A 116,095-nucleotide genomic window follows, 5' to 3' on the forward strand; every position below is an offset into this window, starting at 1 on the left:
AACGAATAAAAAAAGAGAGAATGGAATTGCATTTTAACACAAGTACATCTATATCAATAAATGGATGATTGCGCAATGAAATCGAGGTATACGTGGTATTTCCAATAGCATAGACATACATAGTTCACACAGCTCCAGGTGAGTGAGTGACCTTCGCCCTTGCCACGTCTAATGCTTTTAGATTGCTATACACTTCACTGTGAATATTCAAACAAATAATATATAAAGACACAAACCCTCTATTTGTCTTGTTTCTTGTTTTGTTGCTTCTTAATTTCTTTGTCCTTCTGCTTCTGCTCCGCGTTTTTAATGTGGGTAACTGTTTTCCTGACGTCAGCGTTCGGGTCAGGTCGTTTGTTTTCCACTACCTCTTGTTTCGACCTGCCCTTTCCACTGGAAGCGCTATGAAGTTGCTTAAAATTATATTCATCATATTCGTCGAGATATTCTTCGTCTGCCATGGCGTTGTTTTCCCAATTGTCGGGTGGAAATACGGCGAATTTCTATTAAATATGTTTATATGCGTGCACGAGACCAAAGCAACAGTGTTTACACATCCATCATCAGTCACATGTTCTGTGATGTCAGAGGGCGACGACGACGGTCTTGGGGACGTATACGCCTGATTGGTTGAATATTATGTTGTGTTACTGTTAGCATATAATTTGTAATGTTTTCTGTTGTCTGGGTTTGAACTCAAACAATACTTATTTAATATACTAGTAATTGTAATTAACACACACACACACACACACACACACACACACACACACACACACACACACACACACACACACACACCTGTGGATTGAGCCTGTAGGAATGCATTTCCCACTTCATCTGGGAAATTATGCCAAGATTTTTTTCCAGCAAAAAGCGAAATGACACTAAGAAACAATGCATAACAGTATCCCTTTCTAGTACAATAAAAATGTGCGATTAGCTTTGCACAGGGGCTCAAACGTGGTCAAATAATTGCTTCACTATTTACATTTATTTTATTATCATTTCTGCTTTTTTTTCATTAACTAGGTGTTCTATAAATATTTGAAAAGTTGGTTTTGTGTGCAACTTTTCTTTAAATTTTTACATGTTTGTTGGTTCTATGTTGAAGATTAATAGTATAAAGCCAGATGTTTTGTGATAACCTCATTTCTCATGTGCGCCCTCAGGCGGTGAAATTTGTAAATGTGCGAGTGTTTTGTTTAAAAGTGTGACTTTATATTGTGCTGCAGAAACAGGTACATTCTCAGAATTGACTCCGATCGACTTACTCCATCTGCAAGCAGAACTACCCATGGATGTTATCCAACCAGACTTCTGCCTGTCAAGCATTAATCTAGATGACTTTAATGTGTATATGAATTGATCAAAATAGTATCGATTATAGTAAAAGTTTTAGTACTTTACAAGTTGGGCTAAATACTCATGTTGACCTGATTAGAAATGAGGTGTTTTCCCTACAATTTATAGATACATATGGTTTACATGTACTAATATACTGCCAAGTTACAAGCATTGTCATTGTTTATACTCTTGTAACGACAAGGTAAAAAAGCGATTACTGGAGTGTAGAATCTAGAAGTCTAAATGTCATGATGACATTACAAACTTAAGCCGAGTTTTGAAACTTTAACCAAGTTAAAATACTTGCATCAAACCTCAATAAAACTATTTTAACATTATGTCGATGTTGATGCACACTTTCTATGATATCATAATTATCTTCTGGCATTGTTAGAATAGTTGTCGTATTTTAGGGATTTCCTCAATTTTTAATACGTATTGAAACTTACATGAGATCGTTTTTGAGTCGTATCTTAATACCAATTTCAGTTCAGGCAATTGCAAACAATTATGCTTCAGTATGTAGAATACTGCGAGTACCTTTTATAAATGCAGCAAGTGATGTGCCCCAACATGTACAAAACTCAGCTTGTGCCCTTTTAAAATCATGGGTACTATGTAACATGACATCAGATATCCTCTCACAACATACTAAGGCCAAATAAAAAAAAGTTGTTTGGTTCCGGTTACCTGAACCCACCTAGTTTTTCACGCCAACTCTTAACTTTTTTTTATGTATTTGAGAAAAATATTAATAAAATCATGAAAACTCGCAAGAAATAGTGGGTGCGGAAACTGACATCAACTTAAAAAGACAACATAAAACTATTCTTTCAATCTGTAATGGCTGTACATGATAGGAAGAAATAAACAATACAGAGACCATTCGGAAAACAATGGAAAACCTTAACTAGACACTCGCACATGAAAAAAAAAAAAAAAAAAAAAAAAAAAAAAAAAAAAAATCTACCTACCCCACCTATTTTAAAATTGAATGTAATCAGAACCACACAATTTTTTTTTAACGCCTAATGACAAACACAGATACAACTTGATAGAATGGCCCTGAAAGACACTTTTATTGACAAGTGTATAGAGTGACTGAAATGTCACACAGATTTATGGTCACACGAGTATAAAGATGAAGAATATCCAAGATGGCAGACAAGATGGAATATCAAAGATGGCAGAAATTTACAATTTGTTGAAAGCTGCAACATCTACAGATTGGACTAGATCTTCATGAGCTGTAATTTCCTCCTCAAGGAAATCTGTACCAATCTGCAATAAGAAGAAATCATCATGTTTAAGCCAACATGTCTGGTTGGGAAAATGTGCATGTTGACCAAGACAGGAGTGTATGGAATGTGTCATATTTCTTAAGAGTGTACAAGGTAAACGTCATTTAGTGAAATATAACCCTGTAAGTCACTATTGATCATAAAAGTAGTATGTACAACATTCTTCAGATGTTTTTGCTATTCCATTATATTGCATGATTTAGACAAAAGCTGGTTATACAAAGTTGTATTATAAAGCTGCAATATGTCTGTGATTGTTACTGTTTTTGTTAGAAAGAGTTTTCAATATTACGGTGGTTTTTATACTTGACTTACTTTATCGTCCTCTACAACACAGGAGATCTGTAATTTTTTAATGCCATAGCCAACTGGTACAAGTTTTGCTGTGACAACAAGAAAGAAAGTAAACATGAGAAACTAGCAGGCAAACTGATGGTTGAAATAACCCTAAGGAACTAAATATTACTAACAGACAACATTATTACCATGTTCAGAGCTCTTATTACCTTTCTGAGTACCCTTATTACCATGTTCAAGGCCTGTATTATTTTGTTAAGGGCCTATATTACCTTAAGTGCCCTTATCACCTTGTCGAGGGCACTATTTAATAAAGTTCAGGGCCCTCATCACTTTGTTGAGGGTCCACCCTCATTACCTAGTTGAGCACCCTTATTACCTTTCTGAGGTCCCTTATTACTGTTGTGGGAGAACACTTGCAACTGAAAAGTTAGAGAAAACTCTCATCATACTCTTGATGGTCTTCCCAACAATCATCAAGCATACAAAACAAGTACACAAATCATAGTAAATTTGGTCGTAACCCCCTTCAGTTCAAGTTCATGTAAAAGACAGTGGCCATAGCAAGGTAATGGAATAAGTACAGAACCAACCCAGCAGTTTTCTTCATTACAGTACCTATTTCATAAACAATTCACCTGATTATACAGCTATGCTACTGGAAAACTTATAACAGTTTCATAACTTACATGCTCCCCAAACCAAACCATCAGCTTTAACTTGTCTAACTTTTTCTTCAATTTCTTTCATATCGGTTTCGTCATCCCATGGTTTGACGTCCAAAATAATCATAGATTTTGCTATGACACCAGGTTCTAAAATTAAAGTAGAAGAAAGAGGTGAGTATACCGTGCATAAACGATTTAGAACAAAACATATGGAATATATACTTCATCGTTCTATGTCACAACAACGCATGTCTACATCACTGTTTTGCTGTGTTCAAAATATGAGTCAAAAAGTTCAAAATTGCCATTACTTTCCCTATTTTTTCTTTGATATTACTGGCGCTGGTATAATTATGTTTTCTCCAATATTTTTCTTCATTCAGCCAGAAAATCCTCGAGACCTAAGGGTTGCCATTACTCGTCGAGCGACTCATAGTGGCAAGGTCACTCATATTTTCCTTGGCTGAACAAAGAAAAATTTTTGGGCATAACATCTAAGTATTAGTTATGATATGAACGGTGTAATGCTACTGACAGCTTTATAAGGCTGCACACAGTTTAAGTTCATCATTTCATCCAGTTGACCATAAGTTTCCCATTGACCTACACCATTGATTATGAAGACCATCACATTTCATGCCTGTCTGTTACAACTTTTGTGTACATCTCTTTATCAATGAAAGAGGACAAATGTGCCCCAAGAGGACAAATGTGCCCCTCGTTCATTAATCATAAATCAATATTGTAAACACACTCACTTTTAGACTTCTTTGCTGCATATTGTGCCAAACGTTCTTCCTTAAGTTTTTCTGCTGCAGCATCAGCCTAGTGAAGATAAAAAGCGAAGTTTATATAACACAGAACAAATCATTATCTCTAGTTGCGGGTGGTTAATACGCTAAAAAAAAAAATTCATCAAAGATTTCCGATCAGGACCTGCTCAACACCCCTTAGGTTTTAAATTGAATGCTTATAGCTGATATAAGAACTTTGCCAATTATTTAGCTTACCTCCTCATCAGAGCCAAACAGATCAATATCATCATCATCATCATCATCTTCATCATCATCTCCACCTGCCGCTGCAGCTGGTGCACCTGCTGGTCCATACTCGCCTACAGGTTTCTTTACACCAGGTAGACTGAAATGGAAATTTCAAAATCTATTTTAACAGTGTTGTCAAAAGCAATGCTTATTAATGCAATACTATTAATTCAAACCATTTATGCTTATGCAATCATTTAATTATTGGCAGATCTGGTCGCACGTTAATTAAATAATCTAATAGTAATACTGCTGAATTTCAGTTCTGTTGCTACAAAATAATGTATTTGTTTCTTTCAAGTGAGTATGTCTGTAAGTGTGTGTAGGTGTGTATAAATGTATGTATGTATGTATGTATGTATGTATGTATGTATGTATGTATGTATGTATGTATGTATGTATGTATGTATGTATGTATGTATGTATGTGCATAATCTCATTACAAGTAAGTTGTAACAATAAACTTGGTATTTATAAAACCATGTTCTGACCCATGAGGGCAACAAGTGTTGCTGAAGTTTGGTTCTTACCTTGTAAACTGGCTGGAATAGGACTTGACTTGGTTATACCATCTCAGTAGATGAAATAGGTCAGCTGAGGGTAGACCAGATAGAGCTTCAAACACTGCTACATCAGCCTGTGAAACGGTGTAACTGTTGACATTAAAAAACACAAACCACTTTTGTAAATCACTTATGTAGTTATTATTGTAACACTAAACGGTCAGTTTTTTACTTCATTGAAGTTTTGGCCAGAAAGCTGGTGTAAATTTGTATTGGGTTGTTAAAGTTGCTTGCTATAACTTGACATCAATAGCCTCACCACATAGTTAGAACTGAGGAGGAAAGTGGGAGCAGTACCATGTATAAACATGATTACTGTAATATGAATGTCCATATGTCTAATTTTAGGTGAAAACATAACCACAATGGAAATGCTAGGCGTGAGGGGAGATGATAAGTCAAAATCCCCACATGACTTGACTCTTGCTTACTCTAATGTTAACTACCTGCTACTTTACCTGATGCTTAAAAAATCATAGCTCATGGGGGGGGGGGGGGTTCTACAGGTGAACAAGTCCTGGTTTTGCATCTGATGTTATCTTATAAGTGAGTTGTGCATATAATATTTTGTTTTCAATGTTTGATGCAAAAAATTAGTAATGTCATGAAGATCAATTTCTACCTACCACTGGCACTAGAACTGGAAGACACTTTAAAACCCAATGCATTCTTTTCAAGGCTGAGGATGACATTGGTAAAAATGTAGCTTTTGCTTCAAATAATATATACTAAGGACGGTACACACACAAAATTTGTCTTTGCGGTACAGAACAGTGCATGTGTGTATGAGTTACACAAGTCAATCTCGTCCAATCTGACAAGTGTGTGTCTGTGAGTGGGGGGGGGGGGAGAGGGGGGGTTAACTAATTCTTGGCCATGGCCTGAGGTCTTCACGTGTGATATTTTTTCATTGAAAATTTAAATAAACTTGTATAGAGTGTACTATTTAAGTACATTACTGTAGTCAATATGAGGTTGATAACTTTCGTCAATGGTACCACATAACGGTTAACCGTATTGTTTTATGTAACGGTACACGGTAGTGTTAACGAAGCTTTTGACACGACAGCTAGTTGCTGGCGTAAGTTCACACAGCTGTGTTGCCATGCCGGTCAACCACACCGCAAAGTAAGTCCCATTTTTCACCATTTCCCCCGTTATTTACTTACCCTTCTATGTAGCTACGATCAGCTAAGAAGTCATTCAATGCCTTCTGACCAGCCTGGCTCTTTAGATCACCGAAACCCATCGTAATATTTCAAAAGTTTCACAGAGCCTGGTTGAAAACTAAGCAGCGACGTGTGCGTATGGGAGATAAAAGGGTTGGACCACATGTGCAAACTCCCTAGCTTGGCACATTTGTGTCATCTCCAGGCTCATGCCTCTGCATGAGACGTAATAATTTCACAGTCATGGGCCCGGGAGTGAGTGGTGTGAAAATATATTGACTCTTTCAAAGTCTCGGTGACACACTTTTTAAGTAAGAAATTAAAATTTTTCATATTTATATTTTCATTTTCGAACTATAAACATGATTTTGTTGTATATTTCATTTGGGTTTTAATAGGACAAAAGTTAATCATGTTCATCTAAAACTATTATGTTGTATGGAGTGGAAGCTGATGGTAAAAAGTATCAAATGCATTTGGTGAAAACTACTACATTTACAAGATCAAATACATTCACATCACATCACATCACATCACATCACATGTAATGAACATGTATCCATTACATGCATTATCCTTTAGAACTGTATCTATTACGAGTTGCTTAGAGGGTCATGCAATAGCATGACAATCGGCGATGAGGGCGCTCTCGGGTACCCGCATCGCTCATCAAGTCAGTCATCCAGTACACGTACGTACGGGGATGGGATAGCAAACCATATTCACAAGGTTGACTCTTCCATTGCTCAATTTGATGGCATCTCTTTAAAAGAAATATATGCAATTAGGGTTTAAAAAAACCCAGATTCCATTATAAGTAAATTAGTTTTTTATCAGATGAGAACTAAAATGGTTCAACCTCCCCTGGCACCGCAAACTAAAAGAATTTAGTTTTTATCAAATATATCCTACACTGACCTATTTATCTCCTCCCTAAATGAGAACGAAAACAGTCGTTTTTGTAATCGTTTATTACAGATATATACAGATATAGTACAAATTGCATCATTGGATAGGGTATTTAAATTAGCTACAATAATTGCACCATTAGTTTTGATTTTGAGTTGTTTCTTAAAAACTTTTTTTTTTAACGTTTTTGTTTCGGCGTTTAAAACTTAAGTTTGAGTGCAAACCCCGAAGGATAAAAAACCCAAAAAGAACAAAAAATCAAAGCTCAAAATCAAAAACTAACGCTACTAGCATTAATCACCTTTCACAGGGTCATCATTGTTGGTATTTATCCAGGTATTTGCACCCTTCATTATTTCATTAATTCGCACTATTGCAATTTAGATACCTCCACTGAATATGCTTGAAATTAGCTCTGGAAATATACACGCTGAGGATTCCGACTGAAGAGACGCGTCGGAGTTCTCGGAGAGTATATTATCAGTATCATGTTGAACTACTTGAAGAAGTTTACATGTATTTCCATTTATTTTCCATTCGTTTGAAAGAGCGACCTCTTGAGGCCATGATTTCCCACAATGCAACACTGTAGAGTCGCCATATTGGGACGACGAAGCCAGATTAGGTAAGTGTGAATGTGGTGTAAACAAATTGTTTTAATAAATATTGTTCTTTCATCGCTAAAACTGACATGTTTATAATTTAGATTGTTTGGTGCTAATATCAACGCATGCAAGCATTCAACAAACGTTAGATGCGCTCGAACCGTAACAAACTGATGGTGTCCTCCACACTGTGTTCGACCTTTCAAGATAGATGGCAAGCTCACGTAACCTGCAGACGGTGACGCACGGTCATTTCCAGGTTTCATCCAGTTTATTGAGGTCAGGGCAGAGCAGGGTGGTGCAGGAAACTCTATCTTTGTGTTGTATCTCCCCGTACACAACATGTGCCTTTAGAATGAATACGAGGCATGAATGCAACCAGCCTAGTGACAAATGCATAATAATATTACACTGTAAGTGTAACGTGTAAATATTAAATGGTGACAATGACATATTGAAACGTACGTACCGGTAAATTTGTAAGTTCGGTGATATCCACATGTATGCTTGCGGTCAGATCAGTTTTCTTATGCTATTGCCAACCCTACGCCTTCCAAAGATACAGTATTTGTGTTAAATTTTGGTAAATTGTCAACATTCTTGGTGTGAAACAAGTTTTCAGATTTTGTACAGACAAACTTCAAAAGTCGCAAACAAAATATGATAAATACATTTCTTTCAGCTTTCAGAATGTTGAGGGCATGCACACCATTGGCTAGGGTGTGGAGTACCACCTCCCGACTAGCTATCTTGCCAACTAGTCAGAGGTTAAACTCGTCAGCTGCACCACCTCCAGAAAAGTTGGAAGTCTTCATTGATGACAAACGAGTACTGGTGGACCCAGGCACAACAATCCTACAAGTAAGTCAACAATATGTTCATCATGATCATTTTTTTTTGGCAGAAATCTTCAGTAAACTATAGATAGTAGCATCCTTATAAATTTAGATGATGATGGTGATGATGATGATGATGATGATGATGATGATGATGATGATGATGATGCAACGGCAACGGTGGCAGCGACGATGACGATGATGATCACATGCATAAAAAGAAGCTCTTTCACTTCAAACTGAAAGAGAGCGTGTGTTACTTGTGTGAGAAGCCAGTTATTGACACTTTGTAGCAATTTCCCTGAATACGAGAGAGATGAGCCATAGCACTATAAAATACAGCATTATACTATCATTAATGTTAGGCCTAGTTTCCATATTGAAGGAGTATTATAAGGCCACAGGTTAGGTAAAATTAGTGTTGATAAACACAATAATCAATAAACCCTGTTTCTGTCAAAAGAGGTATACTGTAGCTGCAGCTTATATGATATCAATATAAACCAGCTATAGAAAACAATTGCGAAAAGTTTTCATTGTTTTTTGGTGAAAATCTCCAGAAACTAGAGAAATGTCAACAAGAGTAGGTGCAGGTTACCATGTGCTGGGCTTGAAAAAAGTTTGGTTGGGTTTGAAAAAAGTTAGTAATTTATTTTTACATATGATTCCACTCACCTCAAGAAAGAGCTGCTGATCACTAGTATTCCAGCTAATAAATCATAATTACAATACTAAATTTCAATCCTTTACTGCATAATTTTAACAATTCAGTAGCTAAAGATGTTTCTCTAATATGTTTCACTAACAACTGAACTGGTGTATTTTAGGCATGTGCCATGGTAGGAGTGGAAATTCCCAGATTCTGTTATCATGATCGACTTTCCATTGCTGGAAACTGTAGAATGTGTCTGGTTGAAGTAGAGAAGTCACCCAAGGTAAGTTTAGTGTGAAATCCAGTTGTAGGAAATACTATCAGGAGTATTGAAGTAAATTAAAAAAAAATCTTTTGAAATATAATATGGTGTTATATGTAGTCTGAAAGGTCCAGTCATTGGTTTGCCTATGTAACCACTCACTACCTCAAAAAACAATGACTGGATCTTTCAGGCTAGGTATTAGTGATGTGGTACAGTATTTTTCCTAAGGTGGGGAACCCTGGTAAGAGCAAAGGGGAAATGGGGTAAATTTTGCATAATATCCCATACAATCTACTATAATTTTGTTTGGGAACCCTGGTAAAATTAACGGGGAACCCCAGTAGATTGTACCTACTTACTGTCTGTGGTATAACAGTAGGGGTATTCATTATCTCAGTTATCTGCCAGGTTCATGTGATTGAAATGTGTGTAGAAGTCATGTCTTAATGTAGGTATTTCCTCATAGCTGTACTGATGATGTACTGGTATTCTGAGTTGAATGTATTGACTCATAGATGATAACAAAGTAATATGTTGTGTTTAACAGCCACAAGCTGCATGTGCTATGCCTGTAATGAAAGGATGGAGAATCAAGACCAACTCAGATATGACCAAGAAGGCAAGGGAAGGTGTAATGGAATTCTTATTGATGAACCATCCACTGGATTGTCCAATCTGTGACCAAGGAGGAGAATGTGATCTACAGGTAAGTTTATAGGAATGTAGTAGTAGCAATGGAACAGTCAGAGGATTCAAGTTACCCATGCCGTGGTACTAGTACTTTGATGGCGGTATTGTAGAAATGTGGTAGCAATAGGAAAGTCAGAGGAATCAAGTTACCCATGCTGTGGTAATAGTACTTTGATGGTGGTATTGTAGAAATGTGGTAGCAATGGGAAAGTTAGAGGAATCAAGTTACCCATGCTGTATTACTTGTGCTTTGATAATCATGGTGTTGTAGAAATGTGGTAGCAATGGGACTGTCTGACTGAAGAATCAACTTACCCACACTTCAGTACTAATGATAATGGTGTTATGAAAGTGTGGGGCAATGGGACTGTCTGACTGAAAATCAAGTTACCTACACTTTGGTACTTTGACAGTAGTCTTGCAGTTCTGTACTAGCCTGATCATCTAGAAGTGAACACCTTCCTCCAGCTATCATTTGACTGCTTCATTGACTCACTTATCATAGTCTGTATTTATTTATTTATTTATTTATTTATTTATTTATTGATCATATTGTTGTTATTATTTCTCAGGACCAGTCGATGGCATTTGGAAGTGATCGTAGTCGGTTTGTTGATAATCAGTTCAGTGGAAAGAGAGCAGTGGAAGATAAAAACATAGGACCATTAGTAAAAACTATCATGACAAGATGTATTCATTGCACAAGATGTGTCAGGTAATTAACATTGTCACGTATGTACAAGTTGTAGTTGTAGATTTTTACTTTCATAGATTCATACTACAATGGCAAGATGGCCCATATTGTAGTATGCTTTATGATAATGATGACACATTCATTAAGATATGTAGTATCCCTCAAGATCACTGAAATGTACTAGTCACCAAGCTAAACCTACAAATAACTTTACTTGCTATAATATGTAAGTTTCATCAATTTTGTGTCATGTTGTGTTATAGATTTGGAAGTGAAGTAGCAGGAACTGATGATCTTGGTACAACAGGAAGAGGTGGAGATATGCAGGTAGGTAACATATTAGATTTCATCCTATACTACACTAGATTTGACTTTGATGAACTGTCACTAGGTGAGTACCTAATAAACAACATAGATACACATACAATTCTTGACATACCATGGCAGAGTCAAAGACTTGAGGCTTCAATCTGATTATTATTAGTCTTGTGAGTTTCTGTCAACTGGCATGAATATAGTTTGTTAGAGACAACATTTGTGCCATGCTAATAGCTATAAGATATTTCTCACTTTTGGTGTAGAGCTGAATAACATTACATATCTTACAGTCCAGCATGAATAGCCTTATCAATTCTCACATCAAAGAAAATCTAACCTGTATCCAGTACAATGTCTTAGATGGATCCTGTTGATGACAATCTGTGAATACAATAATATCTTTATTTTTTTTCCTCCTTTCACAGATTGGTACATACGTAGAAAAGATGTTTAAATCAGAACTATCTGGAAATGTGATAGGTAAGTTGACATATTTATTCTGACTTCCAAATTACCAAGATCCTTTTATTAGTATCTCCACATAACAATACAGAGTGGGGTTTGTTATCAATAAAGTATGTTAGGTGTTTGACATTATCTCTCATTGTCTAACTTCTTCTAACAATAACATTATTTATTTGTAGATTTGTGTCCTGTTGGAGCTCTTACATCCAAACCATATGCCTTTACATCAAGGCCATGGGAAACCAGGAAAACAGAGTCAGTTGATGTACTAGATGCTGTGGGCAGTAATATTGTTGTCAGTACCAGAACTGGTGAAGTTATGAGGATTTTGCCAAGACTCCATGAGGTATAATTAGTATGTTACATTATCCACAGCATAATCTTACTGTAATGTAACAATGGATAAATTCACAAGCTCGTTTTGAACAAATAAGTAATCTCTAGCTATTTCACTAAATAATTCCTTCATACACCCTTACCAACTAATGAAAGCAGAGATTAATTATGATTCTAGACAAGTATCAAGGCAGATTGTCATCCACATGTGTGACCTGACTGGCTTGCAAATGTGGCAAACAGAAGTTAAATGATTCTTTATGTTGAGGGTGCTTGCCCACGTGGTTGGGGAAACCCAATGCATCCAGAGTAGTCACCCTAAGTTGATGAGCTTGATGTACATGTGTTGTCTAGATGTAATGGTGCACGGTTTGGAAGCCAAACAAAGACAGTGAAAACCAAATTGATTTGTGTCAACTATGCAAATACTGAAATATATAAACAAATTTAGAAGTAGACTTTGTTCATTTTATGATAAGAGTGTGTCTTTGTGTAGGTCAGACAGTGTGTGTATTTATTCCTCTTTCATGGTACATAATGTTTTATTGTACATTGTGTGCGTGTACAACTTTGTATTGACTGTGAATGACAAGTCTTTTGGGTGGGAAACCCAATGCATCCTGAGTAGATTCAGATTGTCAGATTTCAAAGTATTGCTTTGATTTCTTTGTTACCAGGATATCAATGAAGAATGGATTTCCGACAAAACAAGATTTGCCTATGATGGTTTGAAGCGACAACGTTTAACAACACCAATGGTCAAAAATAACCAAGGATTACTAGAACCGTGTACCTGGGAGGATGCACTTGTCAGTGTAGCTGATGCCATGTCAAAGGTCAATGCAAATGAAGTTGGTGCTATTGCTGGCGGTTTGGTAGATGCTGAGGTAGGTGTAGATTTCCAGAATTAATATTTACGTAAACCTTCCTGGGCAAAGCCTGTTGAACTCGAGATGTGAAACTAGATTTGAATGGGTATTTGTACTCCTTCAGTGCTGGTACATATCCATCATTACCATTATTCCAGCATGCGAAGTCCCAAAGCCTTGAGTGGTACAGAGTTTGTCAGAAATTATTAGATATATCAACCAAAGATTTTAGCTTGACAATTAATTCCTTGAAAGAGCATAACTGCTGTAATGTGTTGGACTATGTTTTAAATAATTCAAGCAAGCATTTCTTCAAATCCAGTTTGAATGAACTCAAGAACTAAGAAATGCTATTATTAAGTATGGACCCGTTTGAATATATAACTGTATATATAATGCTTACTTCAAAAAATTTTTTAGTTAAAAAGTTTGGATAATTTAATGAAACAATATAATCACTTACCTTTCTGTTTTTAAATCTGACTTGTTAGGCACTGGTAGCATTGAAAGACTTACTAAACAAAATAGGCAGTGAAGCTCTTTGTACAGAGGAAGTATTCCCAATGGATGGATCTGGGTAAGTTTAACATACCTTCCAACGTCATCAAAAGTTTTATTCTTAGTTGCTAGTAAGTTGTGTAAACTTTCAAAGCATGATCAATAGTTCATAACTTTTCTGATATGTTTTCATGTAGTACTGATCTGAGGTACCGAGGAATAAATTTTAACTCGATATTACATAACTTTTCTGATTTGTTTTCCTGTAGTACTGACCTGAGATCCAATTATCTCCTGAACACACGTATTGCTGGCGTGGAAGAAGCAGACCTTGTCCTCCTTGTAGGCACTAACCCTAGATATGAAGCACCATTGTTCAATGCTCGTCTTAGAAAATGCTGGATGCAGAATGAACTTGAAGTGGCTGTTGTTGGTGCACCAGTTAATCTGACATACACATATGAGGTAAGGTGTGACAGATAAAGTGCAACATGTACTTAAAACAAAGAGGGTTAGTTGAATGAAGTAGCCACGTTATCAGCCAGGTTATTATCATGACATTTTTTCAAAGTTCAGAGATTTTTTTTTTCTGCCAACACATGTGAGTCACTTTGTGTTAGCCTGTCAAAGCATAATATCAAGTGTGTTGAAAGTTTGGATGTTTGTCATTTCTATGGTAAGATTGTCTTATTCCCATAACTCGGTATTAAGCCCTACTGCTTACTGAGAAGTGATTGAAAATCCCTATTTTATGATTATTTTCAGCATCTTGGGGATAGTGCTAGTGTACTTCAGCAACTAGCAAGTGGTCAGCATGCATTTTCTAAGAAGCTAGCAGCAGCTAAACGACCCATGGTGGTTGTTGGTAGCGGTGCTCTGCAACGTGAAGATGGCAGCGCCCTCCTTGCTGCAGTCACAAACATCGCACAGAATGTCAGATCTACCAGTCAAGCTGAGGATGGATGGAGAGTACTCAATGTGCTACATAGGGTGAGTTTGGAGGCAAATTCTGAACTGAAGCCTTACAAGTGAATGAAATATATGATTAATGTACGTCATTCTTTGTGTCACATTCATGAATACTAAAGTATACAGTACTATTCCTATCAGTTCAGTACACAGGTAACTGAGAAGAGAATTTATGCAAAGTTGAGCTTCATTTCACTATACTTTAAATATAACTCTATGTTGGTTTTGTGAAAAAAAAGATACCTGATGGTAAATTTCTCCCCTTCTTCAACCCTAGTACAGTAACAGTATTAGGTGCAAGAAAAATCTTCATCTGATTGGGTACTTCAGTCAATTCAAATGCAGCAGTATGATTTCATATATACTGGTGTATGGAATTAGTTTAAGTTAGTGGGTTTTTTTTCAAAATGAAAAATAATTGACGTGATATATCCTAACACCTTTCTATACAGGTGGCCAGTCAAGTGGCAGCCCTTGATTTGGGTTACAAAGCTGGTGTTGAAGAGATTCGCAACAATCCACCCAGAGTGTTGTTCCTTCTTGGTGCTGATGAGGGCACAATTACAAGAGCTGATCTACCAGATGATTGCTATGTGGTTTACCAAGGACATCATGGTGATGCAGGTGCATGTATGGCTGATGCCGTATTACCGGGTTCAGCTTACACAGAGAAGACAGCTACTTACGTGAACACAGAAGGCAGAGCACAACAGACAAAGTATGTATGAGTTTAAAGATTGTAGTGTACATGCATTACTATACATGAGAAGTGCTCAAATCCATAGAGGTCCTTTAATTTCATTTTTAGTGAAATAGTTTATTATAAATTGTGTTCTTTGTGAGATAGCCTTGTAAGGAATTATTGTAAAATTCCATGAGATATACAGTAATAAAAAGAAGGAAAACTGGTACCTGTCTACCAATACAGTTGTCAAATTCAAGGCAATAAATAATGTGACATTTAAAGAAAGCTTGGTAGAATGTACCCTGGTAGGTAAGATACAAGCAGTTTGGTTTGGTTGGACACATCTTGTGTTACTTTCCCATCTGACTGACATTGTTTATGACGTGTATGCAAATTTTATCCTTGCAGAATAAATTGTCACCCAAACACCCTTGTATGTTCAATTAAACGTCTAATTTACTGACATGACGCGAGACTGTGTAGTTCTAAGTCTTACCACTAAATGAGATACTGTGTCTTAAGTACATGTGTCAACTGATTTCTTACAGGTTAGCTGTGTCTGCACCAGGTTATGCCAGAGATGACTGGAAGATCATCAGAGCCCTGTCTGAAGTGTTGGGTCAAACTTTACCATATGATGAACTTTATGAAATTAGACGGCGATTAACTGAAGTGTCCCCAAATCTAACCAGATATGGTGATGTGGAGGAAGCTAATTATTTCAAACAAGCACAGGATTTATCTAAAGTGAGTACACATAAAATGATACAACTGTGGCAGGCTCAAAATGGTTCAACAATATACCATGTTTTTGTAACAGTTTTTTTGAGTTCAAAACTGTTGGTGTTAGATTGTTAACTGAACACTTCCCCATGTCATATGTCTTATAACAGACATTGATTGAATAAATGAATGAATGAATGAATGAATGAATGAATGAATGAATGAATGAATATGAATGAATGAATGTATGAATATGAATGAATGAATGTGAATGGATGAATGAATAAATGTGAATGAATGAATTAATATGAATGAATATGAATGAATGAATGAATGAATGAATGAATGAATGAAATGTGTTTTCACCAGGTATCAAAAATAAGCTACACTTTCAAAGAAACATATAGTAGTTCATGTTCACAAAGAAATTCCAGTTCCCATGGCATTTCATGTAAAGAGGCCATAAAACTGTTCTTATCAAGCCATGGGGTATGTAATACAAGTCTCTACTGCTACAATATGCTGTGCCAAGTGTTATTAATCCAATTCATTTGTTTACTTTCCCTGTTTGTAACAAGTTTCATTCGTCCACAGTCTGATGTCGGCAGTTGTAATCACAGTTGTAGCACTCCCATTACACAGTTTACTGTTTGTTAGCTGACAACATTGTTTACAAATTGACTACAGTTGGAAAGGCTACATGCTAGTCTTATAAAGAAACCAGTGTTCTGTTACACTTGATAAGGATGATATAAATGATTATTTCTGAGATTTCGTGTATGTTTTATATTTCAGAATGTCAAACAACAGTTGTCCAACACCCCACTGACACCCAAACAAGTGAGTCTGAAAGATTTCTACATGACAGACAGTATAAGCCGAGCGTCCCAGACCATGGCCAAGTGTGTGCAAGCCGTAGCTGAAGACGAAAGCAAATAGGAAATGTAAATGAAATGAATATTTGAAAACTGTATATTTTTTATTGTAGTACATTTTGCTGCTAAAAATCATTGGAGTTGAGTTCAACAAGACTGAGAAAAGTTGTATATTACTGTTTTTTTGGTAGGAAATGTATCGTGTCTGTCTCATATAGACTACATTGTGAAATAGTGGAAAGGATGTAAGGTATTGTTACAATAATGTCCACCCACAAGATGGGTTGCACTGCATCTCTCTAGTTTAACACTCATCTTTTTCCATATTTTGCAAAGCATGCACATATTAATGACAACTGTCGGAATGTTGATACCGTCAACAGACGAGTACACTGTCAGACAACAAACAAGAGAACACAAGTCAACAAAGAACTACATCAAGTAACTATTGAGAAATCTTCACAGAGTTTTTTTCTTTTCCCTACCTGCCCATGTCTTATTGGTATATCACTGCAGGTGAACTCTTCTTAAGGAATGTACATGAGTTTCCAGAATTTTATGCTGATAAGTCAAACTAGTCTTGTGTGTGTTTTTCTCAGTTGTGTAATTGAATAAAAAAACACCTCAAAATTTCACACAAAGACCAAATCTTTTTATTTCTTGATCAGAATTACATGCTGTTGATGTTCAGCTCTGAATATAAGGGTAAAAAGGTTTTGAGTAATCTCACAAGAGTGCCAACATCTGAATAAAGAGTGCAAGTATAATATGGAGAGTTTTGAATGCATTTTATGTTGTTAATAAACGTAACTTAGAAAGCCAGTTGAAATATGGACTCATTGCCTAGGACATTATCAAATGTCATTGAAGGTAGATATGTTATAATGCAAGACAGGCATATTCACAACTTGTAAAGTGATATCATCATAAATATCTCTGAATATCATCTAGTCATCTTTTCTGTGTACTTTGCTCTGTTTATCATAATAAGATTCAAAACTACTCTGACAAGTAATAACATACAGTGGAAAAGTACCCCTAGCTCCATGAACAAACTTTATTATCTTCAGTATTACCAGGACATAACAGCATTGCTATTCATAAAGTATGATGAGCAATTCTGTGTCACGTCCTCAAAACTAGTGACTGGCAATACAAAACGACAGATTACGTTAATAAAAAAACCAAGATAATCACTATTCAATCAGAGACAATGAAAAAAAAATGATGGAATAGTTGAGGTTACAATGCAAATGAATGGTGATGCCGTACAAACCAGTTCTGATTCCTTGCATATTCCTGTAAAATGTATCATGTCAAACACCTAAGATATGAACCCTTCATCAAAGTTTCCATCCCAAGTCTAAAAGTGATGCATCCTGGTTAACCCATACTACTACTTCCATCACTGAGGAGTCCGTGTGTTGCCATTGGCATTGTGAGAGGAAATAATAGATAGGCAACTTTTAAGCAATCACGATTACGCTTGACGGGTATTCCATGTCATTGCATTGGTCAAAACTCAGTGATGACGTTATCTGCAGATAGCACGACTCCCCAACATTCTCTAATTGTCTACAGATGGAGTGACTTCAAATTCAATAACGGGTTGCAGTGACGTCACAGTTGTTTGTCTATTTCCCCTAACAGGAGCTGGTGTGACGCAAGTGCCATCACCAGTCGGTGGCCGTGTGATATCTTCATCACTAAATAGACTGGTGAGTTCTCCCAGGCGTTGACTCTGCGGTTCCACACTGCCACGGAATGTCATCGAACTTGATATACTAACTGGTCCACTGCAAATAAAGACAAACATTAGAAAGGATTATGATCCCACATAAAGCTAATTGATGGAGTGAAGGATTTGATTTACTTTACTGACGTTGTATTACGATGACAACAAGTATTTTACGACAGATGATCTTGTTGCAAACATACATCGGAAATGGTCGATTGATAGTCGACAAAACGAGATGGAAAAGGGTAAATAAAAGAAATTGCCTCATTTACTCCACCGGATTCCAAGAATGTGTGCAGTTCTATAACAAAACGTTAATTTGAAAGAAAATCTATGCTATTATTGGAGTGAAAGGGAATCAACATTGAGTGAAAAAGACTAAAAAGAATGAAATATTCTTACTTGGTGTCAGGCGATTCTGCAGGTAGTTTGCCTATTTTCTTCAGTCTTTCGGTCGCAATTTCTTTCATCACCTGTCTCACGTCAGGATAATCTGCCAACACTGAAATAAAAGAAATCCTCCCTTGTGATAGTATTTTGTCATTATGGCCGGTGATTCACATCCCAATCCTGACCGAACGAACTACCCATTGTGACATTACGTCGAATAATCCACAATAACTTCCTTATCTGTGGCAACATTATGGGTGACTTATCCATATTTGGACCACGCCCCCCCCCCTTCTAACATTAGTCCCCCTCTCCATACCACTGTTACCAACGTAGTCATTCTCAAACAGAGGGTCTCACGCCAACGGCATCATGTGTATATATATATAGCAACAAATCAATGCTTAGACATGTCTTCTAGTGGTGTTCAGGTAGATTGAACCAATAAATCAGTGTTGATAATGAAATTGATACACAGAAAACATCTTTCATATTTGTGTTTATAACTCCACATGGTATAAAAACCAACAAGTAGATACCTGCTCCAAAATCTTCTCTCTTTAGATAATACACATAGGCTGTTGTTGCCGATATCACCGATGCTACTCTTCGGTCGTCAACTAGAATCGCTATTTCTGAAAGCGTAGAGACAAATTCCATATATGGGCATTTCATACATATATGTGCAACCCAAGAAAATGTCACTCAGCTGAAATTACAATTTTTCTAAAGGGGAAGTAAAATGCTCACAATAGAGTTCATACATGGGCATGTCGTATAATCCAATCTCAAATAAACTCGTATTGTACGTAAATAACAAACATTCTCTTTTGTAATGTACTGAGTTACAAACACAGACTGGAGTAACTATGTTTCTACATCAAGGAATCATCTTACCTCCAAAATGATCGCCATCGCCAAGCTGGGTGACCACTTCCCGACCTACGATGACGTCAACAGTGCCATGCTCAATGAAATACATCCTATCACCACGATTTCCCGCCTTGATGATGTGGTCACCGGGCAAGTAGACTTCGTAGCGTAATTTCTGTATGATGTCATAGGTAAACTCTTTTGGCGCGTTTTTCAAAAAGTCCACTTTACTCACTAACTGTTTGCAGTTCATCTGAATTATTTCCTAGTAGAAGTTAAATAACAAATGACAAAAAAACGGTATCGGAATTATTGATTTGTAGTTATTAACCGAGTACATCGTTGTGTTGGCTGCTAAATACAATGTATGTAATTTTTTTAATGTAGAAATCTCGAAATGATTTCAAAGTAAAACACTTGTACAAAGATTCTGAAATCGATGTGTTTGATTTAGTCTGAATTCAATGTGTTGTGGTATTAGATTACCATTGATTGAGTTAGGGAATAAATGGTAACCTCACTTCCATGAAGCTTTCCTACATATGTATACGCCAACTTAATGTATGTGAGAGAATTTAAGCTCAGACAACCACTCCAAATCCCCGAGATATAGTTGTAACAATGAGTACAGTGACACTAGAACCTCTAGCTAGCTGGGGAAAAAACTGAACTTAGTCTACCTTTCTCAATGGATGGTTTTGTTCTTGGAGAATAGAGTCTTCGTCAAAATAGTGGCGTTGGTAGCGTTGTTCGTAGTACTCCAGAATTCTATGCTGAGTTTCTAGCGGTAATTTACGATATCTCATATATTCCTTTACTTGGTTAATCTGTAAACAAACAAAATAAATTGAGACCAAATGTGATCTAAATCTCAGACCACTATAAAGAACAGACTAGAAACGCGGCTTTTCCCCTGACGATTCTTTATAGTGGTCTGAGTCTAAATTGAAAATGGCATCTGTACGTGACATACAATGGATGAGTATTAGTGTGTTTTATTAAAGGTATTTTCATTTACACGTGCAGATTTTGTTTCTTTCTTTATTTATGTGCTTGCTTGCTTGCTTGCTTGCTTGCTTGCTTGTTTGTTTGTTTGTTTGTTTGTTTGTTTGTTTGTTTGTTGATTTTTTGTTTGTTTTAACACGGTTTAAAAAGACACATTTTAAATAACCCATCTATATTGTAATGAAATGTGAAGTCAAATCCACACTGTACCATTTTTCGACATTTTATAAGATATGCATATATAAAAAAGAACAACTAGTGTATAGATATATCAATCTGATTTAAATTTAATGTAGTGGACGTTTGTTTATTCAATATTACCATTCCCGTTGTTTTTGGTTTATTTATCCTTTGTATTACAATTGCACTTTTTTTTGGTCGCCGCCCTTACTACCAAGTCTGAAACACGAATATACTGCATTCATGTTAAAAACAAAGATAATGCAATTACAGTGAATAAATAGACGTCCACTACATCGAATTGGGATTATCAGATTGGGATTATCTATAGATCATCATAATCCTAATATAGCAATGCTATACAAGTCCTACTCACCCGTTCGTTGTAGAAACGTCCTGATGCATCGATAGACAATAGTAGAGTTGACATATGACCAATGAATAGGGCGTAGAACGAAGCACCAATCATCATACTGACAGTGGTTGCCCACATGTCAGAGATGTTTGTTGGAGGATGGCTGCCGAATCCAATACTCAACGTCTGACATATTGCTTTGAAAAACGACCATGAGTATTGTTCCCATTTACTTGCATCCTGCAATCCCAGACATTACAAAGATGTATTACGATTGAACAAAGACTGATGCTGTTTACATAGATCTGCGTTATTAGCATGTGTGCATCAGTGCATGCATGATAATTAGAGAAATGAACCTATGAACGGCTTGATGTCTTTGATCGCCATGATATGACGTCAATACTCGTGAATAGTTAATACCCATATCCTACATACAGGTACGCGGCATTAACAGAAAAATTATACAGCTTGCAAAAATGAATAAAACTCACCACGAGTCCTTCACGGACCACCCAGGAATCGGACGGAAATCCCATCAAGAATGGAATAAGAAACTGAAGACAACCATTCCAGTGAGTTAAGACTAGGATCACTAAAACAAGGTTCATTATACGAATCACTGCACCTTCCACTTTTAACACCTATCACCGGGCAGAGATAAGAAAAATACATTGCGACGAGTTTCCTAACTTTTCATTACTTCTTTGTCCATGTCTGTCTGTCTGTCTGTCTGTCTGTCTGTCTGTCTGTCTGTCTGTCTGTCTGTCTGTCTGTCTGTCTGTCTGTCTAGTTCCCCCCCCCTTCCCTTTCTCTCGCTCACACGTCTATGCAGGAATTTACTTCTAGGAGGTCTACATGATACGTATACTATACCATGCTATACATGGTTACTTTCCGCAGGATCAAACCCCATACCAAGAGGAATAATCATTCTCAATAAATAAGTTAATTGACTTACCTCCTCCAGTCGATGCACGTATCTTAGCAACCGTGATAACCGTAGAAGTCGCAGTAAACTTATGATTTTCGTCAATCTGTAGTGATAAATTAAACTCAATATCAAAATTTCGTAGGATTTATGATGTCGACAATTCTTATGAAGTTAGTCAAAATCACATTTCTAAAGGAACTGGTTGCATGGAAAAAAACCGACATTACAATTGACATGCTCTGACATTGTTGTCTCAGGCTCTACATACATCTGCAATGGGTAGTCGTCTTTTCCGCAAATACTAGTATGTGGCTATAAAAATCCATAGATAAATGTCATTCCGTTGTCTACTTGGATATTGTCGATTATTATCATCGCATTCTATTTGATCATTGGTTGCTTTACTGTACAATGGTCTAACATAAATCTACAATTTAAGGATGTTTATCAACGCAAACATGCCACATTTACCAACCACAAGTGTAGTTTTAAAATATAAAGGAGATATATATGTTCTGACTGAAACGGGTAGATTTGAAGACTTAAAGGTTGGGTTCCTAAAGCCAACTTACTACTGTGTATTCGTATATTGAAATCAACGCACCATAAGCCTTATATGACATTTATGAATAATAAAGAATTTGTAGAAATGTTGACTTTCGGGAAGTACATCTGACAGTAATTCAAAACCGTTATTAATAAACGATGTCGTTATTTTATATTTTATACAAACCTGAGCGATTTGAGTGCTAGAGCAGTTTGATTATAATCACTGTTACCAGAGAAGCCGATGTAGATGTAATCAAAGGGGAAGGATGAGAGGAGATCCAAAACAAACCAACCTCGCATGTAAGAACTTGCGATTTTCGATCGCTTTAATATTATCTGTGAATGAAATACAACATTTATAAAAATGGTTAAAATTGCTGATGATGTCAGTTACACAGATAACTTTATTGAAATGTTCTGTTCCGTGCTGTGATTAATAATCACCCATAAAACGTTGATGTTCCTGCAATGTTCACAGCGGCTACGTACGTAGCTACAATCTCACATCATGTCAACATTGGCATATGGCTGCTGCAGCAGCGACAAACTATTGGCTGTTGGTAGGCCTTTGTAACAACTTAGCCATAGATCCAAACATTTTACTAGTATATTATGATTCTGGCAGTAGGGTTACCAACATAGAAAGTATTGAAGGCACTGAGCTCAGACATTATGTAAGCTTATGGGGTCAAGACTTCATGACACAAAAGTTGCATCATTTCTACATACCTCTTCATTTTCATGATGTATGACTCCAGTGAAGAAATTTAAGAAGATATCGATCATGAAAATGGTGTCTGTGACGCAGTTAATCGATATCCACTCTATATTGAAGGAATCACTGAAGAAAGCGATGTTGACTGGCATTAGTATTAATGTGAGGATAAGTAATATGACAACAAACATATCCCAGTACCACCTGTTGAAAAAAAATAAAGACAAAATTGATTTATAACTTTCTCGTTGCACAAAAAAAAGCTATACAAAGATGTTAATATAGTTGTAAGCTAATAGTCAATCCATTGGTATGTGTCCTGGTACAAAATAGTAGCGTAATCATGCTTCGTCTCATTGTATTTCATTTGCTGATTCAGAAACATCATTTCCGAACCTGTTTTCGGAAAGAAAATAGCTGTTTGCGAACAAGTGACCGTTGTGGATACGGCATTCATACAAAACTCAGACCACTATAGAAAAAACAGCTATCTGACGGACAAAACCATGGTGATGTCGCAAGTTGACTGAATACGTTTATACTAATATGTCAAATAAGACCTAATTGTATGCCAAAATGACTACTAGTATATATCGGAAACATAATCTCACCTGAACGGACTGAACGGGTGTATAACGAATTTGTTATTATCTCTCTGTCTTTGTCTTTCTTCCTCGATGGCTCGCTGACTTCGAAACATTCTCATTCCCATTTTACTGCTAGCCGAGGCTTGGAAGATGACTTCCGTGGTTTTCGAGAAATTCGTCTTGAAATGGCTCGGTCTCCCAATATGGCGTACCTTACTATCGGTAACACCTAATTGATCTATTACCATATTTACTTTTGATTCCAGTGAAATAACTTTGAGAGTTTTTCAGAAGAAAGACAACATATTAAACATCAATATCCAAGACTTGGTGCGTTTATATGGTATAGCTGTATACGTTACTGACTGATCACATCACATCACATCACATCACATCACGTCACATCACATCACATAACGTCATTTCACATCGCATCACATCACATCACACCACACCACACCACACCACACCACATCACACCATATCATGTCACATTTTATCGCGTTATTGGACGGTGGCAAATAATCTAGGTTGGTCCATGTAAGTAAACGGTGATTTTAAACCATCAAATGCCACTAAACTTATACCAATAATTCTATTCATCGTTATTTCAAGCAAATTACAAATGCGTTATTAAATAATGTGATAATGGTATCGATGAAATTCCATGACTATCCCTATATATGGAGTATTACAGTGACAACTCATATTAAAAATGTTATGACGATAGCTTATACTGTTCAAAAAAACTTCAAACTTATACCATCATCGAAATTAATTCCCCCCTTGATATAATTTGTTACATATAAAGTTAAACCAATTTTTTGTAACGTTACATAACTATCAGTATGATATGATTAATATAATTTACACTTACCATCTGATGGTTGCCTTAGTGTCCCGGTCATTTCTTTTGAATTTTCCATCCCTGTGCTTGACGATTGAGCACTTTTGGCAACACTGTCATCAACAATATATGGTATTTCTTGGTCTGCCATGTTGGTTGTTCTTCCTTGTCTTGTTGTATATGTAGTTATTAAAACAATTAAAGTAAGTTATGTCAACTAAGTCAATGACAAACTATCTACACTGGCATGGTCGCTAAAGAAAATGATGTTGATCAACACCAGCTTCAGTATGCGATTACCGCAAAATGATGTTTAGATATGCCGCAGCTGCAGTGTTGTTATTTTGCCCATACTGTACTTGGCGCATGGCTCGATAAACATATACCACGCAAACTGTACGAAAGTGGAACAGCGATTTCGATCCATGCGTTCCACATGTTCCACTAGAACAAGTTTGTTTTAGGGATTTAAAAAACCTTCGCGCGCTATCCTTGTTTACGCGCTTGTGCGCGTACTACTACTACTACTATTACTACTACTACTACTACTACTACTACTACTACTACTACTACTACTACTACTACTACTACTACTACTACTACTACTACTACTACTACTACTACTACTAGATTTTCAGTTCCAAGATTTTAAAAATCGTGATCACCAAGATTGTGTGAATATTGCTCTGTAGGCGGTAGCGTTGTGGTTTCTTCAATTCCCACTTGAACGTTGCTTTACGATTTTTTTTACATTGTAATATTGTATTAATCGGTAGATTTGTTATCCGTGGTGAACTGGGTCGGTGCAAGATATGGCTAGGTTTTAAGCTATAAAGAGAATAATGAGATTACATGTACTTTCCAAGCCCATTAATACATGTATATATGTTTTACTCTTTAACGATTGGCAGACAGATGGACTGTTTGACTTTTTATTGATAAATGGATCAGTTCTGAGTGTTCCCATGTGAGTTATCTATATTTAGCCCAAGGTCTATATTAGTAATTACTGTTGTATTTCAAATTTCAAGAGTCACTAGTTGCTAAAAAACCGAAAGTTGAGGGGGGGGGGGGTGTTACACAACGAAAGCGAAAACATCGTCCTGGCAATATTCCATACAAATCTAACTAAGATTCCTGAAGTTTATGTTTGTCATGAGGAGTATTTGGTAAACTAGGGGCATGATATTGGACAATTCAATCTGATGTATAATTGTATTGAACTTTGTTTACTGTAGTTTGTTTTCGATTTCGTTGTTCCGGGAACAAACAATTATAAACAAAGGAAATAGAGGTAAATAAAGAAATCGAGCCGTGGGTATCTAACCATAGACCCTCTACCAACGTTGGTGGAGGGTCTATGATCTTAAATGACATTGAAGTCTTCATCTGTTGTGCGTGATGTTTATCTTGCATAGTATTGCGCCCTCAACTGACAATCATAACAACGATTGCACGTGCTTCAAGATGGCTGCGCCCACGTTTCGCAATCTTACGGATCCGAAATTCGGAAAACCTCCGCAAAAACAGCACCAGGTGAAATATCTTTCACTACTTTTTGTTCTTAAAGAATTATACTAATACATTTGGACTGCTCTCGTAAACTGTTCTCCTCTAGTAGATATGGTTTTTAGCTGCTTCGTTTCTGCGGAGCCGCAACACGTGGACGACAAAGTTTACTATTTATACTGTGTAAAAACACCTCGTTGTATATAAAAAACTTGCATTTCATCATGGATTACGAATAAATGACTTCACAACTCTGTGCTCGTTAGCACCCATAAGTTTAATTCCCTTAATTGCCATGTCATTTTATATTAATCAGCAATGCCAATGTGTGCTTTATTGACTATTCATGATTCAAATTTCAATGGGATGTGTGTGTGTGTGTGTGTGTGTGGGGGGGGGGGGGGGGCTTGTAATCAGGATAGGCGTATTCCTTGTTTGTCAATTATCTTCAAAAAAGTCCCAATGTTATACAATACAATCCTACCTCCATGCTTTAACCTTTCCGCTTCAGCAGTTACAACCAAAATATGACGATTTGGCTATCTACCTAAATATTTTGTACTAATTTGTATTATTCTGTATAACTGTACTGTTTTCCAGGTACTGCAAGACTTGACGAAGCCGCACATTGAATCTTTCAATTTCATGTTAACGGAAGGATTAAAGCTAGCAGTTATTGATATACCACCTGTAGAATTCTCACTGCAAACAGGACAAAAAGTATCCTTGTCATTGGTAGTAAGTATTGCATAATTATCGATCAAATGCATCATTTTGCAGTCAAAACAACATTATGTTATAAAGTACATGTTTGCAGTCGGCGTTCTAACAAGTTACAGAACTTATAAGAGGCTGTTGTGCATGGACCCATTCTCAATCCTGCAAGATACATTGTGTTGTGGGCACAACATAAAACTAAATCATGTCATATCTGCCACTCAGATATTGGTGTTAATTGACTTTAATTTTGACAAACATTACATCATTGAAAGATATATCATGCCAATCAAATGTCAAAGCATCCCCCGGAGGACTTGGAATACAGTGTTTTAAGTTATGCCTTGATGCAATATTTAATATGATGGCCACAGTATTGTACAAAGTTATGCCAAGGTGGTATCAATATTGCAGTCAGCATTGGTAGGTCCTGTTCTACATGTATAGTGGAGGATGTTATGTTTGTTATCTCAACAATGGTATGCTTGATATTTTAGGATGCATCTATCGGAGTTCCAACAATAGCACAGGGAAATGTACATGCATCAGAGATGAAAGTTTTCCCGACTGAGGTGAGTTGATTACTACAAGTCATCACCATTTAAAGTAAATGTTAAAATCCAATCAAATCACTTAAGTCTGTTGTTGACATTGTGCAAGAATTGTTAATATTAATATTCCAGAAAGATGTTATTTATAGAAGAAATTTGATTTGAAAATGAGAACCATAGACTGAGGGAGAGCAGTTATACAATTCGCCACTCCACTGAATGTAGTCTGCAAAATAAGCCAAATTCACCCTCCGTTTTACCAAAGACACGCATTATATAAACACTAATAATAATGTTTCCAGATAGGTTTTACTGAAAAACATTGTTAGTTTATTCATGACAATGCTAGCTACAAAACAATTTCCTTTTGAAATGTTATGTTTTTCTCTGTGACATTATCATATCTCTCCTTACAGTGTAGAGAGAGAGGCTGTACATACAAGGCTAGACTGAGAGGTCAAGTAAGTTGGAGGGTAGATAATCAAGTCCAGAGTTCACAAGAGACATCACTAGGAGAAGTTCCTATCATGGTCAAGGTGAGTTTAACATTTTGATGATGAACGTCTGGGTTTGAACACAGACAAGTAAAAAACAGATTGGCAACGGGTCCACTCCCATTGTCTGAATGTAGCCCCGAGTAAACATTGCTCCATTGTCATGATATAACTTTTGAACGTGTGAATTTTATAAATTAAATATCCAAAAATAAATACCCAATCCTCATCTATAAGGCCACTTTAAGATGAGTATTACAACAAAACTGAGATATTACATTTTACAGTTTACAGCCGTGATAGAGGACTACATTGAAACCAAGAGAAGAGCTTGTAAAAATAGTTTAAATAAAGATTATCAAGTTAATGAAATAGTCTATGGTGTGTGTCATTTCAAGTTATAAGAACAACTTGCAGAAACCTATATTGAAATAAAACACCTCAGTGTTACATTTATTTATTGGAGTTGATCAATGGGAATTATTCTCACAAACCAGTTGAATTGATGATTACATTGTTTGTCAGATGATTGAAAACTTGTAGAAAACTTGGCAATACACAACACTTTCATCACAAAATTATCTGATGGTTAGTCTCTCAGTTCACGTAAAATGTTTCTGAGAAATGAAAGTCCTACTAACACACATATGTGATGTTAGATTAGAGTTTATGTAAAGTGAAAGGCTGCCATTTTCTTCTTCTTTGCCCACACATTGACTGCACCCTTGAAATCATACTTAACCACTGATGGTTAATCCACGGCAGTGTGAACAAGACTGTTGACACTAGCTTGGTTTAAACGATTTGCAGGAGTGGTCTTGACAATCTTCAGTTGCAAAGTGTCTCTTTGGAATCATCCATGTGACATGGTAATACATGAACAATCTTGGCTAGCTTCACAAGTTATGGAAATGCATGTGGAATAATTTGATTTATGCATAGAAATTTGGCAATTGCCTATGGTCTTGGGTCTGGCTGTTTCAGGTTCAAGTCTTTGGTGAAATTCTTGACATTCAGCCACTTGTTAATTGCATCAGCTGAATGATTGGACTTTGCCTATATCAGTAGAAAACATGATGTTAAGAGTTTTTACAGTCAATGCCATAGTCTTCTGACTCGTTGGTTTGGAAGCTAGTATTGTTAAAGATATTGAAGATTGATAAGATGCTAACATCTTTGCTTAGAAATATGTGCTTGATATTACTTGTGAGGGTGGTAATATACTGGTCATGGACTTGATTCATGGCCAACTCATCTGTGCTGCCTTTCTTCACGTTGATTTGATTCATGGCTATGTCACCGGTCATGCCTTTCTATACAGTGACATCCGACTCCTCCAATTTCTCAATAAAATCTGTCACATTGTTGAAGTTGAATATAATGGCTTGTGCATATACTTAAAGGTGATTCAAAATGCTCACAATCACTATTGCTATTTTGCTAGACGACATATTTGTGGTTTTAAAACTTTAAAAAAGCGTCTGCAAACACCTTAAAATGACCTTTTTTCAGTCAGTTCCCTTCGAATTTACTTCGAGAGTTTTCGGGTATTTTCGGTTCCACCTAGACCACATGATTTTGTGACGTCATAGAGGCAGGGACATCGTTAGCATGTAGCCTATGACGAGCGTAGTCAACAGGTGAATAAAACTCAACAGCATTGTGAAAAAATACATTGCTGGTGGTTGTAATAGACGTCAGTAAACAAAAACTACACTCTACATGTCTTATTAACCAACATTTACCAATATTTACTCACACTTCCTGACTAATTGTCAGTGTCTGTGGGTATAAATGCTAAAATAGTATGTCCCCATATTATGGCAAAATAAATCAAAACGGCTCGACTAGATTTACATAAACACTTGTAATGGCGGGTGTTTCACATGGGCGTAATTACATGACTGAAAATTGCAATTTCCCCTATTATACCGCAAACAAATGGGTTTACCTGATGGGGTATCTATGGGGGCAGTTGGACGATTGAAGGCCTGGGGAGAGGATGACTTGGTATAAGATGATTTCACATTAGTAGGGAGGGGTGGCCTTTCCCTTAAAGTGATGGTTGAAAGGTGGGGAATATCACTGCCCCATGGAAAATTGTGCATTGCCTGGAGCTGCCTGTATTGTCTGTCAAGTAATAAAACTGAAACCCAAGTATAACGACTGGCTTGCTGCGACACCTTACTGGTGTATGCGAGGTAATTCAGTACTCCTTGGGCAGTAAGTTTGCCGCTCTGAATCAGTTCATTTAAAATAAGCACATTAGCGAGGTATGTAATTCGCCCAAAACTGACCAAGTTACGAGCTCGTAAGTCTCAAGTACGAGTGACGTCTGAACTCATAATTTCCATATACGGGTGACGTCATACTCTTGTAGTTGTCCTAATTTTCGATGAGTACGCAGAGGACTCACGCTTGTCGTATTCCGCGAGTACGTGGTGAATATTTGGTTGTTGTAAATTAAATGTAATAATAATGATATGCTCTTATCATTGATATGAAAAAAATTCTCGGTAAGCTAACGTTTAGGCATATGTTATTTTGTATTCACTCGTAACTTGGAAGTATAATCGGCTCTGAACTTGGTGTGATTAATGTGAGCGGTGCGGAGGAATACTTTTTGGAGTCAAAAGTCACAGAAGTTCGCGTCCTTCAAGTTCAATTCAGTCTTTTCTTCTAAGATGTTCCATCATTACCGGATAAACAGAGAATGGTGAAGGGAACATATCCCACGATATTTTATAACAGATTCAAATAAAGGAATCCTTTCTGATTAAACTTGTTAATTACAGGTTGTGTAAGGATAGTTAAATAGGTGGTGAATAATAATTAGGCAGCTGAAAAGTCAATCATCCAAATTTTCGAGACAATTGTCATGTGCTTTGATGCTCCATATGCATTGTCTATACGTGATAAAATGATCATTAGGCGATGGGCCTTTGATAGTCATTAAAGGATCGCCGCATCACTCGTATTTCAGACTTACGAGCTCGTTACGTCACCCGTATATATACGTTCAGACGTCACTCGTACTTGAGACTTGCGAGCTCGTAACTCTGCCTGTACTTGGTCAGTTTTGGGCCAATTACTTACATGCATTAGCACCAAACCATTGTTCTTTTGTAATGTTTTCTAAACGTACCTTCTTTGGTGCCGAATTAGCCAAGCACCATCGTCCCCGGTACTAACGATATGCAGGTCGGCCACAGTAAATGTACAGGAATTGGGGACAAAGTCTACAATGTCTAAATATTTCTCACCCTTAGTACTCCTTTGTAAGTAAATCATGGGATCTAAATCCACTCTCGGTGTGATGACGGGTCTGCTCGGATCGGTTTGGTTGAGATGTCTGTAGGAGTTCGAAAAATTAGGGTGTCCAGAATACGTGGAGGGATCCAGGTCGGACAAGAGTTGATGAAGAGGTAGAGGTGTGGTTGTCATTCCGGTACCTGCTGGAAGTTCGTTGATGGGGGCCGCCATATTGGATTGGTTGGTGTTATTGTTGGCTGGGTCCAATGGTACATGTGGTACGGTCAACCCGGTGAGTTGATCTAAGTCCCTTGATGGTGTGTCCAGTTCACTGAATAAACTGTGTGATAGCATGGTCAATCACGAACATAGAAATCAGAGTAAACTACTGGAGAAGACGAACGAAAATGACGAAGGCGAGAACAAAACAAAATGGCAAGGACGAGCGATGGATGTTGCAAGCAGCAAAGCAAAGGCTGGAATAAACAATATTTGAAAACGACGCTACACTAAGCCGTGTCTGTTTGCCTAAGCAAAACAGGTAAAAAACTGACCACTGATTTTTGGACAGGCAGTTCTCAGATTTAAAGATCAGTTAATAAATAACTTAACCTTCACTACATCCAAATAGAGAGTGACCAGTACTACTGGGTATTTCATATACAGGGACATTTGTGTGAATAATATTCCTGGTTGAAAGAAAAAATAAAAAAAAATTGAAAATAACTTAATTAAACTAATTTTGACATTTATTTACCAATAAAACAAATGTGTATGAAGTAATAATAGTAATAATATATAAGATGATCTCCTTGCCATTAATGTTGTGTTTGCAAAGAATCTAAATACACCATACATGTATTACATGGTTACACTTGTGGGGGTACACATCAAGACAAAGAACTATGTTACTGTGTTACTTGTAAAAATCATTCAAAACAAACTATCTGATGGAGAGTGTTTGTGATAAAAATAAAGTAACAAAGAGAAGGAAGGAAACACAATATTTGTGTATTATTGCCTTGGTATTGTATATCAATTGTCCACAAGACGAGAACTCGCCCTTGTACACGGTACCAAGTACACTTAGTTAGTGTCTCAGACTGGAATCCAATTAACCATTGGCATTACTGTAGTATCCCTTGGTGTAAGTTGAGTTCCATGTATTGAATGCAATACAGGTCCAGACAGCGCGCAGTAGCATGCAAGCCAAGCAGCAGCAAGGAGTATCAACAAAGTTCACCCTTCAGGCCTTGATGTTAGGAGAAGCACATGTTTACTTGCTGTCATGCCGAATACCTTATCTGAATTTCCTCTTCTCTATTACTATAATACAACTTGGACCTCCAATTGGGTCGGCACATTTTTCAAAAACTTAAAAACAAACATTTGTACAGGTAAATGAATCAATTAATAATGGTATTCTGAGAAACATTTAACTGAAATAAAGTAATACAAACTGGGAATGTAATACAAAAATACATCAACGCTAGAGTGATACCAATAGAGAGATGACTTCTCACAAACTTAATGCCCATACAGACAGAAACACAATTTTGGCCACACCACAAGGCCAGGGTTTATAATGATAAATAAAAAATGTTTGCAAATCTTTCATTAAAAGTCCAACTCATCAGTCATTTATTTTATTGTTCTTTGTAATTCTGTTTTTGTTTTCTTCTGGTTTTATATCTCTTGTGCATAATTCTTATTTTGTGTTCAGGAATTTTTGCTTTCCTATTATTATGTGGTTCTTTTTTAGGATTTCATTTCCTAGTACCTACCTGCCTTTGGTTGATAATGATTCAACTTCTCTCTTAGACTTGGTTTGTATCCATTCATCCATTTTAGTCATGATCAGAACATGATGAACACCTGTGCTGTAATTGTCAAAGTCAGCTTAAATCTGAGAAGCATATCGAAGGATGTAAATGATTGTTTTTGAGATATCTGTGTATTTTAGCTGTATGCTAGCTATGTCATGGATTCATGAAGTCTCCAAGACAGTGATCTTAATGTTATTATTTGAATAGTTGAAAGAATAGATAAATTACTTACATCAAAATAATCCTATAATCTCTATGTCAAGGCAACCAAAACACCATCTTCAACTCCCAGTATCTTTACCAGGTTTTACACTAAGCAGAAAGTCATGAAGTCAAAGTTGAATGCATTCCTCTCTTGGTATTCATAGTGTCTGCCAATGCCTTCTGTTTGCCATAACCTGTATTCCTAACAACCAGTATTCAAGTTCTGGTTTTTAGCTCTGTTTCCTCCATACTTTAAGGTGTAAATAATATTACCAACATAGTCAATGGTGGTTTGAAGATTAGCTAGTTTCTTTTCTACTTCAGGTTATTTTGACAAGTGACATTAGGAGTGATAGGATTTTTGACTGTTTGGTCTGCTCTTCACTGTCTGCCATCTTTGCTTAGTCAAAGCATGGATAGCAAAGATGATAATGCTTTACAATCAGATGTTGTGATGTTAACGCTACGACACTCGGCCACTGCACAAGTGGTGACCATTTCTCATTTTCCAAATTTGATTTGGACTACCGGGTAATAAAAAAAAATATTCAAAAAAAAAAATTGTAATATTAATGACTCCTTGGTGCCATACAGGACACTTTCCATTGGGTCATTGGTCTGATTAATTGTCAGGAACTCCTCAGTTGTCTTGAGATGAAAAGACACATTGAGCATTCTGTGAATGGAAAATGAAGCGATTTCCTCAATATGGCACCACAGGTGACACTTATCCAAAATAAACAGACAAAAAAAAGAGAAGAGAAATTAACAAATATGAATAATAAATTTCACAATTAGATTGCTGCTCATCACCTCTTGTCAAGGCTAGTTTTAACAGCTGTAAAGTGTGTTTGGTGTACACAAAAACTAGCTCACCTTAAAGTTAATAATTCTTTGTACGATATCCAGATCCAGATAGCTTGTTGTCCAGATAGCTTGGTTTCTAGATGTTTTCGTATAATAATATCCAGATAGCTTGAGCAATTCAGCCATGATGTCCTTTGAGTGGTGCACTACCCAAACACTGCCAGGATTACAAGTGTATTGTTGGAAATTATAGGACCAGCCCAAGGGAAAGCCATCTCTACAAAACTAACTAATTGAGCTACTCTTTATACCTACAGCTCTATTAAAAAAATACTATTAAACTATGAAAAAATTCTGTGCAAAAATGTACTTGCTTCATTTGGTATTTGTCCAGTGTTCTCCAAATGAGCTCCCTAAGCTTGGCATGTTTATATATGGTTCAGTGCCATGGTTGAGGGCGCTATTCAGTTTTCTGTACATAAGTACAGTAATGTAGTAGTACATGTAAATCACACTGATGTTGTTGACAGGTGTGCTACTTGGTATTTGCATTTTGGCACTTTCTCCACCTGGGAATTTGAAATCCCAATCTAATCCTAAGCACATATAATGTATGTGATGTAAAATCATGCAATTATTCTCTAGAAGCAAAAGTTTACGAAAAAATACCTTTATTTCCTGCAGTGGCAATCCCCATAAAAACTCGAACTGTTCAAGCTTTATACTCACTACTGTATCTGTGATAGTAGTAATTTTCATGTTTTGTTTTGTCCACAGTCCAAGCATTGTAATCTAAGTAAGTTGTCACCAAGTGAACTGATTCAAAGACATGAAGAAGTTGAAGAGATGGGTGGTTATTTTATTGTCAATGGTATAGAAAGAGTTATTAGAATGATTGTACTTCCAAGGAAAAACTTTGTAAGTATTTCATAATGACCAGTCTATTGATATGTACTATGTTCAGACTACAAATATGAGTTTCACTCAAAGAGGCGACATAAAGTAGTAAAACTAATCAGCTGGAATTGGGACCCATTCACATTGAATTGTTGTCCCTGACACAGTTCACAAAGTTACCAAAGTCATCCAATATAAGCATAGCTCTCAATATTGTTCCAATCATTTAGCAGTAACCCTGAACTTTGACTCTGGTAACCCTCCTTATCAAGGAAACTAAATACCTTTACATAATCAAATGGAATTTTGTGTCAGACACAAAAGATACGTCGACTCTAAACTCCCCATGTACCTGTCATGAATTTAACCATAGACCCTACACACCATTCTGACAGTAATTGTGGGCTTGCCACAGATGCTAACAACAATGAATCATTCTACCCAAAACTCTGCAAACATTGTGATATTATTTCAAGTTACACGTGGACATACATTTTGACATACATTTTCTACCATCGATTTCACTAGATGAATAATTCCATAACAACTTGTGAACATTTTGTCTCTTACTGTGTCGTGTCTTTACAGCCAATGGCAGTATACAGACCAGTGTGGAGGACACGAGGCAAACTGTTTACAGAGTATGGTATCTCTATCAGATGTGTCAAGAGTGACCAGACTGCAATGGTAAGCTGATATACTGTAAAATGAAGGTCCTTCAATGTTGAAAGAATGTAGTTGTGATAAATAGATAAAACTGGAGAGTACACTCCTCATATCTATGTATTAATACATGTGTACCAGAGATTACTTGCACCAGTGCACATGCCTAGTAGTGGTATTTTCACAGTAGTGCTATACCAAAAATATTATTGCATGCCTGCATGCAAATGATATTCAAAATAATATGCAAATATGCAAAAATCTTTGATAAACATTTTGTGATGATAACAGAACTCTATGACGTGTGAGTACCAGTATGGGTACTCTGGGTATATTTGCCTGAGTGTTTACAATGTTTTCTGCTGCACTTTCACTTGCTACACTTGGGAAAGTTCAGTTGTGGAGAACACTGCAAATACTCATGCAAATATCTAGAGGATCTAACACAGACACTCCCATGTCATGGGATTCTGTCATAGTATTATACACTGCATTGTACTATAATCAACTCTTGTAATGAGTGTGTTTTGTCCTTTCTCTTCACAGAATATTGTTCTTCACTACCTTAGCAATGGAAGTGTCAAGTTATGTTTTCAATACAAGAAAGAACAGTTTTTTGTACCAGTCATTATGATCTTGAAGGTAATACAATCTTTGCAAGGCAAGGTGTGTGTGTGTGTGTGTGTGTGTGTGTGTGTGTGTGTGTGTGTGTGTGTGTTTGTGTGTGCGCATATGTACATGTGTTTGTGCATGTGTGTGCTTGATAGGGTGGGGGATGGTTGGGGGGATACTAACTCTTCATATCAAACATTAAATCAAGGTCTACCCCTAATAGAGGATGACTTCTAATCAACTATTTATAACATCCCTATAACTATCGGTAAATCATCAGTATCAAACTTGAAGCATGTATTTCCTGACTGAACTGTGTTCACTGATCCAGAGACAGCCAAAGCCTCTACCTTTGACAATAAATGTATGCCATTTGGGCATTACACCATCAATATCAGGACAGAAAATGGTGGAATTTACCCGTTGACAAAATGAAGCAATATTGCCAAACATATATTGAATATACTCAATATTTCATATCAAATAACACAAGTTGTATAACTGTTCCATTGTCAGAAAATGTTCATCAGCTTGCTTGATCAATTGATTTACAAATGTTATAACACATATTCATATTCATATTCATATTCATATTCATATTCATATTCATATTCATATTCATATTCATATTCATATTCATATTATTGACGAATTCTTCTTCAAAAAAAGAACATTGCCAAAACAAGGAAACATAAGTACAGTGTCATAGATACATGATTAAACTTTACATGTTACAAACACAGGCAGTTCAACATTTTTTAGCATTGAGTTTTCGATCTGTCTTGGTCAACGATCCTCATCACAATGTTCTATTGTCGTAAGAGGACTACAAGACAATTTATTGGTGAGGAAATTAATAACAGTTACATTACTTTGTGTTTACTTTCTGTAGGGCCTGATTGATACGACAGATCATTATATTTACAGTGAGTTGCTAAAAGGAAGGGAAAGTGATACTTTCTACAAAGGGTGAGAAAATGAGATATCATAATTATTTCATGTCATCTGGTGAATTCTAGAACAAAATTTATTAATTTTTGAATATGTCTATAGGGTGAATGTTTATAGGTGTAAGTCCCCCTGTATGGTCTTCCTGACTCATGCCAAGGTTTAATGTTCATAGGTGTAAGTCCCCCTGTATGGTCTTCCTGACTCATATCAAGGTTTAATCTTTATAGGTGTAAGTCCCCCTGTATGGTCTTCCTGACTCATATCAAGGTTTAATCTTTATAGGTGTAAGTCCCCCTGTATGGTCTTCCTGACTCATGTCAAGGATTAATTAAAATAGATGAAATATTAATGTTGAAAATTCCTCCACCAAACAAGTAATATTTCTTTTGTGGCAAATAAAATTACAGTCTGTAGATTAGATGTACTCCAAAAAAATGACACAAGCTGACTACAAAGACCTCTGTGAAATGACTTAATGCCTCTACATGTAAATAAACACATACACAGTTTAAACTGCACACTGTTCTCGACATACCTGGACATAAGGTGTATCCATAGTTTTCTTTCTAATTCTCTTTCCAGATATATCCTGAAATCAATAACAAAGTTTCAATTTGTTCTTTTGACAGGTGTATAAAAGGAATGTTGCGACAGGCTCAAAATCAAGGACTCACTTCCCAAAAGACAATTCTCAGATACCTAGGGGAGAATTTTAGGATAAAACTAGGACTTCCTGAGTGGTATACTGACGTCCAGATTGGTAAATTCTTACTGAAGCAGTGTATCTGTATACATCTCAATAATGACAATGACAAGTTCAATATCCTTGTGTAAGTGTTACAATGTATCGTGTTGTGTGTGATTTGATTTGATTTGGCAAAAAATATTCAGGAAACCACAAAACAAAAACGGAAATAACACTACAGCTTTCACAAACAAACAAATACAGCACGGAATACCTTTGCCGAGGATAACACAAAAAAGTTTAACAACTTATTTCCATTGTGGTCCTCCCACACCAAACATTACATTGCATAAAAAATGACGAAAAAGCTGTACATGTACATAGCAGACAGAATATACTAAAAAACTGACCCGGCTACTACATACGGAGCGAGACCAGCCTACAGTAAATAAACAAACTCACTTTTTTCCAATTCAGACAATTTCTCATATATAAAAGCGTTAACACTTTTCTTAAAAAGTTACAAAGAGCTGAGATTACGAATACACGAAGGTAGACTGTTCCTTAATACTTCATGTAATTGTTCCAGTTTCCTCCTGCTTTCTCAATACTAGGCCACTGGGGCACTGCTCTTGTAGTGAGCATTCAACAAATTTCCAAATTTATTTGGATGAATAAAGATTATTATTATTATCGTATTTATATTAAAGTGTTAGTTGTGATTTTTTTTTCAGATTCATGGTAAGGAAGTTGTTTTCCTTCGCAAAAGGAGAATGTGCAGCTGAAAATTTAGACAGTCCCATGAACCAGGAGGTGTTACTTGGAGGTCATCTATACCTTATGTATTTGAAAGTAAGTTGTCATGGTTGGTTTGGGTTTTAAATGTAAGGTCTGATGGTTGGTTTGGAATTTCTATAGTATTTACCTATTTATCACCCTTAATAACAAAATAAATCTTTTCTTTTCAGGAAAAGTTGGAAAGCTGGTTGCTATCATTGAGATTTGCAATTGATAAAATGGCCACAAGCAAGGGAGTAACCTTTGAACTTGATTCCTGTAAGTAGTTTTTTATTACCTGGTAATATTTGAATTAAGTTTCAAAATGGTAATATTGGCAGAACAACTAAATAAAGTAACACACAAAAACATATTTTCTCTTTTTTTGTTTTCACCACGTCAAGAATTGGGATAGTTTCATTTCAAACTTTCAATTGCTAAGACAATTCATTTCATGTACTTTTGGTATTTTTTTATATGAACACTTGTAGATGTCATGAGTTCAGCGTTACGTAAAACAATTGATGTAGCCCGTGCTATGGAGTACTTGATAGCAACTGGTAACCTGCAAACAAAAACTGGACTCGGTCTGATGCAGGTATGTTGTCTGTTAACTTTGGTAAATCAGTTTGATGGAATTTATAGTATAATGGTGATATACTTACTAGTTTGTACTAAAATACCAGACTTTGGATGGAAAGTTATGTTTACTATTGACGTAAGATTAGGTGACTGGTGTCATCTCATAAATCAGCACTGAAAGGCTGACATCATGGTCAGTTTGACACCTATTAGAACATAGTGAAATTTGATTGGCTGCAACCCAGTCTGGTTGCTTATGTGGGATATTGGGTAGATTAGTACAGTCGTGGTTAAGAAGCCGTGATAGGGCTGAACAACACGACATATCTTACTGTCTAGTATGTTGGTTGTTAAGTTTGATAAATCAGTTTTATGGAATTTACGATGTATTGTTTTACAGAGATTCACCCACATATCATGATGACAACTTGTCCTGTTCTTATCATGGTTTCGTGATGTTTTTTTTTTAGGCGACTGGTTTAACAGTTGTAGCTGACAAGTTGAATTTCTGGAGATATATCTCACATTTTCGCTGTGTTCATAGAGGGGCTTTCTTTTCTGAAATGAGAACTACAGCAGTTCGTAAACTCTTGCCTGAAGCATGGGGTAAGTCTGTGAAATAAGAACTGCAACAGTCCGTAAACTCTTGCCTGAAGCATGGGGTAAGTCTGTGAAATAAGAACTGCAATAGTCCGTAAACTCTTGCCTGAAGCATGGGGTAAGTCTGTGAAATAAGAACTGCAACAGCCCATAAACTCTTGCCTGAAGCATGGGATAAGTCTGTGAAATAAGAACTGCAACAGTCCGTAAACTCTTGCCTGAAGCATGGGGTAAGTCTGTGAAATGCCAGGTTTTACTAGATTTTTAAAGGGTAAACCACAGCTACATCATATCTGAAATATCAAAATCACTGGTATTTTTAAACTACTACTGGAATCACAGGCTTCATGGGAAGGTGCTAAAAGAAGTCTAAATGTATCACTTTCCTGCCATATAAGTTGATAATGTCTGCGGATAATCAGTACACATCTGACTTAGCTTTCAAACCCTTCTACAATGATGTATGATGTCAGCTAGACAATTCTTTCTGATTTTTGTATTTGATATTGTTGTGTTTTGTTGTAGGGTTTCTTTGTCCTGTACACACTCCCGATGGTGCACCATGTGGACTTCTGAATCACATGACTGCTTCCTGTCAGGTGAGTAGATATGTAAACTCTGTTGGTTCTCTGAGTTAGAATATATCACATATCTAAGACTTTTATCTTATTTTGTGACTTTGAATTACATAGGTCAGAAATATTAACTTGTAGAACTAATTAATACGATATGTCAGTATTTTCTATACCCCGTAGGGACGATCACACAATGTCACACAAATGCAATAAGTGAACTTTGTTCGATTAAGGGGGGGGGGGGGGAAGTGGTGGTGGTGGTGGGGGGGGGGGGGTCTGGGCATCAATGCAATTACTGAACTTCATTTTCACACTTCTCACAAATTTCGAAAATTTTCACGCATTCAATGATAACAGGTTCTGTATTTACTACTGAGATGTTGATAAGTTGATTAAAATTTACATCTAATGTGATGTACAGTGCATGGGTTTCCAATAGTATTTTAATGTGTCTACCATCATGTTATGACATTGCACTGATTATAATGGTGTGACTGCTACAATTTTCACCATGGTTTACATCATATATAAATGTATCGATGTCACACTTGTGAACTTTCATTTATGGGGAGGGGGAGGGGGGTTTGTCCTAAATGAAGTCTGTTTATTGAGCTTGTGTGACATTGTGTGATCGGCCCTAACAAGTCATAACTCAGTATTTCAAGTCAATAACTGCAAACCATCAACCAGTCATACTTCACATCATGGTAAACAAATTGTTAAACTTCATATTTTGTGCACAGGTCGTAAATCATCAACCAGCTATAGTACAGCTACCTAGATTACTGTGTAGTTTTGGCATGACACCATTAGACAGCCCACCCCCAACTAACTATGCAGACTGTTATGAAGTACTTCTAGATGGATGTGTACTAGGACGAGTTGCCATGGACTCTGCATCAGACTTTGTCAACAAAATGAGAGTACTGAAAGTTAGAGGCAAACAACAGGTTAGTGTCATAATAGTATTATCACTATATGCTTATACATTGTCAAATCTGTTACTTACAGATCATGAGACATTCTCACAATATCACTATCTTGTGTTTATTAATCTCTCGGCAGTTTCTCTGTTCTGACATACATGGCCAATTTCTCTGTTCTGACATAGATAGACAGTTTCTCTGTTCTGACATAGGTGGCCAATTTCTCTGTCCTGACACAGATGGGCAGTTTCTCTGTTCTGACATAGGTGGCCAATTTCTCTGTTCTGACATAGATGGGCAGTTTCTCTGTTCTGACATAGGTGGCCAATTTCTCTGTCCTGACACAGATGGGCAGTTTCTCTGTTCTGACATAGGTGGCCAATTTCTCTGTTCTGACATAGGTGGCCAATTTCTCTGTTCTGACATAGATGGGCAGTTTCTCTGTTCTGACATAGGTGGCCAATTTCTCTGTTCTGACATAGATGGGCAGTTTCTCTGTTCTGACATAGATTGGCAGTTTCTCTGTTCTGACATAGATTGGCAGTTTCTCTGTCCTGACACAGATGGGCAGTTTCTCTGTTCTGAGCTATGCAGGCAGTTTCTCTGTCCTGACATACATGTATCACTTACCAGTACTTCATGAGTTTCCATGTCTGTAATGTCACTAGTATATGAATTGGTCAGAAACATTTTAACCTGTAATCTTTTTGGTTATAGGTTCCTTCTCTGATGGAAATTGTACTGGTTCCAATGACAGGTAAAGCTAGCCAGTATCCAGGAATCTATCTATTTACAACTGTAGCCAGGATGATGAGGCCTGTGGTTAACCTAGTCACCAACACCCAGGAAATGATTGGTACATTTGAACAGGTAGGCATAGCAACCAGTAACTTAAGAAATAGTTGATATTAATCATTTATAATCAGTACCTAGTAAATGATTTAGGCATTTGAGAAGGATGCAAAATTGAAAGTCATTTAAATTGTGTGTTATTAGCCCCCAACGGACACTGTCTGGAGGGGGCTATTACATTGGGTTCCATATGTCTATGCTTTTACCCTCATATCTCTGGCATGCACCAACTGATTTCAACCAAACCTGGCACGAAAGTAAAATGCTATGTGACACATATGGACATCGTCTTTTTTGCAATTGAATCAAATATGGCCGAATGGCTTTTATATTTGTGTAATTACAGTGGTTTGAGTGTTTGCTATAGAACAAATGACGTAATATCTCAGTCCAAGATTTGATTGATTTGCAGGTATACATGAATATTGCAGTCATACCTGAGGAAATCAATGAAGGTGTAAGTAAATAACATATTTGGTATTTTTACAGCAATAATGAATTAACATTGAAATTTTAACTAAACTCTACATAACGTTGACATTTTGTGAAAGCAAAACTGAAGATATAATCCACTTTTATTTTTTGCTTGAATTGTAAATTATGTACTAACTAGGTATGATAACTAAGATTTTTTACTATGTTGTTCTTTATTTGTATTTTAGTTGACAACTCATGTTGAACTCAGTGAGACAACTTTATTGAGTACCGTAGCAAGTCTCACACCATTTTCTGACTTCAATCAAAGTCCAAGAAATATGTACCAATGTCAGGTTTGTAAAACATAGATATAATGAAGTAAAAAGTAGATGTGTATCTCTCTGATCAGATGTTTGACTGGTTGATTTTTGACGACTAAATGTATCTCTGTCTGTCTGTCTGTCTGTCTGTCTGTCTGTTTGTCTGACAATACCATGGGTCATTCTAATAGTCAGGACAACTACTAGTTATTATTCTGTGCCTTCGACTCTAGCGACAAACATTGTTATGTCATTTGACTTTCCTTTCCTTTTCCTGAACTTAGAAAAATATTTGGGACTAATTATTCTAATTATTGTAAATAGCCCTGTTGACACTGCAAAGTGTTATATTACAATTAGTAACACTGAAATAAAGCACTTTCTCTATGTGCTGCACTCATTTATAGCATTCATATCAAGTGTAAAAGTATACTGTTTCAATTGGTTTATTTACAAGCCTAGCATGTGGCCTTTCTAATGTGGTCAATTAGCAAATGAAATAGTATACTTTTACACTTGATATGGATGCTATAAATGATTGTGGTACATACAGAAAATGCTTTACTTTGGTGTTATGGGTTGTATATGGTATTCTTGCCTCTTTTAGAATACCTTCATACCCATTTAGACAATAGATCAGAATTAAAGTGTTCAAAGTCCAAATACAAGAAAGTCTAAAATGATTTGTTTGTATCAACTTCTGTTACAGATGGGAAAACAAACCATGGGAATGCCATCTCATACACTTCAATTTAGGACAGATAATAAACTGTACCGACTTCAAACACCACAAAGTCCAATAGTTAGACCATCAGCATATGATAAATACAATCTAGATAACTTTCCCCTTGGAACAAATGCAGTCGTAGCTGTGATTTCATATACAGTAAGTACCCCTTATCTGCTTCATTATTTGTACACATGTGACTACCGAGGATAGGTGTGCTTTTCCACCGATGATATATTATATAGGGGTATGATATGGAGATGATAGCACATATATGATTTCAATCCATCCGTGGTATATAGGGTATGATATGGAAGAGTATAACACATGTGATTTCAATCCACCCATGGTATATAGGGGTATGATATGGAAGACGATAACACATGTATGATTTCAATCCACCCATGGTATATAGGGGTATGATATGGAAGGCGATAACACATGTATGATTTCACTCTATCCATGGTATATAGGGGTATGATATGGAAGACGCTATGATTCTTAACAAGTCGTCCTATGAAAGAGGGTTTGCTCATGGCACTATTTACAAAACTGAAGAAATAAATTTGAAGAAATTAAGTGGTAACAAAAACAGTAAACAAGTGACACTAGTCTTTGGTAAGTTATCTTAAAGTTTCCATAGTTACAGGACTTTTTATATATTGTCGTGATCTTTGGATGAACATGTTATAACAAGAGTCCTATGGTGATGAATGAGTGCTAACGTGATCACTCAGTGTACTAGTATTTGTATTCACACTTGCTGGCTATGTAGTCTGTTGCACTTTCACTTCCTGCGCTCATGAAAATGTAACTTGGGAGATCACGGAATCTTATGCAGAAGCAAATATGCCATGTTGTTCACATATATGGTGGGTTTTTATCACATCCTGTGCTGAAATGTAATAGCTATAACAGGTATAATTTCATTTCACACTCATGTATTTTGTTCATTTGAAATGATAAATACACACTGTTGACAATAATTAGTATAACAAGAGTCGGGTATTCATAAATGTATGAGTTATTTTTTCAATACATACGATACATAGTGTATGTGACTCACATCTTATTTGACAATCACAAAGTATTACAATGTATAAGAGAGTTGTATGTTGTTACAAACATCTTCCAAATTTTGATTCAATTCAGGTTGTTTACCAGATGATAAAAAGGCAGCTGGCTCTCTTGACATGGACGGCTTCCCAGCTGTGGGTTCAAGAATTAAACCTAGAGGTGTTCTATGTGGGTAAGTACTATGTAAACAACTCAGTTGTAGAGTGAAAGCAATAGATGAAATAAATATACACATCATGAAGTGAATCATGCTATAAGTTATTGAAAACGATGGTAATTATGAAAATAAAATAAAAAAACACAATTGTGTGTCTGTTTATTATTTTGATGGCATAGAACAAATAAAGAGGAACATAGCTTTTGTGTTAAAGAATATGAGTATCCAATCACATGTCGTCGCCCATCATAGGTAAGGTCAGGTCAGGTCAATTCCCATGCTGCCCCAGTTTAGCGTCATCTTGTTTGGTGCCACTGATTGGTTCAAGAGGTGTCTATCACTGTACTACTACTCAAGTTTTAACAGAACTGACTTCGTGATATTATGTTATATTACCCCCACTATCTATCATGGATAAAGTTCACAGATCAGGTTTTCATACACTTCACTATTACTGTAATCAAAATCAAAACTTACTTAATATTCAACTTTAGATTTTAGAAAAAAATTTAGATTAAAAAAAGAAATTCCCAAAATAGAAGAGTCAAAATAACAAAGTATAAAATTGTCTGTGTTTGTGTTCTTTAGTTATATTAATGTTGAAACAAGAGAAGCAAAAACAGTTATTTTCAAACACCATGAAGAAGCTGTAGTTGACAATGTCAAACTGTGTGGTGAAGATCTCGGAAATGAAGTCTGTCAGAAAGCATATATTACGCTACGTATCCAGGTGAGTAATGAATTATATACCATGTTACCCCTGACAACCCAACTCTATGACATGGTTTGAATGTGAGTGTATATGTGATAATAAGAGGTGGAGATGCAGTTTTTTTTAATGAATGTCATGAAGTCATCACCACAAAAGGAGCCATGGTGTTAGTAGGAAATGTAACTCAGTACTAACACACCTGTGTAGTAGAATGTCTTTTATGATTCAATCAGGAGGAGTTAGCTGTGACTTCATAGTGTTTAATTGGCTATGACATTTATTGACTCCAATGAGCAGCATCTGAAGGAGCTAATAAAATCCGAATGTCTGATGTATAAAATGTCTGTATTCATATTTTAATTATTCTCCATATAAAAGTGTCACCACTTTCTGTTTCAGAGGAATCCTACAATTGGAGATAAGTTTTCAAGTCGACATGGACAGAAAGGAGTATGCAGTCAACTGTGGCCAACTGAAAATATGCCATTTACAGAGAGTGGAATGACACCTGACATCCTATTTAACCCTCACGGCTTCCCTTCAAGAATGACAATAGGTATTATCAATTTAATGGGAGTGTACACATACAGACAGTTATAGAAACCTTAGAAATTATTCTGTGATTTTGAGTTCATTTTTGAGAAATAAACAAGAAATGAAATCATGAATTTTTTTAACTTTTCAAACTAACGACAACTTTGGTTGTCAAATGTACTGTTTTACAGCCCATAACACCAAAGTAAAGTGTTTTCTGTATATACCACAGTCATTTATAGCATCCATATCAAGTGTAAAAGTATACTGTTTCATTTGCTAATTGACCACATTAGAAAGGCCACTTGCTAGGCTTGTAAATAAACCAATTGAAACAGTATACTTTTACACTTGATATGGATGCTATGAACGAGTATAGCACTTAGAGAAAGTGCTTTACTTCAGTGTTACTAATAACATATGGTTGAAAGTGGGAGGATAAATTTATAACTTGTATTTCTTTGTCTGTAGGTATGATGATTGAAAGTATGGCAGGCAAGGCTGGAGCTTCACATGGTCTGTGTCATGATGCTACTCCATTTATGTTTTCAGAAGATAATCCTGCTATTAATTACTTTGGACAATTACTCAAACAAGGTACAAACCTTACACACCTTTTTGTTCGGTTAGTGCAGAGTTCAAAAAACATATTAGCTCAAAGGCAGTTTCTGTTTGAGATACCACAACCACAATCCCCCTATCTGACAAGGACACTATGCCATAACCATTTATCTGGGTCAAGTACTGTACATAATGATTTCCTTACCAGTGGTACAGGTAACAGACAGAAATATACTATAAATAAGACTGGTGCCTCTGGTTGACAAGTAATATAATTAACTCAAAGTATAAAAAAATTCTTTAACCCTAGTTCTGCTTGACCCAAGTTCATTATTTAATCACCATGATGTACATGTCTCACTATCAAAGATGTGTTAGGTTAATGTCATAGTTGTTTTAGGGTCTATGGTCATAGTAATAAATGTTGTGTTCAACTTTCAGCGGGATACAATTACTATGGTAACGAACGCATGTACAGTGGTACAGACGGGAGAGAGTTAGAGGCAGACATCTTTGTTGGTGTTGTATACTATCAAAGACTTAGGCATATGGTGGAAGATAAATTCCAGGTACAGTAAGTTAGGGAGTTGGAATACTGTTGTACGGCTGTACGGCTTTTGTTAAGTAGAGTTGGGATGCAAGGATTACGTGTAGACCTAATAAAATATTGGGGCAATAGTTTGAATAATTCCTAGATCCTGTGCAGTCGAGCAGTTATAGAAATATATATTGTCAGTGGTACTACAATTGTTTTTTATCCTACCTGTCATTGTATGTATGTATGTATGTATGTGTGTTTGTGTGTGTGTGTGTGTGTGTGTGTGTGTGTGTTTGTGTGTGTGTGTGTGTGTGTGTGTGTGTGTGTGTGTGTGTGTGTGTGTGTGAGTGAATGACTCAAATTGAGTTTTGCTGGGTGGTTTATGATTGAACTAGTTAGGACTGTACGTGGGTGCATGTACATACCATGGTATGTGATTGAGCATCATACCATACAAGTAGATGACATTGACGTGATCATTGGTATGAAAATTTAGCCCATGAAAGTTCCGAAGGTAGGAAATGTTGAAAATCTCTGTAGCTTTTCAAGTTGTTGAGCTCTGTAACCCCATTTATAATTCTCAGCATATTTGCGATAAGTGATTGATTTGTGTACATTACTAGGTACGTACTACTGGTCCAGTAGACACAGTTACACATCAACCAGTGAAAGGTCGAAAACGAGATGGTGGTATTCGATTTGGTGAGATGGAACGTGATGCCCTACTGTCCCATGGCACTTCATTTCTCCTTCAAGATAGGTTACTCAATTGTTCAGACAGTTCAATGGTAAGTACATGTATTATACCATGTGTAAGCCAAGTTGAATGCATTCCTGCAAAAATATGGGATTTATATACCCTGGCTGTTCTACATCACAACAAGCGTCTAGGTTGTGTGGTACTTGAAATATGATTGTAAATATAATACTCATTTGACTTTAACCCCTTGCGTCACTCATATTTTCCTTGGCCGAATGAAGAAAAATATCGGGATCATATGTCAACATTGCTTGCTCTCCTGTTGATGAAGTCACATCCTTTGTTAAGAAATAATGGTGACTTTGAAGAATAGTGTAGACTGTTGCTTTGATGTGTGTTATGGTTTCCATTTCTTATTTTTGTCAAAATTTGTGTTTTGTCTGTAGACCCAGTTGTGTTCTAAATGTGGTAGTATCCTGGGAATGTTACAAGTAAGGACAACCAGTGTACTAGACAGTGGTTCTACCAATACCAGTGGACAGTGGCATTGTAAGATTTGTCAGTCAAGTGATCATGTGCAACAGATAGCTGTGCCTTATGTCTTCAGATATCTCCTTGCGGAACTTACTGCCATGAACATAAAGACAACATTAGATGTTAAGTGAACATTGCGGAACTTACTGCCATGAACATAAAGACAACATTAGATGTTAAGTGAACATTGCTGAACTTACTGCCATGAACATAAAGACAACATTAGATGTCAAGTGAACATGGATCAACTTCGTGATGACTGTCATTTGTGTGATTATGACAATACTGTGTCTACAAAATATTATGAAATGTCAGTTGTGTTATCGCAGAGAGCTGTCATTAGATAAGGATTTGGAGTGAGCCAAGGCTATGTTTAATTAAAACCATAAACAGCTGGTCTTAAGGCAGTGGTTTGCTAGTTCTGGAAGTAAAGGCAGTTTAATGTATGTCATGTGACCAAATACCTACTGGTACTTAGCTTGAATATGTAAATACTACCAACAGTTTCAACAGAAACCAACAGCTAAGAATGAGTATACAGAGCAATATTAAAGCAAGGGAAAGTATGACACAAGTGGTGATATGGTTTGTAAGACATGTTAGGTGAATTCCATGAATGTCAGACTCCGTGGTGAAGTCACATACCAACAGATAATTATAATGTATATCACCTTGTATTCATTCATTAACTACCACCATGGATATCTGTGGTACATTGGACCTCAAATGAACTTAGGGGTCAGAATTTCAACTTTGCCTCAGTAATGCAGGCTTCAAGCTGTGAGCCTCATTGCTAGTGTTACGTCATGACCTTCAATAAGTACATGATGAAAGGGACACTGTCGCCTGATATGACATATATTGTAAAAACATCATACAAACATAAGACAATGGATACATTGTTTATGATTCAAGGTTACATTTGAGGACATTTGTATAAAAATGTAGTGTACTATTATTATTGCAATAAAGGTCATTTGATTTTATACATGTTTGCATTCCTTTCCTCAATTGGAAATCTATCAATAGTTTGTCGTATTTCCATTCACTGACAAAAATACTAGATTACATCTGATTAAAATTTTGGTCAAATTGAGAAAATGTCCAGTTTATGTGTCATCTTCCGATTTTGTTGAAATTCTTGTAAAATTGTCAGTTAACGAGATCTGTTTTATGGCTAATAATAGATATTATGACAGAACTCAAGTGTGGCATACTCAGGGCATTTCCATGAGTGCTTGCAGTGTTCTCTACAGCAGTACTTTCATGAGTGTAATGAGTGAAAGTGCAGCAGAAAACACTGCGAACATGACTGCAAATATCTCTGAATACCCACACTTACACTCACATGGGGTTATTATTATTACATATTTTTATCCGAAACAATAAAATTTCCATAAAAATGTCACTATGCAATCACAAGCTTTTGTGTAGAACCACGGAGATATGAGGGGAGACTGAACAACTGTGTCTCGTTTGCAAATAGGTATGCAATAATGTTTTTGGTATCGCACTGACTGAAATTACCATTAGTCTATGTGCGCACACCGGTGCGAGTAATCTCTGGCATGTATATGCAATAATACCAATAACTGTGTATCAGTGGAATGCCATCGGTACACATAATGCTTTCAATGATCTTTCGATGAGGTTGGTCACGTATCAACCAAAAGTATTTCAATTGACATTATATCGAATAACCATCAACAAGTTGACATTATTTCACTACACACTTAAGTTAATTGTTGCTGTTTGACTGTTCAAGGTTTTAACTATCTATATGTGAAAAATAATACTTTGATAAAAATAGTGTCATTTAGTAAGGTTTCAACATTGTATTGTTTCACAGTTGACAACCTAGCTAAGTGTCCTTCAACTACATAGTTCGGGTGAAGTAAAGTATCAGTTGACAATAGCTATAATGTTACATTGTATGTGAATGTTACCTTGTATCCAACTGCAGAAATCAACCTCTGTTGACGCCAATGATTCAATAAGTCATTAATTTATAGCTCAATTGTTTATTTCATGGAGAAAACATCTCACTGAGAGCAGTTGAACAATGGCCATGACTTTCATCCCCCATACCAATACTACAGTGACAATTTGAATGATCCTTGCTTGCAACACTGTTACATATCAAACTATTGATGCTGTCAACCAATCAACCATCCAACAAATGGTTGATGGTGTAAGATGGTAAGCGGTCGAAAGATGTGGGTGGAGCAGAGCCAAACTTATCCACTGGGCATGAAGATCTCTTGACCTCTAACATACACGTTGAGACAGGTCAAAGGTCAATATTGAAATGGCAGCCGGTTACCAGACACTGGGCAGGTCAAAGGTCACACCTCTGTAATTGTTGGTCCAAAGGGTAACCCTACCAGTTCATGCCATTGATAGTCTTAGTGTTATCTGCAAGAGGTTATCAGTGCTAAGTGTTAACAAATCCATTCTCTTGCTTGGTTGTTCGAATGGGATGGGAAACCATTAGGACAAGTGTCACACAATATAATATTTATCTGCATGTTTAAAGGTGGTCTTGGCACGTCCAATGGCTTGACATTTAAGGACCACCTATTTTCTGCACCAACTGGTCATCAAAACCACTAAAATTGAAAAGAACCCAGAAGAACATCATGTTCAGTGCACACCAGTACTAACACAGTATAGGTGTATGTAGTGATAATTTACAAAAAGTATAAATTAATGTTCAGAAGTCACTCAATCAGGACAACCAGATCCGACTGTAGGACCACTGGATATTTTTAAATCGCTGGTCTGGGTACGTACACCCTAATCTAACTTCAACAGCGACTCTCTCTTTTGACAACATCCAGTAAAAGTACATATACCACACTTGAAATTGTTATTGTCAGATTTATTTATTGAATCCAAATGTACATTAATTATGTGTGTATCCTGAGAACATTGCTAAACAGCACCAGTAAAAATATGACGAAATGGGACCATGTATGGATGCCATACACAGGATCAGTACCTAGGTTGATGATAGATAGATGATTAGTTGGCTCAAATTAACTAACAATGTTCACTTTAAATTGCTTTTTTGCCCTTTCTGAATTTGGCTTTTTTGATAAAAATAAATAACAAACAGGACACACAATTCAATTTCTATGTTAAAACTCAATTTCACATCAAATCATGTGAAATTGTATGGTATAATATCAACAAATTAACACTTGGATATTAAATAGACTCAAACTGGTGCATTATTAACCTTGGAGATTTATATCACAAATATGTAAAAATAAGTCAGTCAGTCCAGTCACAGTATCACAGGTTTTCTAATAAGCGTCCGAAGAAACAGTCAATTTTGGAATGGGTAAATAACTAATTTATTTGTGATCTGAATATTTTAAACAGCTGCAGCACACAAACACAGGTTTTAGTATAAACCACCAAGGTTACATCTTTTCCCTCCGCCAAACATCACTGCAGCACTTCTACTTTGATGTTGATTCCTTGAGGTATGCAATAAGGTCTGCTCTCTCTTTCTTCTTCTTGAGCCCTGCAAAAACCATCTTGGTTCCTGGGATGTACTTCTTGGGATTCTCCAGATAAACCCATAAGGTGTCTTCACCCCAAGTAATGCCTAGAAATGAAAGATGAAAGGTAGGTCATTTTGTGTCATAACATCTGCCAGAGTTACTAGTGTAGTTGACGATGTGAACAAAAGTTCAAATATAACATGGTGACTAAATTTGACATTGGTATAAATATACGTATTAATATCAGCCAAGTGAATTCACCGTTTCATAACATATTACTATGTGGATAATGCCACTTCAATACCTGCAGAAAATTGTACCAAAGTAATTCTGTAGTAGGTTTGTAAGTTCTTGACAGTCAAGCCATGCTTCATTCATTCAACCCCTCAGGTATGATTGGGGTTTGCAAAGACAGTCATGACATGACATGTCAGAGCTAATCACAGCAACTTGCAGTGTTATCAATTACATTGTGAAATACAACATACCTTTGTTCTGATTGGCTGCAGTGTAGGAGAAACCAGGTGCTTGTCCAGTTTTACGACCAAACAAACCATGAAGATTTGGACCAGTTTTATGTTTGCCACCTTTGTTCACAGTGTGACACTGATCACATCTCTGCACAAATAATTTCTTGCCCTTCACAGCATCTCCTTGTGGAATATCACCCATGATAATGATAAATTAACTATAAGAGAGAATAAGAGGATGGAATATGAGGTCGGCTTACAAAACACAGTGGTCACAAAAGTACAAGATATGAAAAGTTGCACATATATGTGCCTATGAAAAATCAACTCTGACATTGTTGCACTATAAAGAGAATGTCACTCCAGGAAATACAGGTATTGGGATGACTGTGGGATCTGGAGAGTCATTTCATGATTTTCCCCCATCATATAATTTTCATTTGATTGTCAAGAAAACACCAAATTGAAACACTTTTCACCTCTATAGTATTCTTTCAGTGGAACATCACTGCCTGATGGGTCTTAGAAAATATGATAATTAGATGCACACTGAATGTTCATTAGATGCACACTGAATGTTCATGACTACCTGAAGCTTACGAGTCATGAATATTTAGGCTATGTTGTATCTCTGTAGGAACAGACGTGAAAAAGAGTTTCAATTTGGTATTTTTTGGCAACCAAGCAAAAGTTATGTGATGAGAAATTGAGAAATGACTTTCCAGAAACCAAAAATACTGGAGTATTTCCTGGAGTGTCGTTCCCCTCTAGGCACATCACAAACAGTGGATTGTGTATTGGCCTGTGAAGACGTAAATTTAATTTGGAGCTTTTTCTTCGAATTTGCATCAGTTTGACAATGTCATATCTATGACCTTTAGTACAGTATTCAGTATTCATGTCAAAATTTTGGTACCAACATGCATTGGTTTGTACACCCACAGCAACCTTTGGCAAAATAGGTCATGTTCTCTTGACCCCATGTCACTTGTCATGGATCCAATGGTACTCGTATTGGGGACAAAGAAAATACTGCTTTTATAATCTAAATACATTCAGCTTATTTGTACTCGTGCATGAACAACATCGTTCACTGAAGGCCTACTGTCCGTTGATTTCTAAGTACGTAAGTGTAACTATTAACAATATGATTCATATTCATAAGTCTCGTCACGTAACTTGCAAATTGTGTAGTTACGAAACCCTGTGTTACGTATTATTACATGACGTAACACGTCCTTGAACAATCGATATCATCGTCAAGTCTACATATTTACCAGGTTTCGCAATATTCTAGTAAATTGCACCAAGAAATCTACAAAAGTATTAGGGCTAGTAGTAGTACAACTGTTGTATCAGCGACTGCGATGTACGTGACCAGTACCGACGCCGGCCGTGATCAGGTCAAAGTGAACGACCGTCAATGACTTGTGTGACGTCACAACCTTTTGTGACGTACGGGCGTCCTTTCGGAATCGAATACCGGTGCAGTCAGTGTAGTCGATCCATGACCTATGTTTTACAATAGCAACTACATGTACAATCTTACGTCAGAATATGGTAAAGTTTCTTAGTAGAAATCATGTACAGAAGAATATAAAATCTATAGAATGTTGGTGGCGTTTGACTGCAAAACGAGAACGACGGCGTACACGAACGAGCGCCTTCATTCACCGGCACAATTTCAACACATACTGTCTGTCAAATCACCATCTCGTGCACTGTCAAATAGTACATGTTTAAAATCGTCGGTTTCGTATAGAACTTGTCACATATTCGGCACAGGATGTCGTTCTGGACCCTGACCTACATAGCTTGATAGTAGCGCACGTATTTCATGGCTTTCGGGTGCGCATGCGGTGATGAAATAACTGGCCACGCGACATGATTCCAACCGGCAACTATTTTACATGGTACGGCTTGAAAAAGAGCAATATGTGCGACAAAAATCAACATCCTAGTTTCATGTATCGTGAACTGTCAAATCCAAAAGGAAAATTGACATTACCTTGCAAAACGACGGATAAAACTTGCCGTAAATGTCACCGCTGTGGTGTGTAGAGCGCGTAACCACTGAACTCGACGAATAATCACTCTATTGCGCATGCGGAAAGCCTTTTAAGGACAATCAGACGCCAAAAATGGAAAACGCCGGCAATACTCAATTTTGATTGGTTGATCATTTGCCGATGCTGATCTATCGTGATTCATTACCTGATTACTGAGAAATACATGTAGTATTGAATACAGACTAACCTTGACAGTAGTGCCACCTACAAACGCATGACTTAATCATATAGTATCATGAAAATGCTACAAAACATTTCGATATTTCCCTTGTTGTATTTTCAAATCGTTTACTGAACATTTCAGAGATTTTCAGGTGACTATCTGTCTGGTTCATGCTACAGGTTGAATGGTATAGACTACGGTATCCACATTTACAAATCAGTCACTGTTACGCCCACTACATACCTTTGTTATACAATCTCACGAAGCTGGCTACGATGAGCTTTGGACCTTTACGTTTCTATCAATTTTCTTTGTTCAGCCTTTTTGAGTTTACAAAAATGTAGACTTTCCAAAAGTATCGAAAATGCTGAACTGATGGTGAGGTGGTCGACCAGAGCGTAAATATTAAAAAGACCACGAATGGTACTTGAATCCACAGACATTATCATTTTAAATTAATACTAGAATAGTTTAGTTTAAAAATATTATTATAGAAGTATTTTCACCTGAGTAAAAAGTTAAATTTATATCTTACTCGGATTGTACTCATTCAAAGCAAATTTAAGAACAATTGAGTCTCAATAAAATAGAAACTACAAACTTTTCCATGATTTTACTCTTTGAATCTTTATATACCCTGCTACCAAAATAACACAAGAATAATGACAGAAACAAAACATTCCATTTACTGATTAAACCCTTCATCTCTTGTGAAACAGTCTGTCAGATGGTCAAACTTACAAATTTTGAATGTAAATGACGCTGCTTTGGCATGGTCTCCAACTAACATCGATTTTACAAATAATTTGAGAGTATAATATCATATTTATAAAGAATGCATACTGCCATGACGTAAATTACATTACACCACGTGATATTTGTTAAACTCAAATTACTACTAGAATTACCAACAGTGCAAACGTTATTTGAAAAAAAAGACATGAAACTGTTAACCAAAAAATGAGAGAAACTGTTTAAACACGTTCTCACCGAACTTTTACCGAAAATGAGACAAGATATACCTATAGCTCAAAAACACACATGTACACGCGCACGCACGCACGCACGCACGCATGCACGCACACACATGCAGACAAATATATAAACGGGGGGGGGGGGGTTCACAAGCGTAGTTTGTTGTGTGAAATACGGCCCTCCCGATCCCATTTCTATCTCAATTTCATTTGTCTTGAGTCTTGACCCTCCCACATCAAATGTTTCAACTTGGAAGACATGAGTTCAAATGTTATCACTTAGTCAAAATCTCAATGACAAGCATTTTATCCCACCGCTGCCACCACATCAATAATTGATGCAATCATCGCACAAATCATTTTCATCGTGATGGTAGTAGTGGGAAACAACCTAATTTTAATGACATTATGGATGTTTGGGAGATTGGGATTCGTGATAACCCATGATGATACAAGAAATATGTTAGATGAAGAAATGTCGCATCTAAGAGCTATAGTCATACAGTTTATTCTACACGTATGGCCTAATCTTTACGGTCCGTGGTTGCTTTTTTTTGTAAAAAAAATATTATAGAATGTATTAGTGAAACTAATACATTTATGGCATCTTGGGCGTCAGAGCACAAATTGCTCTATAGCTTGGGACACAATTCACTAGTGTTGGCCGCACCTGTATTTATAGCATTAAAGGGCTTTCAGTTTGACACTAGAGCTTTGACCTTCACCTTCATCTTCAATGTCAAATATTTTTTTTTCTTCGTCAGCTTTCTATTCAGACATTAGAGTTTGACCTTGACCTCCATCTTCAATGTCAAATGTAAATTTACACAATAGCTTTACCATACTGAACAAAATAGTTGGAATATGAGTATGTGTTGTATGAAGGGAGTATGAACTTGGCTTGTTTTTTTATAAACATATAAGGGTAACATTTAAAATATTTTTTGTCATTTTTACTGTATATAAATTCTTATTTATACTTATTTATATACAGTACAAACGTTCATTCATAGGGGACATCTAATATTGTGTAATATAGGGCATGACCCGAACCTCAGACCACTAACGAAGTGGTCTGAGCCCGAACTCATAATCCAATGAACGCGAACGTCCACGGTCGAAAAGAAATAGCAAGTTGGAGGGCCTAACCTGTGACGTCATATATCCATACCACTTAGCCTGGAAACAGCTCGATCTAGACGTGCAGACAACATCGAAGCTTGGAAGTTGGAGATCGAAGTCACAATGCTGCGAGCAGCCCCAATCGTTAGGAAAGAAATACTGCATCAGTTGAACAAGGTAAGATGTCAGAAACTTTAGAATGCATAGTAAAGAATGTGTTTCAGTGCGTATCACCGTACGTCAGCCAGCTGGGCCAAGTGTCTGGCAGTTGCGCAGTACATGCAGTACAGGAAGTCATTCCTGATCCTGTGCGTGCGCGTGTATGTATATCATAATATACATGATATAACTTGCCGTGTACATATTACTTTCTCATCACATCATATAACTTTACCGTAAAACAACAGATGTGACGTATAAGATGGCGGTACGACTTCCTGTAGGCCCCCACCTAAAATTAACCAGTTCTGACTCCAAAAATATGTCTTTCCAAGATGGAAACACCTTGGAGGAATTATACTGTCAGTATAATTCCTCCAAGGAAACACCAACAACGTAATTGCCACCTACCTGTACATCTCTCTAGTTCGACCACAACACTTTTGAGTGAAGGATGGTTATATTTTGTTTCTTGACCTATATATGGACATACAGAACACTATGCAGACTAGTTGGCTTTCTAAATAGGTTTGTGGGTTATTAGGTTAATGTTTGTTTACATCAATTTTGTTTACGACAGTATGTAAATTTATGGTAGTCACACAACTCATGTCTTCTTGTCAAACCTTCTGAATATATGTAAGTTAATTTATTATTCATGTGGCTATATTTGTCTCCACTCTGGAGTAGGCGTCATTTGCTGATACTTGTCTTGAGGATGCAAATCTTCGAATCCATGGCCCTTCCCCTTAAAACATGAATTTGGAAGGACCCACATTTATGGATGATTGAATGACAGGACCAAGCAAACAATGGGATCATTAAGGATTGCAGTGTATTCCAATGAGTTAGTCCCAGGTTCTTGCATTAATGTTATCATATCAGTGGAGGTATAAGCTAGGATAGGATCATTCTCTGTTGAGGACAAACTTTTTCTACAACTCAGTTTCCAAATTTTAAGATAGGGATAATTGAAATCTCAACATTTGAGGTGTGTGCTTGGCAGAAAGTTTTCACCAGCATACTCCTATTACCAGTATTTCAAAATATATGTAATGTTCACACTAAAGCAAAATTTAAGAGATATTTTGTAGCTTACTTCTTACCCATTGATTCACCACAGAATGTATTTTGTTTTGTTTTGTAGACTGTGTTGCCAGCTGTGTCATGTAGACGATATATTCACAGAGAACCATTACAGCCGGAATGGAGAGAATTAGCCAAGAAACAATTGAAAGGAGCTGATCCAGTAGAAAAATTGACATGGCATACACCAGAGGTAGGTTTTTCATTTGACCATGAAATATTTATTAGTGTTATTGTTATTGTGATAACTAATGTACAATGGTACGTAAGTTACAAATTCTGGTATGATATATTTCTGTTCAGTAAGTCATTTAATTTGTCATCAGATTTCACCATGGTCAGTCATTGTTACTATTTTGAAGAAGTTGTGTAACTCAATTCATTTTGTAATGGTAGGGGATCGATGTGAAGCCATTATACACCAGACAAGATACAGTCAGTCACCCAGAAGAAATACCAGGCAAATATCCCTATACTAGAGGGCCGTATGCTACCATGTACACACACAGGCCATGGACTATCAGACAGGTAGGCTGGTGTGGACTCATAATAGTTATATGTGAAGAGTCTGCATAAATAGAATTTATTCCACATCTATAGGTGGTCAAGAAAATGTCTCTGCCATGTATTAGCACAGTATGACCAAATAGAGAGTGTGAAGTGTGCCAAAAGATCAGCCTACTTTGTGATGTGGCAGCTCAGAGGTAAAGTTAGCTTACCTGGTATATTATACAAGCTGATCTCAAAGAAAGATATCATCTTCATTGTCTAATGTATCCTATAGGGTATTACCTGTCTAAAGGCTCACAGAGTACTTAGTAAATGTTGTTATTGTTTTCACCAGTATGCTGGCTCACATAGTAAATGTTGTTATTGTTTTCACCAGTATGCTGGCTCACAAAGTAAATGTTGTTATTGTTTTCACCAGTATGCTGGGTTCAGTACGGTAGAAGAAAGTAACAAGTTTTATAGAGACAACATCAAAGCTGGACAGCAAGGACTAAGTGTTGCATTTGACTTAGCTACACATCGAGGGTAAGTCATTTGACTTGGTTACACATCAAGGGTACGTTATTTGACTTAGCCACACATCAAGGGTATGTTATTTGACTTAGCCACACATCAAGGGTAAGTCATTTGACTTAGATACACATCAAGGGTAGGTTATTTGACTTAGCTACACATCAAGGGTACGTTATTTTACTTAGCTACACATCAAGGGTAAGTCATTTGACTTAGCTACACATCAAGGGTATGTTATTTGACTTAGCCACACATCAAGGGTAAGTCATTTGACTTAGATACACATCAAGGGTAAGTCATTTCTTGTTGGTATTCTCAGAGTTATTCAAAAATTTACAACAATCTGAGTGATAGACATTGTATATAATTGAATAGATGTGAGAAGTAAACAGTATTCCAATATGTCATTTTCACATTGGCATCCTTCAACTTTGTGATTACCACTTCCTGGTTAGCTTCATAAATCAACTTATTATTTTGTCGCTATCTATAATGCTAATAGTGATAGCAAGTATTGTCTTGCCAGAATCATTTATTAGTATTTCGATGTATCTTCTTTACCAGATATGATTCTGATAACCCTCGTGTCTATGGTGATGTAGGAATGGCTGGGGTTGCCATAGATACTGTGGAGGACATGAAAGTAAGAGTTTTTATTGCAATTCATGCTTGTAACTATGAAGTTGAAAATCATGCCAAGAATTGATGCAAGGAAGTGACTGTTATGTTTCTCCTTGCCAGCATGTGTTGAACCCATCAGTATATTGCTGTCTGTATTAACATGAAAGATTTTTACTTGACAGTCTCATGGTTATTGGCTAGACAATTAAACAATATAATTACGACTAACAGATTGATTGGCTTCTTAAACATTGGTAATATTATATAGGCATGCTCTCTTTTGTTGAGTGTGATTATTACTCTGCAATTGCAGTGAATCATTCTTCGTCATAATGAATCTATGCCAATGACAGAAACAACAATTTGACATTTTCATGTTTTCTTTGATGAACTGTAACTGACCAGGTCTAGTCTGTGTGTTTCTTCAATCTATAGTTGTTGTTTGATCGTATACCATTGGACAAGATGTCTGTGTCAATGACAATGAATGGTGCTGTGTTACCAGTGTTGGCTATGTTTGTGGTTGCTGGAGAGGAACAGGTAGGTACAATGAATAGTCCTCTGCTACCAGTAATGGTTATGTATATGTATGTGGTTGCTGTAGTGCTGTGCTACCAGCGTTGGCTATGTTTGTAGTTGCTGGAGAGGAACAGGTAGGACCAAACTCCATTGTCAATACTGTTACAGAATGTCTAGTCTAATCTTCATTCTTAGTTCTGACCACAATGGTATTCATGTAACATTGTAGTGGTATTATAGCGGTATACAAAATTATTTTATGTCAAATTATTACAAGTTTTATGTAAAGAGATTCAGAAACTTACCAAAAAAACTGTCTGAGTCTTTGGTGTCTTGTATAGGTAGAAATGATATCAAGACAAGGTGCTAGTAAATTACTCCACAAGAATATCATATAAATTAATGCAAAGTACATTTAGCTACTGTGTTATTTTACCTAATATTTCTGTTTTCATGACAGTGTATGCTTTTGAAGTTATTCCATAAAAATAAATTTGACAAATTGACAGTATGTGTATATTTTATGTTTAAATTCCAGGGTGCCACACAAGCACAATTGACAGGTACAATACAGAATGATATTTTGAAAGAGTTTATGGTGAGAAACACCTACATCTTTCCTCCAACACCTTCCATGAAAATCATAGCGGATATCTTTGAGTATACTGCTGGGGTAGGTCAAAGTTATGTTTCATGTATAGACTTAGTGCAGTCATTCCAGAAGACAAACTCATAATCTTATCATAAATAAGACAATTTATCTCCAATAGTAGTATTGTCGAGTGTCAAAATTCTTTTATTATAACTGTTTTAACACCATTTATGGTATATTCATAACATATCTTGCTATCATATGTTGTACAACTTTTCAAAGTTTAGAACCAGTAGTATCAGAGAAACAAAAATTGAATTTTAGAAATATGAAGTTGACTTACAAGATTGAGCCCAAACATCTTTTTCAGAGAGAGCAATTGATACTAGAATTCCAAATTGCATAATTTGGAATGTCAGGGGTTCAAATCACAGAACTGTTTACATCAGGAGATAACACATCACCATCCATATCGTAAAACATGCTGATAACTTAGTATTGTCAGTACATCATATTTTGTGTCTTCAACATCAAAGATAACCAAATTAATCCATTGAGTAAAGTGCAGCCAACTGTTTCACGAGACAATATTTTTGTTGAAGTTATCTCAAACTGCCATGTTTTTCTACTTTCTTGACACAGAATATGCCAAAGTTTAACTCTATTTCCATATCTGGGTATCATATGCAAGAAGCAGGAGCTGATGCCGTATTGGAATTAGCATTTACTATAGCTGATGGTATTGAATACTGTAAAACAGGTGAGATACAGTCTCTATACTGTAATTAGCATTCATCATAGTTGTAATTTGAACTGGAAAGGAAATAATTTAAATACCATGCACAACTACTAATATACAGAAAACTAATCTAACAGAGTGACTTAAAAAGTGGGATTAGCCTTAGGCATCCACATGGACCAAGCTGATAACATGGTTGTCCTGATATGTATACGTACAGCTAAAACTATGTAGGCTTGGTGTTTCACTCAAGCAACATGACATTTATTACACACCCTCAGACAACTTCTAATGCAAAAGAAACAATTACATAGGTGCCATGCAGAGTGGGGTTGTAGAAGTTGTCAAGTTTAAATGTTGATTATCAGTTAGAAAATAAACATTTGCAGCCATTAAAATCATCAAGTCCATGTGTAATGTTTTCATTAGAAGCCTGTTTTTACTGCACTGTGAAAGAATAGCAATGCTTATCAGTGTTCAATGTGATTGGGCAAAGGATCCTGCTGTGTTTGTTGTGTCTCTGTTATTGTTAGTCTAGAGTTGAACTGTGTCTAGCTCTGTCAAAAATGTAATGTCCTATGAGTGAAACACCAAGCCTAATGCCCCCATGAGGGAAACACCAAGCCTACATCATTTTAGCTGTAATGTCCCATGAGTGAAACACCAAGCCTGCATCATTTTAGCTGTAATGCCCCATGAGAGAAACACCAAGCCTACATCATTTTGGCTGTAATGTCCCATGAGTGAAACACCAAGCCTATATCATTTTAGCTGTAATGTCCCATGAGTGAAACACCAAGCCTATATCATTTTAGCTGTAATGTCCCATGCATGAAACACCAAGCCTATATCATTTTAGCTGTAATGTCCCATGAGTGAAACACCAAGCCTGTATCATTTTAGCTGTAATGTCCCATGAGTGAAACACCAAGCCTATATCATTTTAGCTGTAATGTCCCATGAATGAAACACCAAGCCTACATAATTTTAGCTGTAATGCCCCATGAGCCTATATCATTTTAACGATATTCCAAACCACATTGATAATTTTACAGTCTGATGATTGCATTGTAGTTTTATAAATACAGTAAGTTGTGTATGTTGTGTATCTTTTACATCATCTAGGTATCAAAGCCGGCATGCACATTGACGAGTTTGCACCACGTTTGTCATTCTTCTGGGGTATTGGTATGAATCTGTATATGGAGATTGCTAAGCTCAGAGCAGCAAGACGTCTATGGGCTCACTATATCAAAGAAAAATTTAACCCTAAAAAAGCCAAGTCAATGCTTCTCAGGTGTCATAGTCAGACCTCAGGATGGTCACTGACAGAACAGGTATGTGAACCTGGGACATAGTCATATACTTGTGGATTCTAGAATTTATGTTGATAGTATTGAATCTTGTATTTTAACTTATACTCAATTTGATGACACCATTGTCAATTGAGCATAAACTATCCAATGCTTTATTCACCAAATTTAAATTTTATTTTATGACATCAAATAAAAGGTAGATGGTGTTGACTTTGTTAAGTAATTAGTCACAAGAAGCTGGAATGCATTACAACTTACCCACATGAAGTTTTTTGTAAAGTTATTTTTATTTGATTCTGAAGTCGAAATTCATGAGTCCATATACAGTCATATTTATTGCTAGTAGAGTGTGAGTTTTTTATTTTGTAGAAATGTCAACCAGAGCTGCCATATGTGAAACTGATGATATGATTCAGTTACTGAGAGTACTAGTTATATTCTTACTACGAATTCAAGTGAAGGCTCAGTTACATGTTAACTATTGTTGTGATCAGTCAATTTATATAATCATGCTATTGTAGTGAGATTTCATACTAGCCATTCTACAATTGTTCATGTCAAAATTCACCTTCTGTTTGATCAGTCAAGATTGAGATGTATATCTTGATGTGCATGTCATCATTTTTGTTAATGTTTGCAGGATCCTTACAACAATGTGATACGTACAACTATTGAAGCTTTAGCTGCTGTATTTGGTGGAACACAGTCTTTACATACCAACTCATTTGATGAAGCATTAGGATTGCCGACTGTGAAAAGTGCCAGAATTGCTAGAAATACACAAATTATTATCCAAGAAGAAAGTGGTATAACTAAGGTAATGTCTGTCTAAACAAATGAAAAAGTTGTTGAACGTAAAGTAAGAAATTTCTCTTGTACATGATAATTACATTTCACATATTTCAGTAGTTATGACAGTAATTATGATAAGAGGTTATCATACCTCCATAGGGAGGTCGATCTGTACATGGAATTTCTTAAAATAGTCAAACTGACTGTATTTATGTAGCTGATCCATGGGAAGGGGGGGGGGTTCTCATATGATGGAATGTCTTAAAACTGTCACTGTTACTGTATTTACAGGTAGCTGATCCATGGGGAGGTTCTTACATGATGGAATGTCTTAAATCTGTCACTGTTACTGTATTTACAGGTAGCTGATCCATGGGGAGGTTCTTACATGATGGAATGTCTTACAGATGAAATATATCATTCAGCAAAAGCAATCATTGACGAGGTATGTATACTAAAAGTGTACACTATTTGGTGTTTTCTAGTCTAGTGGTGATGTCCCTGAGAACTGCAATTCTGTTATCACATCCTATAATATGGTTTGATACATTAAAATCAGAGTACTTTGGGGGGTTAAAAAAATGTTACTTGATATTGCTAACACAATGTGTCAGTAACATAGGCAGTGTAAAGGATGTTGCAGCTCCCACCACACGTACATGCACATACCATATGTGCACACACATACACAAGCAGACACACACATGCAGACACACACATGCAGACACACATACACACACACACATACACACACACACACACACACACACACACACATATGCACATGCTCATACACACATGCACATGCACACGCGCACACACACACACACACACACACACACACACACACACACACACACACACACACATACACATTGTACACATACATAAGTGAAGCTACACTGTTTTAAGTCCAGATTTCAATGATGGAATTCAAACTTATTCCTTTGTCTTTGTAATGCATGCAATGGCCTTCTTTTGATGTGGGTCAAAATGAAAACAATTCAGATTTCTCATGAGTAACCACATAGTAAGGGGTATGAAACACTAAAATATGGTGTGTTACAAGCATTGCTGTGTGCCAGTGGTGAGTCAAATTCACTTCTAAGGAATACTGATGCATGTATGCAATAGTTTGTGTGATTTCTTAGAATATTTATTTTGGTATTGTTCAATGGATTTGATGGACTGATACATTACTGAAAGTCATTTCATATTTTTTCATAGGTAGAGGAGATGGGAGGTATGGCTGAAGCTGTCATCCAAGGAATGCCTAAATTAAAAATTGAAGAATGTGCAGCAAGAAGACAAGCTAGAATTGATTCAAAGCAAGGTACTGTGGTCTTAGATGTAATATTCTTATGCGTTCGCGAACCTTTCTACATCTCTCTTTCTCGTCTTTGTCTGTCTGTCTGTCTGTCTGTCTGTCTGTCTGTCTGTCTGTCTCCTCTTCCCATCTCCCATTCCCGCATCCGCATTCTTGTTCATTCTGTCTTTCCTTCTCTAATTCTTCTTACTCTCTGTGACATTTCTTTTGAAAATGGTCAATCAAATTCATCTGCAACAGTTATTCATCTCAGCATAACTTGTAGTTTCTCACTCTTTCAGATTACGTCACTCACTTGTGAATGCAATATCCATGATGAAGAAAGAAAGTTTTATTTTATAATATTATAAAATGGATAAAAAACAATGAATTCAAACTTGTTGTGGCAATATATACAGCTTGTAACACTATTTGTTTGACCTTTACAGAGGTGATAGTTGGTGTCAACAAATATAAACTAGACAAAGAAGACTCTATAGATGTACTACAAATTGATAACACTAGAGTACGTGAAGAACAGATTGCAAGGTTAAAAGATGTTAAAGCTAAAAGAAATGCCAAGGCAGTGAGTAATCATTTGTAGATTTGATAAATTTGCTAGGATCTTGTGTGTGTGTGTGTGTGTGTGTGTGTGTGTGTGTGTGTGTGTGTGTGTGTGTGTGTGTGTGTGTGTGTGTGTGTGTGTGTGTGTGTGTGTGTGTGTGTGTGTGTGTGTGTGTGTGTGTGTGTGTGTGTGTGTGTGTGTGTGTGTGTTTTGACATATAACTCTACTGCATATTGTTTCTGGTTCGCACAATGTACTTTTATTGCCAACATGAAATTTTTGTAACTTTCATCACAACAATGTAGTTTGAATATGTACAAAGTAAAAAGTTCCATTTTATCTCCAAGTTGTAGAAATTGATGATCTAACTAAACATTTGATATGTTTTATGTTAATGTCAGGCTGAAGACATACTCAATGCCATCACTGAATGTTGTCGTACTGGTGAAGGTAATCTGTTTGATTTGTCTATCCAGGTAACTATATACTGCAGATTGAACACTTATAATCATTACAGACAGATAGACCTTTGTTTTATGACACACTGCTAGACAAAATTCAAATCATATCCACACAGAAATTCCATAATACTCCCCATATAACTTGCCAGTCAACCACTGTAAAATTGATGCATGTCATATTTTTCAGACATAAGTGATTCTTTAGATTTTAGACACAACTAAGTACAATATCAGTAATATTGTCTTGTGTTAAAAGTATGGATGAGTTACTAAAAAAATTTCAACTTTAGTTAGTATTTTTTCACGATAATTTATATTATCTATAAGCCTATAGTCAGGCAATGATACTGTAAGTTTGTGGTTCACAATGAAGACTGTTAAGATGTAGTGAAATTTTATTTTCAGGCATCCAGAGCGAGATGTAGTGTTGGTGAAATCACTGATGCCATGGAGAAAGTGTTTGGAAGACACAGAGCTACAGACAGAGTGGCTAGTGGTGTTTACAAAAGTGAATATGGAGAGACCGATGAAATTATTAGAGTATCACGGAAAGTAGATGTGAGTAATAATTCTGTTTTTTTATGTACGTATGCAAAAATAAACATTTTATGAAACAAGGAGAGTGATGAAAAATGGTACAGGTGATATTTATTTCATGGCCCGTATGTTTATCTGTTTTGCCTTAGGTTAAAAATGTGCCTGTGATCACCAGAATGTTATAACTTTTCTTTGTTTCATAGCAAATATTTATGTAGCACCTATGTATGAGATTGATTGATTATGACACACAAAGTAGGTGAATTGTAAATAGGAAAAAAGTCCAGACTATAATGATCAGTATTGAATTAAAACTTTACAAAAAAGCGTTGGGAAGGCTATTTCATTTATAGTTACAATTTTACAACAGGTACTGAAAACTCTGCACACTTTCAATATTTACTATGTTGACATTGAGGTTGAAAAGACAAACATCAACCAGCTTGATATGACTTGGTTGTAAATAATCCTTTAACTCCCTAACCCCCCCCCCCCCCCCCCCAAGAGATGTAACTTTTCAGTGTTATTATTAGACTGTGAACACAAAGGTTTAGACAAGGATAAGACATATATTTTGATGCGTTGATCTAACCATAAGACTAATCTAACAGAGTAACCACTATGGACGTCATTTGTATCAAATAATACAATCATGTCAAATCAACAATATTTTTACTGAGGTGACATTTTGTTTATACTTCAGGTTTTTGTTGAAAATGAAGGTCGTCGACCTAGGATCTTAGTTGCTAAGATGGGACAAGATGGTCATGACCGTGGAGCCAAGGTTATTGCTACTGGATTTGCTGACATTGGATTTGATGTAGATGTTGGACCTTTATTCCAGGTAAGACAGGACAAAGCAGTACAACTCCAAGTTAGTTTCACTCTAATGTATATTCCAAAGCATTCATCGTATGGTTAAACTAAGGCAGCCAATGCATGTAGAGTCTGGATGCATGTATAGTCTGGATGTATGTATAGTCTGAAAGGGTGATCTGAAAGATTCGATGAAGGCTACCACTAGACTAATGCATGTATAGTAGGGCAAACAAATATACCTCATAGTAAGTTTCACTCTATGTTGTGTTGATATTGTTTGAATTTGAGTAAAAGTTTGAATTTTCATCCAAATTGTTGGCTTTTAAAAAGAACACTCTAAGATACAGGAGTTTCCTTTTTGTAAATACAAAGAGCAATATAGATAAAAAGGCATACCTGATTTGTTAGTAGAAAGATATTGGGAATATCAATATATGAGAAAATAAATCTGTGAAAGTCCAACGCTATATCTTGTTTATGTACCTGTTCTGCAGTGTTGACAATAACTGTTGTCTATAAACGTGTATTTTCAAACTCTAGTTACAGTTTTCAAGGAGAATGTATTTTTTATTACTTGATTCAACCTGTGATGTTATGACATTTTAACTGTACTTTTTTTCAGACTCCAGGAGAAGTTGCCCAGCAGGCTGTAGATGCTGATGTTCATGCTGTTGGTGTCAGTACTCAAGCTGCAGGACATAAGACACTTGTACCTGAACTTGTCAAAGCTTTGAAGGAAATGGGAAGAGAGTAAGTCATTTGATCATTGTTCATTACTAATTCATGTGACTCTTTAGTAACTTATGTGGTCATTCTCATTCTATTTGTATTGTTACATACATTTGTACTATCAATATCCCCTTTCTCTACTCATTCAAACATAAGTACAAGTACAAGCAATAGGGTATCATAGTTAAACATGCAGAAATCATGGAACAAAGCAACCAGTGTAAAACTGACCACTTATGGGATGCAAGATATATACTGGTATCGCCATACTGGTTTGGATAATTCCATCAATCCTCACTCATTCACTCATTGACTTATTGTATTTAATCAGTAACTCTATTTTTTCTCATAACAGAGATATCCTTGTAATATGTGGAGGAGTTATTCCACCCCAAGACTATGAATTCTTGTATGAATCTGGAGTTGCCAGTATTTTTGGACCAGGTAAGTATACTAACTGTTCCAATTCACTCTCTGATTTTGTTCAATGAAAGCAATATATTTAAAGTTCATTAACTGAATCCGTTGTTCTCAGTTTAGTGCTATCTTATCACATTGAGGTATAAAAAGTATATAATCCGTCTTTTCTTCATGTCCAATATTTTCTATAGCTCTGCCAGAAAACTGTGACTCTCTGTAAACAGCACACCTTGTAACAGACAGAGAGCTTGTATTTTGTTTGTTAAATATGATGCCAGTTGTGGCAGAAGTAACAGTTACAGAAATGTCCATGAACTGCTATATGCAGAATGGTGACAGTGATTGCATTAACAACCTCAATGAAATCATGGGGAATAAATATGATAACTCCTGAACAAATAATACTAGCTTAAAAGATTACTTAGACTAACAACTGTTTTACTTGTGCAGGTACTCGTATTCCAGAAGCTGCTTTGAAAGTAGTGGAAGACATTGAAGGCAACATCAACAAGAGAGCATCTTCTGTGTAAACATCAAACTCAGCACTGACACTAGAAATGTATCAACAAACCACAGACTTGGTTGTCTATATATAATGCAACATTCAAATATAAGACTTCAAAGTGAAAGCATTAACCAGGCAACATCTCACTAAGGAGTCATTTTGTGAATTGACAATTTTATGAGACAACCACGTCTTGAATCAACACGTGAGTGAACACTGAAAAAGTGAGAATTCAATACCAAATTTTTATTCCAGAGATGTTGCGAGGGAGAGATTGTACGTAATTACTCGGCAAGTATTGTAACAATTACAAGTTACTTTATCATGACTACCAATAGAGGTAATGACATGAATTAAGACAGATAATTGTGAATTTTACGAAACACAGATATTAAACAATGTACTATATTCAAGCTTTTACTGTATAACCACAGACAAGTAGTATAACTGTGGTATATCTAAGTTGTCCTTATCACCACCACCACCACCACCACCACCACCACCACCACCACCACCATCATCATCATCATCATCATCATCATCATCATGCTGTACAAGACACTGTGATTGTGATACTGTGACAAAATTCCCACCTATTACTGTATACGTATGTACTGCATTATCAGCTGATCAGTTGTGAATGCAAGAAGAGAACATGCATCGGTTGTCAGTTCATTGGATGTAGATGGCAAAAAAAGAATGAAAATGTTGCATAATCTGTACAAAATGCTCAGTGAAGTCCTAGCAGATATTGAACACTGTGTATATATTCCAATAGTCGTTATTCATGTTTGTATTAGATTTGATAAAATCAGGCCTACTTTCTGTTAGTATATATAAATTATAAATTATAATGTAGTATTGCTTAGTGCACTACTAGCCATGACAACAGAAAGTGTTTTTTATATTACTCGCCCAGCCCTACCTACCCTAACCTATAGTTACTCTGATACAGAGTATCTACAGGTTGTCCTACAGCCAAGCTATTGACATATTAAGTGGTCACTATATCAAAATCCCCACATATTTGCTTCGATCAGTTTCTTACAATGTTTGTTTTGGTGTTTCATTTTATTGTGGAGATTAGTGTTTTTATTTGAAGAGAACACTTGTGTGTGCAAAGATTTATATTAGAACACTATCTTGTGTTCTTTGTCTGTTTTGCATTTTGGACGTTGCTACAGAGCTGACAAGTGACAGCTATTTGTTTAATATTACCCTTGATATTTATGGCGTAACAAAATAGTGATATTTTCTTGTTCAAGTGTCCTTGTACAGATTTACAAGACATAACTTGTTACCATGGTTACACTGACTTAATCCTAGTCTAATGTGTAATTATTGAGTGACATCAGATTTGACTTGTATTTGTTATCTATTTTATGAAGTAAAGAAATGGTCATTGGTTCAACAGTTTGCTGTTTGTTCAATAAATTGAAACAGAAGTGTGTTTGATGTACTTCTTATATAGGTACTGGTAGTAGGAATACAATGCTACTACTAAGTATTCAAATTGATCATAAATCATTGTAAAATACTGTGATTTTATTAAAGGCATTATACCAAGGATGTATTGAATGTATACTCAATAAAGTGATTATAAAGAAAATATATTTTTTCTTGTTTTTTCTGTGACTGGTTGTATTATATCACATCATTGTATACCACAGCCTCATTTTACGGCATCGTCTAAGATGTACCGCTCAGCGGTATTCGCAGTGTCGTGGAAGAAATAACAGCTCTGGTTTGCGAGAACGTTTTATCATTACCTGTTGTTCTGTGAAGAGGTGTATTTGCAGAGAACAGGCATGTGCACATACCAATTTTTTCGTCATCACTAACACTTTTAACGGCTGATACCCTATAGTTATGGTATAATTATATAACCTTTCTAGAAACCAAGTATGTGTCCTTACTCATCCTCACACACACACACACACACACAGTTTAAATGTACGTATTGTCTTATTTATGTCTCTAGTCATTCTTGCCTCCAGTGTACATGCAGCTAATAATGTGTCTATCAGTGCATCTCTGACCCCATTCAGTATGAATGCAAACACTGTGGGACCTCTACTTGAAATACACACTTGTATGTGTATACTTCAAAATGTTATACTGTAATAAACTTGCAGAAATCAATCATGGAGCTGTGTATTTCCCTTAGTATCTTGTATTATGTACATTGTAACCTTTGACATAGCCAGTTGATACCTTTAGCATGTGATTGGATAGGACAATATACATATAGTTCAGGCTTGCATTTGATTGGTTAGGACAATATGCATATAGTTCAAGCTTACATGTTATTGGCCAGGGTAATACAGATTAAGTTTAAGCCTGCTAACTTCACAGGCTATGTGTCATGAAGTTGAGTGTCATTAGTGGTCCAAATTGATGTGAAATGGGCAAAATTGCAATGAGAAACACGAAAAACACAAGGAAATTAAGTTTGTCCCAATTTATTTTTTCTCGGTTATGCAACAGTATAAAATACAAAAACCTGTAACACATATCATCCAGTAACAAAACACTAAATTTACATATCTTTGTGACTAGAAAATTTTGTCATCCTACCTATCTGACTACCTACCTATCTGACTAATGAATTGTAAATTTTGTACATAGCCTGGTGCATTGTGTTTACATGTGTAAGAAGACACTTTAGTCACTATTTTTTTTTGTTCTTTTGTTTTTTGACAAAATCAATCTTTGATGAAAATGTCAAGGTGTACAGTAATCGTAGCCAGCACACTACACTCGGGTCAAAATATCATGTGTTGATTCATTATCAGCCTGCCAAATCAGGGAAAATGGAGTAATCTGTCATGAAATATACTTTCTGTTCAAGCACCAACAAAATGATTTTAGTTCCGAGACTAGCCAACATGAAAGTGAGGTGGACTAGTGTTGATCTTGGCACTTTGCCAACATCAATGCTGTGATGTCATGGTAACCATGATACTGTCAAACTGCGTAATCCATGTAACTGTTGTGTTGATAGCTGTATAATTTATAAGATACAGATAACATGATTCTTCCACAACTGTCTCCGAGGGGAACTGCCTTCATGTTCCTCCATGATTCTGAGTTCACCACAGTGTACATCTACCTGTGTAAGGAACAAAAATGATGGACTTGATTACTATGACAATGCGACCAAACAATGGTTACAACTCTATCCTTTCACCAAGTTCAATATGTATGCCATTCATACTGATTCAAACCATGTTTCTCGATCCTCACAATAATGTGAAACCATGTAACTGAGTTTTGTGTACATATGTTCACATAACTTTTGGTAATGTTGTGATTGAAATACCAGGGAGTATTTGTAAATGTTGTGGAGATTGGTAATTTGCACAGTATTGGACAAATCTAACAAGTACTTGAAAGAAGGACTGGCCATAGATTTGTACTTTTATTGAGTAGAAGTGGTACAATTATGATGGTTACCTTCATTTATCACATTAACATATCAGATATCAAAAAAATATTCTAATTAGTATGCAGTAACAGTTAGTTTTCAAACTGAGAATGTGATTACCAATCTGCACACAAAACATCACAAGATGTAGATTTATACACCGGTAATTAAAATATCTTAGGTGATGAAATATTCTGAATCTTTGTCTGTTAAACTATTAATACATAAAGGAACATTATAAATTCTTATGACTATTTGCTATGACTCTAAGTGATGTGAAACACTAGCTATAGTAATTTTAATAAATCCCACTTACCATTCAAACCAAACTTGACAAAACTATTGGTTGGTTGTATCAAAGAAGTCCACCTAGTTTAGATTTCAAGAAATAATACCCTTTCTGTAAAAGAGACCAAAGATGTCATGGTTAGTGGAATTTATTTGTCAACCAGTTCCAGTGAAATCAGTGTGTGAGATCCATATCCAGTGAAATCAGTGTGTGAGATCCATATCCAGTGAAATCAGTGTGTGAGATCCATATCCAATGGAAATGCCACTCTGGAAAATTAAGGTATTTTCATAAATTTTGGGTTCTGGAGAACGATTTCATAATTTCACATCACATAAATTTCATGTGATAATAATAATAATAATGTTGGTTTTTATATAGCGCTTTCCCACTTTGTACTCAAAGTGCTTTACAATTATTACCCCTGGCACGGATCTATAGTGGCACAAATACCCTTTACTTCCTCAACTCCCTAGGGGGCATACAATCCATTGAAGCCGCTATAAGCGCATAGGATTAAAGCATTCATATTGCAAACTCTATCCTACCAGGTCCCTAATTATACAACTGGGTTGACTGAGGTACAAACGTTGTTCAAATCTTGCCCAAGGACCTTAGCCATTCAGAAACAAATGGCATTGACGGGACTTGAACCTGCAACCTGCAAATTCCTATCCGGCCACTCTAACCATTTGCCTAAGACTCCACGAAACACCAAACTGAAGGTCAATTTCATCTTCATTGTATAGTGGTGCACTGTTGCTACATTTGACTTTACATATACATTAGATGAACAATGACTCCTAAGTGCTTATTACTTTTAGAAAAAGTCATGAATAGTCAGTGTTCATTTCATTCATTTATTCATGAAGTAAATTACGTTGATTTTTTAAAATAATCACTTACTTCGACTTGTTTTTGCTTCTCACTGTTCTCAGTTAGCTGCATATTACTTTTAAATTCATTTCTGATATAGTTCTTGTAGTAGGTGACATCGGTAAATTTAAGTCGTTCTCCTTCACGTAGTAACCTCTTATACAGACTGAGTACAGCTGGTCTTGACCACAGTGTGTTGACAGACATCGCTGATTAAAACTAAAATCACAAAGTATGAAAATTCAAAAATGAAAGAAGTACACAAACATACACAATGTCCATAGTGCTACAGATATGTTACATAAACAGAATACAGAATACACACTTGTTATGCATCACCCAACAAAGTCCCTTTTATTTTTATTGCAATGTTTATTGCTACCATACTAATATAAAGGTACCGGACTCTTCACAGACGCAATAAATTTCTTATTATAATATCTTTACAAAAAATTATACACAAACCAATGTTAAGGAGTAGGCACATAAGGAGCAAATTTATAAACTCTCTTGTATATTTTCTCCTAAAAGTTAAAAACCAGTGAAATTGTCTGGATGCCAACTGTGGTTTCTTAGACAGTCTGGTCAAAGTCCCTCAATCAGCACAGAAAGTTGTTCATCCAATCAGTGACCCCTAGCTGCTATAGTGACGTCAACAGTGTATAAGTAGCATCTTGATGTACCATATTTGGACATTACATAATTGCCCCAGTAAACACCTACTTTATGGGGGACTGTGTTATTGGTTAGACTTGTGTGACTGATTAACAAAGACATGATGTTAATGACAGTGTGGGTGGCTGTGGATGATTTTTAAATTACATCTCATGCATCTCAGGACTTTTTGAGTAACGACTTTGACTAGACTGTGAGTGAAGGTATAAATTGTAACGATACTGTATAGGAACTAGACTACTAATGAAAATGTTCATAAATAAATCTGCCAACTATGGGATACACATTGATCTGCCAATGGGGATATCAATGTTCTTCTGTGTAAAGTGTGAAATATTGTGTCGTAGACATACATCATGGGCATTGGGCATGCATTTTTTATTATCAATAAAGAATACATAATTTTTGGCCTCAAATCATTTGCAACTATTATTATTTTACATTTGAGATCGTACATTTCATTAGTTTTGTAAATGATCATTGCCACAGGCACTTGAAGCAATTTGTACGATTTTTTTTTTTAAAGGGGTAGTACTACCATCTATACACATTTTTACAGATTGATTCAAGTGCCTGTGATCATTGGCTCAGGGGAAATTGTATTCCGTCATCTGTATATTACAACTGTATTGAAAACCATGAATGTGTTGCTGTGAAGTCGACAACACGATAGACAACTCTGTACTTACTTGCTTTGCCCAAAATATTTTCACACAGCTCGTTTTTCCTTCCTACTACATGTACTAAGTAATAGTTCATACACAGCCAGCATCCCACAGCAGCATGTTCATGCAGTGTTCATGAGTACTTCCGTACTTATAGCGCCACCAAGCGGCGGTAACCCGATAATTCAAATTGAGGTCGCGACATATTTTTGCAACCAATCTCAGCGCACGAGTGTGAAGCCACCATCATATTCATATTCATATTCAGTTTCAAAAGTTCACCTCTAGGCTCAATCTGAATATGATGATGGCTTCACACGTTCATCATCAGATTCGAAGTCTTCCGAATGGGTACGAACGCGAATTCGTCAAATCACATAAAACTGTCATTGGCAGGTTGAAATCATGCGATTGTGATTACTTTTCACTTGAATTGCATGGGTTTGCATGCTCCATATTATGGTCTATGACAACACTGTCAACAGTAATTCATGGTGCAAATCGGATACTCTGGCAAAAATAAAAAAGGAGCATGCAAATCCATGCAATTCAAGTGAGAAGTAATCACAATCGCATGATTTCAAACCGCCAATGAAGGATTTGTGTGATTTGACGAACTCGCGTTCGTGCCCATTCGGAAGACTTCGAATCTGATGATGAACGTGTGAAGCCATCATCATATTCAGATTGAGCCTAGAGGTGAACTTTTGAAACTGAAACTGAATATGAATATGATGGTGGCTTCACACTCGTTCTCAGCGCTAACGCTAGCGTCTTGGATAACCAGGGTGACAAGGTGAACTGTAAACAATGATATTGCCGTTGAAAGTAATATCGTGCCTCTAGAAGTGACAGAATTCATCAAATATTTGAATTCAAGATTTATGTTCGACAGCTACGGGTTGTAACTGCGTTGTTTTGGAGTACACAGCGTGAACGACAGAGCGGTTTATTTGAACGATGTTGTAACCCAGTAATTTCAATAACGTTCAAAGTTTGACAAGTTTTGACTTGCAACTTCAAACCTTTGATACTAGTATTTACTAACAAACGGCAGTTTAATTCTGTAACTGTAAACGCAAGACGTAAAATATTCTTTAAAGATGGCTGTGACAACTGGAATGACCCTACCGAATTATAATGTTGATGATTTCTTCGACGAACACACAGGTAAGTTTTGCAGAAATTTCTCAGCCACAGTCACTTGTGAGCTATGATTCTGTTCAAGGATGGTATTTTTTGAATATTCGTAAAATTGTATTATCATATGACCATCCTTGAAGTTGAAGAGAATATTAGCTCATAAGTGACTAGATTTCTACCACACGATAGACAAAACACATGACAAGTTTTAAAATAAAATACCAAACTTAAAAAAAAAATTACTCAATCTGACTCTTGCTCAGTGATGATTGTGACAAAAATGTATGCGAATAGATACAATAATTATTTTGAAATATTTGAGATGTACAAATACAGATACGTCAGCTTGATGCATGTAATACTTTAAATACTTTAAAATCAAGATACAGTTTCCCATCATTAATAGATGTATTTATTGTGCATTTATATATCATCATGAACCTACACTTATTTACCACATTGCAAATATGTATGTGTATGTGTCTAATATCAGTACTATATGATTTTGTGAGAGCTACTAAAGTCAGTGTCTATAAGTTAAGTTTAAAAACAGTAAAAAAAAAATCAAACTTTATTATGAGCTGGACGTTATTATTGATTTGTTTCAAAGAAATTAGACTGGAGACTTTAGTCATTGGTTTTTATTATTATCTAGCAATATCACAGTCACCAAGAATTAGAATGATCTGATTTTTAGCACAACTACTGGTATGACCACCAGCTTTGAAAGCCAAAGACTAATCTCTCTTGTCTACAGAAACATAACTCTCTGCAGATCAGTGACAGTAGAGTTTGGTTCTAGGGTCTGGACAGTCTGTGTACTTCATGTTATTCACATAATTATAGTTACTGCAGTTATTGTATCGCAATTTACAGTTAACTTTTGTGGAGTTTCCTAGATATAGGTTCTGATGTCATCTATTTCATGTTTGCAGATAACAAAGATGTGGATGAAACTGAGAAGAAAATGAAGAGAGAATTGAAACTGGACTTGTATAACTTTGACAGTCCAGATGCAGAAAATAGTCGATATATCTTGACCAGTCCACGATCATTGGAAGCATGTGCACACTATAGTATTAAGGTACCTATTGCAGCTCAGACCACTAAAAACGACAAGAGTTACAACTGAATAATATTTTTCCTGAAAATAATCTTATATTTGTCACTTCTCTATAAAGTATGGTCTATTTGCAACATACCCTCAAAATTCCCAAGTATACAACTTTTACAAGTATGTATGAGGGATATGGGATAAGAGATATGGTGCCCAGGTCCTCCTTCTACAATGTACCATGTTGGGGCACATGAGGCCATATATTAACACTTCTTGATGTGCCTAGAATATTGGCTTGATCTTTAAAGATAAACAACACATACAAAATACTTTATTGTATTCAATTTGAACTTTTGTTCCAAACACAAACACAAATTGAAAATTTACCTGAAATTTTCGACTGCACACTTCAGTTTCAATTGAATACTATGGTTTACCAACACAGATGAATTTCCATTTGAAAATACTTTATTGATCTTTGGAGAAATTTTACAGATGCTCTAAGTATTTCACAAGCAGTAGTTATTCTGAAATTATGAAATATGAAATATGAATTCCATCACTTTGATATACCTGGACATTTAAATCTGGTTTCATATTATTTTACAGCCAGTTGAACTCTTACCCAAATCTCTAGAAGATATTGAAGACGAGTACAGATCACTTGGAAAGTCAGACAAACAGATTAAAAATCTTTATGAAGAACATGAAAGGGATCGATTGCGTAAGTATAAATATATCAATCTGAAATTAGTAATTTTTTTTCTTGAATTGTTTTTATCTCCTTCCTGGATTTTGATAGGAGGGGATGAGGTTTCATTTCAAGAATGGGGTTGACTGGCGGTGTGATGGTATTATTTCTGACTTCTGTTTTCCTAATATATACAAAATGGTTGTTGGTATTAGACTCAACTCTGAACACAGCAAAGGTCAAATTCTGACAATTAGACACCTGTAGAATTGTTACATTTAAAGAGGAACACCACTTCAGGAAATAAAGGGATTTTCATAAACTTTGGGTACTAGAGGGTCATTTTATGATATCACATCACATAATTTCACTTGATTGTCAAGAAAGACCAAATTGGAACTCGTTTGTTCTCTATTGTTCCAGCAGTGATACACCATTGCCTCATGGGACTTAGCATGTATGCATATGTATTAGATGAACAATGCATTTCTTTCAGATAAATAGTCCCATGAGCAGAAATGTACCACTGCTAGAACAATGAAGGTGAAAAAGAATATCAATTTGATGTTACCTTGTAATTGCATGATATTTATGTGATGTGAAATTCATGAAATGACTTCTCAGAACCCAAAGGTTCAATATGAAAATATCTTTATTTCCTGGAGTGGTGTTCCCCTTTAATTAATATCATGATAACTGTACATTGTATTTTGGTTATTGGAGAGGACAATATTGTTAACTAACTTAGAATATGAATTACTCAAGAAATGTCAAACATTGAACACATTTTGACTCAAAAGAAATTTCAAATATTAACCAACACACATCCATTTGCATGACTTGTGTCTTTCAGATAAGTTAAAGTTATGTCGAACAGAAAGAGAGAGAATCGTTTTGGATCAAGAGGAAGGCATTAGAAGTACTGGTAGTTCACCACTCAGAAAATCTGACTTCACTATGTCAAGACCATCAAAATACACAAAATCTTCCAAACCAGTGTATACAAGTAAGTTCAGTTGACAGTATGTGATAATATTTAGATAAAATTATTCAATATTTTTCTTCTTTCAGCCAAGGAAAATATGAGTGACCTAAGGGGCTTTGTCACTACGAGTCGATAGATGAGTACTGACAAATCTTTAAGTCACAAGCATTTTCACCATTTTATCTAAAGTAAAATATTAGGAAATGATATAATTATACCTCCTTTAAGTATAATTGGAAAAATCAGGAAAAACCATTTTGATTTGGAACATTTTGACTTATAATTATTTTGAGCACCACAGAACCAATGAAGTAGATTCAAGTTTTGACATAGAATGATCAGGGTATAAATACCATATCTCTCATGTAAGTGTAGTTGAAAACAGCTTTTAGTCCCAGGATATACTAGTATATTATCAAACACATCATACTATGCACTACAGTGTATCAGACTATAATTGTTCCCAAATGTTCATGAAAGAGGACTGTGGCTAGATATCTGTCCACAAATTGAGAATGTTACATTTTGGAACTAAGTTGCACATGAAAAGACTAGCATTTAGCGAACCAGATTATCTGTGATTTTACTTCACTGTAGTGAACATCATGAACATCAGTTGTAACTTGTATTATTATTGTTTGCAGTACCATCTTGCCTTCTCACCTTGTTTTTAGTGCTTGAAAAAGACTGTCTGTGTACAGTTGAAATGTCAGGATTTTAATAGATAGGATATTTTTGCCAGCTTTGGACTTGTTCTGTTTTTTCAAACTCAAGTACATGTATATATATACCTTACACATGTAGTTTTTGTATGGGAAGAATAACAACTTGACCATGATTTAGACAAGATATTATTCCCAGGTTAAAGCTCAGACCCCCCCCCCCCCCCCCCCCAAAAAAAAAAAAAAAAAAAAAAAAAAAAAAGAAGAAAGAAAAAAAAAAAAGAGGGTGATCTGAGGTTAAAAGTAATAGGGCACCAAGAAACAACTGTAGGGGTTGTAAAAGTAAAACTACATTTTTATTTGATGATGTGTGTACTAGGAGTTGAAGATGGTGGAGGTGATGTAGGGAGTTTGCAGAGGAAGAGAACTGCCTGGACAACCTCCATTGGACATGAAAGAATTACTTCAGAAGAACTAGACAACAGGTAATAACTAGATAGCTGATTTTAGTCAATACTGTAGACCATGGGATCTAAGACAACAGGTAATAACAATATAGAGCTGATTTTAGTCAGTACCATGGGTTCTGAAAATATATAACTGAAACAGTGGAAAGAGTAAAGATTTATAGTGACATGTTGAAACATTGTTAAAAACTGCAAACTAGTGTCAACATCACCATGAGTTGTTTGCAATACATGATACTGACACATCTCTCTGACAAATGCTCTATTTTATGTGTGAAAGACATTCTTCCAAAATATGAGATGTTATAGTAGTCAGATAACATCTTTGCTTTTTTTCCTATGTTTTCCCAACATCCACATTTTGCAATGAGTTGACAAAACAGCATAAATTGAATATTGTCCTGTGTCTAAAAACATGTGAAATTAATATGTTCTATTTTGAATTTCCATCAGGTCCAGAGAGTTATATGAAAAAGGAAAATGGAAAGATGACACAGTGACCACCAAACTAAGGTGTGTAGGATTTTTATTCATTTATTTATACCAATTATTCAAAGAGGGTAATCCTTTCAACCCTATGGTTGAGCTCTCTAAGATTTCTATAAATGGTGTAGTTTTTGTAAAACTAGGTTTGTCATTACACACTCAGTCCTTGCAAAATTACTATATCTACACCTATATCAAATTATATTTTCTAATATTCAATTCTTTGTGTACAATACCTTAGAGAAATTCTAGATTCTAGTGTCAGGTTTATTTTCCTTAAAATTCAATTACAATCTTGCAATGTATGTACTGTGACCGTTTATGCCTTTTATTTTTTTAGTTTTGTGTACCTGATTTTATTATTCCCTGTAACTGTATTTTAACTTTAATCATTGTACTTTGTATTTCATTAGACTTTTACGACTTGTTTTATTAATCAACTTGTTTTTTGTTTTATTTCTCAACATGTGTAATTTAATGATATGTGAACTCAAGCAATTTGACCATTTTATTTGGTCCCATTTTTGTTTTAATAAACTATGTATTATTATTATTATTATTATTATTACTGAAACAAAACTTCATCTCTACAAATTACTAATAGTTCACTAATTTCATTTCAGAGAGTAATCTTATTTCAACATTTTATGTCTTCGATGGTTACACTTTCATTTATCCTTTCATTAAAATTTTTTCTGCTAAATTTTTCATTAGAAAGAAGACAAGGAATATATCAGAAGATCCGTTTGCTGTAAGAGATAGGTCCTGGGATAAATCCTTCTCAAGTACTTCATTGCAACCAAAGAGGTCATCATCGATGTCCAGACTGAATCTATCTAACAGTAGTAGTAGTGAGATAGTTATGAAAACAGCTGGTCTTTCTGACAAGGTAAGTAAATCTATCTAGTTATACTATAGCAGTGAGATAGTTATGAAAACAGCTGGTCTTTCTGACAAGGTAAGTGAATCTATCTAGTTATAGCAGTGAGATAGTTATGAAAACAGCTGGTCTTTCTGACAAGGTAAGTAAATCTATCTAGTTATACTATAGCAGTGAGATAGTTATGAAAACAGCTGGTCTTTCTGACAAGGTAAGTAAATCTATCTAGTTATACTATAGCAGTGAGATAGTGATGAAAACAGCTGGTCTTTCTGACAAGGTAAGTGAATCTATCTAGTTATAGCAGTGAGATAGTGATGAAAACAGCTGATCTTTCTGACAAGGTAACTAAAATAATGGCGTGATTGTAGCAAACTGGTTATTAAAACAGCTGGTTTCAGTGACAAAGTACTCCCCCCCCCACCCCACCCCCATACATGTAACTGACTCATCTACCAGCTGGTCTTTCAAACAATATAACTGACTTCATCAAAATATTTGTGGTGAAATGGTAATCCAGTACATGGCAACTACCAGGTACTAGTAACTTCATTTATCAAGCAGTTGTTGAAATCAAACATCTGGTTGTTCTGGCAATGCTCCTGAATCTATCTAACAGTAACAGTACTGGTAGTAAGACAGTAAGCTAAATAACCAATTTATAATGTATAAAATAAATGTATGTTTGTTTCTGATAGGACAAAAGGATAGCCGATCTGATGAAAGCTAAACTACTTTCTGAAAGAGAACAAGAACGACAAAGAGAACTTGCCAGATTATCATGGGATGACGAACATCATGAGAGAAGGAAAATCAAACAACAGTCAGAAATGCAGAGAAGAAGAAATCTGGCTGAGATGGAGAGAGACAGAGAAAGGAAGAAGGTATGTTAATGTTTAAATAATACCACAGATTGTTGAATCTTCATGGTGTTTTGGGTCACAGACATGTCAGAGTTGGGTAAAATTTGTCATAGTTCTTGGAAATGAAAATAAAAATATGTCCGACAGCTTTTCTGAGGTAATATAGAGAATACATATACATGTGGAAAAGATTATTCCTTTGGAAGTAAAATGGAATGTCATGGTTCTCAAATAATTATGCTGTATTCTAAAAGAACGAAATCTCAGATAGCAAAAAGAAAAAATATTGTGTTTGTCCACGTACAAAATAAATAGGACATGTATGGACTGTCCTTGAGCTAAGGTAATCTCTAATTGCAATAGCATTTCAGAAAAATGGAATTGAAGCATTCTTTTGTACATCTCAAATCAGAGACATCTTATAAAATATGTAGTATATATTAATACACATTGACTTCATACTTCATGCATATGTCGTGCAATCTGCAAAAGGTTGCTGTGACATTTTAAAAATTATTTCTGTCAATGCACTGACTAGGTTTGACTGCTTTACAGAGATTACAAGAGAAGCAGCACAGACTGATGGAAGAACAAGTGGTAGCAGATGCACGACGAACAGTAGAATTCAATGACTTACAAGCACAGAAAACAATAGAAAAACAAGAACAAATGAAGGTATGCACTATAGAGTTACTACCAAACCAGAGTGACTATAGAGTTAGTACAATTAGGCAGTATGATGTTTTGTATGTCTCACCATGGATGTATTATCCCCTCATACAGCCTTGATCTCATACAATACTTTTTTGTTACCAATTACATCAAACAAAATACGGACACTGATGGCCCCAAAGCATATAAAATGATACATTTTATCTCACTTTGAACACAAATCAACATCACTGTCAGATGAATCAAGGAAGATTTAAACAGACAACTGTTTATTTGTGTTCACAATGAGTTAAAATATAATATTTCCAGTGTGTACATGCTATTAGTGCCTGTAGTTTGTGTAATTCATAACGAAAACCTTTGTGTGTGATTTAGAAAAAATTGGGCCACCTAATTGAAACTCTATAGTCTCTCTGGTTTGGTAGTATCTATTCAAATATCACCAAATAATTTGTTACTATTCATAAAGACTTATCACCAATATTCCGATGCCTTTGATGAGTTCCCGTTATCCAATCCATAGAAGGATATATCAGATTTCTGAGATATTAGAGACGTTGAATTTTTGACAATACACGCAAGAAGTTCATTGTATTACTGATTCTATTTCAGACAAGTCAACTGATGATGAAGAAACATCTTGATGAGAAAAGGAAAAAACAACAAGTAAGGATTTCTATTTGTCATGTGTTCTTGTTTGTGTTTGTGTTTGTGTTTGTGTTTGTGTTTGTTTGTATGTATGTATGTATGTATGTATGTATGTATGTATGTATGTATGTATGTATGTATGTATGTATGTATGTATGTATGTATGTATGTATGTATGTATGTGTTTGTTTGTTTGTGTTTGTGTTTGTGTTTGTGTTTGTGTTTGTGTTTGTGTGGAGTTTGAAATCCTGAAGACAACATTTCATATATGAGTGTCAATTCTAAACAGTCAATTGTTTATTAAATATCAACATAACATTGTCAAGAGGAGGGTGGGGGATGGGGTTCATTCCCCTCTTGAACTCTCCCCCTCAGTGTTGATGGATAAGGTCTTTGGTCACATTTCCTTAGCCTATTGGCATTTTCTTACAAAATGTTGGTAAAAAAAAAAATTATGAAACCCTTACTTGAATGTGTCAATATTTTTATAAATCCCTTTGATGTTGTACATTTCAGTGAAAATATATATGTCTCATACTAATAGTATTGCTTACTCATCAGTTTCACAAGGATTGCTCTTTCTTACAAATCAGAGTATTAGTTCAAAAAGTTGTTAAAAAACTTCATTGTCTTGCAGCTCAAAGATAAAAGGAAATTCAGAGTGTTTTCAAGCTTACGTCTCTCATTATCATAAAAATGAAATTTGATATTTGGTTTTTAAATTTTGTTTGACTCTTTGACTAGAAACTTGATTTATGACATGAAATCATACAATAAGTACAGAGAAATGTTGAAGTGATCTGTAGCAGGTATTGACATAGTGAAGGATTTATTATATGATGTAACTATTTTTTGTCTATCTGTAGGAGCAACTGAAGATAGCAAAGGAAAAAGAAGACACTGAGTTCAGAGAGATGGTTAAAGTACATCTGAACTATTCTATGAGTAAAGCTGATCAAATAAGAGAAAGAAAAGAACAGGATGATCACAGGGTAAATATTTATCAATTTGGTTTTCTATATTTTTCCTTACTTTCTTTCACCCTCTACTTAATAATAACTGTGTGATTTAGCGCTGCATACATGCAATAAAGTAAACCATTTTATTTTGCTATGGTGACAAATTTGGGTCTATATTTGATACTTGGAAGTGTAAAGCCATGATAATACATAGTAAAATTATGATAAAGACAAAAGATTATATACTTTGGCCACTAGGAGTGCTATTTGGAAACAAGAAAATGAGGGCTGTAGGGCTTTAAAACTGCCATTTCTCTGTGTTTCAAGGCTAAGATTGATAGCATTATGAGCTAGTCAGTATAGTTCAGCTTTTTGTTTGAGATGATGTAATTTCTAAGAATTCCCAGAGTTATCTTTTTGTGTTTTACTGAGTACTTCTTGTGTTGCCATGTGGTTGGCATCCATGATCAAAGTGTTAGCTCACATTTTCACTAATCTAGGGTGCCCTCTTGTGGTAATAGCTTCAAAACGACTAACTTGAAAATGATATATTCAAGGACATTTGATTGGCATTAAGTTTTCATAGGGATAACATTGGTGATTAATTGAAAGGCGAGTGTTTTCGTTATATATGTGTGTTGAGTCGCAAGTCCTTGGGTAGTAGTAAGCAGAATAATGCTGAATTCTCCATGGAGTTGCTTTAGCCTTTAATCTAAATGATATCACATATTACTTACCTTGAACAGAAAATACAGCAGAGAAATAAAGAAGAAAATGAAAAATACAGATCAAGGAAATCCTACATTGACAAATTATCAAAGTAAGTGTATGGTATGATGATATGTATGGCTCTATGTATGACAGATAGAAAACTATTAACTTAAAATATTGAATTGAGTAGTATTTGCAAAGATAGTATAGCAGCTAGAAATAAACCAAGTAAAAAACACACAACATTAACAGTTTGTAACATCTGTCAAGTTTGTACAAAATATTTTGTTTGATTCTGTTTTGTATGTGAACTGTACTCGAGATTTTGTGCTTTGTAAAGCGCATTGAGATATTTATATGGAATGCGCTCTACATATATACAAGAATAAAAGATTAGATTAGATTAGATTTTTTTGCGCTGCATTTACAAAGCTGAATTTATGACCCCAAAAAATGTTGGGTTTTGGTTTTGAACTGTCAATAGTTCTGAGTACTGGATTGAAGTGCTAAAACCTGTACAACTTAATGATTTGTTTGACAGGGAGGAAAAACAGATTTTGGCTGAATCTTTGCAACTGAAACACTCTGTCGCCTCCAGACGATATGATAGCCATGTACACCAGAGAGAAAATGAAATCATCATGAACAAGTAAGTGATACTATGACAGAACCCCATGCAGAGCAAGTGCAAGTGTAGTGTACTTTGTGTATATGCACAAGTGCTGGCAGTTTTCTCTGCAGCCATACTTTCATGAACCTAGCAAGTGAAAGTCCAACAGAAAACACAGCAAGTGCAAGTGCAAATACCTTTTAGCACCCACACTGGCACTCATGCAACACAGGGTTCTGTTATTGCTCATACATTTGTTTATCCAAAACAGCAAATTTCCATAAGTCATACCGTAGACCCTCCACCAACGAGGGTCTATGGTCATACTATGCAGTTATATGTGATGTACAAGGAACCATTGCACCATCATTTGCATCCATTTGCATACATGTATGCAATCAATGTTTTTAATATTACACCACAATACAAATATACCACTAGTATGCGCACATGCCGGTGCAAGTACTCACTGGTACAAATGCAATACTGCTTCTCCTATAGCTGTAATCTGTATACCACCTGCCAGTGGGTAGTTTGCACCAAGACTTTATCAACTTTTTACAGTAAAAAGATGCGTGTTACCTCTTACAGGGTAACCATGTAAAAATCAGTATTAGAATTTAGAAATACATCCATACCATTTAAAGGTCCTGGTCTTAACTGTAGAATTTGACAACACACTTGGGATTGTCACAATGTGATATTTATATTGTTAAACTTACAGGAGAAGGAAAGAAAAGCAACTGAGTCAGAGTAGAGAATCTAGGAAAGCAATGGATAAAGAAATGGATGAATGGCGGGATGCCTTACTACAACACAGAAGCATGGTAAGACAAAATTTCTCAATACTAAAACACAGAAGTATGCCAAGATCTGATCTCATAGCCAACATTTCTCACAATCTTAATTTGATTTTAATACCCGATATCTTTCTTCCTTCATCCAAGAAATTATTAGATTGGATTATCACATGATTAAAATCCCAAACAGTGTACACTTCTTACTACAAACCAGACACTTGAATCAGCTAATTGTTTTTTTGAATCTTGCAAATAGCTATCCCATACATAGTGTCATTACCGCATGCCATTACAGAAGTACTTGCACACTTGCAAACAAACAAAATTACCATGATCATGCTTCCTGCCGAATTGAATCTGATATTTTACCATTGACCTTACAGGTGGATGGTGTAGCAGTGCAGAAAGCAAGTCAAACTGCAGACGAAAAAGCTAGAAAAGCACATGAACTGAGGAGTCTTAATGAACAAACCCAGAGGAAAAACTTGAAGAGGTTTGTACTATGAATATGAAGTATATGTCAGTGTATGATATGTTACTCTGGTAGTTGAGCCTTCGGTTTACTAAGACAGACACACACTAAAACTATTGTCGCGACATGTTGATACAACAGTGATAAGCTATTGAATGGTGTTGGTTTAATTATAGTCTCAGTTTTGGGGGGGGGGGGGGGGGGGGGCGTTTCTGATAACTAGTTTATTTAGAGTTCCATGAACTTGCAGTGCTGTTTTGGGACTTCCAAACTTCTAATGTTTACACTATGTTGACCACAGGTTAGAATGTCACAACCTCTATCACCGAGCCCACTAAGTGACTTGTGTAATCTACCACATTGGAGAACAATAGATTTAGTTTGCACCTATCTTAGTAAACCAAAGGCTCGATTACCAGAGTCGTATGTTTGTCGTATGTACGTTTATGTTTGTACAGTTTGTATAGTTTGGTATACACTCAGCCAAACATTTGTAAAGTCTCACTTCAGTTCCATAAGTGTGCAGTTGTCAGTGTTTCCAACCCTGATTTAATAAAATTGTAGGAATTTCAATATTATATTCAAATTTCAAATATTCTAACCTTTATTTGTCTGGATCTTTTAAATGAATTAGAGTAAAACTGGATGAGGAACAGTGGAAGAGAGACACTCATGATTTACTGAGTATCAAGGAACACAAAGGATATACGCTAATACGGGAAAGAGAAAGTTCATTGGAAAGGTCAAGGTCAGCTGCAAGGGCCTCTGAAGATGTGAGGAATAGAATCAGAGATGAATATGCAGGGTAAGTGAAATTAGACACTATCAAAAGTTGTATAGAAACTTTGTAAGGACAAGAATCAGAGATGAATATACCATAGTAATGAATAGACATATACATTTCTTTTTTCAAATATCTGAAATATATTACCTTCATTTTTACAGAGGCTTTGACAAAATGGCTGAAAAGGCAAGATTGCAGAATAGAATTGGTACTGGTGTACAATCGGCAACGAAGAATATGTCGACATTATCACTTGGTTGAAGCAAAACAGATGTGATCAGATGCTTTATAATTTGATACTTAATTTATCAGATTCATGTACATGAATGTCAATCTCTTGTAAATTTGCTTTGAGTTTTGACACCTTGCCCAAACCCTGTTGATGCCAGCTTTGTGAAGCTCCTATTTAATTTACCCTAGTCTACAGCAGGTATATTCTATCATCTATGCCAGATTTGCCAATTTGTGTAACTAATTTAGAGAGGTATGTGCTGCAGGGTTGGTGAAAATGACTTTTTTTGTAGAGGTTGTACTTATTGGAAAATGCTGCAAAATATGCAAAAACCATCCTCCATTTTTGGTCCCCTCTATTTCTGTAAACTTTTTAAAAAAAGATTTCATACATTGAATCTCTGTTTGTATTTTCCCCCAAATTTTGGATCGTAGTGTATAATTCACAGGGAAATGGCATTCTTTGTCATGTTTTTCCTTTGGCTGAATGATGGTAATTACTTGGGAATGATCTCTACAAATCATAGTTCCTATGAATTTAGCCTCTAAGTATTTCTTATTCTTAGTGACAGTTTACTCAAATTAGTTATCATTAAAGCATTAGTCTTGATTTCATCCAAAATATACCACTTCATTTTTATCATGAACCTACCCATGTATTGGGAGCATACTGTCAAGGAAGGCTGTTTTAGTATACAAAACTTTTAATTATTCCAATATATTTAAGTTGTTGAGGCTCTTTGAACACTTTGTTCTGGTACCAAACTTATCATGAACCTACCCATGCATTGGAAGCATACTGTCAAGGAAGGCTGTTTTAATATACAAAACTTTAATTATTCTAATATATATTTGTTGTTGAGGCTCTTTGAACACCTTTGTCTTGGTACCGAACTTGAAATCTATAGAATACGCCCACTTTAATCTCATGACTCTGTATTACTAATATATATAGTTAGTCATATTTTATAATGTCATACATTAAAATGTTCCATTTTTAAAATATATTATATAACATACAAGTTTTGTACATGCTGTTTCTGACAATTTATATTAGAATGAATCTGACACTTCATCACACTGATTTTGAAAGAAATATACATTTATACTTGTGTATATCTTGTGTTTTTGCATTCCTATAATAGTGTAATTTATTCTATACTTGATTTAAAAAAAAAACATGGCTCAGAATAACAGAAAGCTAATATAAAATATCTCTCCATTGCCTGCATTGGAGAATATTACCAATGTAGTGTGTTGGGGACTATGTCTTGAAATGTAGAAGACTTGTATTATACTATTAATATTGCTTTATACTCCTAATTTTGAAATCTCATGTCATTTAAAATTTGTACAATACATATTTTATAGAAGATAAAAAGACAATAAATATGTGTCAATCTTGAGATGGTGTTTTTTTATTTATTTTCGTATCCCTCCTGCCACTTTATCTCTAGTCTGTACGGTATGACTTGACGCGGGTCGCCCTCATACATCAGTCTGGAGAGAGGAGGCTGATGAGGATGCATACACATCTATATTATAATTATTAATGTTCAGGTTTGAATGTTTTTGGAGTTTATTCAGCCAAATATTTGGAGAGTTTACTTCATTGTTCAAAGGGCAAAATAAAAAATATTGCTGCCAGCCCATCTGACCCAATTCAACATACATATGTACATATACATACATACATACATACATACATACATACATACATACATACATACATACATACATACATACACACACACACACACACACACACACACACACACACATACATACATACATACATAGGCTCATGATATCACAATTTGGGTACTTAAATCTGAACTGACTTTTACTTCCTGTTCCATGTTGATATTTACAATCATACGCTTCATACATGATCACTTTATCCAATAGTTGTCGTCCATCACTGTTATTGTGGAATTTATTATAGCTCTGTCTATGAATTGAAATTGACAGTCATTATCCCATAGACGGTTACCATGGTTTCCATCATCATTGCATGGTGCATTTTCCAGTTCAAAGACAGTCAGGGTATTATCTCCTGTTGTAAGTACACTGGCTGGTACATAGAGAGTTAACTGTGGTCCAACTACTGGCCAGTAACGACCCAAATTAAAACCATTTATGTATGCCTGACCCTAGTGTAAAAGAAAGTGAAACAGATAAAAATTCAGTTGTTGGAACACTATGTAACAATGATAACATTGTAGCACATTAAGTGACTTTTCAGAAATTAATAATGACCTTATGTGACCCCTACCTTTGTCCATCCTATAGTGTTATAAGGAAAGGTGTCCTTTACTGTATCAACACTAAGTGTGTGACCTGATATGACCCCTACCTTTGTCCATCCTTTAGTGTTAAGAAAAGTGTCTTGTACTGTATCAACACTAAGTGTGTGACCTGATATGACCCCTACCTTTGTCCATCCTATAGTGTTATAAGGAAAGGTGTCCTTTACTGTATCAACACTAAGTGTGTGACCTGATATGACCCTTACCTTTGTCCATCCTTTAGGGTTAAGAAAAATGTCCTGTACTGTATCAACACTAAGTGTGTGACCTGATATGACCCTTACCTTTGTCCATCCTTTAGGGTTAAGAAAAGTGTCCTGTACTGTATCAACACTAAGTGTGTGACCTGATATGACCCTTACCTTTGTCCATCCTTTAGGGTTAAGAAAAGTGTCCTGTACTGTATCAACACTAAGTATGTGACCTGATATGACCCTTACCTTTGTCCATCCTTTAGGGTTAAGAAAAGTGTCCTGTACTGTATCAACACTAAGTGTGTGACCTGATATGACCCCTACCTTTGTCCATCCTTTAGGGTTAAGAAAAGTGTCCTGTACTGTATCAACACTAAGTGTGTGACCTGATATGACCCTTACCTTTGTCCATCCTTTAGTGTTAAGAAAAGTGTCTTGTACTGTATCAACACTAAGTGTGCCAGTATAAAATGAAGGTGTCTGTAAAGTTGCTGTTTTCTTGGATTTGTACTTCAAGTTGATTTTCTTGTTGATGATGTAACTAGGGTTAATGACAGCATCCAAGTCCAATGAATAAATACTCCAGGATAGTAGTATAGCGCCCTCAATGGTGACATTACCAACAATTCCCTGAAAGGAACAGTTGTAAATTACTATAATAATACTTTCCATATTCTAATGTAAATAGTTTATCAGAAAAATAATAGGTATATTAGTAATACAAAATGTACAGACATTTCATTTAGCAGTAATACAGACACCATAATGATGGTGGTATCGGCTCTACCATCAACTCACCTTGGTGTCATTCAATACCTGTGCACTAATACGGCCTTGATTTTCCACCAAGATATCTAAAACATCCCCTTCCTTAGCTGTGATATTAAGTGAGGTTGTCACACTTGGATCATTATTGGTTTTCCTTGATATTATTCCAACTGGTTGCTGAGGGAGAAGATGAAATTATGAAAAAAATTGCAAGTGAAAAAAAAAGTCAAGATTTATATTGCTTGATAGAATTAAGATGTTGTGAAGTCTGAAAGTGTATACAGCTATTAAACATTCACAACAATTTTACAAATCTAACAATCATTATAAGTAATACTTCCTTGCTATAATATAGCTGAACATTAATTAAACCAATTTAACTTTGAAATCTCTTCACTGGTTGATGAGTACATATCCCCTTGGTTGATTGGGGTGGGGTGGGGTGGGGGTGCCCAGGGTGGTGATGGGTGGGGTGGGGGTTAACCTACCTGGTTGATGAGTACATATCCCCTATCTCTAATACCAGGGACACTAAGTACAGAGTCACTGCTATTTGTTGGTAATGTAGTTCTGTACAACATAAAACCATAATTCTGAAAATAGACAAATATATTGACAGCCAAAGATTTAACCTCTGAACCACAGGATATCCTGTCATAGTGTGGGTAATAGGAGATTACAAATAAAGTCACTGCAGGATAGGAAGTGTTGCCATCAATGCCAAGCAACATGTTTCCTTTCTGTCAGGTATAACAACAGCCAATACGGTAACGGACGCACAGATTTCACTTTTGAACTACTAAATTATCTAATACAGAATGGATTTTATTAAAATCACAACTTAATAACTATACATCCCTCAAGACCCACTTTTATGCAGTGCCATCACTTTGTAGTTTATCTAGTTTTTATAACAAATAACATATTGTTGAAGATTATCATATGGTTCACACTATGACATGATTTTGACAACATTTATAATAGCTAGGATTTTGTGTATTTCAAAAATTGAGTCAAGTCCTTGGTAACCATGACAATAATAATCTTCCAAATGATAACATGGAATTTATTAATTCAAGTAGAATCACTTGTGCTACAAAACACAAGGCCAGTAGTATTTTTCATTTCATGTATTGTCTGAAGATATACAACCCTACAAGGTTACTCTCTTCTCTTCAACAAAAATATGTCAAGTACCATTTCCATTACCTTCAAATGAGGTACATTTAATATGAAATAAAAATTATTATATATATTGAGGCATGTATCATATGATGTCATTTGATTGTATATGGTACATACCTGTTGCATATCTTCCATAGTGATTGGGTAGGTTGCCTTGATTGGTCCATACGGTGCCATTGTGTCTAGTTCATCATAAAATGATGACATTTTAGACATTGTGATCTGACCATAGGCTGATTTTGGTGTAGGTGGTGGTATAGGGTCTGGTGGTAGTTGTCTGTACTGTAAATGAAAGGAGATAAAATCATCACTTTATGTGGTGAGATTGGGTCTGGTGGTAGTTGTATGTACTGAAAATGAAAAGAGATAAAATCATCACTTTATGTGGTGAGATAGGGTCTGGTGGTAGTTGTCTGTACTGAAAATGAAAGGAGATAAAATCATCACTTTATGTGGTGAGATTGGGTCTGGTGGTAGTTGTATGTACTGAAAATGAAAAGAGATAAAATCATCACTTTATGTGGTGAGATAGGGTCTGGTGGTAGTTGTCTGTACTGAAAATGAAAGGAGATAAAATCATCACTTTATGTGGTGAGATTGGGTCTGGTGGTAGTTGTCTATACTGAAAATGAAAGGAGATAAAATCATCACTTTATGTGGTGGGCTAGGGTCTGGTGGTAGTTGTCTGTACTGAAAATGAAAAGAGATAAAATCATCACTTTATGAGGTGAGATAGGGTCTGGTGGTAGTTGTCTATACTGAAAATGAAAGGAGATAAAATCATCACTTTATGTGGTGAGATAGGGTCTGGTGGTAGTTGTCTGTACTGAAAATGAAAGGAGATAAAATCATCACTTTATGTGGTGGTATAGGGTCTGGTGGTAGTTGTCTGTACTGAAAATGAAAGGAGATAAAATCATCACTTTATGTGGTGGTATAGAGTCTGGTGGTAGTTGTCTGTACTGAAAATGAAAGGAGATAAAATCATCACTTTATGTGGAGGGATAGGGTCTGGTGGTAGTTGTCTGAACTGAAAATGAAAGGAGATAAAATCATCACTTTATGTGGTGGTATAGGGTCTGGTGGTATTTGTCTGTACTGAAAATGAAAGGAGACAAAATCATCACTTTATGTGGTGAGATAGGGTCTGGTGGTAGTTGTCTGTACTGAAAATGAAAGGAGATAAAATCATCACTTTATGTGGTGGTATAGGGTCTGGTGGTAGTTGTCTGTACTGTAAATGAAAGGAGATAAAATCATCACTTTATGTGGTGGTATAGGGTCTGGTGGTAGTTGTCTGTACTGAAAATGAAAGGAGATAAAATCATCACTTTATGTGGTGAGATAGGGTCTGGTAGTAGTTGTCTGTACTGAAAATGAAAGGAGATAAAATCATCACTTTATGTGGTGAGATTGGGTCTGGTGGTAGTTGTCTATACTGAAAATGAAAGGAGATAAAATCATCACTTTATGTGGTGAGATAGGGTCTGGTGGTAGTTGTCTGTACTGAAAATGGAATAACACTTCCATTGATTGACATTGCAAATACAAAGTTCATGATAGATTTAAAAAAAAAATAATAACATAAGAAATATTGTACTCTGTGCTGTATCGTTTAGTACACATGTTGTTATTAACACAACACAGTGTACTGTAAGTGTTCTACTTGTAGGGGATGTCAATGACTTCAAAAGTTCCTCACGATATGTACACTATTCTGTAATCTGATGATTTTTCACTGTAACTTATATCCATACAAAGACATCATGAAGAGAGAGACCGTTCCACAGCACTGTACCTAATGCTGACACATTCAGTTAAATATTGTATAGCTTCATTAATATTTTAGACTGACCAAATAACCACACGTTAGGCTCTCTGCTGCATCAAAGCAGTTGTCATAGCAACCATATCCCTGTCATTTTTCATGGTGGATTTTACAACTGTTAAAATTTTAATTATATTGTTCTCAAAATGAAATTTATGAAACTTTACAAGGTAAGTAGCCTGGAAATCCTGAGAATCAAGTGATTGATGGTATTCAATCTTTGATTTTTGTAATTTTGGCATAGAGTTAACGGTATGATTCATGATTTAATCACAAAAGCATTTTTTTTGACCAGGATTATCTTTAATCTTAGGATTAATTTTGTGAACATGGGTGTAAAGACAGAAAACATGACTCTCTCAGGATACTAACTACTATTATTAATCAAACTGAGTAGCATGATTGCAATATTAGTCCACTGCATTTTGTCTTGATCCTTGGATAAACTGAGGTGGTACATGTAATATTCAATACTATCACATGTATCATGACGATGTACATTTATAGGTATTACAGTAGCAGACTACTTATTCTGTCTAATCGCTATCTACTACTTCTGTAATCCCATCAATTTCTGACTCTAAATCTGATTATTTATCAGATTTACAAGACTTTTCAGTTTCTATTCCCTATTATCTACCCTATGTTCTGTGTATAGTTCACTTACAGATTGACTACAGCAAACCATACATGGACATGTTTCTATTACAACATCCAAACTTATTTCAAATTTGTTTTATTCAACTTTAGGCAGAATGTGTCTCTTTGACCAATTTGCTTGATATTCAGAAAAGCTTAAATCACCCCAAACTTTGCAGTATGAAAGGTTGTTCCTGTTCGAAATAATAAAAAGAAATTTGGGGGGGGGGGGGGGGAATGATGAGGGTATCACCATCTCATTTCAGTGAAATTGACAATCTTTTCTTTTCCCTTAGAGTTTAATAACATTATACTTTAGCAACCATATTAGATTCTAACATGGTCATTTTAACCGCTATTTTAAAAATTTGCATAATGTACCCCTGATTTTTGTTTTTACAAATAACTAATTGTAAATTTCTAAGTTGTAATGTACACTCACCTTACTAATTAATTGTCGTATTGTCATATATTTATCTGTTACGTCCCCAGCTTCACTCAAAGGTGCATCATAATCATAACTTGTTATCTGTGGTCTGTACTGGTTTTTTGTTTGGATGAAATCACCACCAGCCCAGAATCCAAATGATGAACCACCTTCAAACATGTACCTGTAACGCAAAACTCAATCATTATTCCATAGTCTTGTCATCTTTCAAATGGACTTCTCTAAAAAACCAAGCTATGAAAATTGATAAGTCTGTCTTTAATAGTCAGCCAGCCTACTGTACACTGAAGCACGGCATTCTGGGAAATACATAATGTTAGGGGCTTCAAACCTTTAAAAGCACACAGTGTTCATAATATTTGCTGCCATATCAAAACTATCGACATCATCACTTACATATTAACTGATGCATTCATTGCCAACATTTCATCCAAAGATTTGACAATCAGTTGTGAGTTTACAGTATGGTGAACTTCCCCCCAGTGATCCAACCACCCTGTATAAAACTCTGTATTCACCTAGCAGACAAAGAGACAAAATATTAATACGTAAATTTGGACACTTCTGAGACCATTATGGAGAAGTTGGGTCTACCATACAATTCAGTTACCATAGCAATTGGTAAGTTTATTTTGCTGACTATTAATAGCACTATTTCGAAATGTTATGCCACCTGCTGTGCGCTCACATTAGGTAAGGCTGCAGCCACTTCTGTTTTGCAGTTGTAATTGATTATGTTCACAATAGCACTTGCAGCGGCATGCAGCACGTGATCTAGTGAAAGAACTTATAAGTTCCTGTCCTAAAAAAAACGCATACCTTATCATATGTAGAGATATGTTAGTTGTATTCAGTGTTTCAAAAGGAAATAGTCTTGTGCAATATTGTGACGACGGTAATACGATTAATTCAGTCTTCTGAAAGTTCTTTCTGTGGATCACATGCCATGGCACACACTATTGTGAATGTGATCGATTATAACTCCAAAACAGAAGTTTCTGTGACCTACCAAGAGTGATTGAGCCACCACCAGCAAAACATTTCGAAATAACTCTGTTATCATATTGTCTTTGGAGAATATTTTACCACCTGTATGAGTGCACACGATAATTTGTTGTTCAATGGATGAGAGCTTTGTCTACAGATTAGTTGGGTAAGATAGATATAATACATCGGATGTAACAGCTTTCTCCACTCCAGCAGACTATACACTCTTAATCTAGTATTATATTGGGACTATTTTTCTTGAAAAATTAATAAATGCAATAATTTTGTCTTTGAATTTGATGATAACTTACCAGTGGACCATTTGGTTGATATTTTCTAAGTAAATCAAATGCCTTCTGTACATTTTCATCTGAAAATGAGACGCAGATAAATCAAACATTTCTTACAATTTTCTTCTTAGGTTTTTACCTTTCTATGACCCAGATTCATAAATGGTTATATGATACTTGTTTGGCTTATAAAATAGTTATTTGAAACTGGGATAATTATAGGGTAAACTTAGAGTGTGATATAATCAGATGCTTTGTATGAAAATGCCTGTAGAAACTATGAAACAGTCAGTTTTGATAATCATACTGGCGTGGGTATACTTAGTATATTTGTACTCATGCTTGCAGTGTTTTCTGCTGCACTTACTCTCACTACACTCGTGAAAGTACGACTGCAGAGAATGCTGTAAGCACTCGTGCAATTGATCTGAGTACGCCACACTTGTAGTCACATGTCATGGAGTTATGTCATACTACTTGACCAATAGTATTACCGGTAAGAACTGATATTGTTCAACTAACTCACAGTCCAAAAGTAAAAAAAGGTTGTGCACAAATCTGTGTGTTTGGCCATTCTACAAAGTTATCAATCATGTCATGAACACCTTTTAATTATCAGATATATAATACAAAGTTACCATACAACGACAGAATAAACTTTTTTTCATTTTTCTCATTTACAATATCTGAAAACTAGAATCTAACAGAAAAACAAACAACAAAGCCATCAAACTTGGTTACTAATCTGACTGAAAATCGAAGCATGCTTACTTATTCCAAAGTCTACAGTAGTGAATAAATTCTGTATAGTTCCACATTTCATGTCACTATCACGATCTCCATCCACGGTGAACAAGACAACATCGTTACCCACATGGTCAATCACTTTGTTTCTCAATTGTCGAAGATAATCATAATCACAGGCACCATAGCTACCATATTCATTCTCCACCTGGGAATGTCAATAATATGCAAATTAGATGTAAGTTTTATAATACAATTAAATAATCATTTAATCACCACCCATAAGTACTGCCAGAGAAAAAAACAACTTATCGCCTACATGTTTGATAATGTGATATATTGATAGAGATATTGTTACTTACTTGGATAGATATAACAGGTCCACCATTAATATAGAGATATGGTTTGATTACTTCAAGTAACACGTCCATCCACTTTAAAACTGGATTAAGATAATCTGGATCAGATGTTCTCATTCTGATATTGGGTTTGTTTCTTAGCAACCATGAAGGTAAACCACCCTTTGGGTAAGAGAATTCAATGATGTCAATTGCTCAGATTTGAATCTTTTCAATTAATATTTTGTCAAAGCCATGACACGGGAATAGTAGAGCATGCTAAGTCATTTAATGATTACATTATTAGACTACTTGGATAGTTTTTTTGTATCTCATAGAGTCTATTTCCTTTTCTGATTTCTGAATGCTTAGCATCTGACCAAAACATAGCGAGATCATCAGTGGCATACGGAAATGCATGGATGATAAAACAACATAGCAATGTAACAATATTGATTATTCCACACACATACATGCACATGCAAACGCACACGCACACACAGACAGACAGACAGACAGACAGACAGACAGACAGACAGACAGACAGACAAACAGACACACATGTCTAGCAAGAACACATTTATACAACAAATGCAGGATTTATACCCTTGTCATTGTACACCATGACAACAATGTGTCTACATTGTTTGTATACTGAGGTATTTAAAATATATACCGGTAGTCTAACTATTCACAAACACCATTACTCTTCCCTTGTGATGTTAACAACGTATGTCTATGTCTACTGGTTGAACAAGGAAAAATTTGGGTAAAAACACTCCAAATTATTATTATGTAATCATACCTAGAAACAACATAATGTGTAATTTAAAAAAAAAGAACTTATTTATGAGTTTATGTGGCAACTTGTTCAATAGTTAAAAATAGTCCAATGTAGCGCAACTGTATAGTTTATATGTCATAAATGTGTCAAACTTGTCCAATGGTTAATAAATTAACTTGAGGAAGAACACACAAAAAACTGTAGCTTAATATTGTACAATTCTGCAGAATTTGATCATAAAATAACACTCACCATATCCCATTCTGCATCTATATATGGCCCAATCCTTGCAATGACTACCAGTCCTGTGTCATTAGCAGTTTGTAGAAATGATGGCAAGTTAGCTTCATCTTTAAAATTAAACTGTCCTGGCTTGGGTTCATGAATGTTCCAAGGTACATATCTATGGTATAAAAATACAAGACAGTTTATAAGTACTCTCCTGATGTAATGAAAATCACAACTCCAAACAACTCACAATCTGTGAATTTAAAATGGTATCAAGATGGTCACAAGACCAATAAAGTATGCTCTCAAGAAATTACTTTTCATGTTATCCATATTATCACCATTTTCTTGCCAAGGGTCAGTCTTGGGATGGGGGGGAGGGGGGGGGGGGAGGAAGTACAAATAATCAATATTATGTACACTGAATCAACAGTGTCATTATATTTACATTAGTTTTATGTAATTTCTACATATTACATTATGTGTTGTTACTTTGTTGCTTTACTTCTATGGTTTATTTATATCTAATAAACATGGTCATCGTGTTGTTACTTTGTTGCTTTACTTCTATGGTTTATTTATATCTAATAAACATGGTCATCGTGTTGTTACTTTGTTGCTTTACTTCTATGGTTTATTTATATCTAATAAACATGGTCATCGTGTTGTTACTTTGTTGCTTTACTTCTATGGTTTATTTATATCTAATAAACATGGTCATCGTGTTGTTACTTTGTTGCTTTACTTCTATGGTTTATTTATATCTAATAAACATGGTCATCGTGTTGTTACTTTGTTGCTTTACTTCCATGATTTATTTATATCTAATAAACATGGTCATCGTGTTGTTACTTTGTTGCTTTACTTCTATGGTTTATTCATATCTAATAAACATGGTCATCGTGTTGTTACTTTGTTGCTTTACTTCTATGGTTTATTTATATCTAATAAACATGGTCATCGTGTTGTTACTTTGTTGCTTTACTTCTATGGTTTATTTACATCTAATAAACATGGTCATCGTGTTGTTACTTTGTTGCTTTACTTCCATGATTTATTTATATCTAATAAACATGGTCATCGTGTTGTTACTTTGTTGCTTTACTTCTATGGTTTATTTATATCTAATAAACATGGCCACCGTGTTGTTACTTTGTTGCTTTACTTCCATGGTTTATTTATATCTAATAAACATGGTCACCGTGTTGTTACTTTGTTGCTTTACTTCTATGGTTTATTTATATCTAATAAACATGGTCGTGTTGTTACTTTGTGTTGCTTTACAACATTGGAATTGAATTTCTCACCAAATGTGTTACTAGACTTTTACAATTTAACTCCATGGCTACTTAAAATTTAAACTGAATTAACGTTCCAATGAATAACAATTCTGATGAAGACACCTCTGCTTACGATACATTGCTTTCCAAATGAGTGGAAATGAAATTCACTCACAACAGTATGTGATTTTATCAGTGTAAAGTGATTTCCTTAAAAGTACAATTTAGTATAGTAACTGCTCGAACAGAATATCAATCAGCTCAGTATGCTTACTTCAACCACTCCCCCTCCCCCTCCCCTCCCTCATACTAAACTCTCTCCTCCTTACCCCTCAAGCAGTCAAACCAACTATCATAAAAACAATTGAAACATCTCATCTTTCTTTGACATCACAAATTAGTTTGCTCCAATCACGAAAAATAAATAACTTGATGTACAGAAGATACATCATAGTAGTTTTATCTATTTGTACTCACTCAGTCTGGTAATTGTATACTTAGATAATAGTCATAACTATGATGTAGATTTATCTGGTTGCCATAGTAACTACTGAACCAATGTGTATACTTTGACATTTACAGTGAACTGTACTTTGATATTTGAAGGTAAACAAGTCATAGCATTATCTTGTTGCCATGGTAATAGCATACTTTGTTATTTTCAACACTGACTACTGGTGATTTGTCTAGTTGCTTTGGTAACTGTAAAGTAATATTTACAGCCTTGACATTATTTGTGATTTATCTGGTTGCCATGGTAATTACACTTTGTGCTATGTATAGCTTTATATGTGTACCTTTGTGTTTGTTGCTACCTTGTTTGATTGCCATGGACATTGTATACTTTGATATTGATAGTTCTGACCATCATATCGATATACTACATGCTTTGAAATGACGCGTGTTATTGCTCCTTATCTGTCTTCATTCAGAGTTTAAGAGAGGACATGGCCTTTTACTGATAGTGACAAAATTGTTATGGTGCAAGTATTTTCTAGTTGAATGTTGAAGCAAAATATTGAGGAATAATAGTAACCACTGTAGCTGAACATAATGTAATTTGTGAACAACCAACTGGGGATGGAACTAAATATGATTTTGATGGTTTTGGCTCATACACAAAAGAACCAATCACAGAGACATATGCTTGCTGTCACGACCCAGGGGATGTAAATGACCACAAAATAAATCTTGCATTTTCTCTTTGAATGCTTACAACTTGGCTTATGTGTAATTAAAACAGTTACTTACAGCCACAAAACAAATCCTGTATTTTCTGCTTAATGTGTACAACTTGGCTTGCATGATGATGTAATTCAAATATTTACTTCCGAACACAAAATAAATCAATTCTTGTATTTTTTGTTTAAATGTCTATAACTTGCCTTGTGTATAGTTTAAATATTTATGGAAGGCCACTAGATAAATCCTGTATTTTGTTTGAATGCTTACAATTTGGCTTGCATATAATTAAAACATTTACTTATGACCACACAATATTCCTGTATTTTCTGTCTGAATGCTTACAACATGCCTTGCATCAGTGTAGATAAAACATTTACTTATGACCTGTATTTTCTGTCTGAATGCTTACAACTTGGCTTGTGCGCAGTTAAAACATTTACTTGTGACCTGTATTTTCTGTCTGAATGCTTACAACTTGGCTTGTGCGCAGTTAAAACATTTACTTGTGACCTGTATTTTCTGTCTGAATGCTTACAACTTGGCTTGCGCGCAGTTAAAATATTTACTTGTGACCTGTATTTTCTGTCTGAATGCTTACAACTTGGCTTGTTTGTAGTTAAAACATTTATATTCTATAACTGACGAAAACCTTAAACAGACATCGTGCGCTTAAATTTCGTTTTTATCCTTGACTCTATAAAGGGTTAAACAGTGAATGTTTGCACCTACAAATTACCAAAATGTCTTCTAACTCATTACCTTATGTGATTTCCTCACGAACTAAATACAGACTAAAGGCTTGTTATTTTGCTTTACAGTAGAGTTCACATATCTAATTGAATTATGTCCTACATGGATTTGTTATAATACGCCTACTTGGATCTAATCGTTGAACGCAGGAAGAGAACGGGTGTATGTAAATTAGTTTCATTTATCTATCGGATATAGTAACAGGTCAAAGAATACATACAGAGTTTTAGCAAATTCAATCAGTATAGTAGACAAGTATTGGATTTGGAAAGACAGATTATGCCTGGTTTCCATGGTAATATATCAACGGAAACACATTTGTCTAAAAATCACGTTTCAATACAGTGATCAGAGTTATTGTTCATAAAACTGGATAACTGGATAGGGAAGCCGATTTATGGAAAATCTCCTTAAGGTCTAATATATCTGATAAATGTAGATGGTTTTTAAAATATACAATAGTCAGAGTTTGCAGTTGAAGATATAACATGATTCAATACTTGCTCAATAATCTCCAGAAGCATAGAAATTGTAATTTAGACTCATAAAAGGATATTACATGCTGTAATATGACACTTGCTTCAACTGTGTTTGAAAAGAAATGTTTCACTGCTGCTCTACATATAAAGCAATATAATTTAATGTGAAAAATGCCAACATAAATCTTCAGGTTATATTGAGTCATATTCAAAGAACTAATTCAAAATAATTTCTGAGTGACTGCATTTTACTGAATAACGATTTATGACTGTAGGTCGATTCCATCACTCAGCACGCGAGTCTGTAGTTGCGAGTAGTAATTTAATAATAGATATACATTCAAATTCATTCTTTCACAAGACGTGTAAATCTTACTACTGTTTTTTCTACAATACAATGATATGGACCATTACCTATGCCATTAGTCAGAATACACCTAGTTAAGGGATGTAAAGCTAGCTAAGCATATGCGAGGCTTAAGTTATTAAAGGACTGTAGTCCAATCTAAATAAAATCTGGTGTACTGGTCGGCTGCTTCTTCAGTCTGAACTATATTCATTTTCACCTTGTATCGACATTTGTTTTATATGTTCACATTTGCATCTTGGTCTCTGCCCTGTAACCATGCAGTCAGGTCTAGTGGCAGTGATCATGACCTCTACATCTAATACAAAGTACCGTTGTAAACAAAACATGAAGATAACAGTGAATAAATAGCTGACCACTACATCAGGTAGGAGTTTTAATAGTCATACATCATCGTAATTCATAGCCTCTTTTACAGCACCATACATAAATTCAAAGCTCTGGTTTTGTGAGAATGTATAGTCATACATCTATAGTGTGATCATGAGGTATGTCTACTATAAAAAAAAACTGAATATGTGTTACATAAAATTACAAACTTAATGTCTTTTCCTAAACAGTGCAATTGTGCCATATTGGTTCATACCATAACAAAGTAATATACATTATAGTATACATGCAAACAAGATGTGTAAACTGTATGGCATTCTAACCAGCTGTGTACATTTCATACTTACATTTATATGGCATTCAAACCAGCTGTATACATTTCATACTTCCACTTGTACAGCATTCAAACCAGCTGTGTACATTACATACTTCCACTTGTACAGCATTCAAACCAGCTGTGTACATTTCATACTTACATTTATATGGCATTCAAACCAGCTGCGTACATTTCATACTTCCACTTGTACAGCATTCAAACCAGCTGTGTACATTACATACTTACATTTATATGGCATTCAAACCAGCTGTATACATTTCATACTTCCACTTGTACAGCATTCAAACCAGCTGTGTACATTACATACTTACATTTATATGGCATTCAAACCAGCTGTGTACATTTCATACTTCCACTTGTACAGCATTCAAACCAGCTGTGTACATTTCATACTTACATTTGTATCATGGCATTCAAACCAGCTGTGTACATTTCATACTTACATTTATATGGCATTCAAACCAGCTGTGTACATTTCATACTTACATTTGTATCATGGCATTCAAACCAGCTGTGTACATTTCATACTTACATTTATATGGCATTCAAACCAGCTGTGTACATTTCATACTTCCACTTGTACAGCATTCAAACCAGCTGTGTACATTACATACTTACATTTATATGGCATTCAAACCAGCTGTGTACATTTCATACTTCCACTTGTACAGCATTCAAACCAGCTGTGTACATTACATACTTACATTTATATGGCATTCAAACCAGCTGTGTACATTTCATACTTCCACTTGTACAGCATTCAAACCAGTTGTGTACATTTCATACTTACATTTGTATCATGGCATTCAAACCAGCTGTGTACATTTCATACTTACATTTATATGGCATTCAAACCAGCTGTGTACATTTCATACTTACATTTGTATCATGGCATTCAAACCAGCTGTGTACATTTCATACTTACATTTATATGGCATTCAAACCAGCTGTGTACATTTCATACTTCCACTTGTACAGCATTCAAACCAGCTGTGTACATTACATACTTACATTTATATGGCATTCAAACCAGCTGTGTACATTTCATACTTCCACTTGTACAGCATTCAAACCAGCTGTGTACATTACATACTTCCACTTGTACAGCATTCAAACCAGCTGTGTACATTACATACTTACATTTATATGGCATTCAAACCAGCTGTGTACATTTCATACTTCCACTTGTACAGCATTCAAACCAGCTGTGTACATTACATACTTACATTTATATGGCATTCAAACCAGCTGTATACATTTCATACTTACATTTGTACAGCATTCAAACCAGCTGTGTACATTTCATATTTACATTTGTATGGCATTCAAACCAGCTGTGTACATTTCATACTTACATTTGTATGGCATTCAAACCAGCTGTATACATTTCATACTTTCATTTGTATCATGGCATTCAAACCAGCTGTATACATTTCATACTTACATTTGTATGGCATTCAAACCAGCTGTGTACATTTCATACTTACATTTGTATGGCATTCAAACCAGCTGTGTACATTTCATACTGACATTTGTAAGGCATTCAAATCAGCTGTGCACATTTCATATAATCAATTAGTATGGCATTCAAACCAGCTGTGTACATTTCATATAATCAATTAGTATGGGTATCAAACTAGCTGTGTACATTTCATATTTACATTTGTATAGCATTCAAACCAGCTGTGTACATTTCATACTTACATTTGTATGGCATTCAAACCAGTTGTGTACATTTCATACTTACATTTGTATGGCATTCAAACCAGCTGTATGCATTTCTTACTTACATTTGTATGGCATTCAAATCAGCTGTGTACATTTCATCTTACATTTGTACATGGCATTTAAGCAAGATGTGTACATTCATACTTCCATTTGTACAGCATTCAAACCAGCTTTGTACATTCATACTTCCATTTGTACAGCATTCAAACCAGCTTTGTACATTCATACTTACATTTGTATGGCATTCAAACATGCTGTGTACATTTCATCTTACATTTGTATGGCATTCAAACCAGCTATGTACATTTCATCTTACATTTGTATGGCATTCAAACCAGCTGTGTACATTTCATACTTACATTTGTATAGCATTCAAACCAGCTGTGTACATTTCATACTTACATTTGTATCATGGCATTCAAACCAGCTGTGTACATTTCATACTTACATTTGTATAGCATTCAAACCAGCTGTGTACATTTCATACTTACATTTGTATGGCATTCAAACCAGCTGTGTACATTTCATATTTACATTTGTATCATGGCATTCAAACCAGCTGTATACATTTCATACTTACATTTGTATGGCATTCAAACCAGCTGTGTACATTTCATACTTACATTTGTATGGCATTCAAACCAGTTGTGTACATTTCATACTTACATTTGTATCATGGCATTCAAACCAGCTGTATACATTTCATACTTACATTTGTATCATGGCATTCAAACCAGCTGTATACATTCATACTTACATTTGTATGGCATTCAAACCAGCTGTGTACATTTCATACTTACATTTGTATGGCATTCAAACCAGCTATGTACATTTCATCTTACATTTGTATGGCATTCAAACCAGCTGTGTACATTTCATACTTACATTTGTACAGCATTCAAACCAGCTGTGTACATTTCATACTTACATTTGTATGGCATTCAAACCAGTTGTGTACATTTCATACTTACATTTGTATGGCATTCAAACCAGCTGTGTACATTACATACTTACATTTGTATGGCATTCAAACCAGCTGTGTACATTGCATACTTACATTTGTATGGCATTCAAACCAGCTGTGTACATTTCATACTTACATTTGTATGGCACTCAAACCAGCTGTGTACATTTCATACTTACATTTGTATGGCATTCAAACCAGCTGTATACATTTTCTTGAGTCTATCTTGCCAATAGTACTGAGGTATTCTAGCATAGTGAATGCTGCCTGATATGTAACGAAATGGCTCACCATCTTTCAAAAAACAGTTGTTCTCGTAGTCAATGGTGAATGACCTTCCAGTCACCTTGAAGAAAAATAAGGAAAGTTTAATTACCCTGGAAAGAATTTTTTTCTGTATTATACTAATGTGTATTGTTAAAGTAGGATGTAAAGGGCAATTGATGTGTCTATGGTTTTTATGAAAATGTACTGTAGAAAGAATTGACACTTTTGTTAAACATTTAACTTTTTATGGAGTCATAATTTACAGCCAAATATCAGGGTATACACACACACACACACACACACACACACACACACACACACATCATATTATGGTACAATCATTCTTCAATCATTTTTTCTACATTGTGTGAAACATCATTTATGTTGCTATATTTAAACTTGTTTGTCTCTATGACATTTGAAGTAACATTTTCATCATGAAATGATGGAAAGACATGCTGATCGTTTAAAAGTGAATGTGTATTCTATAGAACAAAGACTAAACACTATCTATGATGTAATTGGGTATTAGTTCATCCAATACTCAGATGAAAAAAGCTGCATCTATTTGTATCATAATTTTGCTTGTACCAGTCTTGTGTAATATGTTGACCAGGTTGGATTTTAGGCTATAAATATTTCAACAACTAAATGTGTACGTGCATGGAACAAGACAAAACTTACAAAGCTAAATCCAAGTAATAAAACAATTATTCTCCCACTGCATGGTAAAAAAACGTATGCCAATTAAAAAAAAAAAATTTACATAATTTTCTTTGCCTAAATGTTAAATGCTAACACCGTAACCAGATATTGACTGTTGTGTACCTCCACATCCTGGATACTTAAGGTTAGGATGTCATGAGTTTGATCATGTGACCGACATCATATGAGGAGAGAAACAGGAAGTTAGACAATGGCCATGGTATGTGGATCTACATTATAATTTAGTTTAAATGTATGTCAGTTTCATATCAATGTTGAAGTGGCCATATGGATGAGGATTGGGTATTTACTTTGGATTTTTAATTCATGAAACAATTTTATCATGGCTTCCTACTTGCAAAATCAATGTGAAACAACTTGGACAAAGTCTGTGTTTGTGACTCAATATATTGCAAAAAGCAAAAATAAAATGTTTAAAACTTAGTTTGCTATTGTATGCACAACAACAAACATTTTACACATCGTTTGCAATTTATTGAGTTACAAACACAGACTTGGCATATGTTGTTTCACATTGATTTTTCAAGTAGGAAGCCAAAATATAAAAATAACTGTTTTATAAGTTAATACTGTAATCCAAAATAAATACTCAATCCTCATCTATGTAGCCACTTTGAAATCTTAGAAAATCATCATTTGTTAAAAAAAAGGTAATACCATCTATCTAGCTAGTAATATCCTTCTTGCCGACTGAGTAAGTCAGGACTTGATTCTGACACTGTCCCTTTGGACAGATGCCTCGATTTCTATACCTCTATCCTTGAATTGTATCAGCTATATTTTAAAACTCTACAGTTGTACCACTACCCCCTATAGTCTTCCAAGTTCCAAACTCTGATCCAAATGAGTTGACTAGCAACCACCTATATGGCTTTCTAGAAATCTATGCTCAGTTTTATCACTTGTCCTTTACAGTGCATAGATAATATTTATGCACTGTAATATAGGAGTTGTTGAGGCGACTAGCAAATGCTTCAAACATTAGCGTTGACGCGTGACCTGAGGTAACCTCTCTCAGAATGGACCCTCGATCGCCGTCGGCCGTCTCTGTTGCTTTGCGATATCAGGACCGTTATTACGATAACAATTACCTTATTTACGTAGACTATGGAGACGAAACCAATAACACACTGCAGTAAAGCCAACAGTTTCCAGACACCCATCTTACTGCTCCAGACAGCAATAACACTACGAATTAACAGTGACTGGGTCATGTGTTCTGGTCACCTGACCAGTGACCCCGTCACTGACCCCGGAAGCATGCTTTGGAGAAAGTAATAATACGGGAGTATGTGAACCACGGCCGCGGCTCGAAAACAGCAAATTGTCGCCTGATTTACCATGGTCTTATTCAGCACAGGATAATAAGAGTTTTTACAACATCTGTATAACCCCGACTAGCTACGAGCAGGTATCTGTACGAATTGATCCGTTGATTTTATTGTTGTGTTGTCTAGAGCTTCTTCACTTCAGTGCATACATCCACAACTCTGGTATTGGTACGTACCTATACTAGTGAGAGCTCAACGTGGAACACAAACCAACAGCCGACAAGTTTTAGAACTTTGGATTTGAGAACGGGAATGTGAATGGGTTTCCTCGTTACTCAGTACGTCTGTCATTGCCATTCAGCTGGTTGTGACGGCAACTAAGCTCCGTATACATTTGGTCATCAAACTACATCCGGTTTTTTTTTCTACCACTACCACTGCTACATCGTAACACTGCTACATTTGCTGGACTTGACATTGTATGTGCCTAAGTTACGTGTATATACTTTCTCGCACAGTTTAATCTTCAAGATGGAGACTGTTTTCGACAGCAAAGCTATCGAAATACCAAGACGAAATGATATGACATCTGTTCTGTTCGATGACCAGTTTAAGAATCAACATCCAGTCATTCTTACTAATTTAATTTCGACGTGGTTGCCAGTGCTGTCATGGACTCCCGCTTACCTTGAAAACGCACTGAAAATGGCAGATGATTGGCTAAAAGTCTTTGTCGCCCACGACAACCAACATTTCGTTAATCACCCAGAAGTAACAGAACTTATTTCTATGGAAACCAGTGACTTTTTCGAACGTGTTTTCGGAACAGTGGGTTCTCCTGACTCGGAAAATGGAGAAAATCTAACAAAGAAGAGGTTTTATTTAAGAACGCATTCAATGCCGTCAACGTTATATAAGGATGTAGTTCTTCAAAGCCAAGTGGAAACGTTAGTTGGAAGTTTGTACACGTCACCTCCAAGTAAGTTAAACCAACCAGACGATACCGTTTCCCGTGCCGAGATTGGTCCTATCCCTACAGTTGAAACACACAAATCAAGACGCTTGGAAGTGGGATCTTTGGAATGTACGAATGGAAAGTTGGATACGGGAGTGAGAGCAAATAATGATGGAAATGGGTCTGCCCACGGTGATGGGCCTGAGAATGAACCTATCGGTGTTACAGGACAAAACTATCCGTTTTGCAAACAAAGCACAATGCAGTTATGGATCGGTACAGAGGGCAATGTTACACCTTTACACTATGACAGAAATCATGGTTTATTGGCTGAGATTGTTGGTCGTAAAGAACTCATTTTATTTTCACCAGAAGATACGTCACACCTGTATCCATATCCTAGCTACTCCGAACGCGCCCATACTAGTCGAGTCAATCTGAGAGATTTGAAACACGAAGACTACGGTGACAGATTTCCCAGATTGTGTGATGCACAGAGATATCATTGTATTTTACAGCCTGGTGAATTACTATACATACCGCCATTTTGGTGGCATGATGTGACATCATTGGATGATTGTGTATCTATTACGTTACCATGGGATCTGGACATCAGTGACCCTATACCAGCTGCCATGTTACTGTAAGGGGTACTGATCCTATACCCCTGCCGTGTTACTATAAGGGTACTGATCCTATACCCCTGCCGTGTTACTGTAAGGGGTACTGATCCTATACCCATGCCGTGTTACTATAAGGGTACTGATCCTATACCCATGCCGTGGTACTGTAAGGGTACTGATCCTATACCCCTGCCGTGGTACTGTAAGGGGTACTGATCCTATACCCCTGCCATGTTACTGTAAGGGTACTGATCCTATACCCCTGCCATGTTACTGTAAGGGGTACTGATCCTATACCCCTGCCGTGTTACTGTAAGGGTACTGATCCTATACCCATGCCGTGTTACTGTAAGGGGTACTGATCCTATACCCATGCCGTGTTACTATAAGGGTACTGATCCTATACCCATGCCGTGTTACTGTAAGGGGTACTGATCCTATACCCATGCCGTGTTACTGTTAAGATACTACTGATAACAGAGTTCGTTTTAGAGAACAGTGTGTTCTGAAATACAGTCGTCTATTTATGGAAGATGAACAGATGAATATATGCATAGTATTATCACTACACTACCATGCACAGTAGCATAGTCCAGAAGAATACCAAAAGAATTTATCAGAAGTTTGCTTGTTGTTAACTCTTAAAAGTAGACTAAAAAAAGAACTATAGTCTGTAGTCAATTCTTGAACATTTTGTAGTAATTATTTTCATTGTCAGTTCAGTGTTTTGTAGACATCATATGTGCCAAAGTACACTGAATAAATCGCATATCACAATGTTCGATGCCCCTTTTAATATAGCAGCACACATTCAGATTGTTATCTGCCTAGTTAGGGAATGCCCCATCACTTTGTCATGAATTTGTAATTATACCGTGTTTGGGATCAGACGTGACGCTGTTTATACATGTCGCCAAACACCAAGTTAGAGAAATGAATATGATTCACATGGGTGTCAAGACAATATGTACACTAATACCGCATTGTCTGGAGATGTCATTCAAGTTAAAGTTTAGTTTCCTTCGTTTCATTTCTATGACGCTTACAAATTATGCATGACCTAAGCTCATCTCACAATTTCATTATTGTAACGACCATAGCGTCGCAGATTCAGGACTTGGCTTTTGACCATCGAGCTGTGAGCATCTGAGTCAACTCCTGGCCCTGGCCTTGGAGTGAGGCCGCGAGGGCTTTGATAAATAAAAGTCTATGTTCCAGTTTATACCACATACATCGTCTCGTATGCAGTTTATCTCACAACAACAACATTCATACTGACTGACCAAAAGGAAGATTTGATAACTTCTTCCAAGTTTCAATGTACTGCGGCTGAATCAGAGAGGTTAATCATAATGATACAGGAAGGGATCAGCATTACTAAGACACTTATTTATAAACATAACAATCTACACTAATTTGTAAAGATCTTAATAGATCCACAAGCTTGTTTCATGATATATATACTAGCATATAAAGGTTATTTTATCACAAGTACAGTTTAACATGGCGACAGATGCAAACCAAGCTTTCGCTCAAGATTCAAACTTGCCACAGTACATAAAGATAATATTGACCACAAATTAGCAGATATCAATGTCTTTTTAGTGAATATATCTTTTGGTTATTTTATGAAATAAATATCCCAGTTCCAGCTAGTGCAAGTAGAATGCGGATTCTTTAAATTCAGTGAGTGGCAAGGATATATACTTGGCGATGACAAATGTTCAAGCACTTAGGTAGGCTGGTCGTTCCTTAAACTTGGATCTCAGGTGTTCTTGTGTACACATGGGCTTGGCTCCTGATTTAATCTGATCGAACTTTTCCGTCACCAGGGGCACAATTCTCATTTCATTTACATTTTAGTTTCTGAATTAACAAAGTCATTATGAAATCGATACACATTGCTTAGAGTGTACAGGTGTAGTGCAGCTACTCTTTGGAATACGAGGGAATTAGAGTCTTATTTTAAACAGGGGATATTTAAAAAGTAAGACAATCTCAATTTAGGTTACTGACGTAGGTTGTGTTTGGACTGACAGAAGACAGCATAATCACTTCCGCGATCATAGGTAGTGATTTTTAACTCCAACCATTATCATGATTACTTTTTGAATTCAGTGGAGGACACAAACACACACACATTCAACTCTGATAAACATTTTCACGCACACGTAAACGATTCTAAAGATGTTCCAATGAAAAGACAGTACGATGGTCGTAAGTGTCTACTTTACATGGTATTTCAATTCATCCATGTTATTGACAACGTCACAATGTAAAATCACCCCTTGCGTTTTATTGGAGTGGTTTTACCGAAGTCCGAAGAGCTATCAGTAAAAGAGCTACGCACCGATGTCTGAGTAAGTGCTACATGTTACCCAGTCGTAATATACTTTCACCGTTCATAAGTGAGATAGCAGATACTCCATGCACGACTTAGTCGACACACAGTCAAGTATATCCCCGGTTTCAATGCATAACAAATGTCGACGCAATTACTTTATAGTCGAAGGAATATGACTGGTTATGCCACGAACTGTTCCGTAAATTGTTCTACCACCAATGACAGTATTGGAGGATTTCCAATGTCGTACCCGTTCATGGATGCCTCAACTATTATCTACAGTGTCATCGGCGTGACTGGTATCCTGGGCAACGGTCTGGTTGTCTTCATCTTCAGAAGATACCGTAAGAAATTTGGCAGTGTAACTCACTACTTTATTTTACACCAATCTGTCATAGATGTCATCAGTTCGTTTTTCTTCCTCATTTCACAAATCCCCTATCTGAATAACTCAACTGCTTCTCAAGATATACTCGGAGACATGTACTGCAAATTCTGGATTTCAAGAGCTATTCTGTGGGGATGCATGACTACCTCAACCGCAAACCTGGTTGCCTTGACGATTGAAAGATACATAGCCGTTGCACATCCAATTTTTCACCGTAACAAAATCTCGTTTTTTAAAGCAACCGTCGTCATGGTGATGACGTGGATTTACGGACATGTCGTTATTGAACCCATTTACGGAATTGGAACCTATGTTAACGACAATGGAACGTGCATTTCGACTTTCCCAAATGAAGAGTATCGAATCTTTACTGGAATAACTTTCTTTGTCAGTAAGTATGTATTGCCGATAGTGATCATGACTGTATGTTACATCAAAATCTGGAAAGCGTTGAAGACAGCAGATACGACGACTAGGGAACAACATGAAGACAACCAACGAAAACAAGCTAAGATACATCGAGTGAGAAGAAACATTATCAAGATGTTACTTATAGTTGTCTTTTCCTTCGTTGTCTGTTGGTCGCCCAATGCGTTTTATATGGTGGTTAATCACTTGATATTTGGAGGGCCGATCGATTTCAAAGGAAACTTGTACAAATTTACAGCAGTTTTAGCTTTTTGTAATATGTGTGTCAATCCTTTTATCTATGCAACGAAATATGAAGAATTTCAAAAGATACTGAAGACAATTGTTTGCAGTCACTGTCTTGTAAACCGAACAAACAAACACACTTCAAGAAGGTTAAACTTAGAGTCGAGTTTATGAGTTGTGAAGCATATAGATAGTGAAGAAGATTGCCTATGGTTATAGTTTCTCCATGAGTATAATTTTTCATGCCTTTATGTCAAAAAATGGGTCAACAATTTACTAATTGACTCTTTTTCAAGACTAAACCACACCAACTTTTAAATGAAAGTCAAAAATGGGTCACTGTAAAAGAACCAAAATAGTGAAGTATTACATGTGACTGCAATTTGTCTTCAGAATTTGCATGCTATGTGATCAATATACTGAATACGATGTATATATATACGTATATTAATTTATTGTACTTTCTTTTGGCATCGGTTGTTAATTGGAGAAACAGTGTCAACATGGTCGCTAATTAATCTCTCCATGTACATGTACAATAAGCAGTCAAGCGTTTCTGTTCAAGACGTATTAATTGTATTAGCAGAAAAATCCACAATATTAATTATCTATTAAGTCCAGTCACGTGACCAAAATGGTAATTAGAATGTGTATAATTTGTGTGGTTGATTCCAATATTTCCGCGTGTGTTGAGTTTTATTTACCTATTTATTTATTATTTTAATCCAGAAAGTTAAACTGTCGCGTGTTAGTCTGTACAATTTATACAAAATGTATTAGCTGTAACTTTTCAAGTCTGATTATTTTGAAGTCGGTAAGGAAGTGGTTTGCTGAGTTAATTGAAATGCTTTGGTACTGGGTCTGTTTGCGTTTGTTCATTATCAGTGATGTGGTTGTGAATAATTTATGAACATACATTTTTATTTTGAAAAGTGTGTCGAACTTTCTATTGACATAATGTTTTACATGGAACTAATAATGCCCAACCTTCTGTCAGTCGTTATCCCTGACATCTGTTCATCCAATTCTCGGATAATTTCAGTTTGTATTAAACATGGAAAGTTAAAGTTTCCCAAAGGTTTTCTTAAATCGTTGACATCAGTGTATTTTATTCCCTGAGGTGCATTATGGCGATTGCAGTATCATGTCTTTTTTGTTGAAAATAGTCTTTGATGGATTTATTCCGCGTTAATTCACATCATTGCGATGTGTTTTGTACATTTATTATTAACGATGACAAAGACATGAGTCACGAAGGGAAGGGAAAATCAACATCAGAAGTTTAGTGAATCAACTAATGGTGTCGTGACATTTCATGTCATTCACATCAACAATTTAGGATTGAAATCTCTCTCGAGAATTAAAATTTACGTATATTCTATTATTACAGAGAAATGTTTTTCTGTGTTTTTAAGATACAAAGGTGTTATGGGGTTGGCATTTCAACGACACGCTATAATCAACGAAAATGGATTTGGTGTACTGGTGATCGATAGTTGTACGTGTGTGTGATGCCTTCTCGATCCTGTCATATTGACACACACTTTTCTATGTGTCCACATAGAAAGAAATATTACACTGTAATCGACAAACAGTGACTTTAATTTTTAATTTTCTACTATAGTTTGCTTAGAGATAATTTGTATGGTTAGTGTAAAGAGTTTGACATTAGCTAGAACTGTTGACTCTACTAATGATAAGACAGGCTCGTCGTGTATGTATGTATGTATGTATGTATGTATGTATGTATGTATGTATGTATGTATGTATGTATGTATGTATGTATGTATGTATGTATGTATGTATGTATGTATGTATGTATGTATGTATGTATGTATGTATGTATGTGTGTGTGTGTGTGTGTGTGTGTGTGTGTGTGTGTGTCTGTGTCTGTGTCTGTGTCTGTCATTAGATCATAAAACCTTTTAATATGTCGATTGAAAAAAATGATGTGAAAGTATTAATGTGAAGAACAAAGCCAACAGAAAATAAATTATTCCACATAAGTTATTTAACAAACACACCCTAAATTGAATACTCAGAGTTTTTTCCACTTTCAATCAAAGAAATCCATGACGGGCATAAATAATTGTGCAACTGAATATGTAAAGACGTAACTTACAAGATTAATTGCATATCAATTCTTGTATGATATGACATGATATGGTATGGTGTGGTATGGTATGGTGTGATGTGATGTGATGTGATGTGATGTGATGTGATGTAATGTGATGTAATATGATATGATACGATGCACCATTCTTTATGGTATGTACTAAAAAAAGGACCAATTGATGTTATTCTCGGTGGAAACGGTTAACTTTCCTTGAGTTCTGTGTCAAGTTGGAATTGGAAAACATTTCGCATCATAGAATTTGGGTGTTTTTTTTGTCAGAGGGCTTGAACACTAACGTGTTCAAAGACTGATTAGTCTGCAAAGTACTCG

At 35.8% G+C, this 116,095-nt stretch overlaps 10 protein-coding genes across 10 annotated transcripts; 5 read left to right on the forward strand and 5 right to left on the reverse strand.

Moving 5' to 3' along the window:
* Nucleotides 1-2,402: 2,402 nt before the first annotated feature.
* LOC144433724 (elongation factor 1-beta-like) lies at nt 2,403-6,532 on the reverse strand. Its single transcript, XM_078122079.1, has 7 exons — nt 6,389-6,532; nt 5,187-5,309; nt 4,624-4,753; nt 4,372-4,438; nt 3,635-3,760; nt 2,964-3,031; nt 2,403-2,628 (listed from the first exon to the last, which is right to left on the reverse strand). Exons 1-7 carry the CDS (start codon nt 6,466-6,468, stop codon nt 2,542-2,544), a joined length of 681 nt encoding a protein of 226 aa, XP_077978205.1. The 5' UTR covers nt 6,469-6,532; the 3' UTR covers nt 2,403-2,541.
* A 1,367-nt stretch (nt 6,533-7,899) lies between these two features.
* On the forward strand, nt 7,900-17,567 carry LOC144434700 (NADH-ubiquinone oxidoreductase 75 kDa subunit, mitochondrial-like). Its single transcript, XM_078123217.1, has 15 exons — nt 7,900-7,922; nt 8,585-8,763; nt 9,566-9,673; nt 10,203-10,361; nt 10,918-11,060; nt 11,303-11,366; nt 11,783-11,837; nt 12,002-12,168; nt 12,836-13,045; nt 13,519-13,604; nt 13,795-13,990; nt 14,291-14,515; nt 14,947-15,212; nt 15,728-15,926; nt 16,698-17,567. The coding sequence occupies exons 2-15, from the start codon at nt 8,593-8,595 to the stop codon at nt 16,839-16,841; spliced, it is 2,193 nt and encodes a 730-aa protein (XP_077979343.1). The 5' UTR covers nt 7,900-7,922; nt 8,585-8,592; the 3' UTR covers nt 16,842-17,567.
* Nucleotides 17,568-18,344: 777 nt separating this feature from the next.
* LOC144434272 (potassium/sodium hyperpolarization-activated cyclic nucleotide-gated channel 2-like) lies at nt 18,345-25,101 on the reverse strand. The gene is made up of 12 exons (XM_078122726.1): nt 24,981-25,101; nt 24,128-24,377; nt 23,531-23,720; nt 22,986-23,137; nt 22,280-22,355; nt 21,813-21,962; nt 21,340-21,558; nt 20,459-20,605; nt 19,803-20,043; nt 19,445-19,540; nt 18,918-19,017; nt 18,345-18,573 (listed from the first exon to the last, which is right to left on the reverse strand). The coding sequence occupies exons 1-12, from the start codon at nt 25,099-25,101 to the stop codon at nt 18,345-18,347; spliced, it is 1,971 nt and encodes a 656-aa protein (XP_077978852.1).
* A 1,316-nt stretch (nt 25,102-26,417) lies between these two features.
* Nucleotides 26,418-49,628, forward strand: LOC144433729 (DNA-directed RNA polymerase I subunit RPA2-like). Its single transcript, XM_078122083.1, has 27 exons — nt 26,418-26,486; nt 27,060-27,197; nt 27,674-27,748; nt 28,144-28,263; nt 35,088-35,228; nt 35,796-35,894; nt 36,417-36,512; nt 37,375-37,451; nt 38,063-38,263; nt 38,853-38,970; nt 39,087-39,174; nt 39,387-39,493; nt 39,948-40,083; nt 40,603-40,676; nt 41,396-41,602; nt 42,296-42,448; nt 42,843-42,887; nt 43,093-43,200; nt 43,877-44,053; nt 44,368-44,512; nt 45,047-45,143; nt 45,717-45,858; nt 46,240-46,396; nt 46,846-46,971; nt 47,377-47,504; nt 48,097-48,261; nt 48,620-49,628. The coding sequence occupies exons 1-27, from the start codon at nt 26,418-26,420 to the stop codon at nt 48,836-48,838; spliced, it is 3,408 nt and encodes a 1,135-aa protein (XP_077978209.1). The 3' UTR covers nt 48,839-49,628.
* Nucleotides 49,629-51,584: 1,956 nt separating this feature from the next.
* Nucleotides 51,585-54,789, reverse strand: LOC144433837 (cytochrome c). The gene is made up of 3 exons (XM_078122214.1): nt 54,698-54,789; nt 52,708-52,907; nt 51,585-52,323 (listed from the first exon to the last, which is right to left on the reverse strand). Exons 2-3 carry the CDS (start codon nt 52,889-52,891, stop codon nt 52,175-52,177), a joined length of 333 nt encoding a protein of 110 aa, XP_077978340.1. The 5' UTR covers nt 52,892-52,907; nt 54,698-54,789; the 3' UTR covers nt 51,585-52,174.
* Nucleotides 54,790-57,095: 2,306 nt separating this feature from the next.
* Nucleotides 57,096-69,723, forward strand: LOC144433923 (methylmalonyl-CoA mutase, mitochondrial-like). Its single transcript, XM_078122329.1, has 19 exons — nt 57,096-57,194; nt 58,324-58,455; nt 58,659-58,790; nt 59,191-59,297; nt 59,850-59,928; nt 60,342-60,446; nt 60,964-61,098; nt 61,660-61,777; nt 62,882-63,093; nt 63,713-63,889; nt 64,226-64,309; nt 65,092-65,197; nt 65,620-65,756; nt 66,137-66,211; nt 66,602-66,754; nt 67,437-67,577; nt 68,175-68,302; nt 68,637-68,725; nt 69,152-69,723. Exons 1-19 carry the CDS (start codon nt 57,141-57,143, stop codon nt 69,229-69,231), a joined length of 2,244 nt encoding a protein of 747 aa, XP_077978455.1. The 5' UTR covers nt 57,096-57,140; the 3' UTR covers nt 69,232-69,723.
* Nucleotides 69,724-71,685: 1,962 nt separating this feature from the next.
* LOC144434618 (mitochondrial ribosome and complex I assembly factor AltMIEF1-like) lies at nt 71,686-75,278 on the reverse strand. The gene is made up of 4 exons (XM_078123102.1): nt 75,163-75,278; nt 73,829-74,017; nt 72,950-73,033; nt 71,686-72,318 (listed from the first exon to the last, which is right to left on the reverse strand). Exons 2-3 carry the CDS (start codon nt 74,003-74,005, stop codon nt 72,989-72,991), a joined length of 222 nt encoding a protein of 73 aa, XP_077979228.1. The 5' UTR covers nt 74,006-74,017; nt 75,163-75,278; the 3' UTR covers nt 71,686-72,318; nt 72,950-72,988.
* A 670-nt stretch (nt 75,279-75,948) lies between these two features.
* On the forward strand, nt 75,949-88,522 carry LOC144433997 (uncharacterized). Its single transcript, XM_078122433.1, has 17 exons — nt 75,949-76,308; nt 77,217-77,365; nt 77,948-78,062; nt 78,883-79,035; nt 80,056-80,161; nt 80,597-80,656; nt 81,344-81,518; nt 82,208-82,393; nt 82,928-83,047; nt 83,657-83,710; nt 84,559-84,684; nt 85,398-85,471; nt 85,904-86,011; nt 86,697-86,799; nt 87,156-87,265; nt 87,879-88,049; nt 88,190-88,522. The coding sequence occupies exons 1-17, from the start codon at nt 76,242-76,244 to the stop codon at nt 88,287-88,289; spliced, it is 1,977 nt and encodes a 658-aa protein (XP_077978559.1). The 5' UTR covers nt 75,949-76,241; the 3' UTR covers nt 88,290-88,522.
* A 1,562-nt stretch (nt 88,523-90,084) lies between these two features.
* On the reverse strand, nt 90,085-108,596 carry LOC144434039 (beta-galactosidase-like). Its single transcript, XM_078122484.1, has 13 exons — nt 108,506-108,596; nt 106,601-106,767; nt 99,026-99,176; nt 98,014-98,172; nt 97,679-97,859; nt 96,929-96,987; nt 96,027-96,148; nt 95,625-95,793; nt 92,833-92,997; nt 92,019-92,123; nt 91,561-91,707; nt 91,165-91,392; nt 90,085-90,412 (listed from the first exon to the last, which is right to left on the reverse strand). The coding sequence occupies exons 1-13, from the start codon at nt 108,575-108,577 to the stop codon at nt 90,152-90,154; spliced, it is 1,986 nt and encodes a 661-aa protein (XP_077978610.1). The 5' UTR covers nt 108,578-108,596; the 3' UTR covers nt 90,085-90,151.
* Nucleotides 108,597-109,216: 620 nt separating this feature from the next.
* Nucleotides 109,217-110,287, forward strand: LOC144434274 (uncharacterized). Its single transcript, XM_078122727.1, has one exon. It carries the CDS (start codon nt 109,217-109,219, stop codon nt 110,285-110,287), a length of 1,071 nt encoding a protein of 356 aa, XP_077978853.1.
* The last annotated feature ends 5,808 nt before the right edge of the window (nt 110,288-116,095 follow it).

Source organism: Glandiceps talaboti, chromosome 4, assembly GCF_964340395.1.
Source record: "Glandiceps talaboti chromosome 4, keGlaTala1.1, whole genome shotgun sequence".
Taxonomy (NCBI): domain Eukaryota; kingdom Metazoa; phylum Hemichordata; class Enteropneusta; family Spengelidae; genus Glandiceps; species Glandiceps talaboti.

Excerpts from the sequence above, each read along its gene's own strand:
- LOC144433724 (XM_078122079.1), bottom strand. The coding sequence starts at position 6,468 with ATGGGTTTCGGTGATCTAAAGAGCCAGGCTGGTCAGAAGGCATTGAAT. Across the intron at positions 5,310-6,388 it reads GATCGTAGCTACATAGAAGG|TTACACCGTTTCACAGGCTG; the intron begins GTAAGTAAATAA and ends TAATGTCAACAG. Across the intron at positions 4,439-4,623 it reads TGTTTGGCTCTGATGAGGAG|GCTGATGCTGCAGCAGAAAA; the intron begins GTAAGCTAAATA and ends TATCTTCACTAG.
- LOC144434700 (XM_078123217.1), top strand. The coding sequence starts at position 8,593 with ATGTTGAGGGCATGCACACCATTGGCTAGGGTGTGGAGTACCACCTCC. Across the intron at positions 13,991-14,290 it reads ATCTGACATACACATATGAG|CATCTTGGGGATAGTGCTAG; the intron begins GTAAGGTGTGAC and ends GATTATTTTCAG. Across the intron at positions 14,516-14,946 it reads TACTCAATGTGCTACATAGG|GTGGCCAGTCAAGTGGCAGC; the intron begins GTGAGTTTGGAG and ends CTTTCTATACAG.
- LOC144434272 (XM_078122726.1), bottom strand. The coding sequence starts at position 25,101 with ATGGCAGACCAAGAAATACCATATATTGTTGATGACAGTGTTGCCAAA. Across the intron at positions 21,963-22,279 it reads ACGTGCATCGACTGGAGGAG|GTGTTAAAAGTGGAAGGTGC; the intron begins GTAAGTCAATTA and ends GCCCGGTGATAG. Across the intron at positions 18,574-18,917 it reads GCAGAATCGCCTGACACCAA|TGGACCAGTTAGTATATCAA; the intron begins GTAAGAATATTT and ends CTTTATTTGCAG.
- LOC144433729 (XM_078122083.1), top strand. The coding sequence starts at position 26,418 with ATGGCTGCGCCCACGTTTCGCAATCTTACGGATCCGAAATTCGGAAAA. Across the intron at positions 43,201-43,876 it reads GAAATATGTACCAATGTCAG|ATGGGAAAACAAACCATGGG; the intron begins GTTTGTAAAACA and ends CTTCTGTTACAG. Across the intron at positions 46,397-46,845 it reads CCCTTCAAGAATGACAATAG|GTATGATGATTGAAAGTATG; the intron begins GTATTATCAATT and ends CTTTGTCTGTAG.
- LOC144433837 (XM_078122214.1), bottom strand. The coding sequence starts at position 52,891 with ATGGGTGATATTCCACAAGGAGATGCTGTGAAGGGCAAGAAATTATTT. Across the intron at positions 52,324-52,707 it reads TGCAGCCAATCAGAACAAAG|GCATTACTTGGGGTGAAGAC; the intron begins GTATGTTGTATT and ends TTTCATTTCTAG.
- LOC144433923 (XM_078122329.1), top strand. The coding sequence starts at position 57,141 with ATGCTGCGAGCAGCCCCAATCGTTAGGAAAGAAATACTGCATCAGTTG. Across the intron at positions 63,890-64,225 it reads AAGAAAGTGGTATAACTAAG|GTAGCTGATCCATGGGGAGG; the intron begins GTAATGTCTGTC and ends CTGTATTTACAG. Across the intron at positions 64,310-65,091 it reads CAAAAGCAATCATTGACGAG|GTAGAGGAGATGGGAGGTAT; the intron begins GTATGTATACTA and ends ATTTTTTCATAG.
- LOC144434618 (XM_078123102.1), bottom strand. The coding sequence starts at position 74,005 with ATGTCTGTCAACACACTGTGGTCAAGACCAGCTGTACTCAGTCTGTAT. Across the intron at positions 73,034-73,828 it reads AGAAGCAAAAACAAGTCGAA|AAAGGGTATTATTTCTTGAA; the intron begins GTAAGTGATTAT and ends TCTCTTTTACAG.
- LOC144433997 (XM_078122433.1), top strand. The coding sequence starts at position 76,242 with ATGGCTGTGACAACTGGAATGACCCTACCGAATTATAATGTTGATGAT. Across the intron at positions 78,063-78,882 it reads ACATGAAAGGGATCGATTGC|ATAAGTTAAAGTTATGTCGA; the intron begins GTAAGTATAAAT and ends TGTGTCTTTCAG. Across the intron at positions 82,394-82,927 it reads GAGACAGAGAAAGGAAGAAG|AGATTACAAGAGAAGCAGCA; the intron begins GTATGTTAATGT and ends ACTGCTTTACAG.
- LOC144434039 (XM_078122484.1), bottom strand. The coding sequence starts at position 108,577 with ATGGGTGTCTGGAAACTGTTGGCTTTACTGCAGTGTGTTATTGGTTTC. Across the intron at positions 97,860-98,013 it reads GACCTGTTATATCTATCCAA|GTGGAGAATGAATATGGTAG; the intron begins GTAAGTAACAAT and ends TGACATTCCCAG. Across the intron at positions 95,794-96,026 it reads ATGAATGCATCAGTTAATAT|GTACATGTTTGAAGGTGGTT; the intron begins GTAAGTGATGAT and ends TTTGCGTTACAG.
- LOC144434274 (XM_078122727.1), top strand. The coding sequence starts at position 109,217 with ATGGAGACTGTTTTCGACAGCAAAGCTATCGAAATACCAAGACGAAAT.